General features: G+C 34.5%; 1 protein-coding gene, 1 long non-coding RNA gene and 1 other non-coding gene across 11 annotated transcripts; 1 reads left to right on the top strand and 2 right to left on the bottom strand.

Moving 5' to 3' along the window:
• Positions 1-34096: 34096 nt before the first annotated feature.
• Positions 34097-35210, bottom strand: LOC140700252 (uncharacterized). Its single transcript, XR_012078618.1, has 2 exons — positions 35110-35210; positions 34097-34705 (listed from the first exon to the last, which is right to left on the bottom strand). It is a non-coding gene; the product is annotated as an uncharacterized lncRNA (long non-coding RNA).
• On the top strand, positions 35137-139932 carry CNOT2 (CCR4-NOT transcription complex subunit 2). Of its 9 annotated transcripts, none has more exons than XM_072973399.1 (17): positions 35232-35280; positions 69726-69868; positions 86654-86711; positions 96395-96517; positions 106693-106759; positions 117076-117223; positions 117972-118154; positions 120472-120551; positions 123188-123313; positions 125039-125163; positions 126105-126225; positions 126324-126480; positions 128934-128995; positions 129085-129134; positions 131081-131181; positions 132922-133066; positions 138787-139932. In XM_072973399.1, the coding sequence occupies exons 3-17, from the start codon at positions 86691-86693 to the stop codon at positions 138871-138873; spliced, it is 1596 nt and encodes a 531-aa protein (XP_072829500.1). In that variant the 5' UTR covers positions 35232-35280; positions 69726-69868; positions 86654-86690; the 3' UTR covers positions 138874-139932. The 9 variants fall into 9 exon arrangements, with proteins under 9 accessions (XP_015103253.1, XP_015103264.1, XP_006197884.1 ...); XM_072973400.1 differs by having other exon boundaries at positions 35253-35280; positions 69796-69868; XM_015247767.3 differs by lacking the exon at positions 86654-86711 and having other exon boundaries at positions 35137-35280; positions 69796-69868.
• LOC116282743 (small nucleolar RNA SNORA18) lies at positions 80363-80489 on the bottom strand. Its single transcript, XR_004192322.1, has one exon. It is a non-coding gene; the product is annotated as a small nucleolar RNA SNORA18 (small nucleolar RNA).
• Positions 139933-144179: the final 4247 nt, after the last annotated feature.

Raw genomic sequence — 144179 nt, 5'->3', positions numbered from 1 at the left:
TGTAGTATAACCTTGTTTTAGAGAGTCACGATACACATTAGCATATTTAAGTTTCTAAGAAACTACATTAAAGAAGTCCTTTTGATCCAATGTTTTCCAAAGTTTTTTTTCCCGCCATAGAATTCTCCTGCTAGTAATAAAATATTCAAATATCAAGTATCTGCTAGGATAGCTCCTAAACATGTCACGTGAGGCCTCGGATGAGCTGGACTCTGCCAAACTCTTCAGCCATCATACCCCCGCCTCTCCACATCCTACTCTATTCTCCAGTACCACTGAAGAATTGTTTCTCAGTCCTTGGCCCTAGCTCAAGCTGCCTCCTCTTTCTTCTAGTCTCCTTTAAGACTTGTTTCAGAAGTCACTTCTGCAAAAACCTTGTCTAGGCCCCACTGTGTGCTTCTACAGCCCTCCAGGCTTGCTTCTTTCATTACACTTACCATTTTGTTACTGAATGTAACAATCTATTCAAGAGTTTCTCTCCCCTGCTAGACTGCTAGCCTCCTGAAGGCGGTGATTACATTTTACTCATCCTTGTGTCCCCAACACAAGCACAATACTCGGCATTTAGTAAGACTGAAATGAAATTAATAGTGCCTGGCCTAGGCAGCAGGTACCCAGAAATCAATCCCATAGATGATACTTGTATCAGAAACAGGTTTCCCTCAACCATAAAGTACTTATTTGAAAGTCTTTGAATATAAATCAGTTCTTTGAGTGATGACTTTCATCTGATGCATTCAATAAATTCTTTATAATCACCTCTGTGCTTGCACAGACATGGATGCCCCTTTTACTGATCTGACAGCACATATGATATTTTCTAGAAATCTGAGGAGTTGTGCCCTTTCATTGAGTTTCTTTTTAAGCTAAATCTTTCAGAGACACAGAACAGAGTAGGCAAAGGAAAGTGGATGCAGCTTAGGAGTTCCTGAATCGGTTCATGAAAGGACACAGTGAGGTACAGTAATGCTGACACAGTGCCCTCTGTCAGAACAGTGTGCTGGTCTAAGAAAATGATCACAAGTAGCACGTGAGCTGGTTGGGCAAGGGCAGAGCATTTCGGATGGCTATGCTACAGCTGAAATTTTTAAATGGCCAGACTTCCAGAATAGAGAAGGGGGAAATGTGGTATACAGGTCATGCCTAACACTTCCTCTGGGAGATCATCTGAAGCTGCCTTTAAGCCCCCAGCAATCCTGAGGGGTAAATAATGACTACTTAGTTGTAAGGAAGATTGTCCTCTTAGAACAGGAAGTTGGATGGATGTTTACTAAAAATCATGCTGAAGTATCTTTTTTTCCGTATAATTCTGTTCCCTTTTAACTTATCATACATCACTTATCACTTCTCTTATACTTTTGGGAATAACTAAACCCCTACATACCTGCAGCTTAGTGAGAATTTGTGTATTTGGATCCTTTAATATTTCTGGGTAAGTCAGCCTTTAATTTAAATCTCTTATAATCTTAATGGAGTCCTTCTACCATGAAATAGAGGTATCTGCCAAAACGGCACCTCAGTACTCCATCCAGCTGCGCAGGGAGGATCCCTCTCTGGTCCAATGGCATATGATTTCTGAAAGAATTGCGTTACATAGCAGTGATATGTGCTGAATTTCATTATGACATTACTTGTACAGTGGGAAACAGACTACAATATGTTTAGATAAGGAACTTTGAAAGGATTCTAACCCTACAAATTCCAAAAATGTGGGAGGATGATAAAAGTTGAACAGAACTGGCTCTGGTCCCCTAAGACATCAAGAATGCTCCTAGGGAAAAAGAAAAAGAAAAAGAAAAGAATGCTCCTAGGATCACAGAGGGAGCCTCAGCGTCACCAGCTTGCCACAGTTACAGCTGTGGCCGGCTGCTCTTCTCTAGACCTAGAAACTGGCAGAAATTTATCAATTTAAAACTTCTCTTTATTTCTTCTCAATGAAGCAGCAGAGAAAAAAGATAACAGACAAGAGAAGGCAGAAATAGCAATTTTCTTCTTTTTCTCTCTTTCTTTCAATTCTTCCTCCATTTCAATTTAAATGGGGTCCTGAGGATACTACCAGCACCTCCACATTGTACTCACAGTCCCTTTTATATTCAGCTCATTCCTTCACTAGGTCATTTTGATACCATCTCCAAGTCTACATCAAAAATGCTTATATCTCTAATAACAGAAATATTTTTACTCATAGGTTTTGAGATGAAAGAGTTATGTAAAAATATGTAAGTGCATGGTCGCACCTTTTTGTCTGGGGTATTTTTTCCCTCTATTCCCTATTATAATCTTGTCTCGTTTTGCAAACTATTACAATTCTCCTTTTCTTTTTCAGTCATTATCCTTTTCTATGACTTTCCTATCTCTAGCGTTTCTGGACCCCATTTCCATTCCAAGCTGTTCGGTTTCTTCTGAAGTGAAGTCCCAGTGTGTCTTCCCTGGCAGATATGTCTGCACTTGTATTTCCTTTACTTTACTTCTCTGTCCTCATTCACACTGACAATGTCTACCAATTTAGGCCACCGAATGGACTTCATTATCATGTTCTTTGCCTTCTTAGAGTCTAGATAAGGAATAAAATGTCCACTAGAATAAACATGACTTTATTCTGACTCCTTTCGCACTTAGCCAGGCATCCTGACACAACAGGCTCATTCCTATCCTTTGTCTTTTGGGCTAAAAACTATTGCTCAGATTAGCTAAAGTCAGATTTCAAATGATACACATCATTTCGCATCAAAAAATGTTTCAGGGCCCAAATAAGTTTGCAACCTATATTCCCTTCTTTTGTTTAGTAGTTACAGGAGGAAAAAACTCATTTAGTACAGTGGATATAATTCACTTTTATAAAAGGCAACATGACTTGAGATTCCATTCCACTTAATGTTTATACATTTTCTCCCAGGGTTTGATATCAGACTTGCAGGATCTTGCCTTTGGCTTTTTGCCTTGCTTTGCTTGGTATTTTTGTGGGCTTTGAAGGTATGTAGCTAATACCTGGAGTTGAGGTAACTTGATACCGTGGGAAACCCATTAGATTAGCAGTTAAGAGACCTGGGTTCTAATCCTGGCTCTGTTTATTAACTAGTTATAATCTTGGGTAGGACAATCAAGTTGTTGAGACTTGAATTTTTTCATCAGCACTGTGAAAGAGTTAGATTTAACATGATTACATCTCTATGTATTCTGAATCTCTGACTGTGTGTTTAAGACTTTCTTCTTTTGGACTGGTCCTATGGAAGACTGAACAGAGGCTGCCAACACAACTTGACTTACAAGCCTCTGAAAGGTTCATCTAACACAATCATCCACAGACCTCTGTCTTTTCTTTCTTCTGGCTTTAGATTCCATCGTAAGAAGTTGTCAGTATGTGTGACAACCAAGGAAGGAGAGGTACCGTCCAGAAGGCCCTGATTAACTAGTATGTATATTTTGGGTATAGTTCACTCATTATGTCCCTTTATTGGGTATTAATTCCTTTAACTACTGAGGCAACTCTTGGGAATTTGAAGGTGTGAAGGGCAAAATTATAAACGTGTTGCCTAGGTAAAGGACTGTAAATTTTACAAAGGACTTTGATGTCTCTCTCAGTGAAGGGGCAAGTAGCAAGGGACCATGGGAGTAAATGGTCACTGGTAAGGGCCACTTAAAGGAGAATACAAGCTTATGAACTGGAACACAAACTCACTGAACAAATACATTTTGAATGATTCTTGCGTCCATATTATTTTGTATTCTCTCTCCTTTTTCTCTCCCTTCCACCCCCTTACCAACCCTACGAAGTACCCACTGCTGTCACCCTGAACTTCCCAGGACATCCTGCCACAGAATTCTGCCCAGAACTGCCCTGCTCTTGTCATCTCTATAGCTGTAGGTCTTTACGAAAACTGCCAACATAGTTTTCAGAATGACCTGGGTCTGACACAGTAACCCACGGTTATGTTTCAGTGGATGCTATCTTCCTAAATAAAATAAGGTAGATTTCATAGGAAGAAAGATAAAGGAACTTTAAACAAAAGCAGTTGTTCTATAGGCATTTTAAGGGCTGATGCAACCAGTGAAGGAGATACTTTAAGACACTTAGGGGCCTGTAACAATCTTTAAATCACACCAGAAAAGGGAAGCCTACTGATAGAGTAAGTTTTAATATATTGAATAATATAACAATTTGTCTTCTTACATTCTATGCTCCAAACTAGACATATGCTATTCTGAATTCAAGTTGATAAATATATTTATGAAAATAATTTATTATTAATACTATGATTAATTAGCTCAAAGATCCTGACCAGTGTTTGTATAACATGACTTCCCTAATCTTGAATTCTTTCTCATTGCGCTTTTCTTTTGATTACAAAATATATATATATATATACATATGTATACATGGCAGTAACAGCACTAAGGACAAAGGGTAAATGGAATTATACTAATGCAAGATTTCTATATTTTATATGCAGTAATTCAATATAGGTCTAAGTAGATTGGGATAAATTAAAGATGCATCTTTTAAACCTTAGAGAAACTAAAAAAATGAAAAGAATGGTAGTTAGGAAGTCAACAGAGGACTTGGAATTAAAATATTTAAAAACATTCAGTTAACACAAAAGAAGGAAGGAAATGAGGAACAGAATAACAAAAAAATCAATGAGATAAATAGAAAATAGCAAAAACGCAGACTTACATATAGTCATATGAACAATTATATTAAAGCAAACAAACTAAACACTCCAATCAGAAGGCAGAAACTTTAATTAAAAGTGGTGAAAAGCAAGTACTAACTATATGAGATGCACTTCAAATACACATAGATTCAAAGTTAAAAAAAAAAGATGCCCCATGCAAACAGTAAACACAAGAAAGCAGGAGTTGTTAATTAATATCAGACAAAATAGACGTCAAGAAAAGGAGTATTACTAGGGACAAAAAGGGATAACTTCAATAATGATATAGGATGAGTATATTAGGAAGATATGACAGTTATGGATATATATGTAGTCTGTGACGAATGGTAAATTCTCAGTGAAAATGCCATTCTAGGGAAGAAGCAGCATGAATTTTGGGTAGACCACTAGCTCTTTCTACCACAGGCAGATTACTTATCCTCTCTGTAAAATAGCATAATACTTCATAGGACTGTTGCGAGAATGAAGTGATTGTCCATTGTAAGCACTGAATCACGTGGCTTGTTGGTGCTATCATCATCAACTTGTGGCAGATTGCAAAATACTCAAAACCTCACTGAGCGAAGGCTCAGGTTAAATAACTGTCCCTCTGCCAGGGAGAAGAATCCCTGAAGAAGAGCTGAAGCAAGTAGAATGCCCACCCAAGTGTCATTATAGGATCAGAGATACGGAAGTGAGACTCCAAGAGAAGAAAAAAAATGTTACGGATGGTTGGGGTGAGCAGAGAGGGTCTTAAGAGAATTTGGATCTGGGAAGAGACTACAGAGAGGACTTGTATAATGAAAAGATTGTTTGCTGTGTAGTGTGAAGTGTTGCCTTCTCTGTCACGAAAACATCAGCAAAATCTACATTACTCACCAAATTGGTTAGGATAAAGTTCAGCAGAGAGTTAACAGAAACTCCAAAGAGCAGTATCATAAACAAAACAGATGCTTCTTTCTCTCTCATGTAAGAGAATTCTAGAGACAGTCAGTCCAGGGCTGGAAGACTAGCTCTACACCATAAAAGGTTCCTTCTAGTTTTCTGCTCTGTTTCGTCTTAGGTATGTCCTTGTCTTTTTGGTCCAGTAAGAATTTTGGAGCACCAGTCTCAACTGTACTCCAAGCAGTAAGATGGAAGAAGGAAAAGCGCTTCTCTCTCAAGATTTTCCGTAAATATCATACAATACTTCCTGCTAAATCTCACTGGCAAATATTCAACATAAGGCCACTCCTAGCAGAGCTCTAGGCTAGGAAATGTAGCCTTTTAGCTGGACCATAATGTGCCCAATTGAAATTCAGTGTTTTCTTATTGAAAAAGGATGAATCAATACTTACCGATTGTATTTGTAGGTGTGTTATTTGTGTACGTTTATGTGTGGAAAAAAGATGTGCATGATAGGTAGGACTGAATGCAAAGTGAAAGGCTATCAATGGGAGTTTCCCAAGAGTTAGGTCTTAAAAAAGATGTTTCTTTCCCTTCCTTCTCATTAAACACTTATTACAGTTGTAAGCTAGCACTTAATTATTCCACGTAAGCTCGCTTCTCACTCTTAGCTCTCCAGTTAGATTTAACTTCACTGAAGATTTGGAAGGCCTACAGGTCTAGTGTAGGGTAGATAACGTAGTAGGAAACAAACTGCATAAAGATATTACTTAGTGCAACAAATTTTTTTATGGTAATGGAATAGATCCTTAAGCATGACCCCTTACCTTGTCTAATGTTATGAAAGTATGCAGTTCTGAAACTTTTTTTTATTGAAGTATAGCATGTTGTGTTATTTTCCATACAGTACAGTGATACAGTTATATATATTCTTTTCTGTTATAGGTCGCTACAAGATATTGAATATAGTTCCCTGTGCTGTACAGTAGAACCTTGTTGTTTCTCATTTTATATATAGTAATTTGTATTTGCTAATCTCAAGCTCCCAATTTATCCCTCCCTTACTTCCCCCTTTGGTAAGCATAGGTTTATTTTCTATGTCTTTGAGTCTCTGTTTTGTAAGTAAGTTCATTTGTGTCATTTATTTTTTAGATTCCATATATAAGTGATATCATATTTGTATTTGTCTTTCTCTGTCTGACTTCCTTCACTTAGTATGATAATCATCCATGTTGCTGCAAATGGCATTATTTCATTCTTCTTTATGGCTGAGCAGTATTCCATTGCATATATATACCCCATCTTCTTTATCCACTCATCTGTCGATGGACATTTAGGTTGCTTCCATGTCTTGGCTATTACAAATACACTGCTATGAACATTTGGGGTGTGTTTATCTTTTTGAATTAGTTTTCTTTGGATCATATGGTAAGTCTATTTTTAGTTTTTTGAGGAATTTCCATACTGTTTTCCATAGCGGCTGCATCAAATTACATTTTCACCAACATTGTAGGAGGGTTCCCTCTTCTCCACACCCTCTCCAGCATTTATTGTTTGTGGACAAATTTTAAATGATGGCCATTCTGACAGATGTGAGGCGATACCTCATTGTAGTTCTGAGTTGCATTTCTTTACTAATTAGCAATACTGAGCATCTTTTCATATGCCTATTGGCCATCTGTATGTCTTTGTTGGAGAAATGTCTGCTTAGGTCTTCAGTTCATTTTTTGATTGGATTGTTTGGGTTTTTGTTACTGAGTTGTATGAGCTATTTGTATGAAACTCTTTGATCTGATTCCTCATAGGCTGAACCTGGGCACGTGTGAGGTACAAGGAAGGCATCAGGGAGTGGCATCCACACATTTGTATCCTTATTTGGTGTGCAGATCCTTAGCGCTTCTTGTTTAGTAGTTCAGCCGTAAACTAAAGTGAAAGTAGTTTTGAACTGAGTCATCATTCTCATCAATCTTTGAATCTGGATTGTATTTTATAAACTGGCCCAACTCAAAAGGAAAAAGATTATGCCATATACATTTTCAGTAGTTTTCCTGCACTCTCTTTCCTACCATATTTTTGTATCATTAGGCCTGCCTGACTCATGTACATATGACCAGAACAAAAAGAAGAGCTAATGATGTTTCAGCTCTGTTCAGATGCCTCTGTTCAAGGTTATCACCCATCAACGTCCACCCTTTTACTCAACAAATGTTTACTGAACATTGGCTACGTACCAAATATTGTGTCTGGTGCTGGGAATATAGCAAAGAACAAGTGCTTAAAGGTCTTAACAGAAATGTCTTGCCTGAAAGTCCCACCCAAAGTCATTCCCCCAGCCTCCCAGTACGCACTCTCTCTCTGTGCTCCTTATTTGTTTTATTCATATCCTCCTTCAGCAATCCGTTTGTCATTTTCTTTCTTTTTAGTCTGTTACATCTAAGTTCCATGAAGGCAGGGCGAGTCTATCTGCTCCTTTCACCACTGCATCACATGTCTAGTACAGTATGATCCTTCAACACTTAACTATTTCACTAGTCAACTAACATAATGGACCCTCAATACATATTTTTGGTTTTTCTGATTAGCGTTCAGAATTTAGAATAAAGAAATTCCCCCCTAAAAAGCTTTGATAAAAATCTCTTTAATAATTGAATTATTCAGTTAGTAAATCAAATCAGCATTTTCCACAATGATTCTAATAGCTAGTACGTGCTTTATAGAAAACAAGCTGATTGTTCTAATCTCCCAGCATAATTCTTGTTTTTGTTAGCCAAAAATTATTGGACTTAATTTACCAGCAGGTGGCACCCCAAAATAAAGCTGAGCATGCTGTAACTACCCACCCTCTCCTACCCAACCCCATCTCCACAATTTTTTTCCATCGGTTATGGAGTAATTAGTAAGAGGTTATCAGTGAGAAAAGTCGTCCACATTTTTCTTTGTAATAAATTCGTCACACTTTTGCATGGCATGTAGACAGTTTCTGTCAAAGGAAAATCTCTAGACAAATGTATGTGACATGCAAGAAATTCTAAGGAAAGAGTTAAAAGTAAAAAATTGTGTGTTGCTATCCAATAAAATTTAGAACCAAGGAGAGGTAAATGTAAAAACAAAACTAAGAAAATAAAAAAGCAAACTGTTGTTACGTCTTGCCAAATCAATTCATTTAGAGATCTGACAAACTTGAAGCAAGTAATTGGCAGTTGGGATTATTAAATTAAAAGTTCTTCAGAAACAATCACTGTGACTTCCTATTACATCAGACGGTCAGAATATTCAAATTTACATATATCCATTATTATATTAGCTGATTTATGGAAGTGTCATTGCAAAGTTTTATATACACATGGCAAGTATCATATGAGACTTTATGAAGCACTTATTAAAGTATAAAGTATGTATATTAATACATTAGCTAATTTCATATTTAATCTTCACACCAATCCTGTCAGGCATGGTAAACGTTTTTATGCTCATATTAAAGTTGACTCAGAAAGATTCGATAATTTAAGTGAACTAATTTAAGTGAGCTGGTAAGCTGCAGAGCAGGGAATAGAACCCAAAACTTTTGACAATCTCAAAGCTCATTTTTCTATATCGTATTAATTTTTCTTTTTATTCATCTAAGATTTCTTCTGTAGTATTTCAATTATAATCACAGACACAGCATCAATATTTTAGAACAAAGTTTGATAGGTACAGAATTAGTGTACTAGTTAAAAATTTATGTGGTCTGATTTAAGCAAAAACAAAATCTTCCATTTCCCCTCCAAAAAGACTCTCTGATTCATTCTGCTTAGAATTTCCATAATAGCCATTCTTCTAGGCTTAAGGTCAGTTATAACACTAATTAAATTATCTGAAAAAAAATTAAACACTTTCACTAACTAATATTTCAGCAAGAATTAGTTTATTATATCATCAACATTAATTATTTTGCAAAGGCCTAGGGGAATAAGACACAGAATCTGGCCATTTTGTTGGAGGATATTTAACAAGGTCATTAAAAGTGAAGAGTCTAGAAAGAAATAAGACACCAGAGTATATACTGTATGATTCCACTTTAGGAGGTTCAAGAATAGGTAAAAAGCTAGTTCATGATAAGAGATAGTGGTGTTTACTTTTGGAAGATTACCTACTGAGAAGGGGCATAAGAGAGCCTTTCCAGCTGAGAATGATATGGCGATTATTACATTCGTGTATAACTTCTCAGAATTCATAGAATTATCTATTTAAGCATTATGCACTTTATCATATATAAGTTATACCTTGTTTTTTTTTAAAATAAAATAAAATAAAAAAGCAAGAGGTCTGAAATCAGACAGATCTGACCAACCAACCCAAGGGCTGTCATTTATTAGTTTTAAGATTCTACACATGTTACTTAACTTTTCTAAGTCATAGAAACTTCATCTGGAAAATTGGGATGACAACAATAAAATAATACCTACCTCATGGGGTTGCTGCTGACATTAAGAGAGCTGGCACATTTAGCACTCCATAAATTTAGCAGTCATGATTATCATCATTACTATTACTATTATAAAAGGGAGGATGAAAAGTAGGAGACAAAAGGGAGAAGCTACATTCCACATAAAAGACTTGAGTAAGTGGGGTATCACAAAAGGGCAACCTTACAAGCCTGTGGACAGAATGAAAGCATGGGACCTGAAACTTGAAAAATAGTGCCAGTATGATCTGGTAAAATTAGGCTCTTGAAACCAGATTACCTGAGTTTGAATATAGACTTACTAGGTGTGTGACCCTATCCAAGTTCCTTAGCCCCATAGGAAAAGTGGGGATATTAATAGCTACTTCATATAGTTTTGTTTTGTTTTGTTTTGTTTTGGCAAAGAAAGGCATCTGGAGTGAGGGAGGAAATAATGACTTTGTTTTACAGCTAGTAATTTAATTACCTGCAAGATATTTACCATTGAGATGAAACACCACCAGTAAGTTTTTCATCTTGACTGGGTTATTCTCATCATTATGTCTCTGATTAAAAGTCATATACTAAGAGAAGCCTTCCTAACTATTCTATGTCAAGTAGTATATCAGTTTCCTAGGGTTGCCATAACAAACTAACACAAATTGGGTTCCTTAAAACAACAGAAATTTACTTTCTCACAGTTCTGGAATCTAGAAATCTGAAATCAAGGCACAGACAGGGCCTCCTTCTCTCCCAAGGCTCTAGGGAAGAATCCTTCCCTGCCTCTTCTAGCTTCTGGTGGTTGCTGTCAAACCTTGGTGTTCTTTGTCTTGTACCTAATCAGTCCAGTTCTGCCTCCTATATATGACTCTCCTGTGTGTCTGTGTCTTCTCCATTTTCTCACTTTATAAAGGCACTAATTAGCCCCCTCTAATCCAATATGATTTCATCTTAACTAATTACATCTTCAAAGACCCTATTTCCAAAAAACCACATTCTGAGGTTCTAGGTGCATGTGAACTTTTGAGGAACACATTCAACCCAATAAAAATAACTTTTACCAATAAGACAAAAAATAAAGTAGTCCAATAGACCATTGACACTCTTTATTAAAAACAGGTATTTTCTTTACAGCACAAGTTGAGTTTTTTCACTTCTTTATTATCTGTCTCTCCCAATGAGAATCCAAGCTTCTTGAAGGTAGAAACCAGGTTAGAGCCTGGCATTACCACTGGGGCTCAAAAAATATTTAAAAGATTAATTAATTTTTTCATTCTGACTGGGAGAAATAAAGAAAATTATGTATAAAATTAACAGTTCTTAGCCATTGCTCCAGGAACTTTTTCACCATTTTCAAGTCACATTTTAAAAAAATCGTGATCAGTAGGTAACCGAATCAGTTAAATATTGAAAAACTAAGCCATTTAACGAAATGCTCCAGACACAACATGGGCTTTAAGTGACATTCTGAATCCTGGGGTTTGTAAGTGTTCCATCAGAGGTTACCAAGGGAAGTGGGGGAGGAAGCCAGGCAGGGAGCACGCAGCCTCCACCCCCCACTTGCATCCTTGCTTCAGTCATTCTCATCTGTTTTATACAGTTTTGTGTGGGGAAAAGAAATCTTTTTTTTTTTAAGTTTGAAAGTTACTGAGCTACAAACAAGCAAACAGCTCATCAGATTTTTTTTTCTCTTAAATATTTTGTCTAAGTAAGTATTCTCTTACAGTAAAAATAATTAACTGCTGTTTGGTATTGCCTTCCTGATAATGAGAGCTATTTACATCATCATACTTACCTTGGAATGTTCAGTTGAGTTTTAAGAATAAAGCAATCATCTGTTTGGTTATTTTTTTTTTTAAATTTTAACTCTTAAAAACTATCAACGTCATAGATTAGTGAATTCACCATAATATTTGGATCCTAATCATTTACATAGTGTGGTAGAGCTGAAAGAATATGAGTTTAGGAGTCAGAACTGGCTTGGAATGATCTTGGTATTTCCTATGTGTGATCCTAGGTAAATCATTTCTTTCAGTTTCTTATCTGTAAAATATGGATAATGACACCCATTTCACAAGATTATTATGAGAGTTACATACAAATTATGTCAAAGCACTTGGCACATAGGAGGTACCAAATAAATGTTAGTTTCTTTCCCTCAGAGAGTATATTTAAAACTTTTTTCAAGGATTTGTTATAACACTTTTTCTAATTTCAACTTTTTCATGAAGAAGCCTAGTGTTCTATTTATTAATTATTAGTAAAGTTAAGTTTTTGGTTATATTTTGCTTTCTATACATGCCTAATTGAATGTTACTTCAAATCAGTAATTAGCTAAAGTTCTTTCTAAAAACACAATTCAAAGAAATTAAGTAATAGATGATTTATATCTCAAAAATACATATTGCCTATCTTGATTTACACATGACTTTTTGAAACTGGCATAAATCTCATGAGTGGGCATAGTGCCCTGTAAACAGATGGATGTGAACGCTCAGGTGCCAGAAATCCATCCTGGCCACAGTTCGTGTAGAATGTTAACATGGTGACAGTTCTTGTAACTGGGTCATCTGTTCCTAGTAATAATTAAGGCTATCAGTAACAGGAAACAAATTCTGAAATACAACAACGTTTTTTCAGTCTTGAGCACAAATTTATAAATATTTCATATTGAAATATTTTTGGTGTCCTTTAAACTCTATCAATGTGCATCTGATGTGGATAATCTTCCTATGGTTATAGCTGAAAAAAACACCAATCTAGGTTGTTGGTTTATGGTAATAGCTCTGCTTTCCTAGTTTTTGCCTTTCTACTTCAAAATCAGCAGAGCCATTCTGAAAATCAACAGGATTCCTACATTATGCTGTAATTATATCACCAAAGATATAACAATGAAGATGTTCATTTTAGTGGTATTTATAAGAGAAAAAGTAGAAAATGCTTAGATGGTCAACAACATAGGACTGGTTAAATAAACTGTTCTATCTATACAATGGCTAAATTATGCTATATCCAAACTGTACTATGCAGCCACTAATATTTGTGGTAGGAAGATATTTAAAGAAATGGGAAATGGGGCATGTTTAAAAATTGGAAATGGGTGGTAGAGAGCATGCTTAGCATACATGGGGTCGTGGGTTCAATCCCCAATACCTCCTCCAAAAATAGATAAAATAAATAAACTTAGTTACCCCCCAAAAAATTAAAAATAAAAATATTTTTTAATTAAAGAAATGGGAAATGATCATAATATTCTACTATGAAAATGTATAACACAAATGATTATAAAAAATACTTCAATCAATGATACACTAAATCGATTTGGGAGCTCTTTATTCTATATTTAGAGTCTATTTATCACCTCCTTTGCTGTTACTCTGGTCCAACCCCTCATTCCTTTCACCTGGACTCTTGCTAGTGCATCCTAACTGGCCCTCCTGCTTCTGCTTCTTGCCCCACTTCTGTCAGATCTTAACAAAAGACATCATGTCACCACTCTGCTCCAAATCCTCTGATGGACCGTTAGCTTACTTAGAGTAAAAGTTACCAAAATAGCTTACAGGGACCTATGTGATTGAAACCCGAACCCTTCTACACAGGACTTTCTCTACTCCCCCCTCATTCGCTCTCTTACCTTGTCTCCTCTCATACTTCCACCTGCTCGCTCCTGTTTAGCCTTCTGGTTTTCTTGCTGGACCTTGAACACACCAGGACTTTGCATTTGCAGTTCCCTTTTGCCTGGAAGCCTCTCCCCCTGGATATTCAATGGCCCATATTCTTTCTTCCTTCAGGTGTCCCTTTAGTCATCTTTTCAGAGAGGACTTCTTTTCATCTTGTTTAGCATTACAATCCTCCCTCATCCCCAACCCTACTCTAGACTTCCTAGACTCCTTCTCTGCTTTCTCTTTCTCTCTAGTACTTAACCACATCTTATATACCCATATTTTACTTATGTATTTTTGTCTACTGCCTGCTTCACCCTCTCTAGAGTCTAAGTTCCATGAGACAGGGGTTTTAGTCTGCTTTGCTAACCGTGTTATCTCCATCTGGCACACAGATTTGCTAGAGAGAGGGTAGTGTGAGAAGAGATTCCATTCATTCAATTTCTCAAGGTCAAGAATAAGTTGTAAAATTCAAGAGAGCAATTTAGGAGGGTTGAAACTTAAGTTTTGTATTTATACAGCCATTAATTTGTTTTATAAAGAATTGTCATAGTGAGAATTAATAATGTCTGTTTATTAATTTCATCCACGATAATCGGGCAGCCATCCTAAAAATTCAAGTCAGAAATTTTTTTAAAAATCGAGTTAGTTTGACTTTCTTGACTGTTGCAAAGTTTTTAAGGAGAGAAAGGATATTAAATCTATTGTAATAGGTTAAGTTGAAAGATTCTTGGTCAAATTCCACCTTCTCCATTATAAGAATATGTAAACTAAGCAAGTTTGATTATACACATTGCAATTTAACTGCTATACTTTTCAAGTTCTCAAGTCATAAGCTTGTCTAATAAATGTGTAATTTTCTCCTCTAGCTATTTTTCTAGTGATTATTAATGATAAAGCCAATGAAGAAGTTATTTGGCATAATACTAGTGAGACAGGAAGGAAGAGGGTAGGGCACAACCATTAAAAGAATGAAATAGCAATTGAGGACAGGACATAAACTGGTTAGAGCCAACCAGGCCTGAGACGGCAGACGATCCGACTCCCAGTGGACCTTGAGCCTTGTTACAGGTTCCCTGCAATACATCAGCTGCTGAATGGCACATCCACAAGTGCTACGACAGTTCTGAGGCAGACCAAAAAAGGCCAAAAAAGCTGTCATGCCCCAGTTCTGGGAGGTACCCCTCCTTCCTCAAAATAGTTGAAACAGTCCCCCCACTTGTTAGCATATGAAATTACTAAGCCCATAAAAACTAACCACCTCCACACCCCAAGGCCTCTCAGCTTTTGAGATGGCCCACATTCGGCCTAAGGGAATGTGTATCTCCTAGGCTGCTCTCACTTTCCAAGACCACTCCATCTCCAGGGCCCTTCTTGCCTTCTGAAATGGCCCACACTATGACTATCTATGTCAACGTCAATGTGTTATCTCCCTGAATAAATAAACTTGCTTTCGCTATGTCTAACTCTTGAATTTCTTCCTGTACAAAGCCAAGGATCTTAATTTGGCCAAGCAAGTCCCAGGGACTTGCCCCAGACCTGGGACATGACCATCCTCTTGCACCCCACTTTTCTGCATCACATTTTCCTTCACTAAAGCACAACTTTTTATTAATGAGGCCAAAAGAATGTTCTACTGAAACTATAATTCAAGCTGATGTCATTAACTTACAGAAAATAAGACCTAAGACTGCTTATTAAATTTTCAACCTTTATCGGAACTGAAAAATTACATTTTTCTTCTTAGAAAATCTGAATTTTATGTTTAGAAAAATAACAAAAATTATGGTTTAAGTAGTACTGATTTCTAATATTTTAAATAGCTAAAGATTTTAATTTGGACGATGAGAAAATATGCTAATGACAACTCTTTACAATAATAATATCAAATAATTTTCCAAATAAAAGCTTAATGAGCACAGGTTATTCTCTTATTACTCTTAAGACGTCTCGTAGAAGACAAGATTAGAAGTTGTGTTAGCTGCAACAGACTTCTAGGATTTTCATCATGTATCCTGCACTGATATAGAGGGCCAGCTTCATGGGTATGTATTCTGTGCAGGAGCATAGGGTTCTGCGCTTGGTTGTATTATCAGATTAACTACTGGACACCCTTTTTAAAGGAGAGCTCTCTTGACTTTGAGACAATCACGTATAGCACGAGTAAATTTCTATGAAGAATGGGTATAATTAGAGGGAAGGTAAGCTGAGGAGTAATATGGCAGCAAAAAGTTATGGGGAACTGGAAGTCAGTGTGGACTGCTCAATTTCTCCACTACCTACAGCTGTGAACTTGAAAGTTCACATGATGCTTCAGCTCTGCCAAAAGCTAGTGGGTCAACATTGCCCTTTGTCAGGAAAAACTCAGGGAGCACCATGTCTTTAGCTCACCTTACTCTGCATCAGGTTAATCAGCGAATCCTTCTGCAACCTTCTAGTAAAAGCAGTTGGGTTCCTAGGCCTTGATAACGTGTGCAGTACCAGATTTCTCTAAACTTGGAATCTGTCTTCCCCTACTCTGTACTCCCCTACTCTTCCCAATCTACTCTGGAACTGGAGCACCCCTGTGGAGAGAAAAAGTACTCAGGGATAAGGACCTAAAGTGAGTAAGGGCTAAGTGTCAAAGATTAACTTGTTTTCCCAAGGACATTTCAGACAAAACGGATTCTGACACATGATGTAGTTTAGCATCAGTAGTAGCTGAGGGCATGTATAGTTGGGTAGAACCACAGAACATGTTACCTTAGTTATCTAAGGGTTAAGTTTATCAGACAGCAGGATTCTTATGGCTGGTTTTAAAATACAATGCTCATATTTTAATGGTCAGAATGTTTCTACTGCTGTATTTAACATTTTGTGCAGATTAGAGGAGAAAAAAAGTGGAACACTGTCTTCCCATTTGCTTATCTTTTTAAATCTTCACATTGTGTTGTTATAAAAGAAAGACATTTTGGTGTCAATATAAGACAAAAACATTTGGGGGGCTAAACCTTATTTCTAGCTAATACTGCTCATGACCAACTTTTTATATCTAAAAGTTAGTGATTGCCAGTTTGGCTACACAATTTTTTGGTAACAGAATTTCAACTGCCCCAGAGAAAGAAGGAATAGTGGGAAGTCTGGCTCCTTCCCTAGCTTAGGGAGGCATACTACATAAACACTTTTGAACTCAAAGAGACTCCAACTTGAGTATAATATAACTTTGTATGCTACTGTATTCATACATTTTCACTCACAATTCATTTCTGACAATTCATTTCTGACAATTCTACTCACCAAACGTGTGGGTTTTCCCCCCAACACCAAGCAATTCTCCTGTTCTCTGCGAATAAAAGCTGGGTATCCTACCATTCAATTCAATTCAATTCTTTTTTTTTTTTTACAGTTATAATATTTTAATGTTATTTGTCTTTAAAAAATAGTGTGTCTGTTAGAGCAGGGAGCCTATGGAAAACAGTTTGTTCTTACAGATATTTCTATAACTGTGTTTCTGGCTTTCACTCACATTTTCCTCTCTTAAAAGTTGATCCAAATATCTGTTAACTCGATCTCCCAATTCAATTCAATTCTGAGACTATCTACCTGGACACATCAGATCCCACAGGCTCAGTTACATAACGCCGCCTCTAGTTTAGATGCCAATCATAAGTCCAGGTTGTTCCCAGCTGGCTTTAAATTGGGGGGCTCACAACCCCTTCCTCAGGTTTGATTAATCTGCCAGAATGGCTCACAAAACTCAGGGAAACAGTATACTTAACAGACTACTGCTTTATCAGAAAAGAATGTAAGTCTCAGGAACAGCGAGACAGGAGAGTTACACAGGGTAAGGTATGGGGGAAGAAGCATGGAGACTCCAAGCCCCTCCAGGTGCACCACCTTCCCAGCACCTCCTCGTTTACCAACCTGAAAGCTTTTCAAACCCTATCTTTTGAGTTTTATGGAGGTTTCATTACGGTAGGCATGGCTGATCGAATCACTGGATGTTGGTGACTGATTCAACCTCCAGCCCCTCTCCTCTCCCTGGAGGCTGGGTGGTGGGTCTGAAAGCTTCAATCCCCTAATAATGTGGTTGGTTCCCTTGGCAACCAGTCCTTCAGGGCCTCCCAAAAGTCACCTCATTAACATAAACTCAGGTGTGGATGACCAGGGCTGCTATGAATTACAAGACATCTTCATCTCTCTTATCACTTCTAAAACAAAGGTTTTAGAAGATCTGTGCCAGGAATGAGGATGAAAACCAAATTATATTTCTTATTAAAACTCACAGTATCACAATAGTATAGTATAACTTTGAGTTACACAAGTTATAATTGTATCTACTGAGCAGAAAATGTTAGTGAAACAGTTACTTGGTGAAAAATCATTATGTTAAATAACTGCTTAGGACTGAATATTTGTCCTTGGAAAATAAATGGTCTAAATATATGGAAGCTAAAATAGACACAGGACAGCTTGTAATAAGTGTTAAATAAGTGATATATAAATCATTTCTGAAGAGTGAGAGAAATACTGCAGACTGGACTGAAAAGGAAGGATTTTATGGGAAAAAAACTTGGTTAAAAATTTTAGCAAATCAAACTATTACTTTCATTAGTAAAAGAAGTATATAAAAATTTTAAGTTTACAAAACATCTGCAACCTTTTCATTAAGATACTGAATCTAAAGTTATAAAAAGTTGCCCCTTATTCAATACTGATTCAAAAGAACCAAGGAGGTGAAACGTAATTTTGTCCTTATAAAATTAAAATAGAAAGCAATTTTAAAATGGAATATAAATTTAGTTACTATATCTCTATAGCTAGTTGTAATTGTCTAGTTATTTTTTAAAAAAGCCATGTCTTAAAAACATGAAGATTAGAGTTACTTAACTCTGCAGAATAAGATATTTTATGTAAATTGATGAAGGTTGGCTTTAAACAAATTTATAATAAAGTTAGCAATAACTGGAAAACAGATGAAGCAAAAATAAGGTTGAAGAATCTAAATTATTCTAATTTTATTGAAAGAACTCATAAAAATCATTTTTCTAACTACTCATATCAACAAATCATTTTCCTTGTTAGTCCTGCACTCAATTTATAGCATGAAGTAAGTAATCTACTATTTTTCCAATTTAAATTATTTTAGATTTCTAACATAACATTGAGAACATCATTACCCTTAAACAAGAAAGGAAGGATACAGTAGTGCAGCCACTATTACAGTCTGGAGATTCCTCAAAAAATTGAAAACAGAACTACCATACCATCCAGCAATTCCACTTCTGGGTATTTATCTGATGAAAACAAAAACACTAATTTGAAAAGATATTTGTACCCTTATGTTCATTGCAGCATTATTTGCAATAGCCAAGATATGGAAGCAATCTTAGTGTTCACAGATAGATAAATGGATAAAGAAGATGTGGCACGCATAAATATGCATGTATATGTGGTGTGTACACACACACACACACACACACACACACACACACACGATGGACTATTACCTAGTCATGAAAAAGAATGAAATCTTGCCATTAGTGACAGCATGGATGGATCTAGAGGGTATTATACCAAGTGAAATAAGTCAGACAGGGAAAGACAAACACTGTATCATCTCATCTAAAAAAACAAACCAAAGGCCAAAATAATGAAAACAAATGACAAATACAGAGAACAGGTGACTGCCAGAGGGGAAGGGGACAGCAGGTTGGGTAAAATAGGTGAAGGGGATTAAGAGGTACAAAATTCTACTCATAAAGTAAGTCATAGGGATATATCATACAGCATAAGGAATATGGTCAATAATACTATAATAACTATATGAGGAGAGATGATTACTAGGTTTATTTATCATTTTGTAATGTATTTAAATGTTGAATCATTATGTTGTATACCTGAAACATAATAGCGTACACCAACTATAGTTCAATTACAAAAATAAAATATAGTATGTTTGCTGTGTGACCTACACATACCAGTATATAAAAATATATACATTTTAAATCACGTGATTTTCAGTGCTTTTAAAATGGTAGTGACTCATAATCTGGTGATAAAAATTTTATGTATCTATCCACATGTCTATCTGTCTATAATAGTGGCTATCTTTTAAGTAAATAAAAGATAACATTCACACCTTCAAGTAAATATATTTAGTGATGGTATACCATATCCACTCTATTTCTATAAGCTAAAAAGTCTTGAAGATAGTAACTTCCTCGAAGGCAAAAAGCATATGTATGTGTATACATAATAACGTGCATAAATATGTATACACCATGCATGTATGTAGCACACGTCATAGGTGTACATGTCATGTGTGTTCACACGTGTCATGTGTGCACATGTACATACATATCGTGTGTAGGTTATGTGTATACACACGTTATGCGTTGAGGACAGCTGTTCCCTCAAACAGGTACGTCGCTAACTCCCTCATCTTCAGATGTTTGTTCTGATCTAACCTTACTGAGATTCAACCTGACTAGCCTATTTACTAATAGAACCTATCCTTCTCCCAGTATTTATAATTTCCCTTTTTCTGGTCTACCTTTTCCTCCTATATCACAAATCACTTTCTATCACTGTATATAAGTTTTTAGTAAATTCATTATTTATTGTCTGTCTTTTCCTGCTAGAATATACTCTTCACATAGTCAGGGATCTTTATTTCATTCACTGGCTGTGGCAGAGCCTAGAATACAACCTGAACATAGCAATCATGCAATAAAGATCTGTTGAATTAAAGTGAAATGAAATGAATGAGACCAGAAGCAACAAAAAAAATCAAAGTTTCTATGAAGATATAACTGTACATAGCAATATGCTACTTTTTGTAAAAGCAAGTTAACTGTGTTTCTTGAATGGGGTTGCTGGTAAAAAAAAAAATCTGTCTCTAGGAGATATTAAATTCATAGCCTGGCGCCTAATTTACATCTATCAAATAAACTTGATGCAACTTCATTTCCTGCAGATTTCTTGCTGAAATGTTACCTCCTTAGAGAAGTCGCCACTGACCACTTTATCTAAAAGAGCACTCCATCCCCCTATCACTCTCTAGCCCTTATCTTGCTGCATTTCCTTCATAATTCTTATCATTGTGTAATATTATGCTGAATATTTATTTGTTTGTTTACTGTCTATCTCCTCCAGGAAAACAGGGACCTGATCTGCCTTCCTTACTGCTCTATTTCCCTGTGTTTGGATCAGTGCCTGGCACATAGTGAATACTTGTCAGCATTGACACTGGAATTTGTATGCATTCATGTTGTTTTTCATACGAGAATGATCCAATTGTTTGTCTCCAGATCTAAAGTCGCTCAGCAATCACTTGTATTATTCCGTCACTAATAACAAACTAACAAACAGCAATTGTTCTTCACGCTTCATACCCTAGTAAGATGGTTAAAAGGTTTGAGTACGTATATGCTAGACATTATTCCACCAAATATCAATGAAATTTCATACTATCTGGAAGCTTAAATCATATTAGATAGAAGTTTTAGATTTATTCTTTGCTCTTTTCTGAGTGAAACTAAAATTTTATTGAATTTGAAGTAAAGATACATATAAGATTCTGTGAAATTCATTTGATTTAAAAACTTAAGCAAGGCCAATATGAAAGAAAGAGGTAGTTCAGACTCCTTTGTTCTTAAATTCTGCTTTTCTGTTTAAAATCTGTATTGGGTGACAATATTAGGATTGAATGACATAGCTGCCGGTCATTGTAATGGGTGACAAAAGCAAAAAGGAAGACTTGAAAAACATTCTTCTGTAATGGGTGTTGCTTACTTCACTTAGGCTGCAGAATGTTCACCAAAACTTGCCAGTTATGCATATATCTCTAAAATATTGCAAGGATGTTTTAAATTTCAGAACTTCATAAAGTTCACAAAAGAAATTGATGAATTATGGAAACCACACTTTGAAATAAACTAGATAATTTAAGCATAAATGTTTTTAAGCATTTGTCTTCTTTACTGTTTCAAATTGTTGAGAGTATAAACAAGAAATGTCCTTATTTTTTTTAATAAGTATCTCCAATAATAGGTAGATCGTCCCCTTTTTCAGAATGGTGGCTTCCTTAATGATATCTTATATAGTCTCATGATTTTCAGCCACTTTATTAGAACAAACACAAGCTAAGTTTAAAGAATCAGTCTTAACTCGGAAGCTTCAATCTCTAGCTCAGTCCAAAATGTTTTCCCCATACTTCTCCCACCTACCCAACCCCAGGGCAAGTAAAGCTCTAGCACTTGGAGGTGGGGAAAATCTGCCCCTCAGACACCTGCTTCTCCTCTCTCTTCCAGGCTTAGTGCCCAAGGGAAGAGGGAAGGCAGAGAGAAAAGGGTTAATGCTTCCTTACTCGAAAGAGAAAAGGGCAAATGTTTCCTTACTTTGGGTGAGGATGAGGATGCAATCTTCATTGATTGTATACTCATAACCTCTATGTGACAGTGTCCAAAAGCTGGATCGCCAGTAAGGCTTCTTTGAGGGATCCTGCAGGGGTCTACCATTACCTACTTTCCTGATGGTGGTTGTCTAGCTCCAGCTTACTGAATCTCTTTCATTTCTCTTGCTGCGGCACCTCCCTCTTGCTGTGGTCAGCCCTCGTACTGACAATACGGCTCAAGCCCACTTACATTCCCTGGTATCCACACCACCCATAGGAACTCCATTACTCTTGCCACACTCAGTGATGGGCATGAAGGCTATTTCCCTGTGGTCCTGGCCTCTCTCAGCCTACCATCATTCAAATTCTTTTTGCCCTACTCAGCTTCAGGAGATCAGCAACTCCCATGGCCAAGCAAATGTCCAACTGAGAAAAGAAATGTCTCCTCTTCCTTTATGAATCCAATCTTCAGAAGTGATTCTCTTTGAGCATCCTCCACTTCAAATACATATTTGAAACAGCGTGTCCATGAACATTGCTTTCTCTAACAGGCCTCCTGTTTATCTCTCATTTTTTTGACTACGAATGGACAAAAGTGGCGGCTGGTGGTTATAGGGCTGGTTGCGACCCTGCTCATTTGGGGTATTTCATATGTTTTATTTTCAGCTTGGGGGCATAATCACAATTATAGGGCAATGGGGAAACTCCCATTCAATATGCTGTAAATGTATCTACAAAAATCCAATCTGCATCCTCCCTCTCTCCCTTCTTTCCCTTTTTTGTAATTTTTGTTTTCATAAGGAATGACACAGATTCATGCAAGTTCTTCAGCTTAAAGAGTTTAATAAATATATCTGCCATTGGTTTATTCAAAATAGAGGCTGTCTCTTCCCTCTGCTGCTATGGTTAAGAGGTTTTGTTTTTGTTCTGTTTATTCTTTTAAAAAATAAGATTCCTTGCCTTTTAGCAAGAAAAACAAGCTTTTGAGATGAGGCTACCAGAAAAGGTCTTAATTATGACTAAAGGTTCTAACTACTTCATGTAGTTGGACATTGTATTAAAAATGTAGTTGTTTGAGAATTATTGTAAATATTTAGTAACTATCTTTTGTAAACAATGTCTTTAAAAAGTGATGGGTCTTTTAAAATTCTGTTAGTAACTGTGGAAGGGATGGTACCACAAGAACTGAAAAAGATGAGTTAATGGTTTATTTTTAAAAACCCACTATTAAAAAATATTCTTACAATAGCAAAATAAAACATAGTAACTAGTTGATGCTATGATGTGTAATCATTTTATGAATGTTTCACTTTCCTACTTACCTGATTTATTTTTATTTCTTAACAGAAAACATATACCAGCTACCTAGCACATTTACATTTGTGTTGTTTTTTAAATGGTCATTTTTATAACCTATTATATTCTTGCATTTTCCCCTTTCAAAAGCTCCCTTAAAAATTGTTACTCTATTTAAAATTCTTAGATTACACACAGTATTTCACATAAAAATCTTATCATTATCATCATAGCAACTACTATTTTTTGAGTGGTTCATTCCATATATTATGCTAAATAGTTACATAGATCATCTTACAAAATTTTTATCAACTCTGAAAAGCGTGATGATATTTCTACATACAATTTTCAGGTATCAAACCTGAAGCTTGCCCAAGGGCACTCAGCTTGCCTGTGTTTTAGTTGGACACAATTCCAGATTTGAGCTATTCTAAAACCCCAAGCTCTTAACCTTTGCTTCTCAAATTCCTGGTGATTCACTAACGTATTCTTGACTATCTCTGATTTCTCATAAAAAAATCTTTAGTTTTGAAATTTCATTTCAAAAATAATTTAAAATTAATAGCTATACTTTGGATCACAGGGAAGCTGGTACATAAATAAATACTTTTGTCTCATTTGAATTCCATGTTTTTGTTTGTGTTTTTAAGTTGGAGCCCAGCTATAAAACTTAAATTGCCCTCAGCTACAGCACAGACTAGAAACAAACAAAGAATGATGCACACCTGTCAATTTAAGGCCAAAAATTGTGACTGCCTGCTTCTGACACTAAGGTTTTTAAAAAATTAGAGAAAACTGGTGAGAAAACTGAGTTATCATGAAGCAATATAGGTATCTCCAATTAAAACAAATTTGTGCTGCATTAATCTCCAATGATGCCTTAGGCTCAGCAAAACAATATTCTTTGTTACATTAAAATTGATGTTATTGAAGTATTTTAGTTTAATTTCTATCTTTTCCAGATTAATAGTTTAAAAAAGCTATCAGCATAGGTTTACATCAAGTTTTCTACTGTATAATAAAAATAATTTATCACACTGGGTATACACAACAATTCCTACAAAGTGTTCCTATATATTCAAGCGTGAGAAAAAGTACTACATAATCTGTATGGTGGGTGCACAATAGAACCTCAATAAGTGTTAGTTGAACCAGAATTTTAAAGGTCTATCTAGCTTCTCCATGCTTATTCATTCAAATGACTTGGCCAAACTGTCTCAGTGTCACTGTCTTCCTCACAGTAAGTGCACTGAACTCGCAGTACGTTTTAGTGGTTCTTAGACTTGTTTTGTACTAGGGACACCTTGGAGAATCTTATGAAACAATGAACCCTCACTCCACAAAAATGGACATATACAAATATTATACACAATATAAAAAATTACATATATTAACAACAACAACAAAAGGAGAACAGGTTTTTAAGTTAGAAACAATCTGTATAATCTAAGGTCTCTCTTGAAATCTCCCTTAAAGCCTCCATTTCCCCAGCTGTAAAGTGCAAATCCACGTTATGCAGATTGAGTGAAATTATGTAATTATGGTGCTTGCAATTTAGTAGATGCCAAATTAAGTCATAGCTATAATTACTATCAGGCCAGCGTTGACCTCCTATTTTATCTCTAATTACTGTTGTTTGAGGATTTCTTGTGCTGATTGGTTTGTTGCAGCCACTCTTGAGTTTCCAAGGTCCTTATATTTTTCTTACAGGTTACCTCCTCAATTTGGCTTTTTCTTTCAGGATACATATTTTTACACGCTAGTAACTTATGAAAGCACTGGAGAGTAAAAACATCTTTAATGTTCGGCTGAGACTATTAAGTGGCTTTAGTATCAGTGATCAGTTTCAAAGGTGATAAGTAATAGAAATTCAATGTAAGAACAAGATACTTGAAGGGAAAAACATGGCTCACTAGTTTAAACTGGAGATCTACATATATGGGCACACAAGAAAATGGGAGAAATTATACTATTATATCTATATCACACAGCTTTCTTGAGAACCAAACAACAATAATACATACGTGGCGCACAAAACTGAGATTAAGCCATATTTAAATAATGAATGATAAATGGAAACCACGTCAGAACAGAACACTGTATTAAGATGAGGAATCATTTATTCTATTATTCTCAAAACTAGTTATATTAAAAACTTACTTTTATGTTCATGTCTGGAAAACAGAAAAGGACACAGAACATTTACAGAGTTTGGGGAAAGTGCCATGAAAATAACACAAACCTTTGGAAACTCACAATTATACAGAAATCCTTATATGACAAACTCCAAGGGACTGTCCAAATTTTCTTATTTTATTTTCATTGTCACTTGGGTATTTTTAAGCATCAATTATTGCATGAAATGTATAGGTGATACAGGTTGAAAATAAAAGTATTTTGGATTTGTGTTTGATATAGTGTCACCACTGGCATTATAAGATTAAACAAAATGCTGAAGTTTAATATTCTCAAGCATTATAAAATGCTTTTATAAGTAAACAGTAACCTCAATCTGAATGGAAGATCATAAAAAAGTGATCTTAAGAAGAAGATATACAATGGAACATGTCTCGCTCCCCAAAATGATAGCATTATTAAAGATGCTGGTCACTTACCATCCTAAAGACTCTCATTTTAGAATGGTGAATGCTTCATTTAAAGTACAGCATCCTATTTTTTTAAATTTTTGTTTTAGATCTTATGCTCTTATGATTCTATGAAATTTCTAAAAATATGGGTACAAGTTGAGCCTGTGATCCAATAGCACTTTTTATTAGTTCTATTGAATTTGTCACAGACTGGGAAGGCAAGCTCAACGCTTTATTCCCTTCTTTGTATTCTGAAGGACTTCAGAGTTGAACACTAGTATGTTTAACCTGTTGCTGACTTTTCTTAAAACTCGGCAACTTAAGGCATCTTGGCATATGTACTAGTGAAATATTTGTCACTCTTACCACACAGACTTGTTTTGTGATCATAACTGTTTTGTTTAAATGAAACTGGTATCATGTGTCCACACAGACTATTACCTATGCAGTCTTTGCCAACTAAATTAACTATTCATCTTTAATCAGATAATTGACAGAGGGTTCCTTTTTTAGACAAAATGCTTACTTTTGATTTCAAAAGCTGCAGTTTCTACTGCATACTGAACAAGTGTGTGAAACTTCTGTGTCAGAGTTTTGACTATTATTAAGCACTAAATGTGAGGGGATGGTTAGAAACAATAATGTTAAAATTTATATTTCACCCTTTCAGGGTTGAATTGTATCTCTTTAAAAATTTTTCCCCTGGGTTATGACAATGTTTGCCAGCATTCAGTACTGTACTGGTCTGGATGTAGGTGCATATGCTCATTTTTAGCTTATTTCTTGTACCTTGCAGCATGCTCTGTACATTCAGTCCCTAGGGGGTTTATTTCACAAACTGTCTGCTGTAAGGTTTATTAGCAATCAGAGAGAAAACTGAGTACGTTTATACCATAGTTTTGTAGAAGAAAAATCTGTTCAGGTCTGTATTTCATCCATGAACAATCTGTACTGTGGACAGTTTCAAGGAATAAATAAAAATAAAATGTAAAAACAAAAAAAGTAATGTCAAAACTTTAAGTTAAACATAAAAACAGTCCCTGAAAGCAAGAATGATTGAACAGGAGGAAATTAATTTGAAGTAGGGAGTTTTTAAGATTGTTTCTTTTAGGCCAAAGGTTTTCTTGGGATCTACACACTTAATCTGTATTGCTACATTGTCTTTGTAATTTTCATTTTCTTTTATTCTTAATGTATTTTCATTTTAAGTATAAATTCCTCAGTTAAAGAACAGGTTAACATGCAGCATTTGAATGGCTATCACTAAAGCCAATACTATGTAAGCAGCACAGATAATTATTTCATCAATCTATTATGTGATTGTGGTTATTTTCATGTAAGATTTAATACATGTTTCTCTTTTGAACAGATTTCAGTTAATTTTTCATTGCAAGCAAAAATGTATTGACTGATGACACGTAAGTCTTAAAGTGGTTTACTATTAAATATCCATTGAATCTGGTAACTTTGGGGAGAGTAATTTTACTTTTTTAAACTGGAAGATATCTTATAATTCATGCATAGGATAGAATAATTGGTGCTTTTATTAAGGAAGCAGCTTAACCATGGTATTTAAAATTCAACAAAGTTGATGTAGTTGAGAAAGCAGAGTAAAAAGTTACAGTTGACCCTTGAACAATGTGGGAGTTAGGGGCACTGACACCACCTCCCACACCCATCCCATTAATAATCCGAGTATCACTTACAGTTGGCCCTGTATATCCGCAGTTCTGCGCCCTTGGATTCAAACAACCTTGGACTGTGCAGTGCTGTAGTAGTCACTGAAAAAGATCCATGCTTAAGTGGACCTGCAAAGTTCAAACTCACATTGTTCACGGGTCAACTACATTTTGTTGATTCTTTTGCATGTGGGGAAATAAGAATGTTTTTTTATTGTATGAAACTGATTCGAATGGCTTAAAAACTTACATCAAAATTAGTTTTGAAGGAGGGTATAGCTCAGTGGTAGAGTGCCTGCTTAGCATGCATGAGGTCCTAGGTTCAATCCCCAGTACCTCCATTAAAAATAAAAATAAATAAACAAATAAATAAACCTAATTACCTCCCCCTAACAACAACAAAAAATCAGTTTTGAGATGATCCACAGATAATTTAATTATCCTGGCAAGATAACAGCAGTGATGTTAGGTGATAAAAGTGAATATGATAAAACAAGTCCTATGTATGATTCTATTTAATTTTTTTTTCTTTTCTTTTTGTGCTAAAACCTTGAGAATAGACTGATTAGCAAACTTATTGAAAGCCATCCATATCAACTTTTCCACCTGGCATTTAAAACACCTCCAAATCCCGTGACCTATTCTACATAAATTCCACTAGCCCCCTCTGCCTGTCTTGGGTTGGTTCTAGTCTCTGGACCGAGCTCATTTCTGCTTCTGAGTTGGCCTGAATTGTGTCCCCCCTAAATTTATGCAGTATTTATCCCCAGTATCTCAGACTGTATTTGGAGACAGGATATTTAAAAAAGTAATTAGGGTTAAATAAGGTCATACAGGTACACTCCAACCCAGTATGACTGGTCTTCCTATGAAAATGGGAAATCTGGAGACAGGCTCACCTACTGGGAGAATACCACGTGAACATGAAACAGGTATCTATAAGCCAAAGACAGAGGCCCTTGGAAGAAACCAACCCTGTCTTGGACTTCCAGCCTCCAGAACTGGGAGGAAATAAATTTGTTTAAGCCACCCAGTTGGTGGTACTTTGTTATGGCAGTCCTAACAAATGAATACAACCTGCCTTTCCTCACGTTACCCACCTCACTGAAAATGTCCCTTCCTTTCATCCGTATCTATCCAAACTATGTCACTGAACATGGAATGTAAAGAGCCACGTGGTGAAGTTATCCCTGACACACCAGTCCAATCTCACCTCCCTTTCTGATCTAGCAGAGAATTTACATCCTGTATCACAGGTTTTAGCAATTCCTAGCACATAAAGTAGATGTATGGATTTCACAAGTTAATACAGGTAGAATGGTTAAAGCAATACCTGGCATGTAGTGAGTCTAGGTGTTTGCTGTATCTGTTGCTGTTATTATTATTATTTCCTAGTTGTATTTTTCTCTAATCAAATCATGTTACTCATGACTCTTTTTAGTACAATGTTGGGCATATTAGTGCTAAAAATACTTGCTGGTGCATAAAACACTTAGGTCTATCCTTATTCATCACACAGATCTCTCTGGAGCATCTGCTTATCTGCTTTCCTATTCTGTGTAAAGGAGGATAAATAAAAATACATGGTCTCTACCCTCAAGTTGCTTATAATTGATCAAAGAATTTTTCACTCCCTTCTGGCAAAATATTTTTGAGGACTTAGCATTTATTATGCTAGAAATAGGGAAAACGGATAAATGACACACACAGTTCTTGCCTCTAAGAAGCTCACTGTCTAATAGGACAAAACCCAATTCTATAGGAAGGTCAGGTGAAGAAAAGTGGGTTCAGAAAAATGTCACACAAGATGAGTCCTGAAGGAAGATGTATTGGTTCCACTGCTGCACAACAAATTAACCCAAACCACAGTAGCTTAAAACAACAAGTATTATCTCAGATTCCGGAGGGGCTTAGCTAGGTGGTTCTGGCTCAGGGTCTCTTATGAGGTTGCAGGCAAGGGCTGGAGTCATCTCAAGGGTGCTCAAGGATTTGCTTCTAAGTTCACTCACACAGTTGTCGGCAGGCTTTGGTTCCTTGTTGGCTGTTAGATTTCATTTCCTTGGCGCATAGGCTTCTGACTGTCCTATGACATGGCAGCTGCCTTCTCTCACAGTGACTCAAGAGAATATGCATGACGAAGAAGTCTTAAAGCCTTTTATGACCTAGTCTCAGGGTCATAGTCACTTCTACTTTATTCTATTTATCAGAAGAAAGTCACAAAGCTCAACCCACACTCAGAGGGAGAAGAATTAAGTAGTTCTATCTCTTGAAGAACAAAATATCAAAGAATTTGTGGACATATTTTTAAAACCAGCTTATAAGACTAAAGAGAAATTTAAGACATTTTGTGAGGAGGAGGAAGTCACTCAAGGCAGAGGGGAAAAAACTGCAAGGTTTGAAGAACGAAGGAGCATGGAGTATCGGGACAGAACTACAAGCAGTACCCAAGGCTGCAAATGCAGGAAGATGTCATATCAGGAAGGGCTTTATACCTCATGGAAGGGAATTTGCACTTTTATCTTGTAGTGGATGAGATATCATTATAAAGATCTTAAGCAAGGGGATCTCCTAAGATGTGCACTATAGAATCTGGTGGTAGTCTGGAAGACTGGAGAGAGGTAAAAATTAAGAAAGACCAGTTTAAAAACATCTCTTTTAAAATTCAAATGAGAGATTATGGGGGAATGATTAAGAGAATGGCAGAAGGAAAGAAGGGTAGACCTTACACATATTCAGAAGGTAAAACATATAAGAATTGGTAATTAGTTGTGGGGCATGAGAAGAAGAAAGAATAAAAGTTATCAGGTTTGACAAACCTATCTCCCCAAATTATCCACATTTTTCTTTAAAGATAAAGATAGACTCTTAACCAATATTATAAAAAAAGTATTCTATGAAAAATTTAAAAACTATGAAACAGAAATAATGAAACAAAAATAACTGTAATAGTTACTTCTGTGGGACTGAATTAACACCTTGCACATATCCTGTTAGACCTTTGAGATTTACAAAGTTTTACAAAATTGGACTTATATTTGAAAACTTTCTCTTCACACTTAATATATCATGTCAATAAAATTTCTTTCACATTATTTTTAATGGCTGAATTCTGTTCTGCTGTATGGATGTAGCTTAACTTATTTAACCAATATCCTAATAAACAATGCAGTAATGAACATATTTGCAATCAAATTGTTACACATATTCTATTTCCTATGATACATTTGCAGAAGAGGAATTGCAGGGTCAAATGCATAGGCTCAAGGCTTTTGATACATATTGCCAAACTGCATTCTAGAAATGTGCCAATTTACACTCTCAGCAGTATAAGAGGCCCTGTTTCTCTGAATCCTTGCCATTATTATCAAGACATAATCACTTGTTAAAATAACACCTGAAGGCCAAATTAAGGTGTACCTCTTATATCATGCATAAGTTGGACTTACTATTAAACTTTTATAGTATTACCACTCAAAGCTTAAGTCTTACACGTATTTTAGATGAAGAAGCCAAGGTTCACTAAGTTACATAAATCAGACCGCTATTTAGTAAGGGTTTCTGCCCTCGATATTATTTTGCAGTGGTTTTTGGCTTGCCAGTTTGCCTCATCAAGTAAGCTTTTTCCTGTACTATCTTAGTATACATCTTCGTCATCAAGGGCAGGATGTTAGGTATATTCCATTAGTTTAACACTATTTTTCCTAACTGCTTCCTAGCTTGGATTTTATACATTATGTGTTGAAGGAAACGTTTTAAGACATTTATTTTTAAAAAGCCTACCTAATCTTGGATAAGGATCTATTTCATTCATTCAATGGTTCATTAATCCACTGTCTCATTCATTCAACAATATCTATTTAATGTATATAATGTGTGGAGGATAAGGCAATGAACAAAACAGATGCAGTCTGTTCTTACGGAACTTACATTTTAAGTAGGGTGAAGGGAAAAAGATAATCAATAATAAAGAAGATAATGACACAATTATAAATGCTACTAAGAAAACAGAAGGTCATGTGAGAGAGAATAAATCGGAAAAAGAGCTCCTTTAGATATGGTGGCCAGGGAAGGCAGGTCAGAAATGATACCTGAATCAAGACTTGAAGGATGACAATGAGTCAGCCAAACAGACACAGAGGAAGTACAGCCCAGGCAGGAAAAACACTGCAAGTGCAAAGGTCCTGAGGTAGAGTATTAGTTAAGTTCAGCTGAGAACAAGACACCCTAAATAGTGGCTTTAGCAGGATAGAAGTTTACATTTTCGTCACATCAAAATACGTACGTAACGACTGCAGGGCTGATATGGTGCTCCACAAAGGTCTCCAGGACCCACAATTTCACCAGCTTGAGGTTCTACCATCCCTACGATGGGAAGCTTGCATATGACCCAAACTGGCAGTGAGGGTTCCAGGCCATCACATCTGTATTCCAGGGTGCAGGATATAAGAGAAGAAGCAAAGGACTAAAGGTGTGCACCAACTATCTTTTAAGGATAGTTCTGAAAGGGAGCCACATATCTGCTTATATTCCATTGGCCAGAATACCAAATGGCTACAGGGAGGCTGGAAAATATAGTCTTTATTCTGGTCAGCCATACATCCATGTCTATTACTATGAAAAAAATGGAGAAATTTTAGGGACAACTAACAGTTTTTGCTACAGACTGGAAAAAGTTTGGTATATGACAGAAACAGAAAGGAGGCAATGAGAAGGGTGAGAATAAGATGAGTTTGGAGAGGTAGGCAGGAGCCAGATTATACAGTTTTAAAGGCCATGGTAAAGAAATTGGATTTTATTCTATTTCAAGGAAGCCATTGGAGGTTTTTAAATAAGTAAGTAACGTAACCTAATCCAGTTTTTAAAATGATCACTCTGACTGGTATGTAGAGAATGGTTTAAAGGAGTGCAGGGAAAAGGGGAAGCAGAGATAGTATGGCTATTGCTGTGCAAGTGATGATGATGGCCTGGACAGGGTGGTAGCAACAGAGGTGATGAGAAGTGGCTGAGCTCAGAATATACATAAGGAACAGCTGATGGTACTGGCTCATGAGTTGGACCTAGAGTGTAAGGAATCACAGAAGAGTCCTAGTTTTTTAGCTTGAGCAAGTGAGTGAACTGTTGGTGGTACTGTTCATGGAAATCAGGAAGGCTACAAGAAGACAGTTTGAATTCAAATGTTCTGTTTCAGCACATGTTAATTTTGAGATGCCTGCCCTTTTTATTCCTTGTCATGGTTAAGATTTTCAATACTGTCTACACCTTTTAAATAAGGAGGTCTCTTTTCTCTACAACTAGTTATATACAAATTCATTCTTTCCTTGATAAGGAAATTTTTTTCTCAATCATTTTAAGTTGGTAATTTTTCTATTAAGATGCACAAGGAATTTACCTTAATACACTTCAAAAACACACAAAACGCATACTCAGTAGAAATTGTTTTTCAAGGAAAAGGCAATCCACTAGAGTGAATAGTTAAAAAAAACAAACCAACCCACAACCTACCAAATGGCAAATTTGACAAGTATTAGCAACAAAGATGAACTTTTGGATGCAACAGGACAGTTTTTTAAATGTTCCACTTAGAGTGCTTATTAGAAAGCCATAAATATAAGCCCTTGCTCAAGAATGCTTAAAGTAAATTTATCCTAAACAGTGTTCTCAAGAAAACAATAGTATCAGTGTGTTCTTCCCTAACTGCTATGCTAGAGTTATCATGAAAATGTTTGTTGTTCTATCTTTTTCAGTAAAATGTCCAAGGTAACCCTCAAATTAGACCTGCCTCCTTTTGGAAGTGATTTTTACAATTTTACCAATGTTTATACTATTTAAAATTTGTGCTTTGAGTAAATATGGGGATGCTAAGAATAAGGGTCACCTTTTGGCTTTAACAAAGTCCTAGGCTCTATATAAACCAAACTAATAGATTAGAATGGTAAGTAATGCTTGATTACTATACATCTATAAACATACCCCATTTTTAACAATTCTTCTTACAACCCCAAATATTAGTCATCAAAATAGATTATTTAATGTATTACAATGCTCAATAATACATAGATTCATGTATTCATATACCTATATGTATCACAGATACTGAGAGGTATATTCAGTCTTTTAACACCCCATCTTACATAGTAGAAGAGAAAGCTCAAGAGGCAGGAAGGAACTTTTAGGGGAAGGGGAGGAAAAGGGCTGAAAGCACACAGAGAAGTGTTGTTCCTTTTTGAATTTTCCTGAAGTGAAAAAACACAGTGAAGGAGAATGTTCAATAAAATGAATAATAGGGCAAAACATTTTGTACTGGCTACATCAGCATCATTTGGAATTTAAACGAATTCAGAGTATCTACTAACACACCAAAATATCTTGTATTCTGTAAATACGGCAAAACCACCTATAATTTTATAATATGCTTATTTTTCTTGCCATTTACGACTGACAGATGTCCCTTGCCCTTCAGCAATCAATTTTAAATTAGATTACAGTGAGTTTTTGGAAGGAAAGAGTGACTTTATAAAAGAAACAAAACAAGGGAAATAGGAATTTTATTTACTCCAAATGAACTGTACTTTACATTAGCAAATTCTGTCACTCTAACAGAAAAGAAGTAACAATGTTCACTTCATAAAACCACACAATTCCTGAACACACATGCAGAGGCTCTTTTTAGGTTCAAAAATATCGGGTAAAACGGGGAGAGTGTATCGGTATACAAAAGAATAAAGCGAGATTTCTTATTTCAAAGAAGGTAAAATTAATTTCACTTTGACAATTATTTTTCTGGGAAGCAAGAGACTTCACTCTCCTGAAGTTTCCACTAAAGCCACCATAATTTCAAACGGTCTTGCTGACAGCTAGCCCAGGCAGTCACTCCAGCTTACGTGGGGGACTGGGGAGTGGGAGCAAGAAAAGTGCTATAAATCCAACCCGGCAAACCTCACTCAATAGTGTTTTAAAAACCTGCTCCCCAAGATGCTCCCTCTCAAGGAGTTTAAAAAAAAAAAAAAAGAAAAAAGGAAGAGTGGTGAGTAGAAAATACCAGTGGTTTCGGCTGAGGGGCACTAACTTCTCAAGAGGTGATGCTGACGCGCTGCGGGTCCCTGGAAGTGCGTGCACCAGTACCGGAGGTTTCCGGGGCTGAGGGAAGAAGAGGGAACAGCGATCAGATTTGCAGGCGGTGGAGTGACGGGGGCCCGGTACGTGGCGGACGTGGGGGGAGGCGGGGTGTCCGACACGAACACAAACACAAACACAAACACGCTCCGCGTCCCCGGGGAGGGCGGGCCGACGCCACCTCACCATTCCCCGCCCCTGGACCCCGCGGCCCGCCTCGGACCTAGAGCCCGCGGCCGGTGCGAAGCAACCCGGCCACAGGGGAGCCGTAGCGGCCGCAGAGGCCCTGCTCACTGTAACGTCTCGGAGAAACAACGAGCCTCCCCGTGAGTCGGCGAGAGAGACAGTGTTGGCCGCGGAAAGGAAGGTGAGGAAGTGAAGAGCCTCTTCCAACCCTCTGTCTAACGCGAGGGAAGCGGTCTACCCACCCCCAACTCTGTCCCGTCGGCAATCGCCGCTCCCACCTTCCGCCGCCGCCTTGAGGGAAGCCGGAACGACGGGGGTCACGGCGGAGGTCAGAGGGTAAAGGTCTTGCTCCCAGCAGCCTCCGCGGTGGATACGTCGCCATCTTGGATCCGCGGGACAAGAAAATTCATGCGGTGAGTTTTTGGCAAATTTTCGGAAGTCTGGCAGCGGGGCGTGCGGCGGGGGCGGCGGATTCGGGGCCCCGGCAAGGCGGGGGAATGCCTCGGGGCCGGTCCGGTCGCTCCAGGGGTCCGCGGGCAGCGTCCCGGCCCGCCGCTTCCCGTTGCTTTTGTCTCGGCTCCAATCGAGAGAGGGAGAGCGGAGCGGGCGGGGAGGGGGGGTGGCGGCGGTGGAGGGAGGGAGGGGGTGTGTATGAGGAGGGTGGTGGACGGGACGTAAAGCGTCGCTGTACTCGGGTCGCTGCAGCGGCAGCTGTGGATCCTAGGCCCGGTTCTTTCGGCTGGCGCTGGGGCTTCCCCCAGACTCCTCTCCCCCGGGCTCCCGCCAGCGCGGAGGAGCCTCCGCCGCGCTGCTTCCTGGGGAAGAAGAGAAGGCGGCAGCGACGGTGGCCAAGGAGCCCGGGCCCGCTTTGGACGGCGCTGCCGCTTTCCCAGCAGCTGCCGCGGTCTCTGGCTGTTCATATTTTCTCAGTACACGCACATCACCTGCAAATTGTCTGTTTCTGTGTATGTATATGTAAAAGATGGGGGACACTGGACTGGCTAACGGGCCTCAGGAGCTTCCAGGCCCTGGGGTACCGAAGGCTGTGGATGGTGGAAGGAGAAGGAGTGTTAACAGTGATGCTTTCTCTGCTTCCGCACCCGGAGGGTGAAGCTTCCGTGGTCTGGTAGAGACAGTCCGGAGAGTCCTGGGGCGGCGGAGGAACCCGAGACGCCTCTGTCTGTGAAGTTGCTAGCCCTAGGTTTCTACTTCCGCCGGGGCCTCTCCACCTTTTGCTGTTTTGGGTCTAACTTAAAAGTTTCACGGAAGAAGTGAGTGGGGTTAAAAGAGACCCTCCTGGTTCTTAGTTCAGGCTCTGATCCGTCTAGGAGATTTCTCTAACTCTTGATAACTATGGTCCTTGCGAATGCGAGTTGTTTTCTTTTATGAGAACATTTCCAAGGTCTTAGGATTTGCATTTATTCCAGGCCCTGTGGGTACGGTATTACAACCACAAAAGTCTTATATACGGGTACCACCCTCTTGGAAGGAACTTAAAAACATCTACTTTTTTCGAATCCTAGGAGATGCTTTCACTTTTCAACATCCAGAACACCGAATGCAACACATTTTTGTTTCATTTTCATAAAACTCTTAGTCAAAGAATCCTACTCCTTTCTTAATCTTATGGAAGGTTTCTAATAATTAAGTACACTGATATAAACCCTTAGATTCTTGGCGAAATGATAGAAAGTATCTGAGTTGGAATCTGTTCACAAGGGAGGCCATGCATGAATTTAGAGCTCAAAATCGAACAACTTTTCTGTCATGCTTGATGTTAGGACTCTAGACCTCTAGAATCGTAAGTACAGCTTTTGATTTGTATTTTGAAACAACGTAAGTGAAAGTAATAAAGTATAGGGGCAGGAGATAGAAAATATCTATTTACATACCAAGTTTATGTTGTTTGGGAATGCTTGGTATATTTGACAAGTTATTTCCCAAGCGCCAATGTACACGTATCTTTTGCAGTTTTGGAAGATAACTTTATCTCATTAAAGAGTTGATTAAGAATCACAGTGGACTGAAATGGCTAAATGGCTACATTCATATGGCTGGATGTGTACAGTCAGATCTCTTTTCGTTCAGGTACTTCTTAATGGACCAAGGTCTGCAGTAAACTTTGTATGTTGAACTCCTCTTTAGTTTGTAGTTCTTTAGTAAATATTAAATCTAAAGGAAAAATACAAAATACATGTTAAAAAAGACAAAATTCCTTCTGCTCCACTTCTTTCTTGACTTTGTAAGGTCCTTATATAATTTTAAAAAGGTACGTTTCTCTCTTTTTTTCCTGAGGGCTTGAATTGCAGTGACTTCTGTGAATACTTTGTATTTTAGATAGGAATTGAGAAACTTTCACATTTTTGGCATCCTAATTAATACTGCATCAATAAAAATAAATTAATGTAAGCATCGTTTGTTGGTAGAACCCTTTTATTCTATGTATACTGTGTAGAAATATCTGTAACTTAATCTGATACTCTTGGGGAATTAGAATTGCCTATATGTTTAACCAAGCAACAAATACAGCGTCTTAGAAAGGTTTTCAGTTTCTATAGTATTTTATTTTAAAGTAAATTTGTATGGCAGAAAATTGAAGGCAAAAGGCATGAGTGTGAGTGATTTATATCTTCTTCCATTCCATTGATCTTGAAGGTAAAGTAAACCTCAGAATGATACTCCTCCCCACGAGAACTTGTTACCTGTATTTTTACTTAATAACATTGGATGTTAAATTTACTTTTTGATTTTTCAGAGATACTTTACAGTTAGTTATAGCCTGAAAATCCTCTTTGTTCAAAGGTAAATGCTTAGATTTATGAGTAGATTTCATTAGAAGTGCTTTTAACTCAATTGTTTTGGTTGTTATTTCTTCAGTAGATATTGGTATTAAAAATATTCGTATTTTAAAACACCCAGATTTTTTTGCAACGTGTGGGAAGTTATAGTTTTACCCTGTTTAGTCATAATATTTTCTGATAATATAGAAAAATAAAGAAAAGGTACTCTGGTGTACATAAGAAATAATGACTAGACATTACTGGATTGGTAAAAATAAGAATTGTATTTTGCTCTTTAAAAGCGATGTTAAACAGTGTTTTTAAATTGTCTTAAAATTTTTAACTGTATAAAGTTTATTCTATTATGATTACATATTTAAAAGCAGACTTCTCATGTACTTGCTTACTAGGCATTTGAGGACAAACTTACGCAAATAGTGATACAATCTTAGGAAAAGATACTACTAAATAAAATTTTATTTGTAACCTAGACTTCTAGTGGATTTTGTAGCACAAAGAAATAAAAGAAACTAAGGTCCCAATCAGGTAGGGCAGTTTTAGAGTCAAGAGTTAATCTGAGTTGCACTGTAATGTTTGAATCAAATTGCATACAATATTGATTTCAAGGGATCTGGTGCTATGATAGGAATCATTCTGGTTGATGGTACAGGTGACTGTTCTTCTTTACTTGGGGTGATTTCTGCCTGTGATACTTAAAGGAGTTGAATTTCATAGTGACTTTTACTAGGTATTTTTGCAAAGATCTATACTGAAGTTGGTGTCTGTTATAGAAAGTCTACCTTTGAAAAGAAGTAGAATGAACATTAGGGTTTTAAGTTTTTTAAATTATTTTATAATTTTTAACCTTGGTTTTTTCATTGAACCTTTCCTTCTTCAACTTAAATACTATATATATAGTTGCTTTAGTTCTGTTTGACATCCTTTTTTAAACTCTTAAAACTCCTGTCTTATGACAAGTCATGCTGATATGGCTTGTTTATTTACTTTGTCTCTACTATTAGAAATAACCTGGAAAAAGAATTCCTAGTATTTTTATTCTGACAGCTTGTTCTCTGAAATACAGATGATAATTTCTTGGTATTATCACTTGGGGGTATGCTACATTATGAATTAATGAAATGGTTTACAATATTTTATTTTTTGATAAGTCCTCATGGCTTACATAATCATGAAATGCAAAATAAATTACCTAAGAGGAAAAACCCCAAATTTTCCTTTTCTGGAGACACTTTGATATTTTGTATATGTCTATTTAGATATAGCTAGATATTTTGGACATATTTGCCACTTACTCTGAAAATTTCTCCCTTTGTTTGCTTTCATTCATATGTTATTATATGGAGCTTGTGTGGGACAGTGGTGGTGGTGGTCTTTACTGTCGTTTCTCTGACAAACTTCTTACTGTTCAAAACTACTCTGGTGTCACTTTCTTAATGAAACTTTTCCCGACTCTCCAAATCCCTTCGCTGTACTGCTTTTATTCTTCAAACTTCTACTACTAAATGTGTCACACTTTATTATAATTTACTGTCTGTGCCCCTCCCCCCACCATGCACCATAACCCTCCTGGACTCTAAGCACCTGAGAGGTGGGGCTGTGTCTTATTTATGTTTACATTTCTAATGCCTTCTATAGTGCATAGTACTTAGTAGGTTATCAGTAAATATGCAGTCAATTGTGCTGGAGCCAGATTGTCATTTCACACTTAGTGCTGTCAGAGTGCTCAGTTTCCTAATCCACAAATCAGAAACAACAGATTAAAAAAAGGGATGCGGAGAAGGGCGTCCTATGTTCCTTTATTTTCCTGAATCCTTTCTTACAGTTTTGCTTCTTAACTACCTCTGGGAAACTAGATAACCAGCTTCTTAGAGAAATGTGTGTGGAGTGAGTACAGGACTGAGGGAAGGATGTTAGTTACAAAGTGCTCTGGCAATGTTCAGGTCTATATACTTGCTATATTTTGCATGACTAAGGTCATTGGTTGAAGGAGATATTTTGTAACTACTCGGGAACTTAATATTTACTGTTGCTTAACCATGAAGCCCTATTAGATTTGGGCTTTCTTAAGTCAGATTCAGTGTTTTTTCCCTCCCCTCTACCCACCTTTTTACTCTTAATACCTGGCCCAATGCCTAGTACAAAGTAGAAATTCTCTAGTTTTTGAGTACCATTCTCCTTATGAAAATAGAGTGGGATGATTTGATGTATCTTTATGGGCAGTCCAAATTTCAGAAAGCTCTAAAAAGTGATTTTTTTTTAAAGCAAGCGTGATGGCAAATTCCAACTGCAGTTGGTAGCCTGATCACAGTCTGTCTTAACTTAATTTTCTATTTTAATGCAGAAATATTAATGCATTTGATTGCAGGTGCTGCCTAGGGCACACTGGGATATGTTAGATCATATATGATAAATACGTTTCTAAAATCTGGCAAATTCTAATTCTGAGAGATGTCTGGCCTTTGAGGATTTCAATAAGAGATTGTGCACCAGTTTTGTGTACTTTTTTGAGATAATAGGAATCAAAACAGAGTAAATGACTCCCAGAGTTGCATTTAGTGGAGATGCTAACATTTGACTTAAGATCTTAAAAATATCCCGTTTTTCTATGTATTTTTCAGAGACTTTTTAATGACTAAAAAGCTAGTAACTAAGATACAGAGAGAATTTTTTTTTTAAAAGAGAATTTGTTCTAGAACTCAGGACACCAGTTTTTCTCTGCTTTTATTGAATTGAAATATCTTTCCTTATGTGAAAGCAGATGAGAGAGAAGCAGATGAGGGAGAATATTTAGTACATACTTTGCCAAGGAATGATAAACAAGAGGAAATTCTGTGTTTTGGCAATTTAAGTAACAGTGAGTAGACTTGCCTTTTTTTCAAATGTATTGATTTACCATGTTTGCATTTATATATTTGGATGTTGAAAGGTAACTCCATTTTGTATCAGCATCTGGACAAAATGTAATGACTAATTATGTAATACAATGTGTTTGGGAGAGGAACATTTGGTTTTATGTCATATCTGGCAGGAATGTGTTTTTGTGTTAGTTTTGCATTGTAAATTAGTGCTTATTCACACAAATTTTGTACTTAATTTTCCATTTGTAAAAGAATCTTTCATAGATTGGTAAAATAATAATAATTCAGTAAATTTACCGTGCCATTCAAAGGACCTAATACCTTTCGGCTTAATTTTACTGCTTAATACCTAGAAAATGCTTTACAGCTTGCAGAGCACTTTCATATACACTGTCATAATTTTATATGGTTGTCATTTTGATATTTAGTTTTAAAATAAGGTTAAATTTTAACATTAACATAAAGATAGAACAATCAAATTTTTTTTATTAGTATGAAAAATTGTAATTGGGAATTTTGAAGACCATTTTATCCTTAGACTGGACTCGGCATTTAATGTCTTTCTCACTTAATATTACTCTTTAGGAAAAATCCTGATTTATCAAATTAAGTAGGTGTAAGTGGAAGGTTTGTTTTTGTTTTTAACTGATCATCTTGAAGATTCAGTATCATTGAATTAAGTTTATGTGGAAGTTTGAAAGAGAAGTAGTGGGAAATTTTTGTTTCAAGCTTAACTTTCTGGAAAAATACAATAGCTGCTCACATTTAAAAAAGTTATAAACATATTCATCAAGAAACACCAAAACTTTAAGTAAAAATACTGTTACGATGAGAGTAAGTAATAAAATATCACACAGATGCTACATTTTACAAATTTACTTACTATTGCATAATTATTTTTTGAGATCATGTCCTAACTTTGACTTGATTTAATAGTGCATGAAATAGTGTTTTAGGGGTGTCATTTGTATTATTTTATGTGAGTGAGCATGTCTGACCTTAGATCGGAGAAAAATCAGAGCTATAGAACCTTTCTCATCTATGTATACTTATGAGAAATTGTACATATGTTCATAGACACATGAGGCCAAGCTTTGAGGTCTGTAGCAGAACTGTTTAACCTGACAGCAGAGATAGCAGCCTTCAAAGTGTAAATATGATATATGAAGCACTTTTGTGTTCTGTATGTTTGTGAATCACACATCCTAAAATAGATATATGTGTATAAAACAATTGTCCAGGGCTTCAGGGAATTTGACCTCTAACTGCTCTTAAGATGTTTCGTAGCATAGTTTAAAAACTACTGTACTTTTGGTCTCTAAAATCACTTCCAACCTAAAATTCTATGTTTTTACAAAGTCAGGACTTTTTCTTCTCTCTGCAAATGCAAATTTCATACAATTTACTTGTTTTTGAGTAGCATTTAGATAGAAATTGTTTAAATTTAAATTTTAGACTACTGGTTGAATGTTAGCACTTGAGACATTTTCAACTAAATCCTTTAATAATCTGAGTATTTATTCTTTTCTAGACATTTGCCTTAATGGAACTAACATCTTAGAGGGGGAGACAGAAAATAAACCAGCGAACATAATTTCCGAAGATGGCAATTGTAATGAAAAAATTAAGGGGTAAGGGATGGAAGGAGGAGACCATTTTAAGAAAGTAGGGTGATGATGAGAGGAAGACCCTTCTCTGGAGGTGGCTTTTGAGCAGAAACTGAAAAAGAAGAAAGCCATGCAAAAATTTGGGTGAATGTTTTTCTGGACAGAAAGAAGACCCTAAGGTGGAGTCAGATTTTTCATGTTTGATGAAAACAAGGAATTTGACCAGCAGTTACTTTGTGCTTTCTACATAAATAGGGGTGAATTCTAACGGGAAAAAGAGATGATTAAGACATAAATCTTTGTCTTTCAACTGCTAAAAATGTTGTGATGGACCTAGTAACTTGTAATAAATTTTATGAATAGCTACAGGGAAGAGGGATTATTTTTCATTTAAGAGGCCATGATAATGTTTTCCAAATCAGGTGGAATTGGAGAGGGGGTTCCTGTCTATATTAGTGGAAAATTATAAAGGAGAGCAAACTTAAAACTTTGTGTTTGCATAAGATAATCAAAACCTTTAAAGATGTTGGCTTTGCAAAATTTTTCATAGATTTTTCTTAGAAATTAGTCAGTAAAGATTTTCATGTTTAATTAATTACCTGCTATAGTTCCATAATATTGCTGTGCACTTTGCATGGTGCAATGAATAATTCTTCAAGTTCAGTTTTTATAGTGCATGTGATGGATACATGGTAGTGTAGAGGAACCTTGTTTGAGGGCATTAGAATTGGTTTCAGGCAGGTGATGTTTGAACTGGGTTCTGAAGGGTGATTTAGAGTTCATCTAGGTGGGGCAGGGTACAGAATCTGCCTTGCAAATACACAAAGTCTGGGAGAATAGACTGGATTTAGAGAGTGGCAAAGCGATCTGCTATATAGTCTTGATGGAGTTTTGGGACCTCATGAGAAGTTGGCTGAAGGAATGGATTTGCCATAGTGTGAGAGACTTTTTTACATGACAAAGAATAAGTAACTTTTTTTTTTTTAAACAATGTGAGTGATAATTAGATATGTGCTTCAGGAGGAAATTGTTAGATTCCACAGTTGATTTATAATTAAACTTACAAGCTTGATGGTTTTGTGCATTTGTGAAATTTTTGAAGGATTTTTTAATCTGCATTAGTCAAATTGAGTATTCTGTATTCATACTGGCAGGAATTTTTAATTATTAACAACTGACTTTGAAATTCTGTAGTTTCTTGTCTTCCAGAGAACCTGTTATAATACATATAAACCAATGCCTATAATGAAAAGTATTACGTTAATGGATGGAATTTGTCATGTAAGTTTCTAGGGCAGGCAAAGTTTGAAAGTTCTTATTTGACATTATTGGTCAGCATAAGATTTAACATTGCTTCAGTATATTAGAATGATACCCAAAAAATCCAAATTAGCAATATAATCATTCATAGGAACTTACACCTATATTACTAGAAGTTCATATTTTGTAATGCTAAGATGTGTGTGTTATTCAGAATATGTAACAGTTACGCATTTATTTTAGGTTGCTAGCATAGTTAATTTTGACATGCAAAAAAAAAAAGAGCCCAAATGAATGTTTTTAAATAAAAAGAATTGATTCTCTAAGAATGCAGTTTGAGCAAATTACTACTTTGATAGGTATGCATTATATACCATTTTTTCATAGCAAAAGTAAGTGATTCTACCATGGTGACTTGGAACTGCCAAGTTGCTTAATTGTCTAGTTCATTTTTTGACTGAATAAAATGGAACTGATTCTATTTCCTATTAAAGAGAGTTATATTGTGCTGAAATTTTATATGATGCTATAGTCTCTAGCCAGCCTGAAATGGAATCACCAGTTCTGCTTTTAATGAGCTGTGTGGCTTATCCTATCTAAACTTCAGTTTTAACGTTCAGAAAATGAAGGTAAGTAATAATATTTACCTCATAAGGTTGACATGAGGAATAAAGGCTCTTGTGTGCTTTTTTTTTGTTTTTTGTTTTTTGTTTTTTTTGTAGTGGGAATTGGCACTTAAGATAAGCTTCTGAGGCAAATGAGAATTAGCCACAGTTTATTTCATATGGTGCACTATGCTCCTTTTTTTTTGTATCAAATTTGTAAAAGTAAACAAGAAGAATGCAGTTTTTTTTAAAGTGTAGACATGTTTTTCCTACCAGGAATTTCATTTAGATACTGTGTTAAGTATTGTGTAATATTTTGAGTAACAAAAATACATCTTAGTACTGCTCTATCTGAAAGCATTTGGCACGGAGCATGACACATAAATGGCACTTAATTCCTTTGGTAAATGGGATAAATCTAATGGGGAGATCATTGATTTAGGACTCAAGTGTGTCTACCACTTACAACTTGAGTTATTTCAAGTTATCTATAGCGAGTTTCTTCCCTATGCCTTTTTCCATTTCCTTAGAATGAATAAAATATCTTCTTTTAGGCTTACTTAGATTTTAGTTAAATAAAATCGTGCCAAACACCTGACCATAGGTTCTTAGCAATGTTGGTTCCTAGGTCTTTTCCTTTGTGCGTTGTAAATATTCCAGAATTCTGGAGGAAGTTTAGAAGAAATACTTAACATAGCACCTGTCATTATTTTTTGGAAGTTGAGAAAGTTCATTTATTTGCCTTTGAGTATATGTCCATGCTTAATGGACAGGACTACCACACTTGGATTCAGACAATGGGTTCTACTCTGGGCTCCATGAATGTATTAGCTATGTGCCTCGGCAAAATAGTATTAGAGAACCTCAGCTTTTTAGCCATTTATACCTCCTCATGTTGCTGAGGAGAACTGAGATAAAAAGCAGAAATGTTTGGCTAACTGTAAAGCATGTGAAAAGTATCATGGTAGAGTCTTGATTGTTGGTGGCTATAATGAAACTAGGAGTTTCTTAAGTTTGTGTGATTCATTTATTCATTCATTCTACCTTATGATACTGCTACATTCATGTGGTTTGTCCTTTATTTCTGTTTAATTAAATATTTGGCAGTGGGAGGGGGAAGTGTGGAGAGTAGGGAAAAAATGATTCTGCTATGTTTCAGAGTGGGCCATTTAATACTTGGATGTTTTTGCGTGCTGAAGTCCTGATACTTTGTGTGTAAATACATATAACAGGAAGTCTGCCTCATCTTCATTCCCTCTTCATTAAGGATGAAAGATTGTGAATATTCTCTGGGTTTTTTCCAGTTTGGGGAACTTGTGTGCTTGCTTTTTATCATTGTTAGTCAAATATGTTTTTGTGAGCATCATGCCTGTTTTCCCCTACAAATAAAATTGAATTGTAATTTATAATTAGAGCATTGAGAATGTCAGTGCAGTAGTTTGAAAATGTTGTATATTCTTTGTGTTATATAATGTGTATGAATAACTTTAAAGATCTGTTAGGTACTGGCCTTTTGAAGCATTAAAATAAACACCATATAAGGAAAACAGAATAGTACTAAGTAGCTCCAGTAACAAAGTAAGGAAAGTGAATCAGAGTAATGAATTTGGAAAATGATTATGTGTCGAAGAAAAAGGCATTGCTTTTTCTGTCACTCTTCTGAAAACCTAAGTAATGATTTTGTGTATTTGTGAGCTCTGCTGATTGTGATTATTTATTTATTTATTGAGGTGTAGTCAGTTTACAATGTTGTGTCAATTTCTGGTGTAGGGATTATTTTTAATCTCATATTATAAAAAAAGCTACTTTCAAGTAGAATATTTTTTCCTTGAAACTTGATACCCCAAATTCTCAGGTTGCACCTCCATTTTTTCATATTATCTAAAAATTTCATATTTAAAATGGAGCAAAGTCAACTCATATCTAAAACTTACATGTACAACTTATATTTATAGTGTATAACCTATAAATTTCTGCGTATCTGCAGGTCCTGTTTGAGATATGGCCCTTTATAATTTTTAATAGTTTTAATAATGATTATGAGGCACAGCAGTATGCTTTGGCATTAGATACTGATTTATGTTTATTCTAAGAGATGATTTATTAGTGCATTTTTAGAAAAGTTTTCAATACCAAAGGCTTTTTGCTTAATTTGCTGCAATTAACTAGAACTAATTGAAGAATTCGTTCTTCAGAGTAGTCTACATTCTAAATGGTATGGTTAAGTGAATTTTATTTTTATTGTATATGCCAGCCTTAGGCAAATAATGTAGATGCTAGAACCCCAAGACATGGTAAAGATATGTATTTTGCTTTTACGAAGTTCGACTGTCAGTTTTATCTTTATTTCTGATTTATCAGTTATAGAAAAAGGACAGTTAAGTTTCTTTGATTTCTAACATTCAAATTAATGTCTTGAGATTTGAATTTTTTTAAAAGGAAGACTTGTAATAGAGACAATTTTCTTATAACTTATATATTTTGTAATTTTGGGTTCTTGAATATAGGTATATATTATTGAAGCATACCAAGGAAATAATACTATTATTTATTGATTTTTAAGTTTTTATGTGAAGCAAATGTCAGGTTACTTGCTGAGAAGCCTGAGGTAAAACAGTAGTAATAATGACATACGCCTATTATAGAAAAAGTGGAAAATAAAGATGAGGAAAAGAAGGAAATAAAAGCCACTTGCAATTCTGCAGACTAGAAAACTGTTAACCTGGGCAGACATAATTTGTTGTTTCCTGTGTGTGTGTGTGTGTGTGTGTATTTGAAAGCACTCTAGTCTCTTTTGCTTTTTTTCCCTGATTATTAAAGTAACAAAAGTGAATGTGGAAAATTTTAAATTTAGAACAGTATAAAAAAAGAGGAAAAACATCCAGAGATAACACTGTCCATTTTTGTAATACAGAAATTGGGCTATGCTTACTGATTTGTAATCTCTATTTTTTTTTAAACTTAGGTCATAAGTGATTTCCAGTGTGATTTCATACTAATCCAAACAAGACGTATTAGATACTTTTTGTGTGTCACTCATTTATTCATTCATTTGGCAAATATTAATTTAACTCCTATGTGCCAGGCACTGTTCTAAGAGAATTATACTACACAAAGTCAAAAAACATATTCTGGCAATTGGTGTTAAGAGTGTGGAGAAAAAGAGACCAAAGGCATGTGGCGTATGTATGGGCTGCAGATTTAAATTGGCTGGTCATGGAAGTCTTCCCCTAGAAAGTGATTGAGTGCGCCTGTGGTGAGGGAGCAATCTTGTGCATATCTAGGAGGAAAGAGTTCCAGAAAGGGATGAAAAACAAGAGCAAATGCCTTAAGAGAGGATGTTTTATGGTTTGATGTCTTATGATTGAAAAATTGCAAGAAGTCTGTGTGGCTGGAGTTTGGTAGGAAAGGAAGGAAATGGTAGATGGGTGCAGAAAAGGTAGGGGACCAGAGGTATGTCAGGAAAGATTGTGTAAAGACGTCATAAGGATTTTAGCTTTTACTTTAAGTGAAATAATCTCTCATATATACTCTTCACAATTGTTATACAAAGTTAGTTGAATACTTCTCATTTTACAGTTGAATAAATAAAGGTTCTTAGGATAGCCTATAGTTAGCTCCTCTGGGGTCATATCACTAATAAGTGGCAGCAATGAAGATAAAAAAACTTAGGTCTTTGACTTCAAATTTTATGACTTTTCATTGCACTCTTACTCCTCTTGCTCTAGCATATTCCTAGAGGCATTCACTTTTTTTCCTTAAACTAGGATCCATGATGTGGATTCAGGTGAGTGTTGATGCACATGTGTGTGACTGAAAGAAAAACAAAAGGCAAACCTCAGAAAAGAGTTTCCCTACTGCAAGATGCGTTCAGATGTTTTCTCTTACAGTATATATCATGTTTTTAAACAGGCTACTTTTGCCTCACTGAATTGATTTCATGGCCCATTATTGGAGTCTATAGTTTGAACATTTCTGCACTGTTTCTTTTGGAATACTAGAAGTTCCATATTTATCTCTCGCTCTGAAGTATGCCAAGAGTGGCTGCTTTGTTTACTTTAAAATCATTTCTTGTATCTATAGAACTGGCTCTTAAATTGGGAAGCAAGATGTAATGCAATTAGTAGATTATAAAAATATATATGTGTAACATTTGAAGGTTTATATATGATTTAAATTCCCTGCAGAAAAAGTGTAATTTAGTAAGGAAACTTTAGTTGGCTGAATTAAATCTTGTAGTAAGAGGACAGAGCAGTTAAGACCAAAGAGGCTAATGCTGTTACTACTACTATTACTGATTTCTGTCATGTTTAATACACTAAAATTTTCTGAAAGCACATTAATGTGCTACTTAAATATTTCAGAAACATTTTAAATATATATGTATATAATGTATTTCCTATTAAGATTTTGCTCTTTCTCAGGGAAGGGCCCATTTTCATTTTGATATCTATAGGAACTAATACCATTCTTTTTCTTTTCTTCAAGGGATATTCTTACCATTCTTCTTTTTAATGAACTTTGTCAAGAAAGTTTACATGTAATTCATAGTACCCATTTAAGGGTTTTTTTTTCCACAATGAGTTTTGACAAATTGATTTACCTGTATAACCATCACCACAATCCAGATACAAATATTGCCATCATACCCAGAGTTCAGTATTCAGGCCGTCCTCATTTGTAGCCACAGGCAAACCCCTGATCTGCTTTCTGTTACTATAGATGAGAATTTTTTTTAGAGGTTTGAACGAATGAAATTGTACAGTATGCATTCTTTAGTGTCTAACATCCTTTGCTCAACATAATTTTGACTCATCAGTCTTGTTTCATATATCAATCACTCATTTCTTCTGGTAGTTTTTTGTTGTGCTATTCTAAATGATGCCTCAAACTGTGTTGGTTGAATGAATGCGTATTTGGTACAGTGAGTATTCCTCCATCCTGTTTTACTGCATTTCTTTTCCTATCATGAGGGTGCTAAAACTTCTTCTAGATTTTGTGTGTTGCTAGACTTAAATTTGTGTATAGATTATGTGAAGGTGTGATTTAATAGTGAAAAATACACAAGATTTAGAGCTAAGTGACCGTGACATGAAACCTTGTCATGCTTGCCACTGTATACATATAGGCATGTTACTTAACCTTTCTGAAGCTTAGTTTCCTTTTTTTCTAAAATGGAGGTAATTATATTTAAATATTATTGATACAAAGATGTTGTATGTAAACATTGTGTGTAAAGCAAACCTATTACGCTCTTGTAAAAATGGTAGTGTAATTCATTGGTAATTTTTGGGCAGTGGTGTCTAGTGACTGCTTTTTGTTTACTAACAAAATAGTGCCCACCCTTAGAGTTGCAGTTTTAAATTTTTTTATTAGTATTCGTTAGTGGTTTGAAGAAACATATTTATGCTTACTGAAAGTTTTATCTAGTGAAATTGATTACTTTTAGATCTTGATGAGTTTACTTTTAGGTCATAAAATTGTAGGTTTCTGCTAATTAAAATTATAAGAAAAATATAATTTATAAAGCTTTTTTTTATAGCAGCTTGGAAGGCTTAGTAAAATATAAAGAAGGGGTAAAAACAAGTAATACCAACTCTTCATTACTGGTGGATAATTATTTCAAAGAGTAATAATGGTAATGGGGAGTAAGCACGCAGGAAACTAATACTTATTTCAGTCATGTTCTGTAATAGGTGCTTTCTAAATACCATTTATTCTCAGCAAATTTTAATTAATACCTACTAAGTACTAGATACTTTTCTAGGGCATGCCTCACTTTTGTGGGCTTTTGAGATTTGTAGTGCTTTTTTTTTTTTAAATCTCCTGTATGTTTCTTTAGTACATTAATATTTTTATTTGGCCTTGAAGCTGAGGAGAGTTAATGTGGATTTTAGCAGATTGAATCAATAGATTGTGCTTTTGACCAGAAGATCATTTTTAACTTACATAAATAATTTAAAGTTTATTAAAATTTGTATTTTCATCATAAACATTGATTATGCTTGTATCAAATTAGACTTGATCTTTGGAAAGAAAAACTGAAAATGTTGGGGGAACAGTACTAGGTCTTGGAGCTGGTACATGGTATATAGAAAATTTAGAATAAGAACACGAAATTTCGAAGGATATCTTTTCGTGATTTTTTCACTACAAAATTTTAGTTTGCTAATATGTCACTTTTTTTCCTCAAATTTTACAGGCTAAGTCTTAATGGTTTATTGTCTTATTGAAAATTTTAAACCAAATATTGATAACAGTTTAACCACACATTCAATAGGAAAAGTTATTAGATGAAAACAGGAAGAAGGATGGTTAAGTCTGAAAATGTGTAATGTGGAAGAAAAGAGAGAAGTTAGAACAAGTACAGGGGGAAGTTAAATGGGGTTATATGTGAGAGAATGAAAGTGTGACAGATAATATAGACTGAATTGTGCCTTTGAAGATAGAAAAAAATGAGTCAAAATAAGATCCTTAAAAACTAGTATTCAGTTTTTAAGCATTCAACTAGTCTAGAAATATTTTCATTTAGGCTTGTGGTTCTTAATCCTGAGTGTTTTAGACCCCAGGGGGTCATTGAAGATAGGAGTATGTTCATTATTTCAGTATTTCAAAAAATTAAACCTAGTGAAAATTGTTCATTTATTTTAAATGAGACTGATACTGATTATTAAAATTAGTATTCTTGGCTTTTCATAAACAGTATATCAATTTGTGGTAATAGTGGTCATTTTCTGTAGATTAAAAATCCCTTGGTTAGTTACGTGTGTTTAATAAAGAGAAAAACCATTTTATTTAATAAAATGATAAATAGAAAAATACTTTTGAGTCCTTATTGAACAGATGAGCCTTTTTACACACACACACACACACACACACCCATCTCATCCTTTGAATGACTTATCAGTTGTAATCTCAGAAAGGTCATTTCTCCTTACTTTATCTAGTATACCTCTTGCCAACACTCATTGCAGTATCATAATACCCTGTCTGGCTTAATGTTTATCACTATCACAATCATGTCTGTTAATTATTTGTTAGCTAGATGAAAATTCCATGAGAACAGGTGTCTTGCCTGCTTTAGTTTTACTTAGTATCTTGTCTGTATTTCCAGCACTTAGAGCAATATTCCATTCCTACCAGCAATGTATGAGGAATCCAGCTTTTCCGTTCCTTCTCCAACACTTGTCTATTTTTTGTGAATATAGCCATTCTTGTGTGTTAGATCTCATTGTGGTTTTTCTTTGAATTTCCCTAATGACTAATGGAAATCTGTTTCTCTTTATCTGTAAAAGAATCCTGTTGGGATTTTTATTGGTGTTGTATTAATTGTTCTGTAGATCAGTAAGAGGAGAGTTGACATCTTAATTATATTGCTTTCTAATCCTTGGGCATGGTATGTCTTTCTATTTAGTTCTTTGATGTAATCATCAGTTGTTGTTTTCAGCAAGCAGAACCTGCACATGTTAGATTTACAACTATGTATCTCATATTTATACCTAAATAACTAATTCGGGAGGAACTATTTGGAGCTCTACTGACTATTACTAGCATACAAAAGTAGGATTTTGTTCATCTTGATCTTGCTTGTGACATTACAAAACTTACATAGTAGTTCTAGGAGCTTTGTTGTAGGCGGTTTTGCATATTTTACGCAGGCAATCCATGTCACTTGCAAATAGGGAAGATACCTATCTATCTATATAGATAGATATATTTTTTCCAGTCTATATATTTTTTGTTTCTTTTTCTTGCATTATTTCACTGCCTGGGATATCCTTGCCTGATTTGCAGTCTTAAAGTGTTAACAGCTTTATTAAGTTACAATTCACATACCATACATTAACTCACCCATTTAAGATATGCAGTTCAGTGGTTTTTAGTATTTTCACAGAGCTTTGCAACCATCACCACAATTAATTTTGGAACATTTTTCTCACCCCCAAAAGAGCTCTTATATACTTTGTAGCAGGCCCTTCCCATTTCCTTCCAGCTGCCACCTCCACCCAGTGTTAGGCAACCACAGATCTACTTTCTGTCTCTGTATGTTTGTTTCTCTACCCTACATATCTCATATAAGTGGAATATGTGGTTTTTTGTGACTGGCTCCTTACACTTGGCATGTTTTCAAAAATCATACATGTTGAAGCATTTATCAATATGTTAATCCTTTTATTGCTGAGGAATATTCCACAATATGGATAATACTCCATTCTATTTATGCATTTATCAATTGATGGACATTTTGGTTGTTTCTACTTTTTGACTTATGAATAATAGTACTATGAATATTGTATGCAAGTTTTGTGTAGATGTATGTTTTCAACTGTTTGATTGCATACATAAGTAGAATTGTTTGGTCAAATGATAGCACTATGTTTAGCCTCTTGAATTGCCAGACTATTGTCCAAAACAGCTGTACCATTTTATATTTCCACCAGCAGTATATGAGCGTTTCAGTTTCTCCAGATCTTGGCAATGCTTGTTACTGTTTTGTCTTTTTTATTGTTGTCATCTTCCTGTGTATGACGTAGATAACATATTGTGGTTTTGATGTACATTACCCTGGTGGTTAGTGACATTAACATTTTTTTGTGTACATATTTGGCCATTTGTGTATCTTCTTTGGAGAAATACCTGTTCAGATCCAGATCCTTTGTCTATTTTTAAACTAGTTTATTTTTTTATTAATGAGTTGTCAGGAGTTTTTTTTTATATATTCTAGGTATGAATTCCTAACTAGATAAGTGACTTTCAAAGATTTTCTCCCATTCTCTAGTTTTTATTTTCACTTTTTTATGATATTTTCATCACAAAAGTCTTTAATTTTGATGAAATCCAACATATTATCTTGTTGCTCGTGCTGTCATAGTGAAGAAAGCATTGCCTAACCTAAGGTCATAAAGATTTATCCTTAAGTTTTCTAAGAGCTTTATAGTTTTAGCTCATACATGTATGTTTCTGAGCCATTTGAATTAATTTTTTATATGATGTGAGAAAAGGGGTCCATCTTGATTCTTTTACGTGTAGGTTTTAAGTTGTCTCCACAACATTTGTTGAAAAGACTGTGCTTTCCCCCATTGAATTATCTTGACATCCTGTGTAAAATGAAGTGACCATAAAATGTGAGGGTCAATTTCTAGACTCTGACTTCTTTTTTGTTGATATGTATGTATCTATCCTTATGCCAGTATGTCTTTATTGCAGTGTGAAATTTTCAAATGTGGAAGAATGAATCCTTCAACTTCCTTCTTCTTTTTCAAGATTGTTTTTATTAGTCTGAGTCCCTTCAGTTTCCATGTATATTTTTGGAAGAGCTTGTTAATTTCTTTAAAGAAACCAAGTGGAATTTTTTGAAAGATTGTTTTGAATTAATAGATAAGTTTGGGGAGCCATCTTAAATCTTCTGATCTATATTTATGAGCTGTCTTTCCATTTATATAATTGATCCTTAACTTCTTTCAACACTGTTTTGTAGTTTTCAGAATATAAGTTTTGTAGTTCCTATGTTAAACTTATTTTCAAGTATTCTCTTTGAAGCTTCATAAATGGAATTACTTTCTTAATTTCATTTTTGGATAGTCCATTATTAGTATTTAGGAATGCAGTTGGTTTTTGCATACTTATTTTGTACTCTACAAACTTGCTGAACTCCTTTATTAAACTATTACAAAATCTATTACAGACAGTCCCCAAATTACATATTGTGGTTTTGATGTACGTTAGTTACCCTGGTGGTTCACTTTACAAGTTTTCAACTTTACAATGGTGCAGAAGTGATATACATTCAGTGGAAACCGTATTTAGGATTTTGAATTTTGATCTTTCCCTGGGCTAGTGATAATATGGTAGGAAACTCTCTAATGATGCTGGGGCATAGCTCCCAGGCAGCCAGGTGGTCATGAGGGTAAACAACCAATACAGGCGTACCTTGTTCTACTGAGTTTTGACGATACTTTGTTTTTTTTTACAAATTGAAGAGTTGTTGTAACTTCACGTTGCACAAATCTGTCTGCTCGTGCCAGTTTTTTCAACAACATTTGCTCACTTTTTGTTTCTGTGTCACATTTTGGTAATTCTTGCAATATTTTAAACTTTTTCATTGTTACTGTATTTGTTATGGTGATCTGTGGTGAGTGATCTTTGATGTTACTATTGCAGAAAGATTATGACTTGCTGAAGACTCTGATGATACTTAGCACTTTTTAGCAATAAAATATTTTTTAAATTCCTTGTTTTAGTTGAAGTATTGTTAATTTACAATGTTGTGTTAGTTTCAGGTGTACAGCAAAGTAATTCAGTTATACATATAAATATATAAAACTATTCTTTTCCAGATTCTTTTCCATCATGAATTATTTTAAGATACTGAATATAGTTCCCTGTGCCATACAGTAGGTCTTTGTTTATCTGTTTATATATATTAGTATGTATCAATCCCAAACCCCTAATGTGTCCCTCCCCCTCTTTCCCTTTGGTAACTGTAAGTTTGTTTTCTATGTCTGTGAGTCTATTTTTGTTTTGTAAATAAGTTTATTTGTATCATTTTTTTAATTCCACATGTAAGTGATATCATATGCTACTTGTCTTTCTCTGACTTACTTCACTTAGTATATTACTCTCTAGGTCCATCAATTTGCTGCCAATGACATTACTTCATTCTTTTTTAATGGCTAAGTAAACCCATTGTATGTATATACATACATATTTATCCAGTCATCTGTTGATGGACATTTAGGTCCTGTGTTTTTTTTTTAATTTTTGCAGTTGGTCACTCTGCCTTTTGATTGGATTCTTTAATTATTTACATTTAATATTGTTATTGACGTAGTGGAATATGTGTCTGCCATTTTGACTTTGTTTTCTGTATGGTTTCATGTCTTGTTTTGTTCTTCCTTTACTGCTTTCTTTTGCATCAAGTGATGTTTTTCTAGTGTAACATTTTAATTCATTTAATGCTATTTTCACTGTTTTTTGGTATTTTCTTAGTTGTTGCCCAAGAGCTTACCATATTCTTACTAGAATCTACTTCAGACATACTAATTTAATTCCAGTGAAATATAGAACTCTTATTCTCTTACAGCTCTGTTTGCTCTTCTCCCTTTTTGTGCTGTTATTGTTGTACATATAGCAGCTGTATATTTTGCAAATGCAACAATATATTGTTATTTCATATGATTTTATCTTAAAGAAACTGAGGGAAAGAGAGTAAGTATATTCCCAGAATAAGGATTATTTGTTCATCATTTACTAATTTTTCTGTATCTTGTTGAATCTGATTTACTGATATTTTGTTGAGGATGTTTGCATCTATGTTTATGAGGAATATTGATCTTGTAAGTTTTTTGTTGTTGTATTGTCTTTGGTTTTGGTACCAATGTAATGTTAGCTTCATAAAAGTGACTTAGGAAATAATCCCTCACATTCTATTTTCTGGAAGACATTCTGTCAAATTGGCATTATTCTTTAAATGTTTGGGAGAATTCACTGGTGAACCTGTCTGGGGCCTGGAACGTTTTAACTGCAAATTCAATTTTTTTCAGTAGATATAAGACTGTTCATGTTTTGTCTTGGTTCTGGAGGTTAGAAGTCTGAAATCAAGGTACCAACAGGGCCATGCTTTTTCTGAAGGCTTTCGGGAAGAATCCTTTATTGCCTTTTCTACCTTTTCTGGTTGTTGTCAGCAGTCCTTGGTGTTCCCTGATTTTTTGCTGTATCACTCCTATTTCTGCCTTCACTTTCACTTGGTTATCTTTCCCCTGTGTGTATCTCTATGTCTCGCTCTCCTTTTCCTTTAAGATACTATTCATCAGATTTGGGCCCACCCAAATCAAATATTACTTCTCCTTAATTTGACCGAATCTGAAAAAGACTTTATTTCCAAATATGGTTACGTTCAGAGATGCCAAGGATTAGAACTTGAATATATCTTTATCAGGTACACAGACCAAGCCACTACACTTATTACAATTTATATTTTACCACTTAAAGTGGAATGTGGAAATCCTATCAGTGTGTAGTTCCTTTTCCTCACACTCATCTATACTGTAGTCTGTTATATCTGCATGGTTCAAATACCCCTTCAGACAGTGATGTAAATTTTGCTTTAAAATATCATGCATAGTTTAAAGAATTTAAGAAGAAAAGAAGAGTGTTACAGGGATTGACAAATTATGACTGCGTGCCAAATCCAGCCTGCCACCTGCTTTTATAAATAAAATGGTATTGGAATACAGCCACACTTGTTAGTTTGTGTATTGTTTATGGCTCCTCTTGTGCTACAGTGCAAAATTCATGAATTATAACAGAGACCATTTGGCCTGCAAAGGCTGAAATATTTATCATCAGGCTGGCCCTTTACAGAAAATTTTGCCATCTCCTAGTCTGTTATACATTCCCACCTATTTGCCATTCTTGTTGCTTTTCATTCATGAAATTCTATTTCATTATTTACCTTTGTCCAAAGAAACCTCCTGTTTTTAAAGCAGGTCAGCTCATGATGAATTATCTTAGTTTGTTTCATCTGAAATTTTATTTATTTCACCTTTACTTTTGAAAGATACTCTTGTTCCATCTAGAACTGAGTTGACAGTTGTTTTCTTGGTAGCATTTAGATAGAGTTGAGAAGTAGCGACTACCTTCTTTAGATGGCTCACAGACTCCAGGTTGCCACGGTCTCTGCTTTCTGTTGTTTCCTTGATATTGATACCAGCTGTTATTTGATATTTACTATTGTCCTTATGCTGCTGTACTTCTTATAGATCAGGAAGAAAGTAAAATTTTCACTCTAACTCTATAAAGTGGGAAAACAAACTGAGAAGTACATGTTTCAGGAAAAGTGGGAAAGACAATGTATTTTAATAACATTTGGGATATTTAGATATTTGGACTGTTTCTACAGGGTCAGTGCAGAGTGTCTCACCTATTTGTTTTCTAACTAATCTTTTTCAACGTTTGAGTTAGCATGTTGTGTTGTGTAATTTATTTTCTAAATGCTTTAACACTTTGATCCATCCTTTTTCAGACTGGCTCTTCTTCCTGTATAATTTCTTCCTTTCTGTAATAATTTTTTGGTATGTATTTGCTGAGTTGTCTTTGCCCTGTCTTGCTTTCTACTTTCTTATAGCCAAATCACATCAAAATTGATTTAGCATTGGATCCTGACTCAGAAAACCTGGATTCTAGTTTTCTCTAGCTCTGTCACTAATTAGCCGTGTGTGTATGACGTTGGACAAGGCACTTACTCTCACCAGACCGCAATTTCTTTATCTGTAAAACAACAAGTTTCAACTAAATACGCTCTGAGGCTTTTTCTTGTTCTTAAATTGCTGTGCTTTCTGTTTTCCTCTGCAAACAACCTCATCCTTGCTCCAATATTCTGATCCAGGTGGTGTTCTTGTTTTTTTGGTCCATGAACCTCTTTGGCTCTCTGGTGACACGTGTGGACCTTTTCTCAAAATAATATTTTAATTGTGCAAAATTAAATACATATGCTTACAAGGACACCAATTATATTAGGGTATGGTTTTTTAAATATCAAATAAATATTCAATAATGTGCATATCAACGATGTCCAGTGGTAGTAATTTTTAGGCTAGTAATGAGCATAAATGAGAATTTGAGATTTGAAGCAACTGAAGTGTTTTGAAAATACCTATAGTTTCTAATGGCAACAAAATCACTAGTGCAGGTAATACCACTATGGGTTGCTGCTTACTTTTTCTTTCACATTGTTTCTTTCAATCGGAGTATAGGTGATTTATAATATATTCGTTTCAGTTGTACAATATAATGATTCAAATTTTTTATAGATAATACTCCTTTTAAGTTACTATAAAATATTGACTATATTCCCTGTGCTTTACAACATACTGTTGTAGTTTATTTTATACATGGTAGTTTGTACCTTTTAATCTCCTACCATTATCTTGCCCTTCTCCTCTGCCTCTCTTCATAAAATTACATGGTAACCACTAGTTTCTTCTCTATCTGAGATTCTGTTTCTGTTTTGTTGTATTCATTCCTTTGTTTTATTTTTAGATTCCACAATAAGTAGTAACATACAGTATTTGTCTTTCTCGGACTTACTTCATGAAGCATAATCCAAGCCCATGCTGTTGCCAGTGGCAAAATTTCATTCTTTTTTATAGCTGAGTAGTAGTTTAGTGTGTGTGTGTGTATGTGTGTGTAATTATATATTTTTATTTATATATATATATATATATATATATAAACATATCGCATCTTCTTTATCTGTTAATCTGTGATAGACACTTAGGTTTCTTCCATATCTTGGCTGTTGTAAATAATGCTACTGTGAACATTGGGGTCCATGTATCTTTCTGAGTTAGTGTTTTCATTTTCTTTGGATAAATACCCAGGAGTGGAATTGCTGAATCACATGGTAGTTCTGTTTTTAGTTTTTTGAGGAACCTCCATACTGTTTTCCACAGTGGCTGCTTAATTTACATTCCCATGAACAGAATACAAGAATACAAGGGTTCCCTTTTCTCTACATCCTTGCCATCATTTGTTATTTGTGGTCTTTTTGATGATTGTTACTTATATTTTTAATTAAAGGTATTCTAAATTTCAATTAGAGGTTAGTAAAATTTTTCCATCCAAGTTCATACTCTGCATTTAATCAACTGACTGAGGATTTTTAGAACCCAGGTTAAAAACTCCTGCTCTTATCGGTCTGCCAAGATACTTGATTTAGTGTCTCCTGTGTATTAGATAAACATAAGTTGTGTTTAATAGATATTAAATAAATTTCTTAATGAATGAATCTACTATTAAAGATGTGGATATTGTTGCTGTTTGTGATGCCATGGAGCATAATTTGGAAACATGGTTTCTGATCCCAGGATCTGTACAAATGGAGTTTTTATTCCAGAAATAAATTCTCCAGTTCTGTGTTTCTTATGTGCATTTCTAATTGAGTCTCCTTAATTTACTGTCTGGTATATAGTAAAGCTTAATAAGTATTTTTGGTAGGAAGTTAGAAAACAATATGATTATTAGTTCAAGGATCTTTGGCTGCTGTTAATACTGAATAATTGTTCCAAGATCTTTAGTAAATTTCTGTTTGAAATAATTTGGCTAGCATTTCTTAAAAAGGAATACAAATGTCACTTATAAATGGCACACTACTATAGTTATCCTTATGACATATGAGATACAATGGACATTGGCTGTTACGCAGATTAAGCAAATAATACATTATGTCTTCATTGCCTTAAATTTTTTAATTTTGAGATTTTTGTCTATCTTCTTAATTTATTAGCAGTAAAACAGTATATTGGGTGCAGGTTCTTTATAGTTTTCTGTGTTCTCTTACTGCAGTGCTGCTTGGTTAGAGTTGAGACTGAATAGACTCATACTCCTACTTCTTTGACTCTAGGTTTACTCTAATTTTCTCTCCTGGAAACATATGTCCTAAGTTTTATAGGACATATGCCTCCCTCTGCCACCCCCACCTCCCATAAAGAGATATATATATATACAGAGCCTACCATATACAGAAATATGTTTGTGGCTGATGTCCTTAACAACTCTCCACTTAACTGACATGCTCCTAAACCACTGCATTCAATTCCTGTAGTCCAGAGTATTCTGAGCACTTACAGCTAGTGAACTACTCCAGTTTTACTCACGCACCTGTCCTGCTACTGGGTTAGTTATGTGCCCAAGAATCAGCTGTTTTTATACCAATGTTAATACAATTTTTAGTTTAACTATGGTCTAGGCAAATAAAATACGAGTGTAGAAAGAACTGTTGTTTTAAGTTGTTTGTAATTGCTTTGGAAAAGTAAGGGGGAGGCTTTGGAAAGACTTTACATAAAATTCTTTTAAAAATTACTAAACGATTAGGTGTAGATAAGCCTAAAGGTTTAGGAAGCTTTTGGTTCAACAAGAAAATTTATTTTCTCACGTATCTGGAGGAATGGCCTTATGTCTGTTGGCTAATGTGTTTCCCCTGCTTTCCTAAAATCCTACAGTCAGATTTCCCTTCATGTCTCACTGGCCAGAATTCATTCAGATATTCTTCCATAAATCATTTACTGACGGAGGTAACGTTATAATACTTGCTTTGATCAGCATTTCCTCTTAGTCGTGAGGGAAAGGTGGAACAACTGAACAGCTCGGGCAGTCACAGGGAAAAGGAGTGTCTGCTATAGTGAAACATTTTAAAAAGTAGGTAACACTTGCAGAAATTCAGAATGATGTAGGAAGTGGACTCCTGAAGGAATTTTGAAGCTCCTTTCTTAGAGAGTTATGTAAAGATAAAGTACATTGAATTTATTCATTACTGTGACTGAGATAGACACAAGGACCTCGGTTGACAAAATAGAAATCTGCCAGCCTTAAAACTAGTCAGAATGGCCATCATTAAAAAGTCCACAAATGATAAATGCTGGAGACGGTGTGGAGAAAAGGGAACCCTCTTACACTGTTGGTGGGAATGTAGATTGTTGCAGCCACTAGGGAGAACAGTATGGAGGTTCCTTAAAAAACTAAAAATGACTTACCATATGATCCAGCAATCTCACTCCTGGGCATATATCTGGAGAAAAATAGAATTCAAAAAGACACATGCACCCCAGTGTTTATAGCAGTACTACTTACAATAACCAAGGCATGGAAACAACCCAAATGTCCATCAACAGATGACTGGATAAAGAAGATGTGGTGTATATACATGCATGCAATGGAATACTACTCAGCCATAAAAAAGAATAAAATAATTCTATTTTCAGCAACATGGATGGACCTGGAGATCATCATTCTAAGTGAAGGAAGCCAGAAAGAGAGAAAAAAATGCCATATATTGCTTATATATGGAATCTTTGAGAAAAAAAAAAGGACAGAAATGAACTTATCTACAAAACAGAAACACTCACAGACGTAGAGAACAAACTTATGGTTACCAGGGGTTGAAGAGGGTGGGGAGGGATAAATTGGGAGTTTGAAAATTGCACCTTTTGGGGTGTGATGGAAATGCTAGCTATCATGATTGTGGTAGTGGTTTCATTGCTGTATACATCTATCAGAATTCATCAAAGTGTACATCTGAAATATGTGTAGTTTGCTGTAGAGGAACCATACCACAATAAAGATTTTTTTTTAAAGACAATATTATTTAAAAAACATTTTTTTAGGTGTTTGCCATATGACACAGTGCCTGTTTTCTCTACTACAGTTCTAAAACTTGTGTCTGAAAGGATATTGTGGGAACTTTATTGCCTGATAGGGGTCTTTCTGAACTTTGAATCTCCAGCTAGTTAATATCTATTCATTGTCACTCCATTGCTGATTTCCTCTTTGTAGAAAATGTGAGAAATGTGTATGTCTGTGTGTGTGTGTGTGTGTGTGTAGTTGTAAAGACTGAATTTAAGTCAGGTGAACATGAGCTCAAATTCTGGCCATGTTATTTTTAGCTTACTACCTCTTGATCTTGTGTAATTTCCTATGTATAATTTCTTTCCATCTTCAAAATAATTCTATAAGGTAGATATTACTGTCCACTTTTTACAGATGAGAAAAGTTAATTTTACATAAAATATTTAATGCACAGTGCTTAATGCTTGGCAAATGATAATATAACATTTCTATAACGAAATGTTAAGATAGTGGATGTTTTTAAAACATGAGTACTGAATATATATAACAGTCACTTTTTTATTAAAAATTTCTTGTAATAAAGAAATTTTACTGTAATATTTTCATCTACTTCTGATTATTCACTTCTAAACTTACGATGTTTATATTTCAACAAAAGAAATCTTATGCTAAAAAAAGTTTAAAAATTAATGTTTAGTGAGGAGGGTATAGCTCAGTGGTGGAGTGTCCTGGGGTCCTGGTTCAGTCCCTAGTACCTCCATTTTAAAACAAACAAATAAATCTAATTACCACCCCCCCAAAAAATTAATGTTTAAGGCCCAGCATTATATTGCAGAGGTAAAGTGAATAAGAGGCAAGGAAAGGGCACATTGGCACATAGGAAATGTACCATGCTGTTATACACTACCTTCAATTTATATAGTGTTTCTTTTTGCTGACATCTTACACTGAAATGAAAACATTTTTGAATTTCACTTTCTTATAAATTCCTAACTCTTAACAATCTTAACCTTGGCTGTGCATTAGAATCATCTGGAGCACTTTAAAAAGCACCCAATGACCAGGTTCCATCCCTGACAAAATAATTTAAGTAGGGACAAGGGAGGGGAACATCAGTGTCTTTTTTTTTAAAAAAACCCATAGGCGATTCTAATGTGCATCCTGTGATTAAAAACAGTGTAAATCCTTTAGCCTGTTTCTGTCCTCTATGAATATGCCTATTGTCTCTTCCTCTCTCTGTTAGTGGTCCAGACAGTCATGTACCAGTGCTCTGCAGAGCATCTGTGGCTATTCGCTTGTCTGTCATGAAGGAAATAGTATACCAGTAGTTGCACCTTTGTCTTTTACAAAAAATAAACTTTGAGGAGCTGGGGAAATGTTTGTTTAGTTAGTGTTCACTGACTGTTACGTTATCTTCTTTAAATAGAGAGCTATGATTATTCTTTTCTGCTTTTTACTTAAGGTTTATTTTAATATTCTAGTGAAAACTGGAAAAAAATTAGTTTTTAGATTTTAGGAAAGAAAAGCCTGTAATTTATACAAGTTACTTAACCTCTGTGTGATTCAGTTTCTTCATACTAAGATAGTTATATCTACATAATCAAGCTAATGGCTAAGATCAAATAAGTTTGTGAACTAGATTTATAATCTATAAAACTTCATTTAACAGTTTTTGTTTGCATTAATTAGACTACTAGATGTGAACAAAGTGAATGTGTAAATGGCCAAACTATTAGTATTTATTTATTTTCTGCAAGTTTAGAGATACTAAAGAAATATTGAAAATCCAGAAAGGTTTCCAAGGACTGCAGTAGCTATTGCCAAAGCAATCCCTCTAAAATAAGACTAAGTAATATTAGCCTCACAGTATTCTGCAGAAGGGACATACTATGTGGGTTCTATTAATTCAGCAAAGGAACTTGTGTAAATTATAATCTGTAAGTCAAATTCTTTACAATATATAACAGCTCCTTTCTTACTCTGCCTAGTAAAATGGCTGCAAGGTTATTCAGTATACTGAATGGAACTGAATATACCACATGGAACAACCAGAAATCTGAAAATGGCAACTTTAATTCTAACAATTTTTGTAGGTAATACATATATATTTTTTCTCAGTTTATATAAGTTCGTCCTAGTGATAGGGTGATATTAAAAACTGACTAGTTCATATCAACTACTTAGACTTAGTTATCAAATTCTTAACTGATTGGGCTTACCAAATTACCTCAAAAATGATAATCAAGTAATGAGGAAAATTACATGGCTGCTTCTTATAAAAATTAATTAAAAAGTTGTTCTTAACATAAATCTAATAAGTCAGTTATTGGCTTGTCAGATTTTAAGCTGATAGCCTAACTAAATCTATTTAAAGGGTTTTCAGCACAGAAAAGAAGGTGTAAAATGTTTATTCTTTATCATTTATACTAGTATATTCAGTTATTCTAAAAGTATCTTGAATTTGAGAGAAATTACTGCACGAGTAGACAATAGTGACACATGTGTTACATGAATTACTTGGCACTCTTGAAATTTAGTTCTGCTACAAATCTGTTAAAAAGATTAGAGATAAATTTAGTTATTTGCAAATATTCAATACAATTTAAAAAATTTGACTTTAAAAAATTGCTTCATTTACATTGTTAAAGAATCTTTTAAATATTATGTCATTAAGCTTGTCTTTTAAAATATAATTTTGATGTACATGTTAATAACCTAGCATTTTGTAAACTTTTATTTTCAAGTAACATACAACATGAGTCAAATGATCTATTCTCTAATAATAATCTGAATGATTACTGTATTTAAAATGTTTTATAGTTGAGAAGAAGCTTATACAATGGAGATCTCTCTCTGACTCTAATCCAGTACTACATAGTTGATTCTAGCCTTCCCTCCTTGATTACTTGGAGGTGGGAAATCTGGCTTCCACCAACCGTCTGTTTTGCTTATTGTTTATCTCCAGTAGACATGGATAGTTGTTTCAGAATTATTAATCCATAGCCCTGTAAAGTACCACTTTACCAACCAGAACACAGTGTTTATGTAGAGTTCTTTTTTTTTTTCTCTTACAATTACCAGTCAAAATACCATCTTCTGAAGTTAGTAAGAACTCCACACTGTTCTTCATACCCCCTTCAGTGTGCCTGTGTCCTATGTTTGTAATATGGTTACTCTTTTGCCACGTGTGCGTTTCTAACCTCGTGGTTGGGTTTTTTTTTTTTTTTTTGCATACATTCAGCTTTACTCTTCATATTGTGAAGTTCTGTGGAGTTTGGACATGCATAGCATCATGCAGCCACCATTAAATACCAAATGGAGTAATTCCACCTCTTTAAAAGTTCCTGTTTTCCCTTTGTCACTCCCCCTTACTTCTCCAGTCCCCTGGCAACCACTCATCTATTTTCTGTCTCTATAATGTCGCCTTTCCAGGATGTCATATTAATGGAAGCGTTTAATATATGGCCTTTCTTGTCTGGATTCTTTGCCTCAGCAAATGCATCCATGTTGCATGAATTAATAGCTTGTTTTTGTTGTTGTTGAATAGAATTATGTTTATAGAGGTGCTATTTTATTTATCCATTCACCTATTGAAGGACATCTTCTTGGGATAAACATTCACATATAGTTTTTGGTATGAACATAAGTTTTTAGTTCACTTTGGTAAACACCTTAGGGCACAATTGCTGGGTCTATGTTTAACTGTATTAAAAAAAAAAGAAGTGCCAAACTCCTCCAAAGTGACTCTATGTACTTTCATTTTTGAAAGATATTTTAGCTAATTTAGAGTTCTTGGTTGATAGTTTTTTGCTTTCTGTAATTTAAAAATGTTGATCTCCTTTCCCCTGATTTGCGTTGTTTCTGATAAGTCCGCCATCATTCCTATCTGTGTTTGGCAGTGTATTCTTTTCCCCCCTTTTACAGCTTTATGATTTCTCACTGTTTTTTAGCAGTTTGACTCTAAAATGAACAGGTGTGGGTTTTTTTGTTCTCCTTAGAGGTTGTTGAAGTTATTGGATCTGTGAGTTTATAATTCTCATCAAATTTAGGAAAAATTTGGCCATTGTTTCCTGTTTTTCCTGCTCTTCTGCTCTTTCTGGGATGCTAGTTACATTAATTTTAGACTGCTTGATTTTGCCCAGTAGTTCTCTGTCCTGCTGAATATTCTTTCACAGCTCATTGTCCTACAGTTCCTTTTATTCTAGTCTCTTTTCTCCCTCTGTGTTTAATTTTGGATTTTTTTCTTTTGCTATGTCTTCACATTCATGAAGTTTTTCTTTTGACATATCTAATCTGATGTTAATCCTATCCAATGCATGTTTAATTATAGATATTGGATTTTTATCTTTAGATGATCAATTTGAGTCTCTTAAAAATCTTTTAACTTTCAAGTAGTTAACGAACTCATAAGATGGAGAAATAGTACAGAGAGGTCCCATATTACCATCACCTATCTTCCTCCAGTGATGTCATCTTACACAACTATAGTGCATTATCGAAACCAGACATTGGTATAATATAACTGATTAGACTGCAAGTCTAACTCAGATTTTAACTCATTTCACCAATTTCTGCATGCACTCACTTTTTTGAATGTTTTTATCATTTTGTGGCATTTTTCACATGTGTAGAGTCATATAACCAACACCACTACAAGCAGGATATAGAACTTTCTGTCACCAAAAATAAAAATTCCTCTATGATTCCAACTTAGATCTTTTAGATATCTTGCATTTTTGGTATTACGTGTATAGTTTTCTTTATTTTCTTGAATGTATAAGATATATTTATAATACCTCTTTTAACCTCCATATCCACTAATTGTTATCTTTATTATATCTGGTTCTATTTCCATTTATTATATTTCACATTGTTACAGGTTGTGTTTCCAACTTCTTTGCATGGATAGGATTTCTGATTGGATGCTAGACATTTGATTTTATAATATTTAATGCAGGTCTTCATTATATTATTTTAAATATTGTTGGACTTTGGTTGGGGGTACAGTTATGGTGCTTAGAATTAGTTTGATCTTTTTGCAGCTTGGTTTTAAGCTCTGTTGGTCTGGTCAAGAATATCCTTTTAGTTTTAAGCTTATTTGGTTTCATTGCTGAGGCATTTATTACCTTTTGGTCTCTATTCAGTACCCCATGTGTTAATAGGCCCTACTCTTGTTGATGGGAACATGAGCTCTGGGGATTGTTTTGACTACTTCTTTTCAGAGGCTTTTTCTTCAGACCCAATAGTTTTTTCACATGTGTGCACAGATCATTACTTAGCTAAAACCTTGAGGGGAATCTCCCTCTAGATCTTTGGAGCTCTTTGTCTGCAGTTTCCTTCTCTCCATTTGCCCTGCAAATTCTAGCTGTGTTGGTGTTTCCCCTAACTCTGAAGTTTTTCCATAACGCAGTTAAGACTGTTAGGCTCTGATTGGGTTCCACTCGCTAACCCTGTGTTTCAGCCCCTCATAACTCTACTGGCAATAGAGGTTACTTCATTTGTTCATTTTCTCTTGATGATTTCTGTCCTGAGATGACATTTAGTGTTTGAAAAATCGTTTCATATAGTTTGTCTGGTTTTTTAAGGCAGAAAGGTAAATATAGTCTGTTTTTTTTTATCTTGGAAAGCATCCCTCCCTGCCTTATAGAAAATTTCATTTTAGTTTTAAAAATATTTGTCTTTTCCAATTTTTAAAATATTTATAGGACTTTGTGGGAAAACCAGTGCATAAACTTTAATAAATTTTAGGCAACTAGGGTGCATGTTCTCTCTCATGCTTGCTTTTTTCACGTATTCTCTGTTTCACGTGTATAGTCATATCTTCTTTTATCTATTCACTATCCTTTCATTCCTAATATGATGAATGTCAATACAATCTATTATTGAACATTTTTATTTCATATAAGATAGTAGCAACAAATGTTAGCTCTTCATATTTATCCAGAAGAAAATAAAGTGTGTCTTCATTTTTCCCCCCTTGTTTACTAAAAGGAGATAATAATTCTTAAGTTATTGGTCAGTACAGAGTATTGATTCCTGTATTGTTTAGCGCATATACAGGCATACCTGTTGTTTCATTGCACTTTACTTTATTGTACTTTGTCAATATTGAGTTTTTTGCAAATTGAAGATTTGTAGTTATCCTGCATGGAACACCTCTCTTGGTGCTGGTTTTCCAACAGCGTTTGCCCACTTCATGTCTCTATCACATTTTGGTAATTTTCAACAATATTTCAAACTTTTTCATTGTTGTGTATTTGTTATGGTGATCTGTGTTCAGTGATCTCTGATGTTAATATTGCAAAAAGACTGATTCATTCACTTAAGCCTCCAGTGATGGTTTGCATTTTTTGGCAATAAAGTTAAAGTATGTACATTGTGTTTTGAGACATAATACTACTGCACACTTAATAGACTACATTATAGTATAAACATAACTTATATGCATTGGGAAACCAAAAAGTTTGTGTGATTTGCCTTATTGTGATATTTATTTTGTTGTTGTGATCTGGAACCAAACCTGCAATATAATGGAGATATGCCTCTAGTGGCTGTTGTTTGAAACTCTAAGCCACGAAATAGTTGAAGATATCCCAAAATGGAGAAACAGGAGAAATTTAAAAAATTTTACCTTTGTACTAAATCCATAGTTATTACAAAGTTAATACTCCTTTTATCTGGTAAATTTACAGATTAAATACTTACTTTTATTTTAATTACAATATTATTTAGCATATAAAGTCTTGATTATCTTTTCACATAGTTAGATTATGGTGTTGAAAATAAAATAGCTTTGCCTGGTTTTAGACGTCTAACCTATCTTTTGATGAAGCTAGTACAAATTGAAGATAGTGCATGGACTTTAAATATAACTTATTGAAGAAGGAAAATATTCTCTAAGACAAAACTGAAATTTTACATTTACTGTCCGTTGAATTCAGAGTTGTCATAAATATGTTAATAGTAAGGCAATTACCAATTTAAACTCTTACTATTATAAAACATATTGGAAAAGGGATAATATTGTTTAGAGGATGCATAATAAAATAATTTTGTTCTCATTTTGTGACAATCATGAACATTTGAGTTGGAGCTGAATGGTTGTCCCTAAACTGTTCTCAAACATCCAATTCACTTGATAGTTTTTCTTCATGATTAACCTAATTCCTTGCTAGATGGTAAGGATTATATTTATTATAGTAAATATACTTATGGTTTAAAAGACCTTTCTTGTTTGTTACTTTTGAGAGAGACATTTAATTCCAATAGTACACATAAATTGGTAATGCACGATTACATTTTTGCCATAGAGCCAGGCATCTTGAAGAATTTCAACTAAACATACACCAAGTAAGATGGTAAAAATTAAGTAAAATTATACAGCACCCATTAACTTGTGATCAAACATAAAACAAGAGGTGGAGAGGTGGACTGTAGGTTTTCATTACATGAATACTTTTTTAAAATTTAAATATATTAATTTTTAATGTTTTATCTTCCTTGAGAAATGTTCTGCCATTCTTACTAGATTGCTTTTTAGAGGTAATCCATGTGTATGTGCATGTTTATTGGTTTTAATAAAATTAGATGTTTTTACTGTCTTCTCTCAAAGTAAAATTTTTTTCTGATGTTAAATAACTGCTCTAAATTTGAATATAATTTTTAGCGGTTAACAACTATTATTAGTTCAGTAGGTATACTATTTACTACTTTCCTAGGGTAAACGTTTTACTAAAAGTCAGGTAAGAGACATTTATTGTAAAAACAACTAGTTACAGATTCTTTGTAGATACCACTTTTGAATTTTTGATTTTTCATTTTTGATTTACACTTTTAAGTTAGCGTCTCTAGCAACTATTACCTCTGCTTCAATGAACTTTTGGTACCTGAGGTGTACAGTGCCTAGTCATTTTAAATTTGTTTATCTCTGTCCAGATTAAGAAATAAGCCCCATTATTTTCCTGCCCTGATGTAAAAAAGCAAATTCTGTTACCCAGTGTTTGAAATTGGAGGATTGAAAGACAGAGGCATCCAGAAAGTTGACATCTGTTGCTACTCTTCATTGGAGTAAATTGTAATAGAATATTGAGTTAGGTTTGCATCTATTAATCATCCTAAGAATATATGATGTACTCCCATCTTGTGGCTTAGGAATTAACCTCATAAACTGAATGAATAGTAGCTATATGAATAGGCATTTGAAGGAGAGGGGTTTGAAATTAAATGACTGAATCTGAATTAATTGGGTGTTTCTGAGACTAAACACAATATTTATTTAAAAGAAAAAAATATGTCACTTGAGGGCTGTAGTTTTTTGTCCACTCCATTTTTATTTACTATAAGTTTCTTCCTATATGTGAGGTCTGGCAGACAGGTTTAATTGGAGAGTACAAATGAAAGGGAAGAGTTTTTCGTATTTAATAATTTGTCTCAAATAAAGTATGCTTGCCAGTTTAGCCCTACTTAGGTGGTTAAGATGAAGATTAGTTAGGACAAGAGTATTTTTTGTTTTTGTTTTCTGTGTATCGTATTGGATATTTTTGCTACTGTTCCTATATTTACATGTTAGTAATTTTGACGGCTTTTGGATAATTCCACTCTAGAGGGAGAACTGGTGGGCGGTCCTTCCTGTGACACGACCCTTGAGTGACAGTTCTATTTGATTGCCTCCAGTACTGTGAGGAAAGGACACGACTCTATGGTGAGGACTGATGGACATACATTATCTGAGAAAAGAAACTACCAGGTAAGATCTTTTTTTTTTTTTCCTTTTTTCAGTTGGTCATATAGTTACATTGAACTGTTAAATATGTTGTATTTAATTGGAACCAGCAGTTTGGATACACCTCAACTGAAAAATCTGAGTTGTAATTTAACATATGTGTATGTTGGGTTTGACAATTGAAATAGTTGGGAACATTTTTCAGGATAAAGCATGCTTATAATAAATGTGTATTCTTTTAGCATCAGAACGTAAATTTTTGGTATGTGTATATATTTCACAACTTAAATTATCTGATATACAGTGTATGACTTTGTGGCTGGATTCAGAGCTAGTTTTCCATGAAACAAAATGTTGATTGCTTTTGTACATATTATTCCTGGAAGACTAAACCTGAAGTCTTAGGCTATGCTCAGGGTACTAGAGCATCACAGGAACGGAGACAGAATTGGTTAGTGTGTAGAAGAAAGAGAAATGAAAATCCCAGGGTGCTCAGAGACCCAAATTCTACTGAATTTGTCATTAGGTTGCTGTCCTTGTAATGCTAGATTCTTACTTTATTTTTCGTTAAGTTAATTAATAATATCCATCATTTGTGTAGTGTGTAAGGGTGCTGAAACTGTGGTTGGAGTGTAATATTCCTTTTTCTTTTTGAGCTTTTTAAAAAGGGTGAATTTTACAGATAGTGCTATTAAATAGTGATTTTTTTAAAAAATTGAATTTAAGTTTTTCAAAGAAAATCTGCTTTATTCATTTGATAATCATTTAATATCAAATAATGCAGTAATTCAGAATACAGAATAGTTCATCACTCAAGTAGGAGTAAGCTTTAGACTTCCTTCACAGGTACCTATCCAGCCTCCCTTTTCCCCTTCCACCTGCCAATGTTATTCTCTTAGGCTGTGAAGGGAACTAGTATGATAGCAACAGCTTTTGTAACTAACCATTTATCTTCTAACCATTTATTTTAGCCCAGTTAGTCTTCTCTTCCCCCAGATTATAAAAGTGAACAGTGGAGAAAATTGTAAATGGGTCCTCATGGTGACATAGCAAAGAGCCTTTGAACATAAGACTTAGGTTCTGGCTTGGGCACTGCCCCTGATAAGAAATAGTGTCATATTTAACCTTTCTAGAATTGGACCTAATTTGATATCTGATGTTTCTTGCCAGATTTTTGTAATTTCAGTAAGCCAGAGTAAGCTGTGGCTATGCAGAATCAGTTCTCCTGTAACTTTTTCTGTTCTGAGTTGTTTTTATAGACTAGACCAACATGGCCTTTGCTCATTACTTGATACAGCTCCACCTGCCTCACAACCACTTCCAACTACCTTGACTCAGAAGATTTTAATTGGTTACAATACCTGGACTGTTGTATGTTTTGATAGATTTGCTAAATTATTTTAAGAATATCGTGGTTCTAGATTGTGTGGCTTTTCAGTGTTTATAAATCCAATTTGTAAAGTGTAAGTATAGAACTTTTGTATGATTGCACAATATGGTTAATTTACTTTATGGAAACATAATAAGAATTCCAAATGTAACACTGAAGAAAAGGAATAAAATGAGATTATGTTTCACATATGAAGAGATTTCCTAATTCCTATTCATTCTACTCTAAAAATATTGTTTAGAGTCACACTGTTTTAGTCACATTATTTACAAATAGTCCACATTTTTGAACTTACCTGAAAATGTATTCTTGGTTAGGGTTATCTTCCTGAAAAGGTTTTCCCTTCTCTCTTTTGTTCTTACTTAGTGATAATTAATGCATGTTGAAATATTCTTGGAAACAGTTGTTTAAATTTCCATTGTAAAGTTATTTTTGAAAGCCTCTTCTGAAAAGTACATGTATAGGAATGTAATTTCATATCTAATAATTTTTAACTATAATAAGAACATATGGGAAATTCAAAGGAATATGAGATAAATGACTAGTACTTGCATTGGTGGCACTAAGAGTGTATATCCTGAGATGAAATGACTTGGATTTTTAAAAATTCCATTTTGGAGAAATTGTATTTGTTTTTCATGGATAAAGTAGGATTTCTTTGTATCTGTGTTTATACTCATTTTAATTTATCTTTGAGGCCTTTTATTTTTGGAGGGCACTTGATGTCTTACAGTGATATTTAAGCATTCTGATAATATGCTAATCCAGAATTTAGTATATTTCTCCAATTCTCATTTTGTTGTGGACTTAATTAAAGACTTAGAAATTTAGTTTCAGAAGGTCCATTCCCTCAGCTTTGTGCTAAAAGCTAGTGACTTTTAAATGGGTGTTGGTTGAAGTATTCATTTTTATATTGGAAACTACTTTGTGTGTTTCAGTTTTTACTACAAATTTAAGCCCGATTAAGGTTTTTGAGTTTGAATAGAGTAGTTGAAGTTTATTTGCATAGACAGATGGGTATATTAGTTCAGGCAAGATAATTTAAGTGAATGCTTCATAGTTTATTTTTGGGGGAAGGATTGTCATGCTTTTTCCAAGGAAATGTAACTCCGATTTTTGGCTAGAATTTTATCTTCCTCTGATTTATACTAATTTACTTTAGCTATGAGCATGCAGAATCTAACCATATTTATTACCAGTTTAACTCATCAGTGCCTTCTTCCCCTCTCTTATATAATAAAGACAAGCTCCTAAACATTACATGTAATCGTTTCACATTCTGAATCCACATGCTCTTATTTCTGTTGTCTCCTGTTTTCCTATAGTGAGTTTTTCCATTTAGTAATACAAAACTGCTTTTAAATCTCCCTGCTATGCACTTTTACACTTTTAAGCTTTACTTGTTTTGGTTTCTCTTTATGTAATGCCTCACCTTTCCTCACATGATTCAAGAATTAGGTGTCAATACTTTCGGAAGCCATTCCGTGATGGGCTTCAGCATCCCTTTTCCTTGCTTTCATAGCCTTTGTACATACTTCTAGTTAAGTGTGTACCGTGATACACTGTAGTTATCTGTTTATTTTTCCTTGTCTTGCTGTGGACCTGTGCTGTCCAGTGCTATAGGCACTAGCCACAAGTGGTATTTAAATTTATTCAAGTAAAATAAAATAATTTAATTTCTCAGTCACATTATCCACATTTCAAATGCTCAGTAGTTACATGCTGCCAATGGTGACCATTATCGAACAGTGCAGGTGTAGAACTTCCCATCATTGCAGAAAGTTGTGTTGGACAGTGCCATTGTATGTTACAAGCATCTTGAAAACTGGAGCCATATTTATTTAGGTACTGCCTGTTCCTAGCATGGTTTTAGTTACATAATAGCTGTTCAAATGCATGTTGTTTTAATAAAATTAAATGAAACAATGAAAGAAGTGAAAGGAAGACATTGCAAAGTGTGCTATGGGAAATCCTACTCATATTTCCAAGATTTTTAGGTGTTACTCTGAGTGGAACTTTTAAAAAGTTAGAAGTTAAACTTGAGGTCATTGGTCACATCATATGCTGGCTACTTCAATATATGTGTGATGCATCCCATTCTGTATGTTCCTTAGGAATACCTCATTATCTGAAACACCACGTGAACTTTGTGGAATGTAGAGTGTCAGGGAATGACGGCAGTGATTGTATTGCTGTTTCCTCCTCTCTCCCCCTGCTGTGAAATATTTTATTGCCTTTTTATCTTTCAAATAGGAGCTATAGAATGTCAAAGTTTACCTTCACAATTTTAATCTTAACAGTTTAGGGTATATCTTTTCAGATCTTTTCTAGTGATGATATAGGTACAGATATGATTTGTTGTCTTTGTTTTTAACAAACATCCGTTTTTCTGCAGTTTGCATATAGTACTTAATGGAAATGTTTCCATGGCCCAACCCTTCCAGTGCCTCCTTCCCCAGAAGTACTCACTAGTTTGAATTTTGTGTTTCATTCTTTTTGTTTTTATATTTTTACTACATACACATTTTAATATGTGAAGATAAAGGTACATCTTTATGTATTGTGTGGCAGGTTTTTGAAAAATGGTACCCTATATTCTATTATTTTAAATAGGAAAAATAATGAATTTTCAGCCCACCCAAAATTAAACAATTTCACAGATATTGCTAAAACACTCAACACCTATCTGACAATTTAAATAGTTCAGATATCGGACAATTCTGCATAATGTAAAGCATTTAAAACACAAGTTACCTAATTATTTAACAATTAATGATGCACATACAAATGCATCTGGTAGGTGTGTTTCCATTCAGTATGCAAGAGTGTTATACAATACTGTATAGAAATTAATTTTTTTCTTTTTACACTGCAAAAAAATGTAAAAAAGTGGTGAATTACTCCATTTCTTTTATTATGTTATACATTATTGAAAATTTTTATCTTTCTGCTGTTAACAATGCATCTTATAACTGATGGTATCTTAGTCATAATTGTAACATAGTAGCTTACAACTTTCTTTTGATACCTTCCAGTATCATTGAAAACAGCACCACTGTCAAAGTATTTTAGAATCTGATATATTAAAGTATGTTACAGATACATAGTATAAGGAACACTTAAAATGAAAAATAATTTTTGAAAAATGAATACTTAGCAATTCAGGAGTTCTCAGAATGGGTCTAGTACCTAGATTAGAAAGATGGAGGCCTTAGTTTTTGCCACTGTTTGACGTTGGGTTTAAGGTTAGCAAGAGTGAGCTGAGGAAGGAATTCATTCAAAAATAAGTACCTGAAACCAATGAGCTGGTTCACAGTTGGTTGCTCTTCAAACTCTTGCAAACATAGCTGTAGCCAGAGGTGAAGCACAGGGATTAAAAAAACTCAAATTGGATACTGTTAAGTTCCCTTCTCTTGCAGTTCCTGCTGCAATGAGGTCACTTTTTATAATTGCACTTTAATGTGATGCTTCTGCTCATGTCATGATCATATTATCAGCAGCAAAATTTATTTTGACTCTGACCTAAATATTTGTTTAAAATAAATTTTGACATTTATTGTCATTCATGGCTCCTCTTTTTCTTCTTCCTCTGACCAACCAAAAACATCAAGTTAAATGACTTCCCAGTTTCCTTGCTGGCTGGCTAATTATTACATGATGCTAACAACAGTAGTCCTTCTTTGAATGCATTATATGTGCTGATACCTTTTTCCCTCATTTTCTGAAATTATCAAATGAGGTGACATTTATTTTCCAAAAAGCAGGTTTCACTAAGATACATGGTTTTATGGCCCCTTTGTGTCTTGGTTTTTCTTTTTTCCAGTGTCCCTGGGCCAACAGAAATGCTAACTGTTCTGTTAGATTAAGTAATTAAGTCTAAACCACTTATGCAGTTCAGATGGTATCTAACAGATAGTGCCATGTGTTCCAAAGACAATTTATATCTGGCAGCACCCCTCTGTTTTCACTGTGGTGCTCCTTTGGGAACTTAGGCTCTAGGCTTTTACACATGAAATACTGTGTTCTCCTTCAGAAATGTATTTTATATTTAAGTAATTTGCCCCAGTCATGAGTGTGTAATGTGTTCATCATTAAATAGAAAGTTAAAACACTAATGCACATATTTCTATCAATCAGATAATAAATAGAAGCAAAGTTATCTTTTAAAATATAATTTTAACCCTTAGATTTTGGGATGATTGCACTGATGGTGGCAGCTTAGGTGTTTTTTGTTGTTGTTTTTCAAATCTTTCTGATTTCCCCCATAAAAGTAGAACAGCTGGATAGCAAAACCAGAACCCATATTTGTAATGGAAACTAGTAATGAGATATCCTCATGAAGCCTAAAATGTAAGCAGGTGAGAACTAACAAAATTCCTAAATTTACCCGTTATTGTGCATAAGAAAGTACAGAGAAACTTTGGGACGTCCAGACCTTAGAGCAGAAGCACCTCAAAGTGGTGAAGAGCCAGTTTGAAAGTGATAAGTGTTATTACCCAATTTGAAATTGGGGAGGTTTTGTCCACTTTATTAGATTACTGTAAGGGACCTGTGGTGAGGCCTAAAGTGACTTGAACAGCCTAGCTCTGTGAACTCTCAAGACTGACCCACCAGTGCTCCCTTCCAGGACCCTGTTGAGAAGTTTCTGGGAGTAGAATGAAAATTGAACAGGATAGGGACAACAGAGACAGAGGAAAGAGGACTAGATAAAACTGGGAGGGGGGAAAAGAACCAAGAAAACCTCAGAAAACATGCCATTGTATTTTTAAAGACTGCATGAAAACACTAGAAGAGTTCTATGAAGTTAGAGAAGTTTTCTGAAGCACGCCATAGTCTCAAATTTTACAAAAATTAAATTCACAAAAGGTCTTCCAGGAATATGTTTAGATGTGTTTGTACTAATTTTGAGTCTCATCAACAGTGTTCATATTGATTTGACATTTGATAATGTCAAATAATTCGTTTTTCTTATTTACTGAGGTTGTGTTTAAGACATATTTTAAGTAAATGAAGATATTCTCATATCTTTTTAAAGATTTAATATTTTGTCTTTCATATTTAAATCCATTTGAAATTGATCCTTATATGTGGTGTGAGTTAGGAATCCAATTTCTTTTCCTTGGCATAGAAATAATTATATTAGCATCATGTATTGATTTGTTCTGCCTTCCTCAGCTAATCAGCAGTGCTCTGTTTTGTATCAGTTTCTTTTTAATTCATGGGTTTGTTTCTTATGTCTTTATTTTGTTACTTTGATTGTGTCTGTGCCTGGACCAGTATCACATTTTCTTACCTACTATGGCTTTGTGTTAATCTTCATGTCTGTCTGTCCACGCTGGTCTTCATGAATGTCTTGACTTTCTTGGCCTTTTGTTCAATGACAAATTTAGAATACTAAGAAAGTATTGTGTTTTTAAGTGAAACTTTATTGACTTCATTTCTTTGTGGGGAAAAATTGATACTCTTCCTTGACTTCATACACTGAGGTCTTCTGTATTTTCTCTCAATAAAGTTTTATTATCATTTTTTTAAGTAATAGACTTACTTAGAAATCTTTAGTCAGAGTTATACAAGTACTTTTTGTTGCCTTTTTTGGCAAATTGTATTTTTAAAATTATATTTGATAGCTATTAACCATTATATTGACATACAATGGACTTTTTTTTTTTTTTTGAAGTCCAGTCAGTTGCAGTGTATCAATTTCTGGTGTGCATCAGTGTTCCAGCCATGCATATATATGCATATATTTGTTTTCATACTCTTTTTCATTTAAGGTTATTATAAGATTGTGAATATAGTTCCCTGTGCTATGCAGAAGAAACTTTTATATATATATAAATATATTTTTATATATAAGACTTTTATATATATATATAGTGGCTAACATTTGCATATCTCAAACTCTGAAATTTATCCCTTCCCACCTCCTTTCCCCTAGTAACCATAAGATTGTTTGCTATGTCTGCAAGTCTGTTTTGTAGATGAGTTCATTGGTGTCCTCTTTTATTCCTTTCTTTTTTTTTAGATTCCACATATGAATGACATCATATGGTATTTTTCTTTCTCTTTCTGGCTTACTTGACTTAGAATGACAATCTCTAGGTCCATCCATGTTGTTGCAAATGGCATTTTATTCTTTTTTATGGCTGAGTAGTATTCCATTGTATAAATACACCACAATTTCTTTATCCAGTCATCTATCGATGGACATTTAGGTTGTTTCCATGTCTTGACTATTGTATATAGTGCTGCTGTGAACATTAGGGTGCATGTATCTTTTTGAATTAGAGTTCCCTCAGGATATATGTCCAGGAATGGAATTGCTGGATCATATGGTAAGTCTATTTTTAGTTTTTTGAGGGATCTCCATACTGTTTTCGACAATGGCTGCACTAAACAACATTCCCACCAGCAATATAGGAGGGTTCTCTTTTCTCCAAACCCTCTCCAGCATTTATCGTTTGTGGACTTTTGAATGATGGCCCTTCTGACTGGTATGAGGTGATACCTCATTGTAGTTTTGATTTGCATTTCTCTGATGATTAGCAGTACTGAGCATTTTTCATGTGCCTATTGGCCATTTGTATGTATTCATTGTAGAATTGCTTGTTTAGGTCCTTTGCCCATTTTTGGGTTGGTTTTTTTTTTTTTTTAAGTTGTATGAGTGACATACAGTTGACTTTTAAAATTGATTATTGTATCCATTGATATTACTGAATTTTTACTCTTAATTTATTTGTAGGTTCTTTGTGGGAGGAGGGTTTCTTGTAAATAAATACATCATCTGGAATGTACAGTTTTGTTCTTTATAATTTTTATAACTTGCATTTCTTTTCTGAACTCAGTAGTATTCCTCGTGCTGTGTTGAATAGAAGTGTTAATCATAAAAATCTTCCTCTCATTAGTTATCTTACCAGCTTTAAGTTGTCACCAGTAAATATGATGTTTGATAGAGGATATTCTTTTTGTAGATATACTTTATCAGGAGTAAGAAATTATTCATAATGCTACCTTCTTAAATATTTTTTTCCCCTTTAACACCTTTTTCATCCTTAAGGTTGTTTTCTGTGTGCCTTTTCCTCCTGTCAGCCTTGCTATAGATTTGTCAGTTTTACTAGGAATCAGCTTGAGCTTGATTCACTTATTTTTTAAATTTATTTTTTCTTTTATATTCATCAGTTTATACTGTTTGTTTAGTTCCTTTCACTTCTTAGGGTTTGTTCACTGTTCTTTAATCTTAAGTGTTTTTACTATTCCAAACTTCGGAGGTTTTTCTAGTTATCGTTCTATTGCTGATTTCTCATATATTGCACTGTAGCTGGACAATGTGGTTAGTATAATACAAATTATTTTTTAATGTACTTGAACAAAATGCATGTTGACCAGTTAGTGGATGTATTGCTCTGTTTCGCTCCATTAGATCAAGTTTGTTCTCTGTATCTTCTGTACCCACATACTTATCATTCGTATTCACATTTTTACCATTATTTATTCCTTTGTTTAGATTTTGACTCCCGTGTATTCTTTTTTTTTAAATCATTTTATACATTCTTGTGTTTAGTATGTGATAAATCCAGCAATTGGAAGTTGCCATATATCATTCTAATGTCTTTTGTTTCTACTGGTTCTCACTTACGGTACCCTGTTTTCTTGTATGTGTGTATTAACCATTTTATGCTTCTTAGAAATCGATGGCACTTCTTTGAGGATTATTAGATGGAAAGACACTTTTCCCAAGGGGATTTGCTTTTGATTTTGCCAGTGCCTGAGACACTACCATTCTAGGCCCAATTAAAAAATCAAATGTTGGTTTGAGGTTGTAGTTCACACAGGTAATGTGAATTTGAGCTGATTTATGACTGTAGATTCTCAGAAGAGATTTCCTTCACCTCTTTCTACCTAGCGTCAAATTCAAGACCATCAAGAATTTTATGCCTTCTTCACTACGGGGTTATTAAAATTACGATATACCCTTTTAAGGACCTGCTTTATGAGAACGTCTTTTAATAGATTTCTGCTTTGGGCAAATTCCTCTTTGGGGATGTAAGCATTTTGTTTTGGCCCGCTGGATTTCCCTCCTTCCCCACCTTCCAGTCTCAGCAATTCATTTAAAAATCAAAATATAATTTCTGTGTTAGTTCACTGATTTTTTTTGTTCACACTACATAGCCAAGAATAATGCCTGGCATATGCTAAATATATATTAGTTGCCTGGCTGAATCAGTATTTCATTGAACATTTTTAGTTGGTTTTGAGTGGAGCATTTTTTTTTTAATAGTCTGCCATACTACCAGAAACATGTATCGTTATTATTCTCTAGGCTCAGCAGAAATTTCATTTCTTAAGAGAAGCATTTCTTTCTTAGATTTCTGTTAAATATTCTAATTGTTCATTGTAATTTGGTGGCGAGGGGAGGGTTAGTGTTATTTCTACTTTTTGTTATTACCAGTAGTTGAAGATGTTTGATGCTCTTTTTTATCCCATTCTTTCTTTTCTTTTTCCATTCCTTTTATTCCTTTCCTTCCTTCACTTCCTTATCTTTTTTCCTTCTTTCTCTTCTTTCTTTATAGTATCATAGTATCATTTTCTTTCTGCCTGAAGGACTTTAAAAATGTTTTAAAGCTTTTTAAATTAGTGCAATATAGATAAAATTATTTAGTTATTGCATTTTTATTTAAGAATTTTACATGTTGTGCTTTCTTCCACTGCCTATCAATTTACCTTATTAGTTCCTCCAAAGTTGAAGTCATGGTCTTCAGCATAGCCTCTTTAAAAAGAACTTCTGCTTACCTCACAATTGTCATGTCACACAATTTTTCTAGTTCGATAAGGCTTCTTCGATTTCCACTTGATCTCCACTTGAATATGGACATACTGATGACATAGTTTAAAAAAAAACTCCTTACCTATCACAGTCTTTGGGATCCAGTTTTTTCAAGCAGTTTACTTTAGGGTCACTTTTAGGGTCAGAGTAGATGGAGCTACCTGGTTCTCAATTTCACACACCCTGTAAACAAGAAAAAGTTCAACTGAACTGTCACATTCTAGAATAGTACAGATCTTTGGGATATACTAATACCTGAAATTTAAAAATTTGACCACTATATCTTTTATACTTTCAGTAGCACCTCTGTCTTAGAATTCTTTCCCAGAAATCTAAAATAGTTCTGTGAGTAAAGCAAAACACGTGTTTATTCTACGAGGAGTTTCCAATGATGTTGTTCTGCAGAAAAGCTCCATCGGGATAACTTTGACCAAAACTTTTTTTTGTAATACATTTCTGATAGTGATGAATTCTTTCAGATTTTGGATGTCTGAAAAAGTCTTTATTTCAAAAAAGTCTTCTGAAAAAGTCTTTTATTTTTGATAAAGATTTTTGCTGGATATGGAATTCAGAATTGACAAATTTTTTTTAGTGCTTTGAAGATTTTGCTCCCCTAGACCATTTCCAGTAAAAGGTCTACTGTCATTCTATCTTTAGTCCTTTTTACATAATGTAACTTTTTCTCTCTGGCTACTACAAACTTCTTAAAAAAATTTTTATTGAGGTATAGTTGATGTACAATATTAATATGTTTCAGGCGTACAACATAGTGATTCACAGTTTTTATGGGTTATACCTCATTTATAGTTACATAAAATATCGGCTATATTCTCTGTGTTGTAGAATATATCCTTGTAATCTATTTATTTTATACATAATTGTTTGTACCTCTTAACCATCCACCCCATCTTGCTCCTCCTCCCTTCTCCTGCCCGTCCTCTCTTCTCTCTCCCCCTCCTCCCTTCTCTCTCCCCGCTGGTAATGACTAGTTTGTTCTCTGTATCTGTGAGTCTGTTCTGTTTTTGGTTATATTCACTAACTATATTCATTTTTGTTTGCTTTTTAGATTCCACTTAATAAGCGTACTATTAACATTATTTGGTCATTGGTTTTACACATGATGTATCTTGGTATAGTTTTCTTTTTGTCTCTTGTGCTTGAGATTTATTGAGCTTATTGAATTTGTGTGTGTGTAAGTTTTTTTAAAATCCTGTTTGGGAATTTTCTGTACATTATTTCTGTAAATGTTCTTTTGTTTTTGTTTTTGTTTTTGTTTTTGTTTTTGTTTTTGTTTACTCTGTTCTCGTTCTGTCTTGGGGACTACAATCACATACATATTTGGTTACCAGAAGTTATCCCTCAGCTTACTGGTACTCTCTTCATTTTTTAAAACCGTTTTGATCTCCATGTAGTTAGAATAATTTATAGCTGTGTTTTTAAGTTCACCAGTCTTTCCTTCATCATGTCAGTTATTCTTCCCTTTACATGCAAAATATATTTATGATAACAGTTTTATAATGTCATTGTCTTTTCTATCGTCTGCATCATTTTTCTGGATCTGTTTCTGTTGATTATTAGTTCCCCATTATGTGTTTTATTTTACTGCTTCTTTGCATGGCTGCAAACTTTTGCTTGGATGCCAGTCCTTGGAATTTTTACCTATTCAGTGCTGTACTTTTTGTTGTTGTATTTCTGTCAGTATTCTTGAGCTTTCTTGGAGACACGGTTAAGTTACTTAGAAGCTGTTGGAGCTCTTTGAGACTCTCCTCCCCGCCTTTTTTTAATTGTAAGTTTGTTACAAGGAACCACAGCAGCCTTTAGTCTAAAGTTAATTTTTCCCAGCCACTAAGGCTGTAATTGTTTGCGTACAATTAGACTAAAGTATTGCGTTTTTCTGCTCTGGCCTGGGGAACAATTGTGTGAGCCCTGGACGTGATTTCTGCTGTCTCTTTTCCCAGTCCCAGATCTCTAGAACTGGTTCTCTCATAGCTCTGTCCTGTGTGGGGCTCAGGCCTTGTCACTCTGGCTGCCTTGGCCCCCGCAGATTCCGTACACTTCTCAGTTCACAGAGATCTCTGACCTCCAGCGGGGCCCCTCCTCCTTGCTTTGCAACCTAGCAACTCCTCCATATGATAAGCAAGGTCAGCTGTAGAGCTCACATCGGTTCTTCCTCTTCTCTCAGGGATTATCATCTTGTACTGCCTGATGTCCTAGGTCTGGAAGCCATTGTTTAATACATTTTGTCTATTTTCAAAGTTGTTTCAGTCAGGTAAGGCAGGAGAGGGGGGAGTTTCTACTCCTCTCTCTTGGCTGGAAGTACAGGTTTTAAGGTTTCATTTTAAAAATTATATTTTGGTTGAGAAGATGGGTGAAAAATCATTCCTGATAGAATTAGCTTTTGTGTCAGTGTTCAGTCAAGGCTTGAATACTCCCTGCTGTGTAAGACACTACGTGGTATGCCATACACAGAAATATCAGACCTGTTTTCAGCACCTCAGTTCATTTGCAAAGAAACATCAAACAGTACAAATCACTAAGTCATTTCCAATTCATATATGGAATCATCATAGTTGTGATTCTGTTTTACTTAAAGCAAAAAATTGGACATTTCCCTTGAATTTCCTAAGATTCTCTGGAATCTAACAGACCCATAAATAACAGTGGCCATTTATGTTCTCATCAGAAGTAATAACTTTACTAGCTACTATTCCTCACTCCAAAAATGTGTGTTCTGTCACAGAGAATAGTATATTATCTGTTGTTTAACCTGACTGAGTAAATTAAAGACATTATAGTACATTGCTAATGAAAAATAGGATACTTTTTCAAAGGAAAAGAAAAGTAAAGGTCTTTCTTATTTCGGACTAGAAGTGCTAATAAGAGAGACTGCTTGGGACATACGAAATTTTAAACCTGTTCTTTTCTGCTGGAATAAAGGCAGTGTGATAAAGCTGAAAGATTCCAAGTAAGGGATTCTGGTTTTGAGACATTATTCTTTACTTTCTGCCTATTATCACTTGGAGCTAGTTAGATAAAACCTTTGACACTCTATATTTGATAGTGAGATCTTTAAAAGATGGTTTGTCTACTTGTAGAAGCATTTTGATTAACAAATACAGCATAGAAGAAATGAAGAAAATAGAAAATTATCTTTAGAACATCATAGTAATAGATGCTGTAGGCAGTATCCTTGGATGAATGCTATAATTAGTGGGTAATTAATTTAAGGACTAACAGGTGTTTGCATGCTCTCAAAGTGCTTCTTTCAAAATATTGTTTTGAAAAGGATTAAATAGTAATTTACAAAGGAGAAAACTGGCATATATACCATCTTAAATCAAGATCAAGGTTAATGTCACCTGTAATAGGACATTATCATCATGTGCACTCATATATTAGAATATACCCATCGTATATGATGTGCTTGAAGACACATCACCCCTGTGGTGATGGGGCTTTTAAAATACATAACCTCAGTCTAGTCATGAGAAAACATCAGATGTACCTAAATTACAGGACATTCTGCAGTGTAGTTACATTGGTATAACTCATGACATCAGTGCTGTGAAAGACTGAGGTAAAATCTGAGGTTGCAGAAGACTAAGGAAGCATAAAAGTAAGTAAAATGTGGGTCCTGGAACTGAAAAAGGACATTAGTGGAAAACTGGTTAAATCTATGTAAAGTTGTTAGTTAATAGCTAATTTCTTAGTTTTGATACTTGTACTAATAAGATGTTACCACAAGGGGAAGATGGAGTATATGGGAACTCCGTCCTATTTTTGCAGGTCTTCTGTCAGTCTAAAATTATTTCCAAATAAGTTTTTAAGAAGTGATAACAGTGTTTGTGGACAGAGTGTTAACATGTAGTTGAGTTAGCTTTTTCTTTGGGGAGGGCCTCATTCTGATAGTGTGACATTCTTATCTCTGGAGCAGTTCAGTTTTTCCACAATTAGAATCAAGGTCGGGTAGAGAGGTAGTTGTTACATCTGATTGATAGTGTTCTGTAAGCAAGTTATGGAAAGAAAGCTGAGGATCCCACAGTTCAGAATGTAAGGCTTTACTTTATCTCTCGGTTTTCAAGATACCTCACCCCTCACCTATGCTTTGGCTTTGTTCCAAAATTTGGAGCCTGTCCACTTGGGTTTTCCTGGAGAATGAACCTTTGATGTCATATTGGTGTTCCAGGGGCTAGAGAAGTATTTTTGATCTAATGAATCTGTAGACCATATCCTTCTGTGCCTCAATTTGAGGTACAAGTACATCTTACAAAGGTTTTGTTATGATTAAGTGACATTGTAAGTGCTTTGAGCAGTACTTAATTTGGTAAGCACTCGGTACATATTAGTGCTTATGTGTACCAGGCCCACTGTGTTAGACTGCTCCAGCAGTATGCTGTTCAACTAACTCCAAGGAGTGCGTTTTCCCATGGACTACAGTGCAACCCAGTGGCTCTAAGTAGTATAATTCTTCCAGTGGGATTTTTTTTTTGGTAGAAAAATAGCATGTGTGTTGTCTCATCATATTAAACTGTTAAGTCTGAAACAACTTTTTAAGAGTAATCTAACTTGAGAAAGAGCTTGAAAAATAGAAAAAAGAAATTTTAATCTCCAAATTCTTATCTGATATTTCTCATGGTAGAGCATTCTAATCACTGAAGATGTCTGGTAGTCTATTAGGTATTTTGGAAGTGGTTGTCAATTTCAGTGAAAAAGGCATAAAACAACTTTATTCATATATGTTTCAGAAATACTAAATTTAACATTAATTTTTGACATAATGCCATTACTTTTAACAATAAATATTGTTGCTCATAAAATTTCCGCACATGCCGTGAGCGCTGCCTTGATGGGTTACTGTCAGATAGCACTTAGGTAACAGTTTGCATGGAGTAAGTGGAGGACACATTCATGTCATGTGCCTGCTCTGTGCCAGGCACTGTTCCAGATTCTGTGTGAGCAAAGAGACCAAAAAAAATTCTATTCTCATGGAGCTGATGTTTTTAGAGCATAGGAAGACATTAAACAAAATAAAATGCATTGTGTATTATATGTTGATACATGCTATGGAGAAAAAATTAAAGTAGGGAAGGGGATAGAGAGTGCCTAAGGGGTTGGGGTAAAGGATAGTGTACTTTTAAATAGACAGGGAAGTCCTCGCTAGGCTGGCTCAGTACCTGAAGTAAGGTGAAGTGAAGCATAGATACCTAGGGGAAGAGCACTCCTGGAGGGTACAAGAAGTATAAAGGCCTAGAGGCAGGAGTATGCCTCCTGTGTTTGAAGAACAAGAAGGGGAGGGGCAGTGTGGCAGGAACACTCTTAAGAGAAGGAGCAAATGGTAAGAGATTGGAGGTAATGAAGGGTAAGTTCACTAAGGCCTTGGAGGCCAGAGTAATGGTTCAGGAGCATTGTAAATGTGTTTCCAACTTGACCCCCTTTGATTTGTGATGTTCTTTATTCTGAGCATCAAATGGATGAAGTATATAAAGGTATAAATGTAAATATTTAACACATTACATGGTAGATGCTGACTGAGTATTTGTTGGATTAATTTATATGGCAAGGTGTTTAGAGGTATTTGAAGTGTCCTGTGTTCCCTTGCTGAAAGACTACTTCTCATTTTTAATTGCTTCATATAACATAATTCAGTATTCTGATATTCCTCTGTATTTAGTTTACTGTTTTAAAACATTTGTCACTTTCAATAATATGTTATTGAATATTGTCTTTAAATAACTTAAATGAGACTCTGTATTTATTAGCCTTAGTCATAATAGTCAGAATCTAGTTTCCTCTGAATCAGTAATTTGCTTTTTATGTTATAAAAGAAGAATTCAAATTCTCATAAAACTAAGTCTCATTTAGTGAAAGTCCTGTATTTAGATTGATTTCCGTAAAAGTGTTTTTTTTATCATCTAGTTTGATTAAAGTTGTTTTAATTGAGAGGCCCTTACTTGCTTTTATCAAAGTGGAACACTTTTTAAGAAATTAGATTTTTCCCAAGGCATATATGTATACCAAAAGTTACCCCTGGGTATTTAAAAGCTCCCTGGTCCACTTTTAGGAATTTAAATACATCCAGGTAGTCCACCTGTCATTCTGCTGCTTGATGGTGTTAATGTGTATGAGAGCCCTAGATTTCATGTTGAGTGTTTAGGAGAGCAAGAAAGTATACGAGGGGCAGATAGGCAGAGTCTAGACACTTTTATGATGGCCAGGTAAGCCCCATCCTTTCATTTTTTGTGTGCAGGTTTATAGAAAGCTCTGCCTAAGCACCGTGCCCCCCACCCCCTTTGTTTTGATTAGTACTTTGACTCAGTCTGAGAGGTGAACCTGGGGTTGGGGAATAATGAAGATGTGAACAGGGAGTCATAATGTTTAAATTGGACATTCAGATCTTTATAGCATGATTTCCTTATTTTTCAAAGAGCAGAAGAATCCCATCGTTTATCATGTTCTGGTTGGACTCCTTTCTTATCGTTTGCTGGAGTTTGAACTTCAGAGCTATGGTGTCAACCCTGCTGTAGTATCTCAGGGGAGCTCCTAGTGTGGGGCTGGTGCCATGGCTCACCCTCCAACCTTTCCTTCTTCACTTCAGCCTCCAGCTCTGAGCTTTCCAACCCCCAGAATAGCAAATGTTGAAAGAAGTTTCACAGGTAAGTATGTGGTGGGAGAGGCTGGGGAAAAAAATGGTACTGTCATTAGTGTTTTAAGGGTGGATGTTGGGCCATTTTGCCAATGAGTCATTTTGTTTAAAAATATGGTGTTTCTTATCAATTTTTTTTGATAAAATTACCTCATAAATTGTCAAATGAAGTCCTAGTAATCTAGGAAATAATTCTATTTCTTATTGGTTAGATGTGAAACAGGGGAAACTGAATAAACCATTAATGTTATAATGCAGAAGAGGGTTGTTAGGTTTTTTTAAGAATATGAATTCTCCACAGAGTATAGCAGCACTAGAAAACTCATTTTCATAAAAGTAGCTAAGAGAAAAACTCAGGGAAAGCAAACATCCATAGACCTAAAATTTTGCCATATGTAGCTTGGTATCAGAAGGAGGCAAGCTTTTGCTTCCTTCTGCTAGCTTTAGACGTACTGTTCTTCCCCTTCCCAAAGTTTTAGGCAGGTAGCTATATTTTTAATATTTTCAGAAATGGAAACTTCAAACATCTTTTTCTTTGAAATCTAGGTGGGAAGACTGGAACACTTCTACCCATCTCTAGATTTGAGGTTAACAAAAATAAGTATAGAAGCAATGAAGGCACAATATCTGGTACAAAGTTCAGCAAACATTTGTTGAGTGAACACGTTCACCAGATTTTATGTGTGTGGAGTGTGTGTGTGTATAAAATGCCAACACTCCTGGCATTTTCTACTTGTCTTCCTTTTCCCCCAAATCATGATCTGACAATACAGATTTTTTTTCCTTAATGCATAATAAATACTATCGTTTTAGGCTCTTGCTTCTCAGAAAGCCCTTAACGATTGTTTTTTTAGTTCTCCCTGATCTATCCTGTATACTTCTTATTTACAGTCTTAGACTCTTTTGCACATAGCAAGACATTCAAAATTATACCCAGGAAAAATAAAATTAATATGGCTTATGATTTATTTATTTTTTAGTGGAGGCAGTGGGGATTGAACCCAGAGCCATGTTAAGCATGCACTCTACCGCTCAGCTATACCCATCCCCTAATATGGCCCATGATTGCTAACATTTCTTCAGAGAAATGTTCTTCGGAATTTAAATTTTTTTTTTTTCTGAAACGAAGAAAGCCAAAAGGATTAAAGAGATTGGGTCACAAGTATTTGGTATTGCAGGTCTCAGAGTAGGTCCTCAAAGTATGGAATCCTCAGCAGTTTCTCTCTCCTTTTCCTCTAAGTTCTAGGGATTTTTAAAATCTGTTGGGAGCTGTGTAGAAATCCATATCCCCCAGCACAGCAGACCATACTTCCAGTTTCTTTTGGATTCCCTTCCTCTGTCCTTTATTAAAGAGATCTCATACCCCCACCCCCACCTTTAAGCATTAGTTTAAGATATTCACCCTTATTAAAAAACTTACCTTCATGTTTAGAGGATTTGTTTTATATTCAAAATTTAAGGGTGTTTTTACTGTTATATATTCTTCTGCTTGTATTTTATAAATTTATGTTTTAATATTTAAGATAAAATATTCCTTATTTTAATTTTAGATCCTGTTATGTGATTTCTCAACTCTAACTTACTGCTTACAAGGCATACTAATTATAGTTGGTTCTTTAGTTGATACATGATTGTGTGCTTTTTTTATGATTAGCACTGTTTGAGTTACTAAAGTTTTGATTTTAAGATGATGCACTTTTAAAGCTGGTATGTTGGTGGTTCAAGTTTGAATCTGTATAAGGTATATTGATACAGGTGACTTCAAGATTTTGGAAAACCACTAAATCTGTTTCTTCAGGTTGAATTGAGCACAACATATTCTCCCTAGGTCAAAGTCAGATGGATAGAGGCATTTATAGGCTTTTTGGTAATACTCTTTAGAGAATTTTAGATTTGGGGGGCACTTGTTAACACATAGTGTGTGTGGTTTTGGGACTATCATCTGAGTAAAGCAGCTTCGGACACCAGCTTCCAGTAGACAGTCTTTGGATTAGGGTTTTCTTCTGTCTCTTTGCACGCCCTCTCCATCTTTTCCTCCAATATGAGCTACCCCATGTTTTTGTTGTGTTTTGGTTTTTGATGAGACCATTTATACAATAGTCCTATAATCCCCAGAAAGCACTCTGTGCCTATTCTTCGAAATAATGATTGTGGATATGTTCACATAGGCCCCTAGTTTTCTGCTGAATCACATTTCCAACTAGAGTTTCCTGTGCAACTGTTAACTGCCTTTTAAGTATTCATGAAGGCTTTTGTTGCTCATTTATCACATTCTGCATGTGCTGAAACTGAAATGAATGGTGTTTATTTATTTCCATGATACCAATTCAAGTTGATGAATTTAGGAAATCTCACTTTAAAATTTATCTAAAACTTCACTTTTCTTAGATCCATCCTAAGCAGATTTAAAAACTATTCATTATACATTTATTATATTATAGGTATCAAGCCGTGGTATTCTAGAACTGGTAGGACTTCAGAAGTAGTATTTTTTTTAATACGAGGAAAGATTGTTCCTTTCCTGAAGACTTCCAGATATTAAATTCTTTGTTCTTTGAGAAGCTAGATCTTTTTTCCAGTGTAAGTACCCTTCTCTCCTTTACTTATTAACCCCATTTCGCTTTTTTAGTGTTTTTCAGTAATGAAGTAAAATTAGGGTTATTTATAACAGTTGTGAAGTAGGATTGGTAGCTCAGAAGTCCTATTACCAAAAAATACTGCTAAAACAAAAATTCCTTGGGTTATAAATATTTCTAGGTTGTAGTATATCATATTTGATATGTGTATTCTAGTTCCATAGAATTTGGGCAGTATTTCAGTGAGATTTGATCTATCAGCTTTTCCCTCTAAAGGCTATTAATAAAGGTACCAGATTGTTTTCAGATATTATGGCTTCTCATGATTGGTTTCAATTTTGGTTGACTACATCGTGTTAAAGGCAGATAAATATTAATTTCAATTGGCTGTGATTTTTATTTTATTTTCTGCCTACTTTGTAGACAACAGAGAACTTGTGTGTATATGTATTTGTGTGAATTATTTGCTAATAATGAATATGAAATTGGGAGAGAGAAGTAAGCAAGAAATCAAATTCTGCATTCAACATTCATAGTCAGTAAAATCTCCATTATGGAAACGGGGCTAAAAGAATAGTCTCACACCACACATCCCACCTACAGTTGGTGCTCTTTATCCTTTTAATACAGGATGAGTGCAAACTGTTGCTAAAGGTGAAAAGTTGTTGGCTGTAGAAAGTCTTTATACTTTAATGTTGTGAAATAGTTGATTTTATGATGGAACACATGTATCATCATGTTAACAGTAAAACTCTTAGCTACTATAGAAATAGAATCCACAAAAACAAGTTGCCGTTAGGGATTTATTCTTGTTTTAACCAGGTCTGTAAATATATCCTACTTGTTTAATGCTACAATGTCTATTTTAGTAGCTTATAATAAATTTAGAGTTTTTATTTGTAATTCCTTGAATGATTAAATTATATTTACTATTTTGAAAGTAAAAATATTAGTTCACTAGAAATATGGAAACTAATTATTTTTTAATTGGTGTAATGTTCTTTTAAGCATAATTTTATTCTAAAATTAATGTCAATTTCTCTAAAATAGATCTGCTCAGTCTGGTAGAGACTGGCTTTTATTTCACATACCTCTAGTCAGTTCATTCTCATTCTTCTGCTAAAGAAATCTTTTTGACATGCACAAATATTTCATGTGGTAACCTTTACTTACCATTATTCACTACAAAATTAGCCCCTCCATCTTTTTTCCCCCTTAGTGCTTCTCCCATCATGAAGCTTACAGTTTGGGGAGAATAAGCACATTAAACTGTATGTCTGAGAGTCAGTGTACTGCAGTGGTAAAAAGTGGGGGACTCTAGCAGATTGTCTGGGTTCGTATTCCATCTCTGTCACTTATCAGGTTTGGAACCTTAGACACATCAGATATATTTCCTTGGGCAAGTTACCCTGCTTCTCTAGTTCTCAGTATTCTCATCTAAAGGTGAGGACTAAATAACTAAATACATGAGGATTACATACATAAATTACATAGTTATACTAAGTCAATTATGAAGATTATATAAATAAATACGTTTTAAAGCATTTAGAATATATTGCCTGGCATTTAGTACATGGTCAATAAAAGTTGTTTCTTATTATTGTATAATTATAATTATGATAAGGTATTTTCAATGATTCTGTAAGTCGGGGTCCTGATTTACTGTGAAAGTTTCAAAGAATGGGAGGAAGTATTCTTAGTAGCGATGTCAGCACATACAAAGGCCCAGAGGTAGAAAACTTGTGTTTGAGTAACTGGAGTTGTGGCAACAGTTTAGTGGTGGCAGGGGATCTGGGGAGGGAGTTAAGGCCAGATTACATAGGGCCTTATAAGTCTTACTGATTTAGGAGGCTATTGAGGCATTTCAGTCAGCAGGGCTATGATAATTAAATTTTTATTTTAAAAGTTCACTTGGCTGATATGGGAGAGTAGACTTGAGAAGAATGAGAATGGATTAGTAAAGATTTGTTTGAGGGTATTGGAAATGCTTGTGCTCAGAAATGACAGAGTTGGAAAGATATGTATGATTTCAATAAATATTTACTGTTAATCTGATCAGCTTGAGTTTTAATTGTTGAAGATGGCAGGGGTTACAGATGGCATTTTTCAGAGATTATGAATAGGAACAACTGTGAATAACCCAAATTAAGATGAGGCATAAGGTTTGTGTTGGGTTTTGAGCTAATTACTGCTGCAAAATTATGTTCAAGTCATGATCTAAGGAATCTTGGTCTGTATCCTTTAGGTGGATACAGGTGGATAATTTCCCCCTTTAGCTGGGGGAAATTAACAAGAGAGATGAGAGCAGGAGAGTGAGAGTCAGCGTAGTGGTTATGAATATGGCACCATAATAAAATGTTGGTTGATGGAAGTCTTCATCCAGATTTTTGTACCTGATTTTCCTACCCATATCCTTGCCCTCTTGACCTGGTGCTGAGATTTGGCCTACTTTTCCTTAACACCCATCGCTGTCCTCCCAGATGTCCTCCTTGTTGGTTATATTGAAAGTTCTGTGTCCCTTGAGCTTTCTCTCTTCTGAGCACTCAAGTATGCTATTTCTTATGTCAAAGTTTTCTTCATCTCCCACTGACATACTTCTACTTTTTTTTTAAATCAAGGCTTTGTTCAGATATTACTTACTGTATAAGATCTTTCAGTCTCTCCCTCAGATAAAGTTAAATATTCCCTTATTTGTGTAGACCTGGGGCTGCTACTTACTCATTTTTTGTCCTCATTAGCACAATTTTTGGCATAACTGATGGTAAACCCTCAGCATGTTTATTGAAATGTAAAGAGAGATCAGTCAGGAGGCCAAAAAAAAAAAAACAAAAAAAACTAGTCCAGGGCTTAAACTAAGATGATGATAGGAAGAATGGCAAGAAACAAATGTGAAGGCCACTGTGAAGAAAGGGTGTAGTGTGATGATATGCAGAATGAAGCAGGAGAAAATAACTTGAAAATCAGTTTTAAATATTACCGATTTAGTTTATTGAAGTGTACTTCTCGGATAGAAGTGTCTAGTAGCACTTTAAAATGTGCTGCTGGAACCTTGAGTTAAGACTGAAGATGGATTTCAAAATCAACCTACATTGTTTATTATCAGGAAAAGGACCACTCTGCCATGGGATGTGTTTCTGTTCCCTGGGAATAGGATTCCATGCCTAGACCAGAATTTGCCAGCTTGTAGACAATAAATGATCTTAGAGTTAAGTTCCTCTCCAGAGGCCTTGCTGAAAGAAATTTGTGAAGATTAAATGATGTCCATCCTGCCTTGGCTGTGATCTGAGTCTGTTTTTCACCTTTTCCTATTTATCTTTCTATCTTTTCTATCTTTCAACCTAAATTTTGTTTTTGAAGTTTCACCTGTAAAGTGACCTAGTTTTGTTTCCATGACCATTTAAAAAGCCCCAGGCTTGTGTCTTGTCTCTTCGTTCTGTAGTTACTATTCATCCCACTTGGATCAGGGGCCACTTTACTAGTCTTTGAAATTGTTGGTTAAGAATCTCTCAAGGCTGAAGTTTTGTGAATTCTTCTGTAATTATTGTGATTTACTGCATTTGACTTTGAAATATTGTATGTACATGTTAAAAGTTAGGAATTCATAGCTAGTCCCAATTAAATAATAAAGACATTTACTAGGAACATCCAGCCAACTTAGTGCTTCCATTCTGCTTCTCAGTTTAATTCCTCTCTGTGTTACATTTTGAGGCTAACTCCTTTTTTGGGGGAGGGAGAGAGTTTGTAGGGCTGACAGAATTAGTGTAAGCACACACACACACACTTTCTAATTAGTTCTTAAGAAGTCAATGCAGACATAAAATGCCTTAGTTAAATGTTTTAGATCTGTGTTCAAAAAGCCTTGAGAAATTCTGCTTTTAGTACATATATATTTCATTTTTTTTCTTGGTAAAATCTGCTTTTGCTTCTCCTTTGTTAAAACATCTGGTATGAGAGTTGAGAGAGAAAGTGGTCAGCTAACAAAGTAGATGTAAGCCCTTTACATGTTTGCTTGAAAAAAGCTAATAAATTGTATATATCAAATATTTGAACAGATTTTATAAAGTGAAGTATGATTTTGTTTTTAAATTAGTTTTTAAAATTTCTATTTACCAATTGACTTTATGGCATAACTGTGATTTCAATATATTTTAATTGTGTATTGACGTACCCTCCTTGATAAAAATTGACTTCTAGTTTCCTTTGATTCCAGCTTACTCTCTTCTAGGGGGTAGTATGAATACCTTACCCTTTTATATCATCCATCCATCCTTACATTCGTTAGTGTCAGCTCTCCCTCAAAATATGTTCTTAAACTGCTTCACCACTTCTGCCACTACCACCGTAGTCTGAGCCACCATCATCTCTGACTAACTTGTTTTTGCTTCCACTATGTCCCCTCTTTTATCCATTCCTTACAGAGTAGCTACAATCATATCTATATGTATATCTACATGTATACATATTTATGACATATATATATGATTGTATGGCATATATATGTATGTACACCCACATATATATATACACATATACCTGTGCCAAATTATATCACTCTTAAACTGCCCCCAAATTCTTTCTTAACTTCTCATTTCACATAGGATAAAGTCCAAAGCCCCCCAGGCCTGCAAGGTACAACGTGATCTGCTCCCACCAGTATCTCTGACTTGAGTCCCTACCCTCCTCCACTAAACTCATTCTGCTTGAGCCACACCACTGAAGACCTTGCTGTTCCCTGTGCACCGAATGCTCTTTATGCCAGTCTGCCTTTACATCTCGGTTTGATTGTTTTCTTCCCAGTTTCACTCGTCCTAGCTATTCTAAAATACTTTTGTACTCAATTCTATCATTCTAATGCGGAATAAAGGACACACCCTTTAAAATTAAATAAAACTAGTTTTTTTGAAAAATTTACTGTGTTGTCTTTTTTCTTTCTGACTTTGCCATGGATCAGAGAATTCTTTGTTTGATCCCAGTACCCATCCCTGGAAATAGGGTTTGCTGTTGAAGGTCCTGGTGTTACACTCTGTTTTTTTTGTCTGAAGTCATGTAAAAGTAATTAGTATTTTCACTGATGTATAATTTCTGTGTTGAAGTACAGAAAGCAAAAATGAAATTCTACATATTTGTGTTTTCTCTCTCCTTCCCACACATACACAGTGAATCTGGGAAAATTTTGTATTGATGAAAGAGAAACGTTGCTATTTTTCTCTGTCTTAGGCATTTCACATGTTTGGTGGTGTGTTCAAAACAGTAAAACCTGTTTGCACAATATTAGCATGAAGTTTTTTTTTATTTTGTACAATTAATTTCAATTTTGGAATTCTGAGTGTCTATAATTGGTTCTGTTGATAAATGTTTATACAAAAATTGTTAAAAGAAGAGTTCGCTTTGTATCTATTTGAGCTAATTTATGTGTGTAAAATTTGATGAGAGATACGCCGGTTCTCTCCTGAAATTTTGTTGAATCCTGCAAGTTTCATGCCATTTTCCTATGTTTATTATCCTTTTTTAGAATTAGAACTCTGTAGTAATGATCCTTTAAAGAGAATTAAATGTATCCTTAACTTTTAAAAAACAAACAAAATCTCATATGTAAAGAGTCTTAATTTGCAGACTATTAAAGTACTTTTTTTCCACTGTCACTTTTCTGAGATAAAACTCACTAAAACACACTTCTTTTTCCTGCTAGGGACTACTAGAGGGTTGGTGGATAGACATGTGGGATCCTGGTCCCTGAAATTACATTCAGAGTTACAGAATAGTTTGCCTGAGATTGACCAGGGAGTCCATTGCCCGAAGAAGATTAAGTATGCTTTAACAAATCAATAGACCCTTAAAAATGTCTTTCTAATTGCACATCTAAAGAGATTGATAGTCTAAAAATATTCAGCAAAGCAGTGGTTAAGCTGTCCTCAGACTTCTTCATATTTAACTGAATAGCTTTTTCTCAGACCTCAACAGGAAGAATAGTTAAATATTTGAGTTTCCTACAAATTTAACAAGGAACTTAAGAAATAAAGTAATTATTAAATAGCATGGGTGCTTTTAACAAACTTGCACATCAAATTTGGCCTTTAAAGTCTGCAACGTATTAGTGCGCCATGTCTACTGATAACACAGTAGTAAGATACAGTGTTTCATTTTGAAATGAGAAGTAAAAGAAATTGTTCATTCTTGCTTACAATGGAAGAAAACACCCTCATTCATAATGAATGTACCAGACAGATGTCCGATTTGATGTGAGTTTTTCCCCAAATTGTTTGTGTAAAGATGTAGTCACCGTGTATTTAAGTCTTCACAAGTCTCTCCTATCATAACATTTCAGTTTACTTTGAACTACAGAGTACTCTCAGGGATAAGACACATTGACTGTCAATAACTTGTCAATTGATAATTTTTGAAACTTTAGAGGTCACCTTAAGGGAAAAAAAGAAAAATTAGCACAGATTTAGTAATTATTTATCTTGATGTGGGCTCAAAATTATTACTGTTAAATGTGATAAAGACTTTTTTTAAAAAACAAAAGAGTAAGCAGATTGTATAGTGGAGATCATAAATTTACACCAGGATGATGAATGAAAAACTGATCCTACTGTTACATGAGTAAGAACCTGTGGCCTGAGTTAAAACTTCTGGTATGCCATTGTACACGGACTCAAGAGAGTGCTGTATCTCAATACACTTTGAGTATAAGTGAAGATGGTATACTCAGGAAGACAGTTTAGAAATTAGATATAGCGATGACAAAGACACTGATGCTGAAGATGCATTTGAAGATTTTGAGTAATTAAACCCAGACTTAATTTTTAAAAAATCTTTTTATGAGAAAATTATATTGGGTTGCCATTTTTCAAGAATAAGTGATATTTTTCTTTTAAAGTAATTGGAATCATTGCATAATACCAGCTTTAAGTTTCTCCTCTTACTTTCAGAGCTTGAAAGTGAACATTTAATACTGTATTATTACAGCTTTTTCACACATCCCACTAATCCTTAGTTGATCTGTTTCTTTATCTTAGCAAATACGCCCTTCATTTTATGTTTTCCACATAGGAATAAGGTAAAGCTTGACATTTTCCAAAATATTATTCTTGACAAAAGTACTGTTTTTGTTTAGGTGACAAACAGCATGTTTGGTGCTTCAAGAAAGAAGTTTGTAGAGGGGGTCGACAGTGACTACCATGACGAAAACATGTACTACAGCCAGTCTTCTATGTTTCCGCATCGGTCAGAAAAAGATGTAAGTTAACCAATTAAGTTGTGTTCTCTCGTTATCGTATGTCTTTTTCTTATTCCTGAAGAACAGTATATGAACTTCAGAGAACCATCTCTGGTTGAGTGACTATGTTTTAGGCACAGTGCTAGGCCCTGGGGATACAAAGATGATGAGCTGGGAGACAACATGTCCTGTGATTCTCAAGTTGGGATATGGTAATACTGTGGTAGGAAGTACTCAAAAGACATAGGGAAACATTGTATTACTTCTACATTATCGATTGTTTGTTGAACTTAAGTAACCTGTTTTTATATTAAAACAGCACATAAAGAGCAGAAAGCCGATTGCACAGATTTAAAAACAAAACAGCAGGCTTCGATGAAACTTTTCCTTTGCTTTGTAATATTCTGGTTACAATCCTTGACCTTAGGTAGGAGGAGCGTCTCTCCTGTTAGCTTTAGAGATGCTGCAATAGATAAATTTTGAAGAACTGTATTCAGAACATGGGAGATGATATAGAAGTATGTATTAAGTACTTTGGAAGGCTAGTAGTTCAGTAATCCCATTTGGAGTTAAAGGATTTAGGACACAGCCAAGTCATAATTAGCAAATAGATAAAATATTTTAAAATAAACTCCACTGTTATTTTCAAATTCTGGTAAGCTACTTTAAATTATATACTATATAATGCAGGCAAACCAGTTGTGTTCCTGTACTTTGTACCTGCCTAGCTTTTTTCCCCTTTCAAACTTCTATCAACTTGCTATTCCTAATTTCCGTATCCGTATAACAGTCTACTCTAGACATCGATGTAATGAGATTCTTACTGATGTTTTAAAACACTTATACAATTCTAAGATATGTAACAAATGCCCTCATTTTTCATTTAAGTTGATCATTAGTTAAATCATTTCCTGTGTCTTTTTAGAATTTCACAGATAGGCTTACTCAAGATTTAAGTTAGAATTTTAGTTTTATTTCGTTTTTCTGTTTTGATGTTATTCCCCTTTATTTTTATTTGAAAATTCTGTCATTTTGGCAACAAACTATCCAGTGCATTACTAGGACTCTTCAAATTTTTGTATGGTGGCTTTCTTTATAGTGTGCAGTTGAATGGCTCAGAGAATGTCATCAGTTAGTTTTCTGTTCTCTTACTGTACTTTTAGTTACTTGTTATCTGATGAAAATTATAATTGAATTATTTTTTTCATAAATTTCTATGTTTAAGTGTTGATCTTACAGCTAAATAATTTGAGGTATCTTTCTGTTAGTATCACCACGGAACTACTAATCTGCGTGTGTGTTACTCTTGTATATAGTGCAAGTTAAGTTTGATGGAAAAGTGGTAGTGTGGAATATTACTTATTGATGGAAAGCATTCATTCTGACTAGGAAGATACGAAGCTTTCAGACTGAAATTCTTGATAAAGTATGCGCAGAGAACGAGTGACAGAGATGTTTGTCTTCTAGAGGGCAGAAATAGTACATGTCAGAGTTTTTTAGTCAGAATTACTACACACACTCACATACATGTGTTGGTTACCATTCCAGTTTAGTTGTCATAGAAATAACAGAATGATTTGCTTCAGGAAACTTTTTTTTTTTTTTAATTTAAGAAGGTTGTAAGACAGAGAGATTAAGAATTTGGGCTCTAAAACAGCACTCATATGGGTTTGGATCTTGGCTTTGCCTATTAGCAAGAACTCCTCCAAGCTTCAGTTTTCTCATCTGAAAATGGGAATAATAATATAGTAGCTACTTATAAATTTCTGCTGCTGTCGCTGAAACCTTTTTTCATTACCAAATAGTACATGGGTATTACACAAATTTTTTAAGATATGCGTGGAGAGGGTAGAGGAAAATTTACCTGTAATATTGCCAACTGGGAATAATTTACTGCTAAAATTTTGACTTTATGTTTCAGATATTTTTATTAAAAAATGTATTACTATTTAAATCTCTGGGACATATTGACATTTTTCACTAGAAAATTTGTACCAAGTTTTACTCTTATCAGCATTCTCTGTGCCCTTGAGAATACCAGCTGTTATGTTTAAGTTTTTGCCAGTAGACAAAAGAAACTTACTGTTTTTATGGGCATTAAAACATTACTAAATTTGCACACACATGTTGATGTGGCTTCCATGTAGTTGCTGGCTATTTGTATTTCTTCCTTTGTGTAATACCTGTTTTTGTGCCATTTTCTATTTCTCTATTGAGACAGTAAGTCTTGTTTATTTGTTAGTATTTTCCATATATTACAATTAATAACCTCTTGTCATTTGTTACAAATATTTTTCCAGTTTTTTACTCTGTTTTTTTTTTAAATACAAATACCGTTTTTATTGAATTTGACTCAGCTGTTTTTTTTGTTTGTTTGTTGTTTTTTAGTGGTTTCTGGTTTTGAGATCATATCTAGGAAGGCTTTCCCCACCTGCTTTCTTCTAGCACTTTTGTACTTAATTCTTCACATATAACTTAACATCCATTAGAAATGTATTTTGGTTTAAGCTGTGAATTTTATGGTGCCAGATTACCCTCCCTCTCCATGCCCCACCCCATGACATTATCTGGTGTCCAGTTGTCCCAACACTTTTTATGGTTTAGATCACAGGTTAGAAGACTTCTCCATGAAAAATCAGATAGTAAATATTTAGGTTTTGTGGGTCAGGAGGATATTATGTAGGTACTTATATAACCATTTAAAATGGGAAAAACCATTCTTATTTTGTGCACCTCTGCAAACAGAGTGCTGAATTTGGCCTGTGGTCAGGAAATTGGCCTCTCCTGAGTTGGCCCATTTATTTATGGCTAATTAGAGTTCTCTCTTAATACATGCTAAATGTCCGATATGTTTGGCCTGTTTCTAAACTCTTTTGTTCTGATTATCATACTGATTCTGTGGGAGAGCTACAACACAGTTAAATTACTGTAGCTTTATTGTTTTTACATCTTAGTCAGGTAGGGTCTTTCACATCTTTTACAAAAGTGTTTTTGACTATTGCACATTTATACTGATGTTTACCTTTCAGCAGAGCATGTCTCTTATTCCTGTTCTTCATGCCCTTTAATAAGTAGGGTTTTATGATTGCCATTTTCATTACATTTTTCTGATTGATTTTTTACTGGTATATAGGATAGTTTGTGTATGTATATGTTTATTTTATAACCAACTACTTTACAAATCTCTTTTATTCGTTTTTATTGATTGGGGATGTGGGCTCTACTTTGTGTTTACCTCTCAGTCACATGACTTACTAGCTATGTCCTTGTGCAGATTACTCAGTCTCTGAGTGTCTTAGTTGTCTCATCTATAAAATAAGAATAATAGTACATGACTCATGGATGGTGGTTGTAAGGACTGAATGAATAACTATATGCAAAACTTATAGAAGACCAAATAGTAAATGTTAAATGTTGCTACTAATATGAAAAATAATAATTTTCATTCCATTTGATTCTTTTGGGTTTTTTAGGTAGCTATGTATATCATCTGCAGATAATGATTATTTTGTGCTTCATAAGGCTTTTGAAGAGGAAAAATTGAAGCATAATAAATAAATGACTGGATAATTTTGTAATTTTTTTCTCTCAGAAGACTGAGAAAATAATTTTAAATTGAAATTTATGATAAAGGAAAACTGTCAAGCAGCTGAGTGAATCTTTAAGCCAGTTATCCCACAAAACCCCCAAAACAAACAAAACCCCCTCCAAAACCCAATCAATTGATTTACTCTAGCCATAGACCATAAAACATAACTGTTTTCTCCTCATATGCATGGTTGTAGAAGTATTTGGGAAACATTCTTTATACGATTGTGTGCTAATTAAATTGCCAAGTATTTCTTCAGGACTACTACTTATTTTCCAAGGCCTTGTATTTCAAGAGATATCTGTACATGTATGTGTCTTTCTGTTGAATGCTTAATTTGCTGTTTTTCAAGTATAAAAGTAATTTTATAACTATTACAGACTTGTCGCTTAAATGCTTTCACAAGATTAAGTAGATCATAGGCAGATGTGGGCTTGATTTCTCACTTTCCTTTTCCCTTTTTTAAATCTTGGTGTTGGTGCTTACTAGCCCTGTGGTTTTGGGCAAGTCACATGATCTTTCCTATGCCTTGGTTTCCCTTCTGTATGTAGAGCTTAGATACTAATAGTACCTGTATCATATAATTGTGAATTTTGTTTATTTGTTATTAATTATTATTTTCTTTTTGGAGACCTTATAGAAAATGAAAAGCACTCATGTAAGACGTAATAGACAACTCTTTGGAGGTAATATAATCTAGGCAATTTAGAGTTTTCTTTAATAGTACGTTTGTATTTTAGTTGCTAACGTATTTTCTAGTCTTTGTTGCACTCATTTGATGATTGTTAAGCATAATCATTTTAGAAGCACAAGCTTGTGGGAATTGCTTATCTTGTTCTAATATGTGCTGTGAACACATGAGATAGAGCACCTATTCCTTACTTAAAAAAAAAAACTCTTAAACCTAATTAGAGTAGGCTACTTCCTGGTTTTGACAAATGGTAACCAGTTGGAACTCATACCTCACTTAGGTACTTGTGTTAGCCTGCAGCAGTTACTACAAGTAGGATTTTCCTCAGGCTAATGAATGATCAATACTTCATTAAAATCTGGTATAAAATAAGAATACATTCTGTCACCGTTATTATTGTCATCCTCAGGATTAGTATTTAACCTGACACTGGAGTCATGCTGGCTGACTCTTTGAAGCTCATTGAGTTTATTTTTGTCTCAGGACCTTGGCACTTTGTTTTTTCAGATCTTCACATAGTTCTCTGTCTCACTGCATCCATTGTCTGCTAAAATCTCTTAACCTGAGAAGCCTTCTCTCTGAGCATTCTGTGTATATGGTGTCACTACTACTACTATATATCCTTCTAAATTCTTCCTTGCATTTTAACAGTTGTAGCTCCTAACTCCACCTGAAGTACAGATTTATTAATTGTTTATTATCCTGTCTACTCCACTAGAACTTAAGTTTAACAAAGGCAAGGACCTTGGCTCTCTAGTTTACTACTGTGTTCTTAGAGCCTATAATAACATGTAGGAGATAGTAGACGCTCACTGAGTATTTATTAGAGAAAGGGAGAGAAAAGAGTTGATACTGAAAATAACAAAATTAACATTATTTGCAGATGATATGATTATTTACCTAAAAACTCAAAAATAACCTTTAAATCTTGTACTAGAAAATTTGAATATATATAAATGTCAGATTTTTATATGTAAATAACCTAATAGATTTAAATACACATAAATCAGACCATGCCTTAAAGAAATTGAAATTAAATGTCAAATCATTTGAAGGGAATATTCATTAAAATCTCTTAAATTCATTGACATTCTCATAATCTTCAAACTCAGTATTTTAAAGATAAAAGGGAGTTAAAATGATATACTTAAAAGATATAACAAATGTTGATACATCTACAAAAATAATTACAAAGTGTTTCATCCAGTAATAACAGTAATAAAAATTCATAGTCAGAAAATACCACTTTGTTCCTATCATACCAGCAAGGAGGGTTTTGGTTTTTGTTTTCTGGGTTTTTTTTAAGTGGAAGAGTAGCCAGTGTCTTGAGAGAACATTGAAGTAACTGCTGTGGAAGCGCAATAAAATTTGTAGAAAACAGTTTAGCAGTGCACATTAAGGGCCTTTAATATATGTTGCTGTTAATTCATGCTTTGATTCTAACCTAAAACTCAGATAATGTAATACAAAGATGTTCATTGCCAAACTCTTCTTAGCAAAGAATTTGAATTAGGAGTTAATCACTTTGACTATTTCAGCATATATTATCCTTTTTAAAATGACTTTTTTGAAAACTTAAATGTTTTCATCAAAATTACTAACAGTACCTGGTAAACTCACGCTTTGTTGTTGGTTTCTGATTTAAAAGCTGCCAGGTCCTATGACTGACTTATTTTGGTTTTTTGCCTTCTTCCTTGTCCCTTTTCTTCTTTTGATCTTCTTAATGTATTATCTTCTTGTAGTCTTTCTTTTTGTGCCTGTTTGCTAGATTTCATTCTGACTTCAGTGATTTCTTATTTTTTTAATCATGCTATTTTTAATTTTAAAATGTTCTTGAGATTCTGTCTAGATTTAAAACTTTCTTTCCCTTTGTTTCTTTTTCTATTTGTAGATATGATATAGTCAAAGTCATATTCCTTTGTTGTTTTTGTCCTTATAAATAATAGAATGCTAGAAATTATATTATCACCAAAACTTTAAGTATATTGTACAAATGAACTTTTAAAGGAACGCTTAAAAACTTATTTATTTTTAAATTGTTTTTGTGGTCAGGGAATTTTTATTTAATAAAACTTTGTTGCATTTTGAAGTAATTTGTTATGTAGAAAATTATTTCTTCACCAAACTGATTTTTAATGTTTCTTAATATAGATTTTGTAGTTGAAGGTACATTTATTAGAGGGAATAATTGTAAGAACTGATCCCTATTGAGAAGCATGAGGGGATAGAATAATTAACACTTCTGGCTGCTGTGGCTTGCTGGAGGGAGCCAGATTTGCCTATTACTAAGTTTTCAAAGACACATTTTGTAAAACAAAATAATTTTAGACTTTGTTTGGTCATAAATTTCAGAATTGTATCTATTAACGGTGGAAATAATTTAAAAAATACAGTTTCTAATTTGTTGATTTCCTTGACATTCTATATATTAAAAGGATAAGGGAGCTCTTTGTTCAGTCAGGGAAATCACTTGAATTACATTACTATTTTTTCTAGTTGCTTACTGGTATTTATTGTTATTTGACTGAATTATGTATTGCACACAGAAATGAGGAAGAATATCATCGTTATGATGGTTTTAGGTTGGGACCTTCTTACTGGTTTCAGCATTCTACTGATTGTGTGACATTTAATCTTTTCCTACTATTTTCCCCCTCTGAGAACACATGTTCTGCTCCTTATTTTACCTAGAATTCATGTTGATAAGCTTCTTTACTTTCTTAGGCAAAAATGAATATCAAATTAGGGTACTATTCAAGAAATTACCCAAAGGCTGCCCCTTTGACTCTGTTAGTGAGAGTCTGCATTGGGTGGAAGGTTAGGTTGCTAGCAGCTGCTACGACCCTTTATTGAGCACTGAATGTGTGCAAGTCTTACCTCATTTCATCTTCACTTCAGCCCTGTGAGGTAGGTGGTGCTACTTCCATCTTACAGGAAAGAAGCAGGCTTGGCTCTCCCGTAGGTAAGTGGCAGAATTAAGAGTTCAAACCCAGATTTTTTTTCTCACTCCAAAGTGGGGCTCTTTGCACTTACGCTCCGTTCCCTAATCCAGTATGGCTCTTGATTTAAAGTTCTATATTTTTCTAAGAAATTTAACTTCGTGTAGTTAAGTTTCAGCATTTGAAAAAATATATAACTTTTCTGTTGTCTGTTAACTGTAGCTATTGCTGTGCCAGGGTACACTTCCTGTACCTTTTCTTCGCCCTCATCAGTAGCATTTCTACCCCATATTCCTTCCTTGTATGTTAAATCCAATTTTAAATCCATTTTTAACAGTGATATATTTTATGAAGCATGCTTTCAGAGTTTAAAAATTCATACCATTAGGAACTATTTGCATTTTTGATACATTTTGAGGCAGTCATTTTAACATCCGTTTGTATAGCTTTTCAATGCTTATTCTACTTGGATGGTTTGTAAGTTATAAACTGTTAAATTTAACAAACTACTTTCATATTCCTGTAAGGCAGTGTTTGCTAACCTTCTTCATGTACTTACACATAAAAAATGATGCTGTTTAATATGTCACACTGGTCAAGAGGTCACCCTGCTGCTGTTTGTCTCAAGTGTTTGGCACCGGGAGCCAAGCCCCCTTTGCCCTCATGCTGTGTCTCCTCTCCTGAATCTCCTGGTGCTGAGAGGGGTGATGTGTTGGCACACCTATAACTCACTTGTAAACGTATAACTTTTGTGAGAAAGTGGGCTAAAATGTCTCTTCTTTTGAGTTTATGTATTCAATAAACAAATACACTTCTGGGGAAAGTAAAATTTTTAGTGGTTCATTCAGAATATTCATATTATGGACCGTTTTAAAGCATAAATCCACATTGGCCAACAGCTTATATTTGAAGCCTTTGCAAACTATATTCTTTTACTTTCTTTTGTAGCTGATGATGATAACAAAAAATATAGTTGTTAAGGCATTTTGTAGAAAAATTTTACCTTCTGTCACCAACTAAAAGCATCATTATATGTTACACATTTTCTTTGATCTTTTTTCTGCAATTTGGAAATGAACCTTTAATGTGCTCAAAATTAAAATATTTTTGGTTATGTGGCGATAGTAACCCCCATTGTACCTAACAGAAGAACGTGACCAGGCATAAAGTGCGTGTTCTTTGAGTTTAACTGTTTACGTTGTATACCCTCTTGATTTCCCAAGGAATATTTGTAAGATTTGATGCTTTTTTTTTTTTTGAAAAGTTGTTACTATATTTAAATATTGTTGTTTATAGAGTAGTGTGTAATTCAGCCCTACCTCCGCTGGAAACCACTGTGGCCTCGGAGAGTTCCCTGTCTAGTGATTCTTCACGCATCTCCTTTCCCCTGTACCTCAGCCATTTCAGCAGACATCAGACACTGTTGCTTTTACCACCAGAATACCTCTCCTTCGTGGTTTCACTTCCGCTGTTCTAGCTTACCATTCCCATCCATTTTTGCTATTGGAATTATCTTCCCAAAGCACAATTTGATCATGTCACTTCCTGACATAAATTTTTTCTCTTTATCGCCATAGTTAGTAGCCATCTTTGTATAAAATTTAAGAAAACCTTTTACATTTGGCTCCCATCATAATCTTCTATTTCCCATTCTTTTGCACCCCAGTGTACAGAGAGTGGGCCTTATCTCCTTTCCCTAATTACCCTATTGTCCAGACACTAATGTTTCTTATTTTGTTTGTATTCTAATCATGTCACTAACTTTTATCACACTCACACTCCTGGAGGAGCCCTCATCTGCACCCACATCAGATGTTAACACTCTACAAAGTATTCCTGTTACCTCACCCTTGTTTACAATTATTTCTCTGGTGCTACTTTATACTTTGTCTAGAGCACTTAGAACACTGTACCTTGGAATATAATTAGTTGTATAATTCAGTCTGTTCTTAAACTAGATTATAACCCTCTTGATAACTTGGCTCATGTCTTATTTAATTAAGGTGTTTTGGTGGTTACTTAATATAAGGCAGGGAATACACAAACATACACTTAAGCATACACATTTTCATTTACTCAGTTTAAATATCTAGTTTTGTGTATAGTACTGCCACATGCAGTGCTGTCTCTGTGAGGAAATAAAAAATGAATATATCATGTTCCTTGAATATAAATACCCTGAAAGAACTTGTTCTAAAGGAAAAAAAGATGATGCAATAAATTGAAAGGCATTGTACACAAGTGCCGTGAATGTACATATAGTGTACATGCAATGTACATCGTGTACCATGTCTTACATGTTTGTAAGTATTTGTGGCTTATCCTTTGGTATTGTGTCATCTCTGTTTATTATATGGTCATGTGTACGTTTGTTAGATTTTTCTACCCATTTGATACACATTTCTATATAAAAATCAGGAACTATTATAAAATTCTATTTAAACAATTTTATTTTTAACTTCATAAACTGAATTTAGAATTTAGCTTAATATATTATTTAAGAATCAAGAAACTTCACTTATAAATTTATAGGAAGACTGACTTTTTGAGGTATTGTGTTCATGTATTTGTTAGCCAAGTTTGTTTGTTTTTTTTTTAAACATTTTTTATTGATTTATAATCATTTTACAATGTGTCAAATTCAAGTGTTCAGCACAATTTTTCAGTTATTCATGCCAAGTTTGTTTTTAAATGAAGACATGATTCTGTTGTAGTTTCATTTAGAGTAAATTGAAGAAAAAAAAAACTTTGTAGTGATCGGAATTAATTTTATTTGCCCAGTTTGATATCGCCCAATTGTGATATGCTCTTAATAAGTAACATGGATTTTATTATGCAGTGTTTGTTTTATATTTTTCTGAAGATTGAGAACTGTGGATTTGACTCTCACGTATTATGTGTTCTACAGATTTGTAAAGTGTAAATGCAATGCTCTGTGTACTTTCTTTATGCTCTAATATAATTAATTTGTTTCTAGATGCTGGCATCACCATCTACATCAGGTCAGCTGTCTCAGTTTGGGGCAAGTTTATACGGGCAACAAAGTAAGAATTTTGTATTTATTTTGGAATACTTTATTTAAAGGAAAAAAAAACTACCAAATAAAGAACAACCAATGCTGCCCTCGTGGGTTTATTCTAAAGCTTAAAAGGAAGGATACTTAATTTTCAGTTTTCCTTATTTCACTTACATAGCAAAACCTCATTGTATCAGACATTTCTAATTCAAAATTATTTGGGTGTAGGGTAGATTGAAGTTTATTTTTGCATCTTTTGTATCAGTATGTTCCTTTGCAGTATTTTTGAAGAAGATTTGCTAAACAAATTAAAAAGTTGACATCCTCTGTGTTTCAGTTAGGGGAAGTTAAAGGTTTTTTGTATGGTCAGTTAAGTAGGTTATTTTGTTTGTGTTTTTTGGCCTTTTATTATTGTAAGCCCATTACCTAGCAGTTTGTGAACTGTTCCCTTTGTTTAGCAAATACTTCTTCTTTTACTGTAGCTCAGTCTGGGTATAGAATCTATGTTTTTGACTCACAGTTCAATGCTTTTTCCATATATAAGGTTTTATTTCTTTTTATATATTGTCATACTTTTATAGCGCTTAGCACAGTGCCTGGCGCATAGTAAGCGCTCAATAAATGTTATCTATTATTATGACATAAAATTTTTATAAAACTAAATGATAAAATCTTCCCATTTTTCAAATTAATTTTCCAAGCTGTTATATATCAATAAGATTTTGTCATCTCTGTTAATGTCAGAGACTGCTGATCTCATCTCTGTGGTGGAAGGGGAGTGTTAAAAGGGGTGTAAGTTCCCATCAGAGATTACAGAATAAGAAGGTACCTGAAGGAAACAATCTGATGACCAAGTAATTTAACCAGCTTCAAATAAAAATTGGTTATTTGATTCGAAACTCTTTCCCAGCATTATAAAAAGCAAGGTTTTGATAGGTATCAGAATAGTTTGTCATACCACTTTACCCTTCAATTTTATTTTGAAGTTTAGTAGGGGGAAAAAACTTATTTTATTAGACAAATATAGTTTCCATCTGTTTTTTTCCTCACCATCTTTGTGATCTTCCTCTTTTGCTATGAAACAGTTTTGTTACTGTAGATTTAGTAAATAAAATTAATTGCTTATAGATATTAGCAATTTTCCTCTAGTTAAGTAGACATTTTTAAAGCTTTTTATTACATAAAAAAATGCATTGCTTATTTATCCACAAATATTTATCCTACTTATTGAGGGAGTTTTATTAGCTAAAGATTTGTTTTGTTTGGACTGTTTTAGTTTAAAACCTATTTTCACCTTTCTTGTAACCTTTACTTTGGAAATACCTAGTTATTTTAAAGCTGTCCTTTACTTCTGTAGAGTAACTGCCAAGAACTTAACTTTGTTTTCTTTTTAAAGCCCATTATAGCAGAAAGTGAATAATGGAATGGAGAAAAATTATATTTGAGAAGCCAGTGTTATTTAATGAAGGAGAATGGAATTATCTCACAATATAATCAGCTATATGGACTTTAAAAAACTGATCTAATTTTTTTAACCTACAAATGTAAAATTATAATTGGGCTAAGATACAGAATGGGTTAGATTTGAAATAGGAGTTATTTTGTTGGTATGGTAGACATTTATTGACTTTTTAATTTGTGTAAATGATTGTGCTAATGGTTATGGATATACAGAGATTAATAAATGAGCAAAGTTATTTCCATTAGAAATAGTATTTTAAGGTACTTATTAGTTTAAAAAGAAGTCATATATGACATATGTTTCCTGTTGGAGTTTATATATTAAATGGCTGTATTACTGTAGCATTGGTGAACCAGTATTTTTAATGCATGGCTCACTCTTTTAACTGACATTGTAAGTGTTAGCTTACAGAAAAAGGAACCTTAGATCAACTGAAACTGAAATATCTCAAGTCAGAGTACAATTATTCCTTTCCAGGGGACAGATCTAGAAGCCACAGCTAGTGGCGGAGGGGTGGCAGTGAGGGGGTAGGGGCAGAGTCTGAATTTCTAGTCCCTGTTAGGATAGACCCGACGGGGCCAAGTAGGTCTTTTAGTTGCTGAGTAGTTTGAACACACACCTTGGGCCAGAGAGAAGAACACTGGCTGCCATGTGGGACTTGAGGCTCAGGGTTTCAGTAGTAGAAGTAAGTAGAAAGATAAAACTTGAGGGGCTGACCTTAATAAAGGGTGGGGAGATAGAAGGAATAAGTAGATGGGTATAGATTAATGATGTTACTCTTATGGCAATGAGTCGTAATTGTGCACTGGGCTTGATGTAACTAAAAGTTCTTTTGCCTCCGAAGTGTATCGAATACCACCATGAACTCTGCATTCAGATTGGCAAAGTTCGGTAGAAATTTGAGCCATTAAGATGAAGATATGCTATTGTTTTGTGTTCTTGGTGATTATAGAGAAAATGCTGGACTAGGGGCTTGTGTGATCACGAGTTCTAATATCGTAAAGTTGTATCCAGATATGTAAGTAACTTTTCATCCAAGGGTTTATGTGACTGCTGTGCTTCAAGTGAGAACTGTAGAAGCCAGTGAATGGAATCTTGCATTCAAGTTGCTTGGTGTTCTCTACTTGTCTTCTTTGAATGTGTGTGTGAGATTTTAGGTATATCGTCTTGGTTTAAAGACCCCTGGGCTCCTTGAACCTGTGTCCTAGATTGGAATGAACAGGGAACCAGGAATTAATTCCCCTGGGTATTTAATGCGTTGAAATTAAGTGGTAGTATAGTTATTGTTGACTTTTTCTTACCAACAGGATTTAGGGCCCTGGATTATTTGTGAAAAAGGAAACTACTGTTTTACTGAGTGCTTCTTATATACCTATTACTAAGGGCCATAGGTTCACTAGCTGCCTGGATGAATCCATTATACACATTTGTATCTGAATTCTCAGAGGACCCAGACATTTAGCTAGTAAAGGAAATAAACTTTTCTGGGATCTGGATTCCTGGCTTGAGAGCAGTGGCATAGTCTTACGCTTTCAACATCATTTTGGCCTCCTATTTTAAGAATACCTAAATGAAGGCTGCTTGTTTTGCGGAAGATCAGAACACAGTTGGAGTGGTTCAGAAGTAATGCTGTTGACAGTATAGTTAGACATGTGACACATTTTGGTGACTTTCAGCGAGTAGTAGGATCGTTTAACAGATACTTGAATGAGTACTGAATGCCCTGGGAGTTCTTGCTCTCTAGAAGCACACGTTGTATAGTTGGAGAGGTCAAGACATATCTGTATGCAAAATAGTAAATAACAGGTTAAATGTTGAATGGTATGGACAGGCTTGTCGATGGGAGATAAAAGCACAGGGAGCTACAGTGGTATGGGGAAGCTTCAAAAAGGAGGTAGGAATTGAGTTTAGCAGATGGTTACTGAGTGCCTGCCGTATACATTGCATCATGCTGGATACGGCAGATGTGTGGTAGAAGAGCTCATTGTCTCTCATGCCATCTCTGTACAGTGCACATACTCCTGTAGTGTTACTGTGTTTATTACATGTCTTCATTGTACTCTGTACATGGCAGGCACTCAGTAAATATTTGTTGAATGCATGGTAAGAAAGGTTACAATCCTTATATATAATCAAGTAGGATAAATACACAGGTTATTTTACTACAAAGTAGAGGAAGAAGTACAGCGTTTTCTGGATATTTCAGATGCGGGAGTAATAATGTACCTAGAAGAATGGTCAGGATAGGATTTATAAATGAGGTCGTGTTTGACATTGGTCTTGAAGAGACTCTGGGTAAGGTGGTTTCAGTAGTGGGAATGACATCTACAGCGTGGGATAGATTTGGGAGCGCTCTAGTTTATCAAAGCAAAGGAAACCTCTTAGGCTATAAACACTGGCTTTGGCCAAGAGGAACAAATCTTCACAAGTTTGTGGGATATCTCTCAAGGTCTTTGCTACTTTCCAAGTTCAGGAACACAGCTGTAGCATACACTTTTCCCCAGAAAACAACTATTTACAAGTGAATACCATTACTTCATTACTATTTTGTTTTATCTTCCCTTTTAGGACCACCTGTTGACTTTCTTTTCCTAGGCAAGTTTCACCATCCTCATCCCCATAAGTTACTAGTTATTCACTATTTACTGTGTGTCAGGTGCTATTTTAAATACTTTATATGAATATGAACTCATTTAATCTTCACAATAACCCCATAAAGGTTAAGGGACTTGCCCAAGATAGTAAGTAGTAGAGCCAGGATTGTATTACTTTGTAAGTTTAACTATGTGAACGTGAGTTGAGAACAGCAGTTTCTTTGAAACTTTGATGCTGCATATTACTTACTGAATGTCATGGCCCTAGGGGGCCATTTGCACATAATAGAAACTACAAATGTTAAATCCTCTGATTCCTAGAGCCTGCTGACTAAAGCATTATGATAGGATTTATTCACTATTGTATTATATATTGAATGCCTACCATGAGTGAAGACTTGCTCCAGGATTGAAGAGTATGGCAAACAACAAAGTTCCTGCTTTCATGGAACTTATGTTTTAATGAAGGAAGACGGAATAAGCATGCAGACATTTAGCAAATAAATAATGTAATTCTGGTAATAAGAACTATAAAAATTGTCAGATTAATGGATGAGTGGGTGGGATTTAATAGTTTTGGAGCAGGCAGAGAGACTATCTCTGAGGAGGTAGTATTTGAATGGAAACCAGAATGTTGAGAAGTACAAGTTCTTGAAAATATCTGGGGGAGAGCTCTTCAGGTACAGACGATAGCAATTGCAAACATCATTACTCATGAGAATAAAGGAATGCACTTAATGTGTTAAGGGACAAATGAGAAGGCCAGATAATGTAGTAGCAAGTGTCAGATTGTGGAGTCCTGTGAAGGTTTGGTAAAGAATTTGGATTTATTCTAAGTTTAATGGGAAGGATTTTAAAATACAGTTTCATTTTTAAAAGATCACTTTGCTATGTAGAAAATGGACTGGGTGGGGAAGGGGACAAGTGACAAGAAAGAGAGAAAGACAAGGCAACTGGACTACTGCAGTAGTCCAGGCAAGAAAATAGGATCACTTGGACTAGTGGTGGAGGTATTGAGAAGTGATTAGATTTGGGGTATTTTGGACATACAGCTGATATGATCTGGGGATGTGGGATATGACAGAAAGAAAGGGATCAAGGATGATCTCTAAGGTTTGAGACCTGCATAACTTTGTGAAAGGGTGCCACTAATCTATCATGCAAACTTAGGTTGAGGAGAAGGATTATAAAGTATACGTAGGAGATTCACACAGCTATTCGACTGGTAGAGTGCCAGCTGCTGTAAAGATGCAGCCAGGTGTTGTTCCGAACTCTCAACTGGTTCTACAGCAGCAGCTTCTCATAGTTGAGGATATTGAAGCCACGTTGGCTCCATCCATGCTTGTCTCATACATCCTTAGTTCCCAGAAGCAAGCCCACTCCTCCTCCAGGCATATCACTTGTTCTCCTTTTCATACATCTTGCTTTTTTCTCAGACTGAACTGTTGTGGCATTTTTTACCCACCTGACTTCTCATCACCACCACCAAATGTCTGGCTAGATCTCTTTCATTATTCAGTTCATATACAGTATCCACCAGGAAACATTTTCTGATCCCAAATTCTTTCTCCTTTCATGTTTGAGTTAATAATCCCTCCCACATACACCCAAATATGCTATACATAAACTATGAAAACACCTTGATCTTAGCAGTTTGGTTTTAGTTTTGTTTTTGTTTCTATTTTTTGGTTTTTGTTTTAATTAATAGTCTTGTGTATCTCTGTAGAACAAGAGGAGGAAAGTATTCTAGGTGGGGAGAAGGATATTATTAAAGATGCAGGGGCAGATACTGGGAAAGGGTCTGGGGAAAGAATAAAGAAAATTGTAAGTCAAATACACATGTGATATGTAAAAGAGTTTGTGTTGGGGTGAGTAAAATATTAAGATTGACTAGAAGAGTTATATGTCAGTTACATCTCAATAAAATGGAAAAGATAAAGATTAGAAGAATCTTCTGCGTTCTAACAGATCATATGAAAGACTAAAACTGTGATTGGATTTAACCACAGATCAATGGTTCTCAACCCTGGCTACCCCACTAGAAACACCTGAAGAGTTTAAAAAATCCCATTGCCCATGAGTTGTCCAGACCCAGACTAAGTCACAGTTTCTGGGCATGGGACCCAGATATTAAAGTATCCCAGGTAATGCAAAAGTCAGCAACTAGGATAAGAGGTGGGAAGTGTGATTGATTGAAGAAAGGGATTGAAATGAGTCAAGAAATTTGATCCTTGTTTTTATTCTTCATTATTTGTGATCTTGGGCAAGCATTTAATGCCTGATGTTAGTTCATCTATAATTAAGTTGGATGATCTTCATCTGTAACTTAGTTGGATGATCTCTGGAGACTTTTCTATCTCTAAAATCCTTTGTTTTTAATGAAGGAAATTGCATAATGAAATAGTGTTACAGTAAAGATTAACCAGCTAAGTGCAGGACAGGTTGGAGGTGAGAAGATGGCTGCCCTTTAAGTGTGGGCAGGACAGTGAGTTTAGGAAAAGCTAGTTCGTTTGGGAATGGAAAAGGGGATACTTGAAGCTTTCTTGCAACAATTAGGAATTTTCTCCCTTCTCCTTAAAGATTTCAGGAGACTTAATTTAAGTATGAGTATTCAAGAATTTGGTTGCTGTTTTTTCCTTTTTTTCTTATAACTTCTATTATTAATATTGTTTATCTTTATCAAAAGATTGAATAAAGGAAGGCATATCATGCTATAAGTCTTTAAGGGATGTGCTGTTAATCATTTTGTGCAATGGAAATAATTCATGGAAACATTTCTTAGGTCATTTTTTTTGGATTTCTGAAAAATGATCAATAAAGAATTCATTCTTTGTTCAGCACCCTGCCAAATAAGAAATAGGAATCTACTTAGGATGTGTTCATGTATTCCTTCTAATATTACATTATCCTTTACTATCATTTTATCCAATTGAAAGAAAAATTTGCTTCAGAGCTATAACCTTTTTAACTGCTTTTAAAGTGCTTTTTGTTCATTTTTTAATTCCTTGTCTGTAAAAAGTGGATAAATACCTTCTCTAAAATATTTTATAAGGAGATGAAGTAGCATAGTGCTTGACATATAGTTCTTAAGTGCTTGATAAATGTTAATTCTACTGCCCTTCCAATATACAAGTTCATGCATTCATATTTATATTTTTTACTTGTTATTTCATGCCAGATTTTTTAAAATGAGCTGGCTTTTTATTCCCCCTTTTTTTCTGTTCAGCTTAACGTGTTTTCTTTTTGACATAGTATTTTAGAGGTGATTTTCTGTGATATTTCTAATTATACTAGTAAAAGTAAGTTTTTCCCTCCCTTGACCCTACCTAGTTGTAATAATTTGATTCAAGCAACTCTAATTTAACGACTTACTGTACTTTCTTTCCTAAATAAATCTTTTTCTGTTCCTGTTCAAAGGTATTATGTCTACACATTATAAAGGAATTCAGTTTTTAAACTGAATTTAAAATAACTTGATTTTTAAGTATTCAGGGGGTTGATGATCCAGTTTGAAATTGATGCATTCTTCTCTCCTTTTGATTTTTTTCATACCCACCTAGTTCAACAAAATTCAACTCAGACCTCTAGAATTTATTAGCTGTTTTTATGGAATCAAAAGTATTGAAGGAAAAATAGAAGTAAATGTGAATCCTTGAGTTCTTTATTTCATACTGTCTTTCTCTACTCTTCACTATATAAATTAATTCAAGTGTGCCAATCCCTAATCGACTAAATAAATTACCTTACGCGCATTCTTGTTTCCTTCTCCAAAAATTTTTTGCTAATGTTCAGATAATCTCCAATCTCAAATATTTCTGAAGTTATAAATTTTCATTATACATCACAGAATAATAGATACATGAAGGGTTGGAGTAAACAAATCCCATGAGTCTTTAGAAGGGCTTATTGATTATTAGAGAAGAGCTGAAATGTACCAGATTTTTGGAACATGTATGTTTATTTATAATGATGAGAGTGTAGAGAGAGTGGGATAGGAAGGAAACGTAAATCTGGAGGAGAAGAAAACTTGACAGGTATAGAGAAGAGAAGAAAAAAATGGAGGGAAGAGATAAGAGATGTTGGTTTAGAAGTTCAAAGAGAAGTAAACATTCAGAAAAAGAAAGAGAAAACAAGAGAAAGAATAGATAAAAGGTATTACAGCTCACCCTTGAGTACTCACAGGGGTGCTCATTTAGTGTTTTATTGGGCACCCATAGGGCTGCTGTTAAGAACACTAAGAGTTAAGAAATCTAAATTCTAGTCTTGGTTCTTTGTGTCACCTTGGAGAAGTCAGTTAACTTATTTGAGGCTCAGATTCCTCATCTGTAAAATGAGAACACTGAATTAGGTGATTTTTTTCAGGTCCCTTCTGGTTCTAAAATTGTATAATGTTTCTTGGTCAGTAACTGTGAGAAACACATTCCAGTGGGAAATTTGCAGCTGTAGGTGACTTTAGGACAGCATATTGAGGGAGAAGTATGTAAGCTCCCTGAGGGTAGAAGCTTTTTCTCTGTTGATCAGTGCTGTATCCCCAGCAACTAGCACCGTGCTTGACATGGTAGGCACTCAATAAATGTTTGTTGAATAAGTGATGTGAAAAGTATCACGTTGGTGGTTCATTATGGGAGCATCTGGAGGGCCTTAGGAGAACACCAGGGTGTTTGAGAAAAGGAAAAGACTGATACCTTCTGAAGAAATCTGTATAGGCTGATTTTTAATTCCTTATTCTTCCTTATTTTGCCCCAAATTCAGAGAAAGTGGCTGCAGCTAGTGGTATATTCATAGTCTCAAAACTTGTAGTGACCAGGCATACATATAATGACTAAATCAACATAGAATCTAAGCCAGTTCCCTTTATATAACTTAAAAGAAATGCAGAACCAAGCTCAAGTCTTCATGGAACATGAGTGAAAAGGGGTGAACATAGAATATGGCAGCTATACTGAGTTTGATTTATTGGCTTTATTCAGGCTGGCAGAGTCCAGTGAAGTCTTTGTGATCCACTGGTATCCCTAGGTTAGAAGGTGGTAGTACACGGTTATGCGAAAAGAGAAATTTGCAAGGATATTTGAAGGGAAACATTCAGCGCATACGTAGATGCCAGTTTTTTGGAGGTCATAGTTTCAAAATATTCAGGTCTTTGAAATTCTTGGACCCCAAATTAGACCCTAAATGGGGGAGGGAGTCACTTTAAAACCCTAGTGCTAAAATCCTCTACTTATTCATTAACTCTCATTCCATATTACCACTTTTACTTAACTTCCAATTCAGAATAAGTTTGGTTAACCGATGTGCCATTACACAGACTAGAAACAGAAAGCCCCAAAAAGTGTGGTTAAGGAAGGTGGGGCCAGGAGGCATATTGGCTTCCATAGGCAGTTATGACAACGTAAGTTATAGCTGGACATCCTTACCTTGCAGGATACAAAGGGGAAAACTGTATCTAGAACATTAAATATCCATGATAATTATTCTGAATCATTAAGAAAATAATAATATATGTTTCATATTAATGCAAGGCAAGAAATAATGTTTACCCCAACTGGTTATGTTTTTTTTAAATGTTTTATTTCTGAGTGGTAAACTCCTCAGTAGTCTTTAAGAAATACACATATTGGAACACACCCATCCCCACATCTGGCCCCAGAAGTACTAGTTAAATAGAAGCTCATTGTACTTTGAATTTAAAATGTTATATATTCTTGTCTCTTATATCAGGTTGAGTTTTTAACAGTTGCTAACATTTTATGTTGGATTTGTAAAAATTGTAATGTTCAGAAGTATGTATGTGTAAATAATAGTAAACAGACTTTCTTTAAAGTGCATTTTAAAAGGATCATATAAAAACTAAAACTACTTAGCAAAGTGAGGCTAAACGTCTGTATACCTCAGTTATGATTTAAAACATAAAAACACACAAGATTGCAAATTTCTTAAAGGCATATTTGTACAAAATGTTTTCTATTGAAACATAAGTCATCTAATTTGTTACAGTCATTGGCAGATGTAGTTTATTGTAAGATAGAAATATGAAAGCAAAGAAGAAATAGGAAAGATAGAAATAATGGAAGCAGTATGAAAATTCATAATATTAAATTTCAGACTAAAACAGATTTTTGTTAATAAAATCAGAGTCCATTTGGAGTGAATTGAATATTTCCATTTAAAATTTGCATATTATATTACGTTAGGTCATTTTTAAATGTTTTAAATTGCCAACTCCAGAAGATGGATGACAATTTCATTCCTGATGGCAATGAATTTCCTTCTTCTGAATTTTTTTAATAGGTGCACTAGGCCTTCCAATGAGGGGGATGAGCAACAATACCCCTCAGTTAAATCGCAGCTTATCACAAGGCACTCAGTTACCGAGCCACGTCACGCCAACAACAGGGGTACCAACAATGTCACTTCACACGCCTCCATCTCCAAGCAGGTATTTATTGATGGACCAGAATATTTCTCAAAATGTATCTTTGTAGAGTAAGCAAGCTTTTTTAGGTTTTTAATAAGGTTAACTAATTATTTGCTTTTCTGGTTCAGTGCCTTTTACTGAGGAAAAGAAAGTTGATACCCTATGCTCATTTTATTTCATTGCAAATTAAGTATAGTGTAAGATGTTTTTATCTTGCAGCTAGCATACTGGTTATCAGCTGGGGTGGGAGTCTAGGGTTAATCACCACCTGGAAAGTTTTTTTTCAAAAGGCAGCTCTCTTTCTCTGAGGAGGATGTGCAATTTCAAAACACTCCTCAGATAATTCTGATGATTGCTCCCTCACCACACATCCATTGCTCTAGTGAGAATAAAATAAAACAGATTACAAAATGACGCATATTTGTGTGAAGATGATAGAATGACATACATTTGGAATGAAGTTCTTCTAGATACGTGTGAAATGCATGTGTTTTGTGTCGTAGTCCCACCAGTAGCTCTCCCGTCTCCGATACCGCCTTACATTAAGTTCCTCTGTAACTAGCCCGTTCTTGTTGGTTTGCTTACTTTGACTTTTCAGAGAGCTTTTTTTCTTTTCAAATGACCAGACAAAATAATTAAATGAATAAAAATTAGCAATGCAATTTGAAAGTATATTTGAGGTTCTAGGGTTAGGCAAATTGATTATTTACAGAGAATTTTAATGAGTGATTGTAGAGAGCTTATTTAGTATAATGGACTTCTCTTTCAGGGGTATTTTGCCTATGAATCCTAGGAATATGATGAACCACTCCCAGGTTGGTCAGGGCATTGGAATTCCTAGCAGGACAAATAGCATGAGCAGTTCAGGGTTAGGTAGCCCCAACAGAAGCTCGCCAAGCATAATATGTATGCCAAAGCAGCAGCCTTCTCGACAGCCTTTTACTGTGAACAGGTAAGACGTTTATTGATACTGTGTCTAATTGTTCTCTCTGGATATTTTCACATTTGCCTTTTCATGTTCAACGTTCTGTTCTTGAGTCTTGGCTTCTGTTTCATAAGTGTGTTTCATCATATATTTTGAACAAAGCTTCTCTTTCTGTTACACATCAAAACTTTAAACCTCCCTCCCTCCCCCAAACTAAAGAGATGTTCTTTTGAAAACCAGTTTGCTTTTTGTTGTTGTTGTTAGAAAAGGATTGTTCTTAGGTTGCCACCTGGCAAATTTTTGTTGATACGTCCTTCGTCTATTAAATGAGGCTGGTCACCTGTGCGATAAGAGCTCCGTAGTTATGAACAGGACTCAAGACATGTTTGACCATTACTGCCTTGCTTCATTTATGCTTTAGTTAAGTTCTTTTTCAACCGAAATTCAGTTTTGTTCTTTGGAGACTTACTGACCAAAGACTTTTTAAAAGATTTCATCTGTAGTATTTGAAAATAACGTCATGTCCTCAGATTTAAAACCAGAAGATGAACTGTTGTGCTTTTTCACTTCTTTTTGTACCGTTCATTGCATAGATTACTATGCAAATTACAGTAACAATATAAAGAACAGTTATCCATTTTACTAGGATTTTAAAGCTGTTCAGATAATTTACATGAGGGTTAATGTCTATAATATAGGACTTTCTTTACTGTAAAAACAGCATTTTAATTTACTAATTTTTCTTTAATGGAGAATATAAGGTGAAATGATCTAGTTGCTATCATCATTCCCACTTAATCCACTTTCTTTTTATCTAGTTCTATAAAATCTGAATTAAAATAAATTATTAGCACATTTCCTGTTTAATCTTCATCCCATAACCTCCAGTTCTTACTTTTATTTAGACTTATGAGTATTTCTTTTATGATTTTACTGCTCTTTTGATTTTTACAAGTTATTTTTGTAAAAAGTTATCAAAATTCTCATCTCCTTGAGAATTTCCTAATCATATAATACTTCTTGGCTTTGACACATCTTTCTGCATTCTTGTAGTATTGTTCATTGAATATATATTTAAATTTTTCACTTTCCGTATTGTTTCACATTCTAATTGTTTTTAACAAATATTTTGCGTATAAATTGTCAATGAAGTATGGGTCTCTAAAACCCTGCTTATTACTATTGACAAGTTGTATTTATTGTGGAATGTTTTCCTCTCTTAGTACTTATTCAGTGTTTGAGGGTTCCTGTGTCATCAGTAATTCTAAAATGCTATTAAACAAAAATTTCTATTGGCTTTTGTACTCTTCTCTAGAGTATTGTTTCACCAGCTGCATAGTTTATGAAAATATTGTTTGGCCATAGTTAGTTTTACAGATCTTTGCGAAAAAAACAAAAATCTGTCATCTTCAAAGTTTAACCTTACTCATAACAGTGATAATACTATCTTTTATCAGACTATTTGATGTTAAAGATGCATACTTTCATTGTAGAATTTGTATTAATTCTTTTTGACATGCTTAATTAATTCTTGCCTTGCTTTAAGTTCAGCCTTACTATTTTTTTTATTTTTATTTTGTTTTCCCATGTTTAGGCTTGTGAAAAAAGGGAGGCTTTGATAGCTATCTGGTAACTACTTATCAAGTAACAATTGTGCATTAATTTAGAGTTGAGGGCACTTAGGAGAGATTTTTTTTAAGTTGCTAAAAGATAAACTAGGTAAGAACAATGTGTTTTAGAACACTGAATTGAGTTAAAAGCACCATTTAATTCAGGTCAACTAAACATTTATTGAGTGCCTCTTATATCCTCCTGACTGCTAAGGACAGAAGATGCAAAGATGGATATGATATGAACCCTGTCCACGAGGAGTTTATATTCTAGTTGGGGAAGACAGTCTGTCTGTATGAAAGAAGATTTTTAATGAAAAGTAATAATAGCACATTTTACCAGTAGTGGAAGAAAAATAGTATTCAGGAACAATAGTCTTAGACTGAATTGCCTGTTTCTGAGATTAATTACTTCTTCCAGTATATCCGATAAGTTGGCTCTTCAACTACACAAAATGGTACCTTTAATCTCTGTTTTCCTCAAAGCTTAAATAAATTCTTTGTTTTGTTTTTTTTTTATTCACCTGTTTAAGACATTTTGGTTCTCAATTGTTCATGGAAAGACTTTAGGGAAGCTATAAATAAAAATAGATTCAACTCAGAAAAATAAAATTAGTATTTGTTTTTATACATGTTGTTTTATATGAGGAGATCAAAAGTATACACTTTTGTTTTTCTTCATCTGAAAGTTAGTGTTCTTACTGTATATCTAAAATTATTTTCTATGTACCCAGTATGTCTGGATTTGGAATGAACAGGAATCAGGCATTTGGAATGAATAACTCCTTATCAAGTAACATTTTTAATGGAACAGGTAAGCTTATTCTGGAGCTAGTACCCTATAAAAATATGATAGATCTTGAAATATAAAGCAGTTCAACATACTGGTCTTAAAATATTAACAGATTCTTTTGTGTTAGAATAATAGAACTTAATTTAGGGAGAATTTGACAGGAAGTAGGATTTAATTCAGTGAACAGTTGAGAGATAGTTAAATAAATACATTTTTTCACTTGACATGGTAGTAGCAGAGTGTTTATAACATCGAGTTTATTTCTTTAACACCTGGAAAAAAGCCTAAACATTAACTTAGTCTACACTTGTGCCTCAGTATCTTTTTTGCTTCAAGAGCTTTTCTTGTCCTCAGTCCCGTCACTACAGTCTAAACTAGGTTGAGTGGTATGGCATTCTGGCTACAGAAACCCAGATTGATGAAACCTTTCAAATTACCTGGAGCACTTGCAAGTTTTTCCTAATAGTTTTAATAATACTAATTTGGGCATTTAACTCTTGACACATTTTTTATCCATTTTTATGTGTAAAATTCAAAATTTAATTACAAGGAAAACCAGTTTCTGATTTTGACAGTAAAGAATTCCTTCAGTCTATTGGTTTATTTCTTTTATCACCTGCTTCAGACAGAAGAGAACAGGAGGCTTTGTTGCTGTTCTGCTTCAGGTTTCATGTTCTTCCACCCTCGCCTCCAGATCCTTTCCTGAGAAAGGGAATAAAGGGTGTTGTTATGGTCATAGGAACAAAAATAATTATGATTGTTGAGAGAGAAATACATGTAAAGGAAGTGGAAGTTGAAAGAAAGATCATTGCAATGGAGCGAGGGGAAGCAAGAGAAATTTAGTAATGAAATGTCATTTGTGGCTATCGGCTTTTAATTTTTAAATGTTTTTTTAAATGTGTGGCAACATAGATTGACCAAATGAGACTTTTAAATTTCAAATTTTAGCAGTTAACTTTTTGTGTTCTAATATAAAGGACCATATTCCATTGTTTCTCAAGGGCACTTTTTTCATATTTTAATCTCTCTGAAATTAGGCTGCATATCATAGTTTAATTGACGAGTTAATTCTTTCCCCTAAATGAACCATGAATTAACAGTGTGTCTCACAATGCCATCTTATATTCTGAATTACGGTTTTATACACTTCTGTAAATTTTAGAATTATTTTTTAAAGTCATTTTTAACTAAGTATATCTTAGTTAAATAGGAGAATTAAATAGGAAAATTGTTTTCAGGTCTTACCCTAAAAATGACAGTTTGTGAGTTAACGCTACTCTTAGATTAAAATTATTCTCAAATAACATATGATAATTTTAAACTCCATCTTAGAGAACCTGGAGATGTAATTTAAAGTTAATACATATCCAAAGTTTATAGTTAATTCGTAATTAATTCAAGAGAGATTACTTTGTAAATTAAAGCACTGTATAAATTGTTAATTTCTATTTTTTATATAGTAGTATCTTTAAAATTCAAAGTTCATAAATTGCAATTTGTTTAAAAACAATGGGTATGAATGATTTTATCTTTTACCCTTCATAATTTTAAATTGTCACCTGACTTGGAATGTTAATAGAGTATATTATTTTTCTACCAACAAAGTAATCTTGAGTTAACAGTTTCTTTTCTCAGATTCTTCTAATTATGAAACTTAGAGAAAAAATAAACTGGAAAGGAGGTCAAAGTAAATTGAAAATGGTTATAATATACTAGGTGAAACAAAGATTAATGAAAAAACTAATGCAGGCTAAAGCTAAGGTAGAAAATTAAATTCCTCAAAAATTAAGATTCTGAGATTTTAAGAGTAATAGAATAAACATTGAGAAGAGATCAAGGTGATTAAAATAGGCAAAGTAGAAATGTTGGGTTAAATTTTATTTTTCAAGAGAAGCTGATTTTTTTTAAAATTAAATTGAACAAAAATAAATTTTCATTCAGTATGTATTTATTGAGCGCCTACTGTGTAATAGGTAGTGTAAACCTCTGGGCTTTGTGTCATATTCCCATATAATTCAAACCCTCACCAGACATGGGAACCCTTCGTATGCCCTGCGTTCTCCACCCTGCTTATACCCTCAGCTGCAAAATACACACACACCCCCACACACTCACTCACATGCATACACATTTGTGTATGGGACCTGTAGGCCATGGACAGAAGTCATCCTTAGGGCTTCTGCTTCTGTTGCCTGTGCCTCAGAAATGAATCAGGCCCTTTGCAGGAGGCACTGTTATTATCATACCTGTGTTACAGGTGAAGCTTCCAAGCATTCCAGATACAGGCTCTGCTTTTGGATATAGTGAAAGAACAGTTATATCACAGCAGTCTCCATTCTTGCTAGCTAACAAGCCAAAACTTTAGAGTGTCGTCTTTCACAGGGCATATGATGTACCACCTTACTCCCTATTCTCTAATTAGGTCCGTAGGATTTGGGATTTTTATTATGCTGTTAGATACATACTGCTATGCTGAGTTCATTAAGTCTTCCACATGAAGTCAGTCCACAAATATTGTACACCTTCATATACCAAGCACAGTGCTATGCTTTGTTTAGGAAGAAGGCACTGTCATTTCTAATTATGTTATAGTTGGTCTTTAATAATCTCTTTAAAATGTTTGTAGAATCATTAACTAGTGTTTTCTTATTGTTTAGATGGAAGTGAAAATGTGACAGGATTGGACCTTTCAGATTTTCCAGCATTAGCAGACCGAAACAGAAGGGAAGGAAGTGGTAACCCAACTCCATTAATAAACCCCTTGGCTGGAAGAGCTCCTTATGGTAATTAATTCGGCTTTTTAATGCTGGCCAGTGGAAACTTTCTGTTGCGCGCACACACACACATACATATATGCATGCCTATACATGTGAGTGCACATTGTACACACATATATTTATGTGTTTTCTAATCAGAGTAGTGTAATTTTGTCAGTGTTGATAAATGCAAAGTGCTTTTCCTCTCAGAATACTGTGATAGCCAAGTTAAATGGGAAAACTTAGTTTGTATAGAAGCCCCAAAAGGAAGTCTTCATTGGTGTCCAGAAGTTATTTTCTTCTGGTATTTCTGCCTTAATACACCTAAGTGATTATTTTGTAGTCTGCCATTTCTCAATTCATCATACCTTTTTTCAAAAACTATATTCCCACATTCCTAGTGATTAATAATGACAAACTAGACTTTGACGATTTTTTCTAAGCCAATTTCTCAACCTCCATGCTACTGACATTTGAGTCAGATAGTTTTTTGTAAATGGGGAACTGTCCCGTGCATTGTAGAATGCATTGTAGAATGTTTAGCAACATCCCTGGCCTCTGCCTACTTGATGCCAATTGCACATCCCTCGCCAGTATCTCCAGATGGGAGAAAAAATTGTCTCCTCTTGAGAACTGCTCATGGGTCATATGTAGTTTATGGAGACTCTTGGTCACCATTAATACCCTTTTTCACTGTCTTTAATAAATAAGAGATTTGGCTAATAGAGGCTAAATGAACTAGACAGGAAAATTATGTAACAACAATGTAACCATATTCTTTTTATCCTTTGCTTATAGTTGTTTCCTTTTGGGAGAATCTGATAAAGACCAGTAGCAGAAACAATGAACTTAGTTGGGATCATTTCATAACTTTTCTAAGATAACTGTTTTTCCCGTTTTCAACCGAGAAGGATTTCTGTGCCTTTCACAATATGAATACAAATAACAGTATGTGAAGAAGGAAAACATTTATTTATTTACATTCTATAGTTTCTTAATTAGTCTTCCCTCAGAAAACCCCCAAAATGACCTGCCCTGGAAGTTGAGTACCTAGCTGCTTGATTCTCAGTTCAGACTCTAATGTTTTTAACCTTTCCTCATAGGTCCATTTTTTCATCCCTTTAATCATTCCCGTTGCTCTCCTTGGACCATCTCTAGTTTCTCCATATCGTTCTTGAATTGTGGAGCCCCAAACTGGATATTGTTCTCCAATAAGGGCCTGACTAATGCCAAGTATAGTGGGAGGATTACTTCCCAGTTCTTGCATGTTTTACATCTATTACATGGAGTCCAAGAAAATCTGAAATGATATGGAGTTGTTTTATAATTGATTGCAATTTGCTCACTCTGTAAGTCACTTTCAAGTAGAATACTGACATTTTTTTAAATTTATTTTGTTCATTTGTATTTGACAATTAACTGGTATTTATAATAGCTAATGCTTTTAAACCAAAAATTTTAATAATTATTACCAATATCAAATTATGTTTTTTAAGCATCTATATATAACATTAGGTAGAATTATAGGATTGCCACTATTTCCCTTGTATTTTGTCATATATTTAGTCATTAATCAGTATGTAGAAATTGAGTTATTCATTGTTATGCTGAATACTGATTTTTTGAAGTGTGCTTTCATAGCATAATAAGAAAATCCTTTTGGTATGTTATGAAGAAAGTTAGCTTCTTATAATTTGTAGCAAAATGCCATAAATACCAATTGCAACTCTCTGGATTATTTTCCTTGCATAGTTGGAATGGTAACAAAACCAGCAAATGAGCAATCCCAGGACTTCTCAATACACAATGAAGATTTTCCAGCATTACCTGGTTCCAGTTACAAAGATCCAACATCAAGTAATGATGACAGTAAATCTGTAAGTAACTGAGAATTACGTATGTGAGGGATGTAGTTTTTTTCCCTTCAGAGTTCTTTTATATTAACAGTTCCGTAGACCATATTAAGGACTTACTAAATACTATTACATAATTGTTTATCTTGAATATCTGTAATAATCTAACTTCTGAAGAATGTGGAAAACTTTTATAACTTAGAAGATAGCCTATTTTTTTCCTATTTCATATAGGTTTGCAAATTTCTGTTGAACTTCTCAGAGTTAATTTAGACTTTTATTGTAGTCCCTGTCAGCTGGATCCCATGAAGTTTGATATTATAGCCTTCTAAGGAGCTGTGTTTTTCTTGAGTAAGTTTTCTCCTTGAAGAATCTTTATACACATTTTTATTCCTGTGTTGATTCAGCCAACTCAGCTTCCTCTTTCTGACTTAACGAATGTGTTTATTTCTTCCACATTTCACTGCAAGTAGACTTTTTTTGTGTGTGATGAGAGTTTGTATGTTGTTAAAATAATTCATAAAGAAGATTACTGGGTAAGAATTAAATATGAATTTTTAAAGTTTATACTAACTTATCTTGGAAGTGTTTATGGTGATATTTTAGGTAATGTACTATATTTAATCTGTCTTCTAAATGAAAATATTAAAGAGGAGCTTCAAGTGTTTCCCAAAACATAAAGTTCTGAGAGGGACAGGGGGTTTTTTTGTGAGAAGATCTGAGATAAGTAAAAATATTTTCCATATATTTCTTGTCCTCTGTATAATGTGTATAATACAGGATTTATTTGTATACCATGGGACAGTTGTGGAAACAAAAAATTTCATGTAGAACTTGAACAACAGGTAATAATTTAGTACCATTTTAAATACACTAAAAATGAATAAAAAGGTACTAATATATGAACTTGAAATATTTACACTTAACAGATTTTAATGTCACATTATTTTTTTTTTTCATGTTAGAATTTGAATACATCTGGCAAGACAACTTCAAGTACAGATGGACCCAAATTCCCTGGAGATAAAAGTTCAACGACACAAAATAATAACCAGCAGAAAAAGGGGATCCAGGTGTTACCTGATGGTGAGACTCTATAAAGTATATTAAAGATATTATAGAATTCTTTTTTTTTTTTTTACTTTTTCCTCAAAGCTAAAAATAACTGTGTTTTTCTTATCCAGGTCGGGTTACTAACATTCCTCAAGGGATGGTGACGGACCAATTTGGAATGATTGGCTTGTTAACATTTATCAGGGCAGCAGAGACAGACCCAGGAATGGTACATCTTGCATTAGGAAGTGACTTGACAACATTAGGCCTCAATCTGAACTCTCCTGAGTAAGTTTTTTTCTTTTCTTCTACATTTGTATATAATAACCTTCCTGCAGTTTTTAATTTCATGTCATCAAATTATATCATCTGCTGCCACTCAATTGTTGCTGCTATCTACTGACTTTTTGGGTCATTCCCTCTCATATTAGCTCCTGGATCACTGTCACTTTATAGTAATATTCCTCTCTATAATTTGGCAGTTTCAATATACACAGATCTGATCCTTCCCAAATCCTGAAATCCCAGCTCCTTGGATTTCTTTCCTCCTAAAATCTTACCCTTTACCATGCCTCAGTTGCTCACTTCTTTAGTCATCCCTTTGACTTTGCCATTATTGGTAACCTCAGTTTCTCTGTAAGTGTAGGTCTGCACTCCCACGCCACTTCCTCTTCTCCCTCTAGTACTGACTCCTGTAATCATCAGATTCCACTGGGACCTTCAAGCCGTTGATTCTTCTGCCTTGTCACTGTTCCTCAGCATCCCTGTCTCTCTTCCCCTTCGATGAACTCACTTCCTTCTTCTCCAGTTAAATTCTGTGGTCAGTCATAATTGCTCATTTATAATATAACCCTGACTGCTTTGCCCCTCTCTTGCTTTGTCATACTTGCATCACAAAAACTCCAACCCTAGTGATACCTGCTTATTTCATTCTTGACCTATTCCATTCTTGTGATGCTGGGCCTGGCTAGAGAAAATACACAATTTCACTTCCTGGTCTCATTTCAGATTCATGGCCAGGGAACGTCAAGACAGGGCCCTTTATTCTGTTAACCAGAGTCATAGCTGGCCTGCCTCATCCACTCATTCTTTGGTTCCCCTGTGTAACCATGTAACACTTGCCTCTTCAGATGCCTTATATCTTTTCCTCTGTGCTTCTGTCAGATGATGACCTTGCCCTTTATTTCTACTTAATAAGAAAGATGAAAGCAATCAGAAGAATGTCAGCATAGTCCTGCTACAGAATGTCCCCTACAACCATCTGCACCCACCTTACTCTTGTCTTACTCCCCATTGCCATAGTTGATCCATGCTTTCTACTTAAACTTTCCTTGAAAACTCAAAAATACGAATCTAACAATTTTTTGCACTTTGTTGGATCATTTCCATCAGCATACAGATATGCTCTTCCTTCTTGCATTTTAAATACCTTCTCTTGACCCAGTTTATTCTGTAAGTTATTGCTCCCCATTTCTTTATTCTCCTTTGAAGCAGAACTTTTCAAAAGAGCCATCTCTGTATCTCCCATTTGTCCTATTCTCTCTTAAACCTATTTCAGTTAGGATTTTGCCGTCACCACTTTACTAAAAGTGCTCTCTTCAGGGTCATCAAATGATCTCTGTGTTACTAAATTCAGTGGTCACTTCTGGGAACTTATCCTTCTTGACCGACCAGTAATATTTGACATAGTTCAGTCACTGCTGCAGTATTTCTCACTACTTTTAACTACTCCCACCCAGGTTTGAATCACCATCTTCTCTTGCCTGGATTACACCATTAGCCAATCACCAGGTGTCCCTGATTCTCCCTTTGCCCCTTATAATCTTTTGTTCATATGGCAGCCAGGACAGTTCTCTTTGAATATGTTATTTTTCAGCTCAGTACTCAGTAAGGGTTTGTGGTTTTATTTTAATTAAAAACCCAGAATCTTGATAGGCCTACTAATCTTTATAGGCATGATCTCTCCTCTACCCACCCCTCAACAGCTTCTCCCTTTGCTCACGGCTCCACCTAACCACTGGCCCTCTTGCTGTACCTCAGACATGTCAGTCCTAACTCTGCACTGGTTGACCTAGCACTTCCCTCTGACTGGCATAGTCTTCTGCTGGGTAACTAGTGAAGTTATACTCCCTCATACCCTTCATATCTTTGTTCAGACGTGACCTAAGTGCGATTACCCTATTTAATTGTGCAGCTCATCTTCCCTCCCTACCCCACCACTAACATGGAATATTGTTTGTCTATTATGCAAATTATTTTTGTCTACCTCCCTCCCAATCCACCATCCTCAACTAGAAAGTAAGTTTCATGTTGTCAGTGAGCTTTGTTATGTTTGCTAATGTATAAGCACCTAGAACAATGCCAGCCGTACAATAGTGGACACTCAGTAAATATTTGCTGAGTTTGAACTTTTGTTTTTAATAATTACTGATTTTTTTTTCTGGCCATATTAAGTGGGAAAGCAATTTTACTTGGGGGCATGTTATTAATAAATTTAAAGCTTTCTGAGTTAAAGTAATAATTTTTATATATGTGTGTGTATATATACATACATGTGTGTGTATATTTTTAACCTTGTTTCAGTTTCCTGCTGTATAAATCATAGTACAACTAACAAAAGAAATAGAAGTAAAGCTGTTCACTTTACATTTGAAGTCATTGTTTTTCCTGATTTCCTGAAATAAAATTAGAAATCTTTTTCTACTTTGGACTTCAGAATGGTTTTTTTTCCCCTTATTCAGAAATCTCTACCCCAAATTTGCATCACCCTGGGCATCTTCACCTTGTCGACCTCAAGACATAGGTAGGAGAATCTGTTTGTGTTTAGACCTTTTAAAAATATCTTTGTAACTGAGAATCAGTTAATAAGGCTTTTTTCATTTTATTATCCAGACTTCCATGTTCCATCTGAGTACTTAACGAACATTCACATTAGGGATAAGGTGAGTGTAGTTTATTATTCTACTCAGTCAGCATGAATCTGTCTGTTTTCAGGTGCTGTTTTTCAGTTCAGACAGCATAATATTTTTGAAATAATTAGCAGTAGTCTCAAAGGTATGCTTTTTGTATATCCATTCAGCTATAGATAACAATTTTATTTCTATTTTTGTTTATAATCCTGTGTTTTGATGAGGTCTGGGTTATGTTTTAAAAATATTTTTAAAACACTATTAAGACTTGTAAAATGTTGTATTTATTAATAACAGGGCACAACTATAACCACAGTTGATAAGAATAAACTAACTTGGAAAATTTGATAAATTTCCTTCTGATATTCTAATTTTATGCACTTACCAGTAAGAAGGATTTTTCTTTACAAATATTAGATACGGTGTTTTTTAATGAAAAAACTACATATATTTTTAAACTGTTTCTAACCTTTAACTTTTTTCTGTAATTTTTTCCATTTTTTAATTACATAAATTTCTAATTATAAAGTAACTGTTAATGGATTGCAGCTTCAGTCTTTTCCTCTTTTAATTCTAAGAAAGAAAATAACACTTTTGTTTTAGGGGAAAGTGCTGAGAGTCCATTTCTGTTAGAAATGGTATTGAGATTATGGTCTTGTGAAAGGGTAGATAGAATTTGTTAAAAATATGTATTTGTGTCATACACATTCATGTATAAATATGTGTATGACACAAAAATACATGTGTGTGTACAGGCATGTATAATAACAAATATAGATAAATGACAGTATTTTATATCTGTACCATGTAGTTGTATAGTCAAATAGCTGTTGATGTTGTTGACAGGCAAGTAAAGACAACTGTATTTCTCAATATTTTTCAATACTGGAGTGGATGGAAGACAAGAAGTATGAGAGAAAAAGCGAGCTAGTGTTTTCTGTCTGTGGATTATGTGATTTGCTGCCACCTCCACAATGACACTCTTTTTTGTGCTCCAATTACCTGAGGGTTCCAGAACTTTTTCTTATGCCAGGTTAAGAAATACTAATTTAGGAGTGAGTACTTGTCACATTTAAGACTGCTGCCTGAATGGGCCTAATATGATTGGAGTGAAAAATAACATTCAGAGAATGAGTAGCAATAGTTAAATAAACATTTAGGTACAGGATTAGGTAAAGAGGTAAAAATGTTCCCAACTTAAGTGAACTTTTAATAAAGATTTATCTTAATGCAAGAATTTGAGGCTGCTGAACTTGCACTTGATAGTTTAGTAGGCAGTTATGTTTCTGCACTGTGGAGGGACAGGTAAAGCATCATCTTTTAGTCATCCATTCAAACAAAATAAAGAACTATCCCTTTTTGATTTTTGTACTTATCTGTGATTTACTAAAAATACACAACTGACTTGTGAATAGCTATCAGGTGTAGATTCAGTTAATACTTCCTTTAAGTTTTCTGTGTATCAGGCGCTCTACAAGATGCATTCACCGTGTCACTTACTTAATTTTACTTACATTTTTAGTAATCCTTAGAGGTATTATTGACTACGTTTTATAACTGGAAGTTCAGAGACATCAAATAACTTGGACATGGTCGTGTTAGTAAGTGATGAAGCTAGGACTTGAATGTAAACCCTGCATCTGTGAGAACAGTGTTCGACTATTGTTGTCACATTAAGTATTAATGCACATCTTGAGTAAGAGTCAGCATTAGGTCTTGCTTAGAAATTTTTATTTAGCTTTTTTTCCCTGTTAGTACATAAAATAGAGTACTAGAAATAATTAAGTGACTTTAGTCATTTAAATGATGAAAACTCCCCTTTAGAATTATAACTACCTGTGTAATCACATAATAACTGTTATCTGCTACAAAGAGGAGTTTTTGTTTTATCTTTCTATTTTTACTTTAGTGGAAGTAATTATATGTTACGATTTTCAAACTTGTGTTATATGTCAGAATAATTTATTTTCCTTTTCCAGCTGGCTGCAATAAAACTTGGCCGATACGGAGAAGACCTTCTCTTCTATCTCTATTACATGAATGGAGGAGACGTATTACAACTTTTAGCTGCAGTAGAGCTGTATGTTCAAAGCATTTTTAAACGCTTTTGTATTATAGTGGATCTTGTTTATTCTAAAAGCTTTTTTTAATGATGATGGCTGTAGTTTTTGTCTTGTTTTTAAAGTGGAAATATTTCTCCATCAAGAAATTTAAGTTGTTTATTTTTATATTTAGTAAAATTAAGTTAATTAAGGTTGAAACCTTATTATTACCATGTCTTCATAATCATTGTGTACATAAAAAGAATTTCAAACTTAAATAATCCTAAATTTGTAAGAATACAGAATCAGCTTGATTCATTGATTCGGTGAATCTAATTTTTATAAATATATAAATAAGTGTAAGATATGGCTCACAACTGTGGCTCATCTTACTCCTTGTGGAATCACATATGTTAATAGCAGTGAATTTCATCATTTAATAAATATTTATTGGGCATTATATGGGCAAAGCATTGTGCATATTTGTTTTGTGTTTTGAAGTATTGATAAAATAAAGTCCACGTTCATTATCAGAAGCCTGTTGGCCAACTTAAATTAGTGTTAAGAAATTTGTACATTGAATACATTGTTTTTCTGAGCATTTCTATTTTTGCCTGATGCTCTAAGAATGAAAATTTTGTGTCATTTCTTTTATGTCCATTTGGTAACATTTTGTTACCAATAGACTATATTAATCACATTTACTAAAATGAATTGTTACTAAAAACTTATGACGTAATGATTGGGAGACCTTTTTATAGACTTATGTTTTTATAGTATTCCTAATAACATTTCTATAAATGGCCTTGGATCAGATACTTTAAAATTTTTGTAAAATTCACTGTGTTGATAATAAATTGTTTTTTATTTCTCAGTTGAGAATTTGTTTTTTTCCATGTTTTTCCTCATTTTTTGTAAGAAAGCAATTGTTACCTGTTCCTTTTAGTTTATTCGTAAGTAAATAAATTCATCAGTCATTCATTTATCCATCACTGGCAGTTCTGTCTCATATCTTATTTATGTCTAGAAAAATATAAACATATATAAAATATGTCTTTAAAAAAACTCTCATTGTATTGGTAGGAAGGTGTTTGCATGGAGGTTTGTTCTGCTAGAGGTGTTTTTTGTGGTATGTTTACCTCCTTTAAACGTTACTTCCCTAGTTTACAAGTGGTATAAATTCTCATTGATTCTTGCATGAATTCTAACGGATATCCCTTTGGCTTTTGAGAATTTAGGCTCAATGAGATTTGAATAAAACATAAAAGTAATACATGAAGAATTTTCAAAATGGATTTTTAATTTTCAGCACAGTTTAAGAATTTTTGTGAATTTAAGTAGTTAATTCAAATAGACCTTGTATTTATTTTCTTGCAAAATAATGCAAATAGTTGGAGGTTTTGTTTGTTTTAATAGATACCTCAATTTCTTTTGAATGTTAAGAATAAGAAAGAAGTGAAGTTTCTGGAACACAGTGTATCTATTTCATTACATTGCTGAGCTTTTAAGATCTTGTTTTTTCTTTGCATAAAAAATTTCTTTAGTTAAATAAAGATGTGTATGTAATTAAGGAGTATGGTTTTGAGGCAAGTTAAGAAAATACTTCTTTATAGTTATTTTACTAGGGCTGTATTTAATCATAGAAAAAATCAGGGTAAAGAAGCATCAAATTTTTTTAATGTGTAATTATTTTCTGAAAAATATTTTACAAAATGTAGAAAATGTTTGCTGTGAGCCACAGGAAAAAATTAATTGTCTTTTTCTCTTAAAAATTGAAGTTTTAACCGTGATTGGAGATACCACAAAGAAGAACGAGTATGGATTACCAGGGCACCAGGCATGGAGCCAACAATGAAAACCAATACATATGAGAGGGGAACATATTACTTCTTTGACTGTCTTAACTGGAGGAAAGTAGCTAAGGTATATTTTTTTCCATGTGCAAATGTGTAAATGTATAAATCTAGATTTTACAAAGAAGTGTCCTCTTTTATCTGTTGTATGTAGCAATACATCCGTTCCAATAATGTGCCAGATATTTGCTGAGTCGTCTGTCTCCACCTCCTTGGCTTGATTGAAACTCTAGGAGAGTATCCAGAAATAGTTCATTTTACCTGTAGTTAGGAAAATGATTGAACTTGGTAAGAAATTTTGTAATTTTTCATAAGCATTGATAATATTTGAAATATTTTTGTGTCTACTCGGTTGTAAAATAAAGATACCCTCTTTGCAATCCCAGTCATGTATTCTTATATTATTACTTTAAATTAAGTAAATATGAGATTACCCTAAAACCAGTTTTTAAGTAGATGCAGGCTTTTTAAAACGCTTGCACTCATTGCAGGAAAGATGCTTGAGCAAAAACTGTCCCTTGTGCAGTTTTTGTCAGTGTCAGCATATTTCACATTTGTTTGGTTCCTTATGTAAAAACTTAGTCTACCTAGTAGAAAATAGAACTCACGTAATCTGATTTCATAACTCCAGGATTTCTCTGAATGCTTTTTCCATTGATTAGTCTTAGGATTAAAAACTAGAGAGTTAGTTTTGTTTGTTTTAAATAAATTTAAACAGATATTGACAGTTCATTGGACAACTTTTTAGTTTTTGGTTTAGGCTTTTTTTTTCTTTTGAGTCAGCTTTACTAAACTGATAAAAAGGTAAACCATTTTAAAAAGACAGTGTAAAATGCTTACCAGAGAATTATTACAAAATTTAACATCACAAGAAGACTTCATATAAAACATGAAAAATAGAAAAGATAAAAGAAACCCCAAGCAAGATATATACAAGACTTGGCTAAATCTTTTTTTATTACTATTTTTGGGTGTTTCTCAACGGTCAGTGTCATTTCACCTCAGACCAAGTCTGTATGTCACCATGCATTATATTTGAGTTATTTTTAACAATTCTTAATTAATATACAGCTCGTGATTTCAAAAGAAGATGCGTGACCTAACCTTTCAGTTAAATAGAAATAAGTACATTATTTACTGATAGTACGTGGGACATTCTGTGTGTTACCTGCTTTAAGAAATACAGTGTAGTAGAAAGCCTTAATTTTTTGTATCAGGATTTGAATTTAACTCCTGTGTTCTGCTACTTATACTTTAACCTTGTGCAGGCATCCTTTCCATGCCTGTTTCCTTATCTTTTAAGTCAAAATGATTTTTGCCTCTAGATTTTCATGAGAAGTAATCGAGGTTGCACAAACACATATGCACTGAGTACAGTGCTTGGCATATATTGGGTATTTGATACAGGAAAGTAGTGGTAGTTTGTTGCTGTTGTTTTTATCATCGTTGCTGTCATAGCTCGTTTCTGTTCTTCCAAGATGGAAAAACTAACTGAGTGTTGTTCGGTTAGGTCAGTGGCTTGAGCTTGCATCAGAATTACCTGGAGGCCTTGTTAGAACACAAAGTGCTGGGCCACACCTTTGTTGTTTCTGGTTCAGTAAGTCTGTGGATGGGGCTTGAGGATTTATTTGCATTTCCAACAAGTTCCCAAGTGATGCCAATGATAATGCTGGTCTTCGTCTGGAGCCATAGTTTGAGAACCTTAGTTGGTTCTACAGGAGAGAAAAAGTATCTTTGGAGAGGGGAAATTAATAGCAAATAATTGAAGTTTTTTTCTTTTCACTTAAAACTTTTTGCTCAATATCATCGTAAATTATTCCAAACATTACTCAGTGGTAGAGCACGTTCTTAGCATGCACAAGATCTTGGGTTCAGTCCCCTGTACCGTCATATATGTAAATAATATGTAAATACCTAATTACCCCCCCAAAGGAAATGGCTATTTACATTAGATAGATGTATACTTTTAGTAGAATTTTAGTTTGATATATGTGAAGGAATCAACTTACGTGAAAAAATCAGTTTTCCAGAACTAAGTTCTCCCCGTAAAGTTAAATATTCAGAAACAACTTGAACATTAATAAGGCCCCTATTTTCCCACAAAAACAATTCCGCAATCAGGTAAATGTTATTTTAAAGAAAATTATTTTTGTACGTGTGTGTGTGTATATAAAGTAATAATTTTGCCAAGTTTTATCTTTTCTTTCCTATGTACAGTTGAGCTTTTGTCTTAACTTTTACCTTTAAAAATTTTAGCTTTGAAGCTGGAAAATAAAATTTGAGAAATATCATTATTAAACTATTTTTGAGAACTCTCTCTCAAGGTAATTTGCTGGCCACTTGGCACTGATACTTTTCAAACTTGTTTTCATAGTGATGAAAGCAAAAGCAAAATTACTGGTTTCTATCAAGTTTTAGTATGCAGCGCACTTTTGATTATATTAAAAAGCAGATTCATGGACTTAAAACTTCTAAGTTGTGTTATATTCACAGAATAAAATTTTCACAAAGGCTTTTGGGTTTTTTTGGTTTTGTTTAAGGGTGTTTTCAGTGTTTTACCAGAAACTGGATTAGGAATTAAGAAATTTAGTTCCGTAGTATATGTATGAACAGACTTCTTCAGACTATAGAAAATCCATTGAAGTGCCATGTCCCAAGTCAGAGTCCCCATCTGTAAAGTAGGTGTGGTTTATTATTCACAGGTAAAAACGCCTTATCTAGCTTCAACTCAAAAGAAGTCCTCAGTATGAATTAGTATTTTAAGTAATAGTTTAATGTTGTCATGGCATTTTTGAAAAGAATTGACCTGATCTAGACCATAAGCATGTCTGTATTCACAATATCTTGTATGAGGTTTTCTTTCCCTTTTGCAAATCACTTAACATTTTCAAAGAATTGAAGAACTGTACGATAAATAAGGGATTAGATTATTTAAATCAGAAATATTTCTTACCCCTAAAAATTGAGTTCTAGGATTCAGCCTATTATTTATTTAAAGAATTACCTATATGTCAGTAATATACATACATATCAATTTTGATACCACATTTGCTTATTCTTCTCTTTTAGATAATCTTGATTTGTTGTAGAATTATTCAGTATCTCATTAATTTAAAATTTTGTGATAATTTAGATAGTATATAAAATCTCAGTGAGTAAGCTTTTTAAAATAATTTCACCCACAGAGAATTTTTAGGTAATAGACATTCTCCTGTCATCAGTAGCTTTCTCAAACTGAAGACTTTAAAGTTTCAGAATTCTTTCAGACTGACTTCATCTTATGGATCCAACACTGAATAGGATTTCTACTGCTTAGGATTCTTTGTCATATCATAGCCTGCTATAAATGTGATGTGATTTTTAGTACCTAGAACTCTTTCTAGCCTTTAAACCATTAAACTGTAATCTAAAAATCCTTTTTCCATTAGAGCAAATATATACATAGACCTTCTAATACCTAATATTTGAATATTTAAAAAATTTAACTCTTCTGTTCCTAAAACAAATGAAGAAAACTTGTGTTCATTGGCTCATCAGCCATTAATTACATACCCACTGGGGGCTCAGCTCAGTGGTTCTCAATATTCTAGGCAGTACATAGTGATACACAAAACAGACATACTTTCTGCCCCTATGGATTATATAGGGGTGTGTGTGTACACAGAACATGAATATGTTAAAAAAAGATACTACAATAATAATCAAAGTTAAGGAACAAAGAGATTGTAAGCTTTATGTTTTTTAAGAGTAAAAGTACATAGAAGTCAAAGATTTTAAAAATTGGAAGACAAAATTTGACCTATTCAATTTCTAAAACTCTGATACAAGGTCTTTGAGATTTTTGCCCCCTAAATTTAAACCGATCTTTTTTTCAATATGTGTGGAGGAGGGGAAATGTATGCATTAATGAAGTTACTCTAGTTTAAATTCTGATAATACAATGTAGTTCACCAGTGTACAGTGATGAGGACAGGACAGTTGAACAAAATTTTAATTTATATAACTTAGTGGAGTGTGTGATTTGTCAGATACAAATAGACTTTTTACCCAATAACTACACATATTTTGGAACAAAAATACCAATTTTAATTTCTAAAGAATGATACAAGAAGATACTTTCTTCACTAATTTGGATATTCACCTTCAGCCAGGCAGTAAAATTCTTTCAAAGCCTAGATGGGATAGGGAGAAAGTGGTGCCTACACAATGCATGAGAGAAGCAGTGGGATTGTGGTGGTGATTTTGGAGTTTGCTAGTTTTTACTGATAAGTGAATAACCTCTGTGCTGCAGTTAAGTCTATGAAATGCACCTTCATAATGTGCCATCTTTAAATAAACATTTGTCAGTGGACAGGGTTATTTCAACAGTATTTCTGGATGGGGTGTCATTAAGTAATTTTGGTTTTAGATCTTGGGCTAAAAATATTAAAAAATAATGTGTTATACTAGGAAAATCGTGGGCTTTGATGGTCACGTGGGTCTGGATCCTATTCTTAGATCTGCCACTTCTTGTGTGACTTGGGCAGTTACTTGTAAGCCTCACTTTCCTCCAATGCAAAATGAAGATAATGATATCTACTTTTCAGAGTTACCATAAAGATGAGAATAAAATTAGCTGTGTCTCTAGTTTTGACACATTTTAAGCTTTTGCGTGCTAAATTATATCTGCTATTTCTGTAATTGTTAATGTAATATCCTTAAATTTTAAATACTTGGTTTTATATCTCAAAATTTAATCATTATGACCTAAGTTTCATCTTAATTTAATAATGAAGTTTTCACTTAATTTAATAATGGAAACATCTATTACAGAATTAATTTGAAATAAGGCAGCTGAGGCAAAATATGTTAAGCCATGGTGCTAACATTACTTGTTGGCGTTCTTTAGTACATAATACATATTAAGGTTCATAATGTTCTAAATAGGATTAACTGAGGTAGCTTATGCCACTTGAATTCAGGTTGTAGAATTAGAAATTTTAGAGCCTCTACCTTTTTGGATTTACAAAGATATGTTTTTTGTTTTTTTTTTTTAATATACAAAGTTGTATTCTGCATCTCTCTTCTTGATCTTGGGTCATATCATGAAAAACTGCTTCACCATTCTTAAACTTTAAAACTCGTAGTGTTTTGAAAGTTTAATTAAAGTAAGCTATATAGTTCATCTTCAGCTGTGCCTACAGCAAAACCACTGTCTAGTCTGGGGTGGCAGTTACGTCTCATTAGGGTTTGGGATTTGTGAAATGGGAAGTCTGGAGATGTGTGAGTTTTCAGTTATTTTCCCCAGATAATGAGTTAGAGTAACTTTAACGTTTGCTTCCTTTTTTAAAAATATGTGATAAGACAAATAGGAAAATCCTTTATTTCTAAACTTTTTTTCATGGAAAAGAAGTAAATTTTTAAGTTTTATACTTCATTGGAGGCAGCTTCACTTTAAATGTCCTGTAATTTTCAGTGCTTCTTATTAGAGAGTCATTGTTCCCTTCAAGCTTTCATTTTTGAGAAAAAATAAAAAGCCTAGAATTTCAGTGTCATAAAACATTCCATGCTCATGACTAGTCTCTGACTTTTATGCAGAAAGCTACATTTTTGTACTTACCAGAAACTACAGCACATTATTTTCCTTCAAGCTGTATTTTACTTAGGAAAAAAAAGAGTTGGTATATCTCTGTTCATTCTCATCCATGTAGGTATTTTTATTTGTTCATATAGTAAATAAAATATATTTTGACAAAAATCTGAGATCAAAGGGAGAGGAAATCATCTAAATTTTTAAATTTGGTTTTATAGGAGTTCCATCTGGAATATGACAAATTAGAAGAACGGCCTCACCTGCCATCCACCTTCAACTACAACCCTGCTCAGCAAGCCTTCTAAAAAAAGACTTCCCTTTTCTCGGGGTGTGGCTGTCTCAGCACAATACTCAGCATAACTGCAGAACTGATGTGGCTCAGGCACCCTGGTTCTCGTTCCTTGAGGATCTGGCAATTGGCTTACGCAAAGGGTCACCATTTGAGGTCCTGCCTTACTAATTATGTGCTGCCCAACAACTAAATTTATAATTTGTTTTTCTCTAGTTCGAGCAGGGTCTGAATTTTTTCATTTATTTTCTTTTTTTGCCAGCAGACAGACTTGGGTCTGTAAAGACAAGCAAGTACACTGACAGAAGTTTGCCATTTAGTTTCTAAAATGTAAAAAAGAAAACCCACAAAGGACTCAACAAAATTAGACCACAAAATTTGCATTGTTCATTGTAGCACTATTGGTAATAAAATAACAAATGTTTGTGCATTTTTATGTGAAGATCCTTCTCGTATTTCATTTGGAAAGATGAGCAAGGTCTGCTTCCTTCATTTTACTTCCCCCTTCTGTTTTCGAAAGGCAGTTTCGCCAAGCTTAATGCAAGAATATCTGACTGTTTAGAAGAAAGATATTGCCACAATCTCTGGATGGTTTCCAGGGTTGTGTTATTACTGAGCTTCATCTTTCCAGAATGAGCAAAACACTGTCCAGTCTTTGTTACGATTTTGTAATAAATGTGTACATTTTTTTTAAATTTTTGGACATCACATGAATAAAGGTATGTATGTACGAATGTGTATATATTATATATATGACATCTATTTTGGAAAATGTTTGCCCTGCTGTACCTCATTTTTAGGAGGTGTGCATGGATGCAATATATGAAAATGGGACATTCTGGAACTGCTGGTCAGGGGACTTTGTCGCCCTGTGCACTAAAGGGCCAGATTTTCAGCAGCCAAGGACATCCATACCCAAGTGAATGTGATGGGACTTAAAGAAGTGAACTGAGACAATTCACTCTGGCTGTTTGAACAGCAGCGTTTCATAGGAAGAGAAAAAAAGATCAATCTTGTATTTTCTGACCACATAAAGGCTTCTTCTCTTTGTAATAAAGTAGAAAAGCTCTCCTCACTGCAGTGTTGACTTTGATTTGAAATTGTGAAATTATTTCTTCAACATGAAAAGAGGAAAAAAACCTAAAGTTTTATAACTGAATGGTGTGACTGAACAATTTAAAATCTAGTCTTTTTTTTCCCCCCAGCTTTTGACAAGTCATTTAATGGAACCATATACCATTTCACTTCTAGGTTAAAAATGTAGACCTTCTTAGCATTAACCAAGTTCAAAATGGAGAAAACTATTTTTTAAATGAATTATGGCAGCATTACAAGTAAAAACTTCCTGAACACTCTTGAGACACGATACTGTGCTTTTGTGGGAAGTGTATGAGAAATTTCTTGATAGACATATCTTGAAGTAATGTGCAAATGAAGGTAAGCCAAAGAGGAGTGGGGTAGACTTTCCCTTCAGTTTGCTGTCCTGGGTATTTCACATACAAGTTGATGGACTCTTTTCCATCTAAAGATAAATACTTGTTTGAAGGCTGATGCTATAAAAGAACTAGAGATGTAAGTTAAAAAAAAAAATCAGTTTTGATTCTTAAAATTTTCGTTTTTAACCTATTTTTTTATGAAGAGTGAAAGTTTGTTGACATTTACCAAACCATGTTTGAAAATGAAACATTTATGACATTGCTGTGTTTGTGTATCAGGCATATAAAGTGACTTAAATTTACCTTTTTTCTAGGTATTCTGAGATACGAGAAACTGACATACAAATACCAGGATTTTTTAATCTTTCAGATTTAAACCAAAGCATCTGTAGGAAAAATGGCACTTATGTAATTATATTTTAACTTTTGTGCAAAAAAACCCTTCACAGAACACATACCATATTTGATGTAAATGAGAGTCAAATCCTAGAAACTGATTTCTTAAAAAAGATTACATTTTTTCATAATGTAATTATATTTTGTAAAATGTAACTATTCCTACATAATCATAAGAAACAGGTGGAAACAATAAGAGAAAGTGGAAAGGGATCTTTATTCTTATGAGTATAAACATAACAGTTTGAAGTATCACCACCATCATGATTGATGCTGTGTGAATGACTCAGAAAAACAAGATTAGCTCATATCATGTGGTTTGTTGTTTCAACTCTAGTTGTTTAACTGCCATATACCAAGTTTTAAGTAAATACTTTTCCAGTTTTCTGAATTCTTTGTACCCTGAATCAAAATGAGAAAACTCTTGCATATAAACTAACCACTTATAACTTGTTAATAGCAGAAACTACCATGCTCTCAACTTCAAATTCAAGTTTTAAAATTATATTTCAAATCTTTAAAATACTATACTAAACTTTAATATAACACAGTTAATATTCCTTGGTTTAATAACTTGTAGTTATACATGTACAGAAGTTGACCTAAACTAATATTTCACATTTTATTTAGATTTAGTTGTTAATTTTTCCCTATATAACTAGACACAGGTGTGTACATTATGTTATATAATTTTTGTGATTATGCTATAGGTGGCTTTCTGGAAACAAAAGCTATTTAACTGCAAAGGAAAGTCCTTTTAGTTAATTATTTCAAATATATTCTGTGCTGCTTGTAATAATACAATAATAATATGATAAAACTCCATCTTCAGGGATTTTTTCACTATACAGACAGTCTTCCTTGGATATAACAAATCTTAACTGAAAATTTAAATTCTTAACCGTATATAAACCATTTAATTGGTCTTTTCCGTTTTGCCACTGAATTTGGGACACAGTAGGTGCTGATAAATTCATGTTGATTAAATGGTATAAATTGACAATTTCAATTTGAAAATAAAATGTACAAATTAAAGCACTGGGCTTTGAAATAATTTACTATTTTTTTACTGTAATTTCATTTTCAAAAGAATCTTTTTAAGCATTTTCAGTTTACTTCCAAAACGTTCAAATTTTTCCCACTCTACCCTTTCTAGATGATCCTTCCTTTGAATCCTCCTTCATTCCAAAATCATAGATCTTCCATTTTTTTGTCATCTGAGCATGGCTGCAAAGGATTCAGTTACTTTAACTTAAATGTGCTTTATAGCATCAATTTTGCAATGAAGTTGCTGAAAGCCTAAATGTTCATGTGTGTAAAGAAAGGGGCTGTCCATATTTAACTTTCTCTTGACTGTGTGTGTAGTTTACAAAGACATAGAAATACCTAGTAACGGGTTCTATTAAAACAGTCTCTGAAAAATGAGATAAGCAGATAAATATATCAATGTTTTTTAAAACCTAGAACCTAATGTCATTTCACAAGGTTCTCTCCTGGCCACTAACATTAACGAGTGTTAGATCATACCATGAATAAATGACAAATCTAGGAGATGAAGCAAACACATTGAAAATCAAAATTGGAATCTAAATCTAACCTAGTAATTTTTAAGTTGCGTTGGGTAGGAGGAGGGTATAGCTCGTGCTTAGCATGCACAAGTCCTGGGTTCAATCCCTAGTACCTCCATTAGTGCAGCGTTGGTGGTATAGTGGTGAGCATAGCTGCCTTCCATCCTAGTACCTCCATTAAATAAATAAATAAACAAGCCTAATTGCCTCCCCCCTCCCCCCAAAAATAAATAAATAGGATACATTGCATCAGAATACTTAAGTTTTGCACTTTGGTTGCTAAAATAATAAATAAAGGATGATGGAATATATATACCATGGCTTAAGAGTGGTCCATATGTAGATGAATGTAAATTGTGATTTTATTGCCAAAAATACTAATTCAGCTACAATAACCAAAGTATGAGCGCTCAGAACAAGGTGGAAGTCTGCTGTGTTGTAAGAGCTGCCATGGCCTGGGGAGGCAGAAGAAGAGAATGTGGCACTCCTTATGGCTACCAAGGCAACATACCAAGTGTTTTACATGCATGTTATTCTATCTTAAGCATAGCATCACGAAGTAGGTTTTGAGTACCCCCACTGTACATTAAATTTAAAATATCATTTAAAAATAACCACCTAAGAAGAAGGAATGTTTAGCATTAGAGAATAGACTTAGGAAACATGTTAGCTATCAGTCTTGAAGTATCAGACTCAAGAGCTGTCAATGAAAGACAAGTTTGTGTAACCAAAGGGCAGAATCACAACCAATAAGAGAAAGATTTCAGCACCGTATTAAATTGTAACTGAGGTAACAGATTTTGAAATTAGTTGGGTTGTAAGGCATTAGATTCAACCTCATGCAACATAACTAAGGAAGGACTGGCTGGACAGCATTCTGGGTATAAGGTAAGGAGTTGAACTGGATCTTAAAAGTTCTGTCATTGATTGAAGAAGTGTTTAAGTGGGATAATTACTGCATTTCAGCAAACCTAACTGCCAGCAATTTTAAGGCAAATCATTATTTTGTGTACCAAGGAAGGAAAAAGTAGCTCAAGCTGTGACAAGCCACCGACTACAAAATGCATACCAGTTTCAAAGATGTCATGCATGGGAAGAATTGAATTGATGAGTTTTAGACCTTGGAGAAGAGACAATGGACAGCGAAGGAGAAACATGACAGCTGTCTGCAGATGCGTAGGAAGGACTTCAGTGAAGAGGGCGAGTCTGAAACCAGCAGGTGGAAGTTGAGACTGATTTTGCTTCTCTATGTTAAGGCACTACCCTACAGTATTAAATGCTTCATAAAGTGAGGGTTCCATCAAAAATGTTCAAGCAGAAACTAGGTGACTATCAGAATTGCTATTGAGAGGAGTTTTGTTGTTTTTTTGTTTTTTTGGTTTTTTTTTGAGTGAAATGTTGGATTTGATACCTTCTAGGCCGCTTCAGCTCTTCTGAGATGTTGATACCTTTTTCTTGATCTAAAGTTACGGAACACGATGTCATCAGGGTTAAACATATACTTGAAACACTAACCTAGTTTAAAAGGTACCCTTTGAGTCGTAGGTAAGGTTTACTTTAAATTACTGCAATATCTTTGGAAAGTAATCAAAACAGTTAAGAAGGCAACTCTACCCAGCTTACCTTTTTTTTTTTAATTTTTGGATAGAAACATGAACAGTACTAAGCACAACAAATAATAAATCATATGTATGTGCATATTCACCAGATTTATGTATGTATTTAGTTCTACACTCAAAGAAAGGTGGTTTTTAAATTTTAAGGTGAATTTCAGCCTGAAACTATACATTGTAATAGTGTGCAATCTGTTTTCTGCCACGGTAGTGATCACAAAATTTAGATGAAGCAATACTCATTTCTTAATCATAAAATGGACCATTAAAGTTGATGATAAAAAGCTCAGTTTGGATTGAGACGGCTGA

Source organism: Vicugna pacos, chromosome 12 (assembly GCF_048564905.1).
Source record: "Vicugna pacos chromosome 12, VicPac4, whole genome shotgun sequence".
NCBI classification, from domain to species: Eukaryota; Metazoa; Chordata; class Mammalia; order Artiodactyla; family Camelidae; genus Vicugna; species Vicugna pacos.
This window is presented reverse-complemented; position numbering and strand designations above follow the sequence as displayed.

Excerpts from the sequence above, each read along its gene's own strand:
- CNOT2 (XM_015247767.3), top strand. Across the intron at positions 96,518-106,692 it reads CGCATCGGTCAGAAAAAGAT|ATGCTGGCATCACCATCTAC; the intron begins GTAAGTTAACCA and ends ATTTGTTTCTAG. Across the intron at positions 128,996-129,084 it reads TTGTCGACCTCAAGACATAG|ACTTCCATGTTCCATCTGAG; the intron begins GTAGGAGAATCT and ends TTTATTATCCAG.